The sequence below is a fragment of the Pezoporus wallicus genome, unplaced genomic scaffold (genome assembly GCF_028554395.1).
Source record: "Pezoporus wallicus isolate ANWC-B61680 ecotype Strahan unplaced genomic scaffold, APGP_CSIRO_Pwel_v1 contig_4710, whole genome shotgun sequence".
NCBI classification, from domain to species: Eukaryota; Metazoa; Chordata; class Aves; order Psittaciformes; family Psittacidae; genus Pezoporus; species Pezoporus wallicus.
Genome location: NW_026640647.1, coordinates 695,921 through 840,099, shown reverse-complemented (window position 1 = coordinate 840,099; position 144,179 = coordinate 695,921). Strand labels below are relative to the sequence as shown.

The 144,179-nt window shown below is 39.3% G+C and overlaps 7 protein-coding genes and 1 long non-coding RNA gene across 17 annotated transcripts in view; 4 read left to right on the top strand and 4 right to left on the bottom strand.

Annotated features, from left to right (window-relative positions):
* The window catches only part of MSTN (myostatin), a 6,757-nt gene extending 2,655 nt beyond the window's left edge, over positions 1–4,102 (top strand). The window contains exons 2-3 of the mRNA XM_057419875.1: positions 104–477; positions 2,727–4,102. Of these exons, the coding sequence (XP_057275858.1) occupies positions 104–477; positions 2,727–3,107 (755 nt within the window). The 3' untranslated portion in view covers positions 3,108–4,102. The remainder of the gene's footprint in view (positions 1–103; positions 478–2,726) is intronic.
* A 36,077-nt stretch (positions 4,103–40,179) lies between these two features.
* PMS1 (PMS1 homolog 1, mismatch repair system component) lies at positions 40,180–85,441 on the bottom strand. 4 transcript variants are annotated; one of them, XM_057419776.1, is made up of 13 exons: positions 85,322–85,441; positions 82,139–82,292; positions 77,983–78,165; positions 75,839–75,941; positions 74,102–74,265; positions 64,557–64,673; positions 61,198–61,320; positions 59,408–59,551; positions 57,198–58,093; positions 51,601–52,056; positions 50,925–51,055; positions 42,678–42,838; positions 40,180–40,558 (listed from the first exon to the last, which is right to left on the bottom strand). In XM_057419776.1, the coding sequence occupies exons 2-13, from the start codon at positions 82,268–82,270 to the stop codon at positions 40,370–40,372; spliced, it is 2,799 nt and encodes a 932-aa protein (XP_057275759.1). In that variant the 5' UTR covers positions 82,271–82,292; positions 85,322–85,441; the 3' UTR covers positions 40,180–40,369. The 4 variants fall into 4 exon arrangements, with proteins under 4 accessions (XP_057275759.1, XP_057275760.1, XP_057275758.1 ...); XM_057419777.1 differs by lacking the exon at positions 85,322–85,441 and adding an exon at positions 84,815–84,833; XM_057419775.1 differs by lacking the exons at positions 59,408–59,551; positions 85,322–85,441.
* Positions 85,442–85,686: 245 nt separating this feature from the next.
* On the top strand, positions 85,687–91,620 carry ORMDL1 (ORMDL sphingolipid biosynthesis regulator 1). Of its 3 annotated transcripts, none has more exons than XM_057419861.1 (4): positions 85,687–85,810; positions 86,837–87,034; positions 88,794–88,945; positions 90,180–91,620. In XM_057419861.1, the coding sequence occupies exons 2-4, from the start codon at positions 86,861–86,863 to the stop codon at positions 90,313–90,315; spliced, it is 462 nt and encodes a 153-aa protein (XP_057275844.1). In that variant the 5' UTR covers positions 85,687–85,810; positions 86,837–86,860; the 3' UTR covers positions 90,316–91,620. The 3 variants fall into 3 exon arrangements, with proteins under 3 accessions (XP_057275844.1, XP_057275845.1, XP_057275842.1); XM_057419862.1 differs by having other exon boundaries at positions 85,700–85,810; positions 86,841–87,034; XM_057419859.1 differs by lacking the exon at positions 85,687–85,810 and having other exon boundaries at positions 86,657–87,034.
* An 823-nt stretch (positions 91,621–92,443) lies between these two features.
* On the bottom strand, positions 92,444–94,205 carry LOC130604859 (uncharacterized). The gene is made up of 2 exons (XR_008973541.1): positions 94,069–94,205; positions 92,444–92,834 (listed from the first exon to the last, which is right to left on the bottom strand). It is a non-coding gene; the product is annotated as an uncharacterized LOC130604859 (long non-coding RNA).
* OSGEPL1 (O-sialoglycoprotein endopeptidase like 1) lies at positions 92,465–100,528 on the top strand. 5 transcript variants are annotated; one of them, XM_057419782.1, is made up of 8 exons: positions 92,465–92,676; positions 93,305–93,707; positions 94,566–94,770; positions 94,854–95,002; positions 95,796–95,926; positions 96,066–96,137; positions 97,166–97,272; positions 100,394–100,528. In XM_057419782.1, exons 1-7 carry the CDS (start codon positions 92,465–92,467, stop codon positions 97,254–97,256), a joined length of 1,263 nt encoding a protein of 420 aa, XP_057275765.1. In that variant the 3' UTR covers positions 97,257–97,272; positions 100,394–100,528. The 5 variants fall into 5 exon arrangements, with proteins under 5 accessions (XP_057275765.1, XP_057275766.1, XP_057275767.1 ...); XM_057419783.1 differs by having other exon boundaries at positions 97,166–97,267; positions 100,394–100,506; XM_057419784.1 differs by lacking the exon at positions 100,394–100,528 and having other exon boundaries at positions 93,305–93,692; positions 97,166–97,502.
* ASNSD1 (asparagine synthetase domain containing 1) lies at positions 100,253–105,003 on the bottom strand. The gene is made up of 3 exons (XM_057419779.1): positions 103,522–105,003; positions 101,726–101,907; positions 100,253–100,583 (listed from the first exon to the last, which is right to left on the bottom strand). The coding sequence occupies exons 1-3, from the start codon at positions 105,001–105,003 to the stop codon at positions 100,343–100,345; spliced, it is 1,905 nt and encodes a 634-aa protein (XP_057275762.1). The 3' UTR covers positions 100,253–100,342.
* A 20-nt stretch (positions 105,004–105,023) lies between these two features.
* Positions 105,024–107,759, bottom strand: ASDURF (ASNSD1 upstream open reading frame). The gene is made up of 4 exons (XM_057419786.1): positions 107,682–107,759; positions 106,239–106,292; positions 105,642–105,717; positions 105,024–105,096 (listed from the first exon to the last, which is right to left on the bottom strand). Exons 1-4 carry the CDS (start codon positions 107,757–107,759, stop codon positions 105,026–105,028), a joined length of 279 nt encoding a protein of 92 aa, XP_057275769.1. The 3' UTR covers positions 105,024–105,025.
* A 31,002-nt stretch (positions 107,760–138,761) lies between these two features.
* The window catches only part of SLC40A1 (solute carrier family 40 member 1), a 16,031-nt gene continuing 10,613 nt past the window's right edge, over positions 138,762–144,179 (top strand). The window contains exons 1-4 of the mRNA XM_057419769.1: positions 138,762–138,992; positions 139,170–139,237; positions 143,048–143,207; positions 143,976–144,091. Coding sequence (XP_057275752.1) covers positions 138,950–138,992; positions 139,170–139,237; positions 143,048–143,207; positions 143,976–144,091 — 387 coding nt within the window. The 5' untranslated portion in view covers positions 138,762–138,949. The remainder of the gene's footprint in view (positions 138,993–139,169; positions 139,238–143,047; positions 143,208–143,975; positions 144,092–144,179) is intronic.

The window sequence follows — 144,179 nt, the reverse complement described above, 5'->3', positions numbered from 1 at the left end:
TGTAAGTCGTCCTACATGGAAGAAAAAAATAAAAATGGGGTTTATATATGAATATTTCTTTTTGTTCCCTGTTCAGTAATCTGTTCTTTCCATTCATTTATAGCTGATTTTCTCGTCCAAATGGAGGGAAAACCAAAATGTTGCTTCTTTAAATTTAGCTCTAAAATACAATATAACAAAGTAGTAAAGGCACAATTGTGGATATACTTGAGGCAAGTCCAAAAACCTACAACAGTGTTTGTGCAGATCCTGAGACTTATTAAACCCATGAAAGATGGTACAAGATATACTGGAATTCGATCTTTGAAACTTGACATGAACCCCGGCACTGGTATTTGGCAGAGTATTGATGTGAAGACAGTGTTGCAAAACTGGCTCAAACAGCCAGAATCCAACTTAGGCATCGAAATAAAGGCTTTTGATGAGAATGGACAAGACCTTGCTGTAACCTTCCCAAGACCAGGTGAAGATGGATTGGTAAGTTTCTTGAGAAAAATCCAATTTAAATATCTTGCATTTTATTGAAAAGCATTTAAATTGTGTTTGAAGTATAAAATGGAAGCATTGTTCAGGGAACAGAAGTTCTACATATCCAAATCTTCTGTTCTTTGCTCTCTCATTATGTCAAAATCAATAGCATTCCTGTGCCTCTGTTTCCCTATTTGAAAATTTGAGTCAAATTGCAGTATTTCAGAGCAATGTTGAGAGGCATTAACTAGAAAATGTTTTGGTACTGATGGATGGTATGATCAAAGTAACATTATTTTCAAATTTGAGAGCAAAAACTGCTTAATAAGCAGTTATTTTACATAAAGCTAAAAGAATAGTGGTTAGATTCTTTCATTGATAGGAAAGATGCCTCAGATATTGCTGCGAAAGTGAAGGGGTTTCTCCCTACAGTGTATGCATATATTTTCTATTAGCAATAGCAATAATTATCTACGTTTATGAAGGTGAGAACAGATATTCATAATGTTGAATTCTGTACCTTTCAGTATGTGATAAAGTGCATCGTTCCACCTACTAGAAATGTTTGAATAGAGAAATTCTGTTTGATACAATAAGTGAGTTGTTATTATTATAAGAAAGAGCATAAAATAACTATCTGGTTTCTTTTTGTAAGTACAAATTAACAAATTAAACCTGAAACATACCAGTTAAAATAGAGCATTTTCCTTGTTATCTGTTTCTGCAAATAACAACCTGTAAAAACTCCTGAGCTTATCACAACCAAGAAATCCCTCCTTTTGAATAAAAAAGGATATTTTACTTTTACTTCTATGCAGTAGGTCAATCAGTTTATCGTAGAATCATTTTGTTTGGAAAAGACCCTTAAGATCACTGATTTATGTAGCTGTGTAACGTTTAACTTCATAACAGTATAATGCAGTTAAAAAGGAGTTGAAGGAAAAACACTGTGATATCTTAAATGTAGATCCAGTATAGGTGTGGATCTCCCATACTTGAAACAGGCAAGCTGGATGTCATGATAAGGAACGTCCTCACTACCTCCATCCATTCAAATGATAACCCATGTGGATAACACATGGTTATCATCATTGATAAAAACAAACTGATTCAGCAGCAGGGCCGGGTTAGATGCATGGCTGATAATGGGAAAGGAAGTTTCTTCTCTTCCCTCTGGCTCCTCTCCAGCGGCTCCCGGTACAGGGACACTCCTCTCACCAAGCCCCTCCCCATATCATTTACCTTCGGGAGGAGTGTATCCAGCAGCTGGACAACTTGTAGCTGTAGAGGTGGGTATCTTGGAAGGCACAAACCCACGTAACAAAGTTAGCTGGACTGCTATTTACTCATAGGGAATGGTCTTCCTTCGTGGGGCAGTTCAGTCAGTGCCACAGTGACCCACAGGACTGAAATCAGTGTGTGGAAGGGAGGAAACTCCGGGAGCTTTTTCAAACTCGTGATTGTGAAGGCTGTGATTTCTTTCTATTCTCAGTTGGTGACTGTGGAAACACACCTTCAGCAGGAGACACGTGGCTCGGAGATCTGCCAAAGTACATTCCTGGCCACAGGGCTCTTTCTAGAGTCAAAATATTAGCTGCCCCTCCAAATTCAGGACAGCAAATCCAGCCCTTTGGCAGAGGGGAAAGTTGTGAAGTACAAGTAACCTGAACTAGCAGGAGGAACACTTATTTCTACTGCCAGTGCAGTAATTCAAACATGACAGCAACTTCTTCCTTTTTGGTCTGGACAAGAAGCCTTCCCCATATCCAGAAAGCCTGAACTCAGTATTATTTTAAATGGAGGGACTTTCAGAGGGATTCAGAAAAGGGAGACCAGCAACAGTTAGTTCTGTCCTTTAAAAGTTTTGGGAGTTCTGTTCTTATTTTGGAGTTTAAAACAAACCCCACATCAAAATAAAAATCCAGCATCTTCCAAAATTTCTGAAACATTCCTGTAGCAGGTAACAAAAATGGTGCTAGCACTGAGGTAATGATGATTTCAGGAACAGATACCCAGGAATTAAAGCTCTTTATAGAGGAACAGAAGGGAAAGCTGGTCCTCAGCATGAAAAATAGGAGTAATCCTTGAGCGGAGATCAGCTGTAGGAGAGATTTGCAGGAGGACTCAGTTTTGTTTAGAAAAAAATGATTTGAAAGTGTTAATTTGATACATCTATGTCTGAAATGCTTACTTGCATGTTTTTAGTGAACTTAGGCATACCTGATTAATGCTTCTGATTCATTCTCCTCTCCTCACAGAACCCGTTTCTAGAGGTCAGAGTTACAGACACACCGAAACGGTCCCGCAGAGATTTTGGCCTTGACTGTGACGAGCACTCGACAGAATCCCGATGTTGTCGCTACCCACTGACGGTGGATTTTGAAGCTTTCGGCTGGGACTGGATTATTGCCCCTAAAAGATACAAAGCAAATTACTGCTCCGGAGAATGCGAGTTTGTGTTTTTACAGAAGTACCCGCACACTCACCTCGTTCACCAAGCCAACCCCAGGGGTTCGGCAGGCCCTTGCTGCACACCCACCAAGATGTCCCCTATCAACATGCTGTACTTCAATGGGAAGGAACAAATAATATACGGCAAGATCCCGGCCATGGTTGTAGATCGCTGTGGGTGCTCATGAGGTTGTCGTTAGATCCACCACTTTGTATATTGTGGAAGCTACCAAAAGAAAAAGTTATACCCCCCTCACCAACCAGTCTTTGAAACTGTGAAGTTACGTATGCAAGGCATTGCCGACATCCTACATACTGTATGACAGGCAATCGTACAGATTTAGTGCAGCACCAGCTACAGAATGTGAACTAAAGGACGATACAGATACCTGACCTGGCTGGCTTTGAACCAGCGAAACAGAAAATCTACAATCGAAATCACCGGATTTAACACACAAAGTTCTTACATTGTGAGGGAATCAATATTCAGTCATTCAGACGCAAATTTATATGCAGGTTTCAGTACACTTTGGTAATCAAAAGCAAGCTCCTTCTCACCTGAGGGCAGAAGGAGAGGGCTTTTAAGTCCATTTCTTCACAGCTTCACTTAATATTGTATTTACAGGAAAATATATACTGGTTACATATACACCACTACACAATACCACCAGAATCATCCTTAAACACTTGAATATATAGTGCAGAATTGTGAAATGTATCAGACAAAATTCCACATACATGGACAAATCCTGAAATTAGGGATGGCATAGTGTATTTAGCGTGTTTCCATTCCTTCTTCTCACTAGTATGTTAGTAATCGATGGCAATGGTGCTACGTAAGCAGGTTGAGTAAATAGATAGTTATCTAAGTGAAAGAATTTAGATTAATAATGAATTTGCCCTATCCTCAGGTACACTATTCAACATTCGCAAGAAATAGATATTTTTTAAATGAAAAGGAATAGTTTTCTAGACATAGTAAAACAAAAGGCAGCAGAGAAGTCTAACATTCAAATCGCAATCCCACATTATAACCTGCCTTTGCAACATTACCATTTGCACTAAGATAAACCAATGCAAATAGTTGGTTGCTACAGATATTGTTTAAAAAAAACACTTTGATATAACTGACTTATGTAATATGTATGCATCAATATTTTGTAAATAAATGTTTATTTTTTAATCACTGTTGGTATATGTTCATCACAGGAAAAGAATAACTTTAATCTGTACTTTAGTTTAATAAACAAAAGCCAATATTCTCTTCATAATATAATTTCCTGGCTTTTAACACAAATAATATGTAGGAACAATGCAACAAAGTAAACCATATGTTGAGAATTATACTACATTTTATATGTTTTTTACATTGGTATGAGCCATCTGTGATAAATGATGGGTGTTGACATGTTTATAAGGTTCTTTGGGTTACTGTTTTTATGGTCATTTTGATCCACAACTGAATTTCCATACTTTGAATGTTATGTCCATAAACAATGATGATACCACAAAAGATTGCTATTAAATGCATTTTATTATATTTAAAAGTTTGCAGCAAAGCATTATCTTTATTTGAGCAAACATACTACACAGATTTCCACACTAATTCTGTACATTTTCTTATGGTAAAAAAATTATTACTTGAAATTAAAACAAAATCTATTTACTATAAAGTCCAGTTTATTTCACGTGTGAAATATAACTGATAAAACAGGTGTTTGTTAAGACAGCACAATCACTGTTAAAACAACTTCATGTTAGTGTGATACACATTTCTGTTATATTCTAGAATTCAGTTTTGAATTCTTTGTGTAAAATCACCCTAAAACTGCAAAAAATGCTCAATTTTCTTTCCTTTTCTTTCTTTTCTATATTTTCTGCTTAGGTGGTAAATATTTTGTATTGAGTTTGTTTTCTACTTTTTTTATTTTATTTGTATGTAAGGACATTAAAATTTAAAATACAAGTGATGAGGTTTGAAACTTAAAAGCTAACAGATTTTCTGCAGTTTCTTTTGAACAATTAGGAGTTCTGCTAAAGCTGTGTTCGAGCAGATGTTCAGATTCTCCTGATGCAGTTCATCAGAGCAGGTCTCTGGGGCCCTTAAACACATTTTCAATTTAGTTTCCCACAAAACACAATCAGAATAAATAAAAGATAGTTTCAAAGCTTTTAGAATACAGAGTCTTGGTGAAGCCGCAAGAGGTAAAACAACACCACAATTCCTGCCTCTCAAAAAAAGTTACAAAATCAAGGGAGCAATCCTAGCTTTGTTGAAGTTAACGACAAAGCTTCCACTGGCTTTAAGGGAGAACAACATTTTGACCTTTGACTTTTAATTCGTGACATTCAGGCACCAAATAATCCCATCCTGCTCATATAAGCTATGAATAGTATCTCTTTGCACAGGGCATACCAAAACCCTCTTATACTGTTCAGAGGTTTAAAATTAACTTCCATTGTATACCTTCATGAGCTTGAATGGGGTCAGTACATAAAGCAACAGCCACAGAGATGCGGCACTGTGGATTTTGGAGATGATCATAAACAAAGTATGTCCCCAGCCTGCACCAAAATCCTGTTACAACACCTGCATGATTATTTTTCCCCATGATAGCTAAACTAAAGCTAATGCAAATTCGGTTATCCCCCCATTTAAGTGACATCATTGGCTGCCCTGTAATAACTGTGATAACCTGCACAAATGTGGTGCAGAAGTGATGATTTTTTTTTGCTTGGATTATTGAAAACAAAAGTAAACAAAAATGAGAAAAGAAATAATATGAATTTCCCAAATCATCTACTCCAAGCAGCATTCCACCTTGACATTCAGGTAAATTTAATTCCATGGAAGTTTTATGCAGCATGTGCCTTTCATATTCTGCCAAACTTGAAATTATCATAGAGCACTGCTGGCTCCCAAGTTTTCAATACTGATCTCACATACAAGTGGCTACCCAAAGAACATGCACTGGCCTTTGATTCTGTTGACTTTAGCTGCTGATTATTTATAATTAATATGTTTATTAGCAATGAATTTGAGATGTCAATGATTCATTCAGCTCTTATTGCTACATCCTTGTATTTCCAAGGCTCAGGTCCTAAAGGCTTCAGCAGCATCTGTGAGTGTTTTGTGTGTCACTCAAACTTCACCCAGAAAAGACCAAAATAGAGAATGAGGTTTAATTTCTGAGAAATAAATAGCCTAATTTCCTTGCCTGGCCTTTTAAGAACCCACAGGAATGACACAGGTAGAATCCAGCCTTCCAGTACCCCAAGACATGTGTGCACACCTGCATTGGGGCAGTCCTTCATGTCATCAGGATTCTGTTTCAGATCTTCCCCTAGGCTCTACTATCCAGCTCCTCCCCTTTGAGCATGAGCCAGTCCTTTGCCAGTGCAATTTCACCCCTAGCTCTTACCCAGTTACAGTTACACTGTGGTTCAAGTAATGCTTCCCCACCCCTTACACAGCATCTCCCATCGCACCCCAGCCCATGTCCATCCCCAGCTCAAAGCATGCTCCATGCTTTGCCCCACAGCCTCTTTTGGTAATGGCAACCCTGCAGTTTTGCCCTCCTGCCTATTATTCAGCTCCAGTTCATCCTGCTTCTGCTGAACGCTGTGGTTTCGGGGGAAACCTTCCAGTATGCTCAAATGGAGCCCTGGGGGAATTTACCAGCTGACACAAGTTATCAGTACTAAGCATATATGAACTGCAATTTTTCACAGATGTACTGTTTCGTTAAATATGAGCAGATTTCAAAAGAACAACTACAGGCCAAATCCATTCACAGCTTTAGGTAGCTTTTCCTCAATTCTGTGCCATCTAGGTTTGTTTTCTGTGGTTGTTCATTGGTGTTTCGGGATTTGGTTTTTTTTTGTAGAGTTTTTTGTGTGGTTTCTTTATTAATCAGGGACATTATTGAATTGGCTCATTCTTGGATGCAAACGAACTCTTTTGGCTAAGAGTCTTTAGAAGAAATCAGCCTGAGACTCGGCTTGGACAACTCAGTCCAGGCAGTTATGTTTTGTTAAAGTTACAGCAAGATAAAGCAGGGTATTATAGGTATTGGATGGACAAATGTGATAACCAAATGAGCCCACCTCCACTCATAAATATAGTGAATAATAGCTTAGAAAAATAAGGAAATGGGTTCCAGAAGGCACTAACCAGAACCTTTACATGACAACTTTATTTCAAAACAGCACTGTACCTATGTAATTCAGAAAAAAAGGTATTAGGAAGCTTAGTTATCTTTTTAACTCGCCTAAGTTAGCTGTGAGCTTGCACTTTGGCTTCACCCCTACAACGTTATCAACAGAAAGTAGATATCTGTACAATGATTTAACACCAAAAGACACAACAAAGAACTACCCAGTAAATTACTAACGCAACTGCATTTGCTTCTGCAATCTTCCCTGGCAAGCAGTAAGACTGTAAGTCTTCCTTCAAATGCATGTGTAGCATATTTGCATCCATAAAAATGAGATGTTAACAAGCTCTGGAAACACTGAAGGGCCAATTCTCAAATTAACAAATGTTACTGTCCACAAGTCAACCTGAGATGTATCGGTTTTTAATCAAGAGGCTATTTGCGCTTTAAATCTAACTATGCATCCAAAAAGGATGCATAGGCCCTAAGAGCTATTACCTTTTCTCACCTTTCACACATTTTCACCAATAAAATGTCTTTTACTTGTAAGTCAATAACCAAGTTTAATTCCAAAACTGTTGCTTTACCATTATATTTCTCATTTTTCCTTGAGTCCATAAAAGTAAAGCCAATCCCTCTTCAATGCACCTTATGTTCCATATTTCACCAGTAAGTTTAACAAGAGCCCTTAAAGTTTATGATTGTATGGGACGAGTATCTGGGAAAGCATTACAGAGGCATTACCTGGTAGGCAGCTTTCACAAAAATTAAGAAAGGCCATTTGGGAAACAAGTGTAACACAAACAGAACAACATACTGAAATCATTTAAGGTGTAACATTCATTGTCAAGCAGTTTTGTGCAAAGGATGGTCTGCTTCTAGGTACTTCAAGGAGCTGAGCATAACTATAGAAGATGAAATTTAAAGGAATTAAATAATTTGATGGGGTGTAAACCAAATCAGCAAGAAAGATTTTTATCTTCTCTAATACAGGATGATACTGGAGGCATTTGCTAAACTCTGACTTCCTCAGCTTTAAGAATGCTTAAACAGAAAAGGTCTCTTCTTTACAAGATTAAAGACATTTTAAAGCAAATCTATCTTAAAATCTGTTGCATCATAATCTGAATAGGTATTAACCCAAAATGTAATTACTCATTGCATAGCTAATAGCTTGCAGCTCAGATTATTTGATTCAGGAACTCTTCCTACAGAAATGCAGTCAAAACTCTTTCCCCCCCCCCTTCATTATTTTTTCACCTGGGAGGGGATCAATTACCTTCCCAACCTAGCAACAGTATTAGGGAGCTAGCACTGCAAATTCAAGGCCATAAAGCAATCTGAAATCATGGTTTTTCTTGAGCATCATACACAACAACATGAAGAGCAAAGACTTCATGCTTTAGCATCTGCACCTTTGAATTAGAGGTTTATTCTGATTTTAGTCAAAGAGCAATCACAGCAATCTGTTCTCCTACTTTTCTATCATCCTTTTTCATGCTATTCATCAGGATTGGTAAGGCTGACATATGAAACAGCAAAACTGAACACCTGGCTGTCATGCATTATAGCATCAGGTGGCAGCTTCTCCTCGTGTGCAGTGCCAGGTGGTCAGAGCTGGAGGCACGTCAAACACATGCCTTCAGGCTGAGCTCAGCTGCCTACTGTATGCTGCTGTTGTGTGGGATAGGGCAGCCTAGGTGCTCGCCTGGGGGAAAAGCAGCCTGTTGCTTCGCTGCTATAGGTGACACTTACTGCAGTACGCTGAAGCTTCACCTGACTAGTGGCCAGAGGTTTCTGTCCAGCCGTGTTGCAGTGGGGAACGACAAATCCCATAGGTTTCCAGTAATGATTATTGTATGCTCAAAGGTACCAGAGGTTGCTCCAGCTAACAGCAGCATAACTTTATCATAATCCAGTATTGTCCTTCTAGACAGAAACTACTCTGAAAGGGCATTGAAATTGGGCTATTCTCCAATGCAGAAGCATTCTTCTAAAGTCACATCACAACATGCAGCCACAGCATCAGATCTCATCTGACTAGAGCTCCATTGATTGTTACTATCAGATAATCGCATATGACAATTTTCTTTCTTTCTTTCTGGTTTTGAGTGTATCTCAGATCATGCCCCTAGAAGGTACAACACAATCCTCAGTATCTGTTGTTTGGATTAGATACAGCTGAACTTCAGATCTTTAGCTGAAAAACAACCAAGAATTGGTTCCACAAGTTTCTGTCCGCTGTGATTAAGAAGGAGCTTAGTTAGAACAAAATGCGATTACTCAGTTTTGGCCGTGCAGCCTTGAAAAGGCTTTTCCAGATCCGCTCCCACGGACCGTAATTCTGGTTTGGAAGCCAATTGTTCCTTGGCAGCGTTGCCATGGATCTCACTCAGAGATTTAGCAATACATTCTCCACCAGCTAACAGCAAACACCAACATCTCCAGTACACCCACAGCTTACTTATACCACAATTTGTAAGTTATCCATATTGGAACCTGCCCATTACAATGACAGGAAGGGTGGAATGCTGTGTCAGTTGAGATTGAGCTCTTCTAACTGTACCTGAGACTGTATTTTCACAGTAAAAAGTTAAAGCTTCCTGTAAGTAGAATACGCAGTTACAGACTAGACAGATGTATCTGAGCTAAGCAAAATCTACTTGGTGCAAGAGCAATAGTCAAGATGCACCAGTAAAGAGTTGGATGTATGCTTGTGAGTCAGCTGGACTGAGCAGCTGAGCTCTTCTCACTAGAGTACTGAATCAGCTGAGGCTGGTCTAACACCTCCCCGCAAGCCTCACAGTTTGTTCTTTCTAGTCATCCAGAGAGAGACAAAACTACCCTTCTGTGTAAGGCGCACATCAAAGACAAGACGATGTGGTTAGTACTATAGCAGCAAGGAAGACAGGTCTCATTCATGCCCAAATGTGCCACCGTGTGCACACAAGGACCTGAGATCCCCATAGATATTTCACCTACCTAGTTTCTGTGTAGTTCTAGAAGCAGCACTGACTCATGCATGGTTTATTTAAAAAACGTATTAAAGTCTCATTTAAACTGAGTAGCCAAAAGCATCTTTGCCAGTAGGCTTGCAAACCAGTGAGCAGAGTTCTAACTAGGTTATTTGAGGCGTGGAGTAAGGGATTAGTACTCATGGATGGAGGGGTGGTACTGCCCCTGAACAAGTTGCAAGTCCATCAGGTCCACCTCCAGTTCCTATACACAACATTATGCATAGTGGGAAACAGGAAGCTGGAATCAGGATTCTCCAGGCACTAGCAGAGCCACTGAGATTAAATTGTCCCCCAACAAGGGAGAAATCATGGTGGGTATCTGTTATGCAACACCTAACCAGGAAATGCAGAAGCCTTCCTTAAAGAACATAAAAGAAATTTCATAGTCCCATGTTAACAAAGGGACCTCAAATGCCCCATCACTGGCTGGAAGGGCAACACAGCAGGGCACGAGGAATTCCAGAGGTTTCTAGAGATGTGGAGATGTGTGTGGGATGTGCTGCAAGAGAAAGACCTTCCAATGGCTCTGCTACTCCCACCTGGAAAGGAATGTGATGACTGAGGGTAACTTATAGGAACTATGAAGCAGTGGGGCAAGGGAAATGAGAGAAGCAAAATAACAGAACAGTGGCCCTGGGCTCCTGGCTTGTTTCAGCAGCTAGCTGGTAGGATTACAGGAGAAAGCTGCCCTGAAAGGTGAAGGGGCCCAGAAGACCCTCCTGACCCCTGAGGACAACCTCCAAAGAACCTGGGAATGGTCTTGCCTGGTGTGTGGAAAGAGAAGTTTCTATTAGGTAGAAGTTACTACTATTATTATGGATAGCAATCCCCCCCCCCCCCCCCCCCCGGTATAATAATAATAAACACTCAATATTTGGACAGCTGTTTCTTTAGCTGCAAAAGTTCTGGGTTCTTTCTTGCAAACTCAAGGAGGCAGAACTAATGGAGTCAGTGAAATGATTTAAAATCTCTTTTAGAATATTTTTTCTGTGTGCTTCACCCATCCAAGAGTGCTAAACAAATTGTAACAAGCATGGAACTGGAAAACTGAAATAGAAAAAGAAAGTTCAAGGGGAATCATTTCAGGAATTACCTTCTGTCCCTTTCTTGAGCTAAAGCATAAAGTTTTCATATTCAGAGCAGCTGCCATACATCCACAGAAGTATGACAGTAATAGAAAGCCTTATCAAATAGTTGTCATTCTGTAAAAGCATCTCTTGCACTTTGCTGTATTGCCTTTATAACCTTTAACACGATCAGGCCTTTTATTTCACAAATCACAAGATAGGTAGGCATTTTCAGCCAGCTTTATGGAAAAATAAAGGCCAAATTTCCTTCTATAATAGCCTAATACTTATCATAACAGGAGAAAAAAATCCAAACAAACCCACATGTAAAACTAAAGCAAAGCATAACTTCAACTACCCTTACTTTCCTAAAAGCTTGTGAAACTTTAGCAAAACCAAGGTGTATGGCATTAACATGGAAATCAGAATCAGGCACCTTGAATTGCCAATGGTTTTGATTATTACTGAAATGATGACAGAAAAATAAGTGTTTACTGTGTCTGAAAAGCTCCTGTTCCACTGGTCCTCCTACTGCACTGGGGCATCTGGCTTGAAGCTTGAGTAATGCATTTCACATTCTACAAAAAAATATTAGTTTTCAATTATCCCACAGATAATACCCAGAAGATAGTGTGAAAAAAAATGTAATAAACTACTGAGATAACCTATCTCCACCTTGCACCTGAAATTATATTTTCTCTAAAATCAGGCAAATACTATCTCAAACACAATGAACTTATAGAGAATAAGTAACATGGTAACTTCTCCTCTGGGACTTGAGTAGGTGACATATTCATGGATCAACAGCTGTGAAATTCTCCTGGCACTAATATTCTCTCTTTATTATAAATTACAGGAGAAGGATACAATTGAATAATATTTAGAATCATAGAAGCATTTTCCAAAGGACATTACCGAAAATACCTTTTTTCAACCCAAACCTTGACAATCTGACAAAATTTGAAGAGTAAACTCGAAATAGGCATTTTTAGATAGTTAAGCCACTCACGAGCACCTACATTGCTGTATCAGGATCCCCAAATGCTAAGTCTTGTTATCCCGATCACCAAATCTGCCCAGCAAAGGTACAACTATACAACAGAAAATTCTTCTGATCCTTCTTCCCTTTTACCTAACTGCGTTGTGCTCCTGGCTTTTTGTTTTTCTTATTTGGCTGTTTTTTTTTCTTTTTTGTCTGTGCTTCCATTTTTTTTTTTTTAACAGATGGGGAAGCCTTCTGAATTGTGTGTTACTTTTCTTCTGGATAAATGCACTCTCAAGCTATGGGATAACTGTCCTGCTACTTAATGTGGAATAAGTAATCACATATAACCTGTGGTAATGACAGACTGCTATAGCCTCATGGTATAGAGAAGTAGGAGGAGGGATATTATTTGCATGAGACTTCCAACAAGCCCTGTGCTGTGAGCTGTGTGGGCTTCAGACAATAAAGAATGGTTTGTAGTTAAAAAAAAATTGAACCTTTTGTGTTAAATTTTTGAAGTCTAATTATGCTTTTTAGGAATTATTATATATATTTTCCAAAAGTGCTTGGCCAGCATGAATAACTGGAAGAGTTATTGGCATTATTATTGAAAAAGAAAGAGTCACAGAAAGAGTCTTTCTTTTCTTTGTCCAGATGGTCGTATTTAAGCAAAAACCAGTAAAACAATGAATAAAATCCCCTTGGACTCAATAACAAAATCCTGGGCTGGAATCTGAATTTCCTGACCATTATTTCATAAGTGAGACAAAAGTCTTCAATTCCAGATTTCAGTTGTGCTAAAATACTCAAGTAATCTTTATCCTATACATGTGGAAAGAATGTAAGAGAATATTGGCATTATGGTGGCTTGCTTTAGCACGCTACAGAGATCACTACGAATGGATGTATTTCATCTGAAGAATTTAGTTGGGAATACCAGGAAAGCTACATAAGCAAATGGATGGAAACACACAAACATTTTTTTGACCTGCTGTTTAGAAACCAAGAGATTTCTGGTTTGGATTCTTTGTATATCTGTTCTTACCCATCTTTCCTTTGCCTTTGGGTATATCTGTTAACAAAAATGAAGTTGCACTCACTGTCACTGTTAGGAGAATAACAGAATTCAGCTGCTCAAAGTTAAATTTTTATTTGGATATTTTAAAGGCTTATTGTCTTTACAAGATGGCATTAATAAAAAATAACCTTAATGAGAAACTGCAGTGTAAAAGAGCTTCTGTTTCCAACTTGAGATTTCACAATTAAATTATGACAATCCCATACCAATGGCACAGTCACTGAAACAGTCTTACTGATTTTCCATTCCTATTTTCACCAAACCCTGCATGAAATCAGGAGATCAGGAAATGTACCTCTGGCTACAGTACCTGTTTGTAACCCCACCAGTAGTGTTAAGAAATTAGAAGCAGCACCTTTTGCATTACTCTAATTCACACACTGATTCCCAGCTAATTTTGAAAACAAAACTATGCAAAAGTCTACCTTCAAGTTTAAATCATGCAAACATTTGAAACTATCATGACCACAGAATGGTGAAAGGTGGGTTAGAAGTTAACACTTGATCCAGGCTTGATCTTTTTGGACGACTGTGACACTGCAGGGACACAAGCAGCCTCTCATATTCCTGCAGTTCCTGGTAGTGCACTGAATATGTTTCCCAGGATAACTGTATCTCCTCTTGCCTTCCAACAAGCAAGTCAGGAATCACTTCTAAAACTAAAGGAATAATGTCATAGAATCACAGAGTGGTTTGAGTTGCAAAGAGCCTCAAGGATCACCTAGTTCCAACCCTTCCTGCCACAGGCAGGGACACCTTCTGCTGGACCAGGTTGATCAAAACTCCAGTCTGGCCTTGAACACTCCCTTGTCCTTATCTTGATGCATGAGCCTTTTGTTAGATCTTCTCTTCCCTGTCCAGCTGAAGAGGGGAATGACAGAACAGTTTTGGTGAATTTTTGTCCAGCCAGAATCAACCCACCACACATACACAATATAACTTAATACACATTGACTAGCTTTATACTCCTAGACTAAATAAGTTTCCCTACTGAATGTACACACTGCTATAGCAGAAGGATCCTAAATCAGTGGTTGCTTTTGAGAAAAAATAAATTCCATACTACAGAACTGAATGAGAAACTTTGAATATATTACGCATTTCAGTGAGGATACATCAAAACCAGAAATACAATGTTTGCTCTATTCCAGAAGATGAACTGGCTCCAAGAGCAGTAGGAAACTGCAGCACCCTAAAACTGTTTTTTTCCTTCTCCTCTTCCTCCACCATCAATATTGTTTACAACAACGTAATCTATCCTGTAGGGGCAGTGTATCAGTGTGCAATAGGGACCCCTTTTGTGGGAGTTCAATTTCAAATCAAGTAACCTGAACTAAATCACAACAGGGGCAAGCCCAATACTTTATGTCAAAGTGTTAACATCTAGTCTGTGCACACCAGGGGAAAGATTCCACCAGGATTTTCATTGTCCCTAAATGCTCCTTTGCAATTTAGATAAAAACCTGCCAGGGTGTTTTCTCCAACACTTTACATCACCCTAAAGAAAAGCCAACTGTAGAGCCAAAATACTATCAGGTGATTAAAAACCCCTCTATTGCTTCAAGAACACTGTCAACAAGTGGCCTACTAATAGCAGAGACTTAATGCTATTAAGGCATCAAGGCAACAAACAGCAAACACCCCTTCAGAATATAACATACCAAAGAGCTGAAGGCGGACACCTGGTTCTGGGACAAAATGCACTTTAATTCTGGAAGAACTACTGCTCTCAAATGTAACATACAGAAGGGGAATATATCTAGAAATTAGGAATCATTCCTTGATAGGACAAGAATGGATGAACTGTATGATCTACGCAAAGAGCAGCCATAAAACACAAGATATTTTTGTATGGCTGCCAGCTGCTTAGCCTTCCTTAATGCAGTTTTTGGTAATTCTTGCCTTTCCAATGGACTCGTGAATTTTTAAATTATCACCGGAACGTTGCAGTCTCCAAAAATAAAATCACTTGAAAGAGATGGTGATTTTGCTTGTTGTCAGGTGAATACTCAAGTAAACATGATTTTGCCTCATCTTAGAATCACAGAATCATACAATCATTAGGGTTGGAAAGGACCTTAAGATCATCTAGTTCCAACCCCCCTGCCGTGGGCAGGGACACCTTACGCTAAATCATATCACCCAAGGCCTTGTCCAGCCTGGCCTTGAACACCGCCAGGGATGGAGCATTCACAACCTCCCTGGGCAACCTATTCCAGTGCCTCACCACCCTAACAGGAAAGAATTTCCTCCTTATATCCAATCTAAACTTCCCCTGTTTAAGTTTTAACCCGTTACCCCTTGTCCTGTCACTACAGTCCCTAATGAAGAGTCCCTCCCCAGCATCCCTATAGACCCCCTTCAGATACTGGAAGGCTGCTATGAGGTCTCCACGCAGCCTTCTCTTCTTCAGGCTGAACAGCACCAACTTCCTCAGCCTGTCTTCATACAGGAGGTGCTTCAGTCCTGATCATCCTCATAGCCCTTCTCTGGACTTGTTCCAACAGTTCCATGTCCTTTTTATGTTGAGGACACCAGAACTGCACACAATACTCCAAGTGAGGTCTCACAAGAGGGGCAGGATCACCTCCTTTGACCTGCTGGTCACGCTCCTTTTGATGCAGCCCAGGATACGGTTGGCTTTCTGGGCTGCAAGGGCACACTGAAGCTGGCTCATGTTCATTTTCTCATCAACCAACACCCCCAAGTCTTTCTCTGCAGGGCTGCTCTGAATCTCTTCTCTGCCCAACCTGTAGCTGTGCCTGGGATTGCTCCGACCCAGGTGTAGGACCTTGTACTTGTCATGGTTAGACTTCATGAGGTTGGCATCAGCCCACCTCACAAGCATGTCAAGGTCCTTCTGGATGGCATTCCTTCCCTCCAGGATATCAACCGAACCACAAACTTTGGTGTCATCGGCAAACTTGCTGAGGGCGCACTCAATCCCACTGTCCATGTCAGCGACAAAGATGTTGAACAAGACCGGTCCCAACACCGATCCCTGAGGGATGCCACTCGTTACTGGTCTCCAGCTGGACATTGAGCCATTGACCACAACTCTTTGTGTGTGGCCATCCAGCCAGTTCTTTATCCACTGAGTGGTCCATCCATCAAATTGATGTCTCTCCAATTTAGAGACAAGGATGTCGTGTGGGACAGTGTTGAATGCTTTACACAAGTCCAGGTAGATGACATCAACTGCTCTACCCCTGTCCATCAGTTCTGTAGCCCCATCATAGAAGGCCACCAAATTGGTCAGGCAGGATTTCCCCTTAGTGAAGCCATGCTGGCTGTCACCAAGCACCTTGTTGATTTTCATGTGCCTTAGCATGCCTTCCAGGAGAATCTGCTCCAAGATTTTGCCAGGCACAGAGGTGACACTGACTGGTCTGTAATTCCCCAGGTCATCCACTTTCCCCTTCTTGAAAATGGGGGTTATATTTCCCTTTTTCCAGTCATTGGGAACTTCACCTGACTGCCATGATTTTTCAAATATGATGGCTGTGGCTTAGCAACTTCATTTGCCAGCTCCTTCAGGACCCACAGATGGATTTCATCAGGTCCCACAGACTTGTGCACATTCAGATTTTTAAGATGGTCTTGAACCAGATCCTCTCCTACAGTGGGTGCAAGGTCTTCATTCTCACAGTCCCTGCATCTGCCTTCCAAGATTTGGGTGGTGTGGTCAGAGCCTTTGCCAGTGAAGACTGAGGCAAAGAAGTCATTCAGAACCTCAGCCTTCTCCAAATCCTGTGTAGCCAGTTCTCCCAATAGCTTCCGGAGGGGGCCTACATTCTCCCTTGTCTGTTTTTTATTTGCTATGTACCTGTAGAATCCCTTCCTGTTATCTTTAATACCTCCAGCTAAGTTTAATTCTAACTGGGCCTTAGCCTTCCTAACCTGGTCCCTAGCTCCTCGGATAACATCCCTGTACTCTTCCCATGCCACCTGTCCTTGCTTCCACTTATTATAAGCCTCTTTTTTCCTTTGAATTTTCCTCAGCAGCTCCTTATCTATCGAAGAAGGTCTCCTGGCCCTCCTGCTGCACTTCCTTCTGGTTGGGATGCAACACTCCTGAGCTTGCAGCAGGTGATCCTTCAGTATTAACCAACAGTCTTGGGCCCCTCTGCCCTCTAGGGCTGTATCCCATGCAACCTTCCTAAGCAGGTTCCTGAAGAGGCCAAAGTCTGCTCTTTTGAAGTCCAGGGCAGTGAGCTTGCTGCACGCTCTTCTCACTGTCCTGAGGATCTCAAATTCGACCATCTCATGATCGCTGCATCCAAGGCTGCCCTGGAGCGTCACATTTCCAACCAGCCCTTCCCTGTTGGTGAACACAAGGTCAAGCATGGCACCTCTTCTTGTCAGCTCCTCTATTACTTGCAGAAGGAAGTTGTCTTCTACACAATCGAGGAACCTCCTGGATTGCTTGTGCCGGGCCGTACCGTCCTTCCAACAGATGTCAGGGTGGTTGAAATCACCCATGAGAACAAGGGCCTGTGAGCGTGAGGCTTTTCCTATCTGTCTATGGAGTGCTTCATTCGCAGCTTCTCCTTGATCGGGCAGTCTGTAACAGATGCCCACAGTAATGTCTCCCATAGCTATATTCCCTTTAACCCTGACCCACAAACTCTCTGTGGACTGCTCACCTGTCCCCAGACAGAGTTCCATACTCTCCAGCCTATCCCTAATAACATAAAGGGCAACTCCCCCTCCCCACCTGCCAGGCCTGTCTTTTCTAAGCCTGTAACCTTCCATTCCAACACTCCAGTCATAGGAGCCATCCCACCATGTTTCTGCTATGCCTATTATATCATACCCCCGTAGACGTGCACACATCTCTAATTCCTCTTGTTTGTTCCCCATGCTACGGGCATTTGTATAGAGGCATCTGAGCCGAGCTCCAACTGAAGCCGGCTCATTGGCTGGAGAGGCTGGGATATCTCTACATTGCTCCGAGCATTTATTATAGGTGCTGGCAACTGACTGGGTGTGTTGGGATGGAATGATGCTCCCCTCCCCCAGCACATCTAGTTTAAAGCCTCCTTGACCAGTCTGGCAAGCCTCCTGCCAAAACTGCTCTTTCCCTTCTTTATCAGAGCAGCTCCACCAGCCCCCACTAGACCTGGCCTACAAACTTGGGTCCCATGTTCAAGACACCCAAACCCCTGACTATGACACCAGCCTTTCAACCAGTTATTAACCTGGCTAATCCTCCTAGCTTTTTTTAGGTCCTCCCCTTGCCAAAAGGCTGTTGAAGAATGATATAGAGCAGCAGGAAGCAGAGATTTTTAGGATTCTGCAGGCATCCATGTGTCCTTCCGAATCCTACTCCTGTAATGGAAAGCCTTCCTGGTGAAAGGAGACACACACTTTTCTGTAGCACAGAGTTCCTTTATGGGCCATGAATAATCTGATACACTTCAGCAGTGCTTTTCATCCTTCTGAACCCAGTGGTAATCCAATTTAAGATACAGAATGGATTTTCCAAGGTAATAAATTATATCTATTATTAACATAAGTTTTTTTGACATATTTGTCCTTGCAAAATTAACTAGAGCTTTCTAAGTACCTGGATAACTGGTCAATATCATCTACTTTGATATACTGCTTTCTCAGTATAGACATTATACTGTTGAAGCTGAAATACAACTCAAACAAGGCAACATAATATACTGTGTGAAAAAGACGATGGTTACACTTAGTATGTTCACATTATTATACATTGTGAAACAGCTGGGGAACTGAAACATCGGTGGAAAGCTGAATTACATTATACATTAGTACTTGCACTTTCATCTATTTCCAAAGTCCAAAAAAGTCCAAGGCTAGAAGAAATATGATTGAGAACTTCTCCCTATTTAGACTTTTAAATTAAATGGTCCTATTTGTGGCATACTGAATTAAAAAAAATAATCTGCAGATAGGTAGTGATCCTTTTGCTTTTTTGATCTCATTCTAGCCTCAGGAGTATTACAATCTTTGCTGTGCAGGTTTTCATGAGACATACAGACATAAGATGCATAAAAATAGATGCTATGAATATAAGGTAGGACAGCAAGAAGCTATGTGAACATTATGATTGCATCAATATTGAACATGCTTCCAGGCACCTGTAGCACGAATCTAGTGAAGCCAAGAAGTGAAATTTGGAAACAAATTACTGCTAATTTTCTAGTTAGCATTAGTTTAGCAATTGTCACTAATAGTCCCAGGTTGGGTACTGCAGTTGTGCTGCAAGCATATGCAGTATCTGCAAGAGTCCTAGTGCTTTTGCAGTGTTACTGGAAAACAATCACAGGTTAATACCAGTCTGTCCCAGTGAGTGGTCCATTTTCTAAGGCCACTTGCCACATCAGAGAGCAGCAGTAGTGACAAGTTCAGGGGTAAGGCCTTTTGCAACTGTAGCTCAGGACTTTTAGGTGGTACAGATTTGAAGAAATTACCTGAAAACTCAATCAGCAGCCCAGAGCTCTTCTGAAGGGTTTCCAAAATGTACACTCATTTACAAAGAAAAATAATCCCTTTTTTTGTGTACAGCTTTTTGCAAAGACTATTTAGTGAGCTTATTTTAGTATTATTTTACATGTCTACATTCATTTCGGCAGCACGGAATGGACACTGAAAATCATTCAATATCATTGCCTTTCCAGCTGTAGTTCTGGCTGAAATATTAAGCTATCACATAACAGTGGCAGCTCTCCAGGCAGGGAAAGAAAAACGTGTTTTGCACCTGTTTACAAATGTATTTAGTCATTATTCATCATTACCTTGACTGTACATCTGATTGAATACATGCATCCTCCTGCTCCTGCATAGGCTCCTTCATGGGCTGCAGGTGGATATCTGCTCTACATGGAACTCTATGGGCTGCAGGGCACATCCTGCCTCACCATGGTCTGCAGGGGAATCTCTGCTTTGCTGCCTGGAGCACCTCCTCCCTCCTTCACTGATTTTGGTGTCTCTCTCATGTTCTCTCTCCTCTCTCAATGTGCAAGATGCACAGGCTTTTTGCCCCCTTCTTAACTATGTTATCCCAGAGGCGTTGCAGATGGGCTCAGCCTTGTCCAGCAACGGGTCCATCTTGGAGCCATCTGGCTCTGTTGGACACAGGGGAAGCTTTCAGCAGTTTCTCACTGAAACACTCCTACAGCCCCCCTGCTACCAAAACCCTGCCATGTAAACCGCATCTCCTGTGGTTTAAAGAAATCCTTGTATGTGCTCATTTAACATTTCAGTGAAGATCTGTGAAACCACTCATCTGCCAACCTGCGTCAAATATAAACAAACTTCCCATAGATGTACCCTTTCCATTAAAAACTGCATCACTCAAGATGATCATTTGCTACTGATCTTACTCATCAGCTTCAGTAAGTTGGGCAAGCATCAGTCCACATACAGGCACAGAGGCAAATGGCATTTTTAGTTACACAAACATCAACCAGTCCCTCTTCCCACTTTTAGTATTACAGTTGCTCTAAAAGTTTGAATCAGGCTTAAATGGTTTTGAAAGAGTTGCACAACTTGGGAATTGAAATCAAAAGCACAAACCAAACATGATGATGCTATTCAGTTATTTTGGAGCAGCAATATGATGTAAGGAACTACCGGGAAAATTTAAAACTGATGTAGTTCCTTTGCTGGACTTTGTCCAATACACTGACATAACTATTAGAACCAGAATATGTAGGAGGTTATTTAAGGAGCAAATAGGACCATAAGGAAGATACATGAACCTCACCAGACCAAGACTCTGATTAATCGCAGTCACTACTATTAATTCCAGACCAGCTATGGTCAATGTATTTTCCTGTAATTTGTCAGGCTGTCTCCTGTTCTTAAGAAATGTGATAAAAAATTATAGAAGAATAGATCTTGAAGATGTTTTGCCCACAGAGATCTTCATAAGCTGCATCTTTGCTATGTGCCTGCAGTCAGATTTTCTTGGAATAGGTGCTCCTTTAGGTGTGACTACACCTTTTTTGCTCCCATTATTGCTTTCAGAGGGTAGCAGAGCCTTAAGTGCACTTCAGCAGGATTGGTTGGTTGGGTTTGTTTCTTTTTTTAACCTAGACTTCGAGTTTTGAATCTATATTTCTTCAGCTAATTGGGATAGTGACAGGGGGCTGAGGGGCACATCAGAATGACCACTGCAACTACACACGAATTTACTTTGAAGGTATATATATATTTCAGGATAAATTAAATTTGTTCCACAAGCAATTTTCCACACAGACTCTCATTTATGTGATTCAAAGATATTTTACATAGCGCTTTAAGACAGAAAAGTACTATTTGAAGAGTGAGGAGAGAAGGCTACCAATTGTTTTTACAACCCTGCATCAACAGTTAAAGGAAATGAATGCATGAATCTAACTCTGAAGAACAATACCTGAAAAACACCCAGTGAACTGCTGTAGTTCCTAAGGAAGCAGCAGGGACTGTCTAAGCCTCAGAGGAACAGGGCTTTAGTAAGTTCCTTGTTATTTGATAGCTAGTCTTAATATAGTTAGGAGAGTCTGAAACAGATGAAGGCTGGCTTTATCAAGATAGGATTGATAAAGCCTATCACTTTTACAGAGCAGGCACAAAGACATAAGGGGTATGAAAAAAGGGTAGGAAGTAATGAAAACAATTCATATTTCTCTAGATCGAGCTACAAAGACTTTTTCACATGGAGAGCATGAAATTCAGCATGGTTGAGAATGTAACATGGGCTTTGAGAGAAGAAACAGAAGATAAATGATTTGGTTATATTGAAACTCTAAAATTATCTTTTACAGAAACTCGACAATATACCTAAATTTGCTTGCATAGGAGATGCGAGATTTTCCACAAGATCCTTTCCATGTTATCTCTTTCAGCTGAAGCAGCAGCCATACAGAAGGCTATACTAGTTTATACTTCCCAGTATCAGGTAGATGGATTCTCAGTGTGGGTCCAACATCACAATGGACATGTGAGGCTCCTTACAAGTTCCCAGCCTCTGATGGAGCTGTGTTTTCCCAGAGTGCAGCATTTGGTGTGCTACTGAAGTGTCCAGAAAGGACATGGATAGCAGGGACTCTGTCCTACACATACATTGATCAGAAGGGAAAAGAAATTAAAAAAAAAGGAAGATGAGAAGCTGTTCGAGGGAACATTTCCTTTAGATGCCCTGTGGGACACAGCATCTAAAAAATGGATTTGGTGCCAGAACGGCCCATGTAGGCAAGAACAGGACCATTAAGAAGATGAGCAGACCTGGTGTTAAGGCAGCCCATAACATTCTTTCTGGTCCAGAACACGAAACTGCAAAAGTGAGTTGGAGGTTGGTGCTACTAATCTCTAGGTCTTCAGATATAGAGGTGAAAAGGGCACCAGCAGGGCAGGGGTGGCAGCACTGTTTGAAATAATCGAACTCACACACAGAGAGTTATATCAGAACATTCAGTAACACAAGAAATTTCATGTTTCCAGAATGAAGTGCACATTACTATATGTTTATACATAGATTCTCTGCATATTTAAATTACACCTTCAGTTCTTGGTGTCCAAAAGCATCAGAACATACTCTTCATTAGTCATACGTTTTGTCTTGAAACCACATGTAAGATGGAAGCCCAAGCAGATGAAAGGAACAGGGTAGTGTTACCTTCAGATACATACCTCAACAAGTGAACCAGTGTTGTGTTTCAGGAGCAAAACACAGAGGCTACAGAAAACACTTCAGTAACCAAGTGATTCACCACACACCTACAGCCTAAGTCAAGGCAAAATGGACAATTGAGGCATCTGAGAGGGGCAAGCAGAGTATAAATTCCATTTTATTGATGCTCTAAAAAAATTCTATTTAGATTATAAAAATTAATAAATTTAGATTATTGGGTCATCAATTAAGGAAAAAAAGACATACTCTACAAGAGATAAAGTGCAAGAATGATTTCTGAACAAAATGATGAAACAGTAGGCACACTTGATACCACTAAGTTTGTGATAACTTCTAAAGAGCATGACTTCAAGACAAGGCAAAGGATTGGGTTTCTAACAGAACCAACAAAAATAATAGGAGAACTTTTTGAGAAGTCACATAGCTCATCATCTTTATAAACAATTGAAAGGAATCAAAAAAACCAAACCCAAACCAACAAAACCAGACCAAAAAGATCTGATAGCACTTCATAGCGTGAGAAGTTAATAGGAAAACAGCATGAGATAACCCTGAATGGTAACATCTTCATACTAGCCATCATCTTTTGGGTGATTCTCTCAGTCCAGTAACTCTGCCAGGGAAGGTGATACAACATAAGAATTACAGGTGTCTCATTTTGCTCCTGGGCACACACCAGCCACAGAGCTGCAGCTGACACCCCTTCACCACCATGTGCTCCACTTGATGGCACAGACTGACTCCAGGCTGGCCAAGTGGGGGAAAAACCCTCCCAAAGTCATGCTCTGTTGTGCATTGATCAGCACAGGGACCACAAGAGCCACAGCAGGGAGAGGGGTGGTGCGGACTCGTCCATATGAGAAGCTCTGGCCAAACTGCTGCTCCCACTTCTGCCACTGAGGGCTCAGCCCATGGCCTCTGTTTGCCCTCAGTGGGAAATTAAAATGACAGTGGGGAGAAACAGGAAGGTTGTGCTTTATGCTGTTATTTGCAACGCCAGCAACAGCCAAAGCAGATTAGTCGGTGTCCAAATTCATGAGCACGTGCTTCAGAGACAGCTTCCCAGTTGTTCACCATTTATCTACCCCTCATCTCCTCCTAAGAGTGCGTTCACTGTTTCAGAACTTATGTAAGTCACCCTCAAATTATTTATCTCGATTTCAGTTAAAGTGAGTATCCTTGGTATGGCTGGTTTCCCCAAGGGCACAAGGAAATTCTTGTGTAAATATCCACCTGTCCCCACAACCACGTTAACAAAATGGTTGTAAAAAAAAAAAAAAAAAAAAGGAATTTAGAGCACTCATTAAAGACAGCATCCCATAATGATGATGAAATTTTGGAGTATGAACAGATATTGCTACAGTTTCACTCCAATGAATGGCAATAATGACCTACTCTTCTGGGTAGACTACACAATCTCCTAAATATGAGGTTGGAGGGTCTCAGGAAAAACTGCTTTGCTGCAGTTTTTGGAATTTCTGAGGTATGTTTCCCACATTGACTAAGACACTGGCACTGAAAATTCTTTCCCCCTCAAAATTTTAATGCAAATCCACTGAACTTTCAGGATAATTCATTTTCAGACTGTGTCTTTAATCACATGCAACCACAGAAGGGAATTTTGTAGTTTGGAATGCTAAAGAGGTTGAGAAAGAAGAAAAACAGTATCAATAGAAAAAAAAGAAGAAATAGGTTGAAAACTGCATGCAAGAGAAAAAAACTTTTTTCTTTGAACTTTACGTATGAACATTTCTATTGAATTTTATGCAATTGAATTTATAGTGCAACTAAAAGGTATTTCTGTTTATGAGAGCGGTGAGTGCTGGGGGGGGAAAGAAGTTGCAGATGGAGAGTTTAAAAGAAAGCAGACAAAGGAGACAGTTCTGTATAACAGAAAAGGAAGAGCAAGAGACAGTGAAAAAGTCATGCATGAGAAGAAGAGCACCCTCCTTCTTTCCAAAAGGAGAGGATGCAAGAAGAAGGAGCAGTAAAAAGACAGGAAAGAAGAAAATCTACTGGAGAAGAAAAAAGTCAGAGAGCTGGGGGGGGGGAAAGCACAAACAGCAGAGACTATTTGAAAGAATAGAAAATCCGAATTAAAAAGAATTCTAAATACAGATAAATTTAATACATCGTTCTTTGAAATTAATTTCTGAAAAATTAAATTCTATCCTTACAGTAAAGTTACTCAAAAAGTCACACAACAATGTCAGGTAAAGAAAAAGATACAAACCAAGAAAACCAAAAAAAGATCACAGCTGCACAAAATTATGGGATATGCACCTCCACCATACCTAGCTATGAATCATCTGCCATTTAAATAAATCCTTTGCTGCCTTGTTCTATCAGATTACCTTTACCTAAACATATTATTCCATAGAAGAAATGTTCTGTGTATTAAAATACGTGTTTGTGTTTTTCCTGCATGAATGTTTCCAGGAATTTGTGTTTCATTCTGGAAACAGAAGCCAGTACAAAATGTAAAAGTATGCTGATTTGCCAAAGCTCAAACAAATAAAATTAGGATGCTTAGAAGATACGAGTGCATGAGAGGACATTGCTCTTGTGCCTGTCAGGAGATTATCAGTATGAATAAAGCTATTTCTATTTATCTTCTCATAAACTAATTACAAACTATGTTCCTTTCTGAAATAGAATTACAAACTAAATGTATTTTTAAACTGTTAATGGTAATGTTATCGATAAATGATCATGAGAAAATGCTTCATTTCACAGCCACATTTTATGGAAATATTTACTGTTATATATTGTAATTAAAAAAGCATATTCTTAAATGTTACTAAAACTATATAGGTGGTTATTTCAGTTTTAAACAGCAAACTGTTTTTAAGTGAGAATATGTCTGAATTGATCATAGGCAAGAGAACCAAATTTCCTATTCCAAGTTAAAATCTATTAAGGCCACACTGAGTGTGATTATATGCGTATAACTCATATTATAACACCTGAGTATGTAGTTAGCATAGACTCCTTTCTAAGCAACAAGCAATAGAACAAATTGAGCTAAATTTGGTGTCAAATATTTAAGTAAATTTATTTCAGCTTTCATCACAGGTCAAAGAGAAAGATATCTTATGTTCATAATAGTGTAGTGAAACACAATGAAAGACCTGCAAGGACATTTCAAGCTTCAGTCTTTCAAACTTATTGTATCATAGTAGACAGGGTTTTGTTTGATTGGGTTTTTTGACGTGTTCTTGTGTTTTTTTCACACAGTTTCTTCAGTTTGTTGACTGGTGGTTTTTCCTTTTTTAAGCTTCCCTAGAAGCACCAGACAGTGATCGGCTGATGCAGGGGTCAAGATGCTTGGAGATCTGCACTGACTCAGAAAGTAACACCAAGAATCCCCTTGGAGGTCAGGCTGTGCATCATATTCACTTGTGTAAGGTGAGATATTGATTTTTGCCATCTGGGACTGGAAATACGTTTCTTGTGCTACCCGACAAGTCACCTGTAAAACCTTCAACTTCCCAGCAGCACTGTGAGTAGCTCACCTGCTTAGGTCACCTTGAAAGATCTCACTTTATTAGTGAGGACATTAGGGCACAGATGACCAATGATCTTTTTTCACCTGTAGCCTATGTGCTGCATAGACAAAAATGCAAAAGCACTGCACTGGTTACTAAGAAGGAGAAAAATAACTGTTACAGCTGAACCCAGGACACCTGAACAAATACTTAGGCTTGACACTATCACCAGGTGAAATGTAGTGGAGTGTTATGTACAATAGACCAGATTAAGTGATCTCATGAAACACAAGTTCAGTTCGTTCCAGTTAGTGTGAACAAAGATATCCCGTGTAGTGCAGTTAGGGTTAGCGTGAGTCACTCCACCAGTGAAGAGAGAAACTAACACTGAACTAGACACAGAGATGTCCCCTTCATCCTGTTTGTATTGCAGACACACAGTAAGCAAGTCCTATATTTAGAGAACATTACATTTGAAGTCTTTATATTTGGCACATACAGATATCCCTTACTATTTTGTAAAAACACGGAGTACTAACTCCATATCTGACTGCTTACAGGCAACATTTAAATTTATATATAGTCTACTTCCAATTAGTATGCAATATTTTTAATTAAAAACAGGTTTCATAATAAAAGACATTTCTAGTATAAGATGTGGTAGAAAACACCTTAACTTTTAGAACATGAATATTTAGATGCTGCTTTTAAGGTTACAACAGAATCCTTAAGCAGAGGAGATATTATATGCGTATGCATACGTATACGTGTGTGTGTGTGTGTACACACACACATCAATATGTAATTCAATTGAGGCAAAAATCATGTTAACCTTAATACAGAGTTTGTACTCTTCGTATTTTGTAATGAACCCTTTAGAAAAGCTTTCTTTTATTTTCAGCTGAGTGTGTTACTTCTATCTAAAAACCCCTTGTAAGAAGGTTAAAAGTTGGAATGAGACTTCAACAAGGAATGAGAACAGTTGATGATACTGTCTCATTCCAAGTCCATTGCACACAGCTCGCTCACATACAAGGCTCAGATTAACCTAGTCCATTTTAAACAGTAGATAATTAAAACAAATTAAGCATCGCAAATTACATTTAATCCAAAAGGATCTTAAGATGCTTTATAGACTCTACCCACAGATCACTCCATCCGTCACCCAAAGCAAGTACCTCTGGGATGAAATGTAACAACTGTTCCACAGGGCACAGCAGAGGAGAGGAAGTGAGGAATACCAGCACATCGAATTGCAATTGCAGGGGGAATTTAGGTAGGAAGAATGTAATTACCCCGTTTGGAGCCTGGCCAGACCACGGGGGTTAACATCTTACAAAGAGTCCTATGAGAATTTTAACAACCCCTAGTGCTCAGGACCTTTAATTTACAAGAGCTCTCAGGAACAAGGCTAACAGCTCTGCTCAAATGGTTTTGTATGCTGCTACAGGAAGCAGGGAAAAATCCACTTCTAGTTGTTCCTTGTGGTTTCTACCCAACTACTAAGCAGATTAATACTACTTATTCTGCAGTATGCGATGAAAATGCAGCAGAAGGCCACATGACTGAAAGCTGCTCTGAATCAGAGCAATTCTTACTGATCTTTTAAAAGCCATATAGGAAGAAAATGTTTGCTATTCCCATGAGCCCTAAGTCATAAAATCATAGAACAGTTTGGGTTAGAGGGGACCTTCAAAGTTCACCTAGTCCCACATCCCCTGCAATGAGCAGCGACAAGTTCACATAAAGAAATCATTCAGGATCATCTCAGCAGGCATAGCAATAAAGAATTACTATAAAGATACACAGATAGGAAGACAGCACCAGAAATACCTATTCCCTTTCAAAGAGCAACCTCTGAGAAAGGGCAGGAAACTAAAACGAGTACAGATTAGTTTCTTTCACATATGAAGTAAGCAGTTGTCACCAGTTACTGTTATTAATATATCTTATGTGTGTGCATTTTAATTCCTTTTGTTTAAATAAGACTGAAAGTTAAAGGCAACAATGAAAGTAAGAAAGATGACCAGGTAGGAAGAAATACAAGCATGCAGCTCATCTTAGGTTTTTTTAACACTGTCACCTTTAAGCAATTAAAAAAAAAAAGAAAAAGTAGACTTGCTTCCAAATTTCCTTCCTCCAAAATAAAATATCCATTTAGGCTATAGTGGAACATAACTTTTCACTCGTATTGAACTAAAAGCATTTGGAGGAAATTCCAAAAGACTGCCAAACACTCTTTAGAACTGTCTACATACATTGTGTATCCATACTCTACATATGTATGTTATTTCTTCGACTTGGTTACACAAAATTTTGAACTGTTTAACTTCTTCACCTTAGTCTAACGAAATGCACCACAGATATTTGTTTTGTTGTTTTTAAACTTCTGTCTGTCCTGAAGGGTGCATTTTATTTGCCTTTGGCTGATATATTTTGTTCACATCAGACATGCACAATAATAATGGAAGTATCACAGCATTCTATATGGTTTTCTCTTAAAGATTCTTATCTCTTCCATCTTATAACCAGAATTACTCATTAGGATGCAAGAAACTGTGAAGAAGAAAACAATGAAAGGCTTCTCCAAATCAAGCAAAGCGAAGGATTTTGGGTTGTAAATATTCCCTGGCCGCAGCAGAGATGCTGTATATCATGTGGACAACACTACTGCTGCAGGAGCGTTGTGATTTATGCTAATGAGAAAAGCCACCTTGACGAACAGAAAACAAAGGATAGAATAGTTCAGTGCTGATGCAGATTTTGAATATTAGGTTTATGTTTCAGAGGAAATACCGAAGACCAGTAGTTACAGGAATCTCACAACACTGGGACATATTTGTGTGTCTTCACTGGAGAGATGTCAGTCAGAGGCACAAATCACAAGTGATTTGTACCATGCAACTTTATCCTGGGTCTTAGCAGCTCCTCTGTATGCTCTGGTGAAGAACTGATAGTCCCTGATTTTTAAAGAGAATTCAAAAACCAGTACTTTAACTAAAAAAGCCCCTACCCTTGAAAATGCACATAGAATCATAGAATAGTTAGGGTTGGCAAGGACCTTGAGATCATCTAGTTCCAGTCAGACTTTTAGGGAAGACCATCATGCAAGAGTGCTCCATATCATTGAAGCTGTAAGGGAGAACTTGTAAGAAGACAAGTTTATGTTTAAGCAGATCTCAGTCCTGGATTGGTGTGATCCTCTCCTCCTCCCCAAATAGTTCTGATATGTTTTTCAAGGACTAAACAACTGTTTAGGAGCCTATTTTTTCCACTGACTTCCAAGACTTAAATAAGCTTTTCTGAGTCTCTAAGAACTAGATTATGAAAAGCATTTAGGCACATATAAGCTTTTCATATGCGCTCATCTCTCACTGACTTATAAACATTTAGGAAAAACCCAGCACTGGGTTAGAAACTACATGTCCTCACTATATTCAAAGTTGGTCAAAACCAACAGTCTTTGAAAGGCCATAAAAGGCAGAAATTGATGCTTCATGAACTTAGAACTTGTTGCAGAAGACACAGACCTGCTCTGCTTGAAGATCTGAGTTCATTCCATGAAAACTGATCCAAATAGGTAGGTTACTTTTAAGGATAAAGTGTCTTTTGACCCCTATAAAGAATTGGTCTAAGTTACAAACTTGTTCTTGTCCGTATCAACTATGGGGAGATCATGTCAGCTTGTTGGCAAATAAGAGACAGCAGCTGTGACTTGAGAAGTGGACTCATTCCTTCATAACAATCACAGTGTTTAACTTATAGACACATCATGTCTATAAGTTCATATCATGCTTTCACTTTTATACTTGACTAAACAGTGCCACAGCCCACAGAGCAAATTTTGTCCTGGTGGTTACTAGAAGTTCTTTCTCCCTACACTACCTGTAAGGAGGAGACTTGTGCTCATATGTATTGCTTTCAAGCAAGTCATGCCTCACCTTGAATATGGAAAATGCTGCACAAGTAAGGAAAGCGCTCACAAGTAAAGACAAAACACAAACCACCCTGTGCAGACAATTCCAGGTTGGATTTAGGAGGAGTTCCAATTTGGCTCCTATGCAGAAGAAAGCTATTTAGTGTTCGTATGATCATGAAATGGATCATTAAAATAAACTGATTAGAAAATGTACCCAAAACAAACTGATACTCAAGTTGAAGAGGCTTAAACTGCAGAAATATCTATTCTATTGTAAAATAAGTAAAATCTTTTTTGAACAAACAAACAAAAAAGAGCATTTCTATGATTTTTAGGGACAGCACTGTAAACTTATAACAAGACCATGGCACATTGAGGACCCTCTTTGTATTTCTCTAAATGTATATTATCACACAGATGCAGCATACTGTGTCACATGCACAATAATGAAACACCACAGACAACTTCAGTTCTTTGCAGTGACATTAAAAAATAATAAAACCCAGCAGTTTTTAGGTTTAATGCAAGGTGGGGAAAAACAAGGACTGTATTTTGCCCCATTGGTTAAAGTGAACAAAAGTGTCCATGTATCTTAACACCTGGGAAAAGTCAGGGCAGGCACAGCTGGCCGCGAGCTGGTCACACATTCCTGAGGTTACAATTACAACCAGTGTTCTCAAACCAGGCTCACTGACAAGCAGTTGCAGATGGCCAAAATGCTTATGTATGGAAATAGCTTTACTCAGCAAAAATCTTAGAAAAATAATGTATCAATAGGAACACTTGTAGATAAAGCTTTTTCTCAGTGATGTTTTCTTCAGTTAGCCCACAGGTCATGTCATATAAACTGAAAACAGGAACTCTTTTGTGTTGCGCATCATATATATCATTTGGTACCAGCATATCATTTTCCCCAACAAGTAGGTTTCCAATGTAGTTAAAGTGAGGAAACACAATCAGCATGTTAGGCTCTGTTCCCAGGTTTGCCAATAGCCAGTATGTGGCCGGTGCTCTTTTCAAATCGCCAATTTAATGAGTGCATGACTCTCATTTGTGTATACAACTTCATGTTTCTGACACTTGGATGAAGAACAATGAACACTCTAAAGTATCATTTTATAATCTCTGTAAGTAACACGAGGAAAAAAAAAAGGTAGCACTCATGTTTTTTCTCTTCAGTAATGACATTGAGAAAAGAAAACAACTACATGAAAATTTCTTTGATCCTCACTAAAAAACAAAATTCAAACATGGTAAAAACTGAAAAATGTACTGTTTAGAGATGAGAATATAAAATGAAGGTTTCAATTATTTGCAAAACAATCCTGCAAGGTAACTTTTTAATGATGAGGTGATCACATGGGGTGCCACTTTTCATGATGCTGAAAGCATGGACACTTAATACAAAAGACAACAGAAATTAATGTGTTAAAACACAAAAAGAAGAAGATATTTAAGTGCAACCTTTAATATCCTTTTAATTAGTAGTCTTCAAACTCCTGAGTGTTTATCAAATTCTGTACCAGAAATTATTATTACACAGATTATTAGACTTTACACCAGTGTGGCCAGAGCCAGCAATCAGGACAAAAATGTCAACTGATACTTAAAATAGGGCACTGATGTCTATTTGTACCACTAAGCAAACCCATTTTCAAAAGAAAAACCTACTTATATTTTCTAATATAAAAATTGCATCGAGATGGGATTATAAAGATTTTAATCGCAAAATTTTCTTAATAAAAAACACAGTAGAGAAACAAATATACAAGAGTATTACTTAAGCAATTCCTGCTATTCCCTGAGCAAGAGCTCGGTTACTGTGATTAGCACAGACCAATAGATGAACATCTTTATGAACATGATCAGCAAGATCAAAAGGTCACTATGGTTTTAATTTACTATTTGCTATAAAATTCACATCTTAAACTGACTTCATGTAAGTTTTTCAGGCATTATGCATACCCTGAAGTCAACAAATCACAGGTTAGATTACAAGTCACTCAATGTAAATTCCTATCAATATTTTGACTCAAACCAGCCCAGAATACGGACCTCTCCATAGCTTTCACAGCTGTTCATTTTATTGGGCACTGCACTTCTTGAGACAGAGGTATCCTCCTCTATGAAGACTGGGGACTTTTGTTAGGGTAAAGAGTGCAGGAGCAGACCTCTTGTACAGCAGTAATCATAAAACTTTTTTATAACTACTAACTTCACACACAACACTTCAACCCATTATTAAAAAGATTTGTAAATAAAATAATAAATGTAATTAGCAATTTTGTAGGTATTTGTGAATATGCCTAAGTCTCTTGAAAGAAAATTGGTTGTGAAGATTTGAACTTGCATATTCCCATCTGTATATTGAGCTTTTCAAAGATTATTTTATTCAGCTTGTAACTACCAGCACAAATGCTGATTCTAAATATATCTGCTGAACTCTAAATGACTTCTGTTTATAGAAATAGGACATAACAAGCTATTAAATCTTCCTTACAACAAACTGTGCTATGCCAGAATACTTGCTCCAGATTTTTGAGCTACAGTTAAGACTTAGACTGACAACCAGATGAAAACTGGCAAGACAGTCATTACGGCAATGTATTCTATCACTTAAACCTTTCCTTAGATTGACTTGATTTTAGTCTTAGTAAGTATGCATCCACACAGGGTTTAAAGAAAAAAAAATTGTAGTGGTGCTTGAAACCCTCATTATTTCACATGATTAGAGAATTCAGCACAACACTGTTGCTATATAGCATCCAAATAATTCAGAAGAATCACAGTGCAGTAATGAAAAAAATGCGTAACTTCTGATGACTCGTAGTAGTAAAGAATCAGGAATTACACAGCCCTGAGGACTCCACAAGTCCTCAAGACTAAACTGCACCTACCCAGTAACCATTAGGGTCATGCTCATCATAGTAAAATGCAACAGTGCAAGCTGAATTACAGAGTTTGGGGTCCCCCCCGCCAAGACTGATGTAGCTGTTTCTTCAGCTTCCATAATCTACAAGTGGCTGGTGCACTATGAAGTGCTTTCAGCTTCTACAGTGAAGGTCACTAATAGTGTAACTACTCTAAAAGGCCAGTATCTATTTTATTGCTGTTACAGTTGACACATAATCACATTTACTTATTTGCAGACATAGACCAAAACTGAATTTCAGATCCACAGTTCTTAAAGGAGTTGGCAGCATTTTCAGTTGCTCAAAGGTAACTGGAAATAAAGCATAGAAGGTATGGCTCTTCTAAATGGCAATGGGATCTTGGGCAAGCAGTTTTGAAAAAGGGGGTTTTGAAGCTGAATGTGAAACTGTAAGTGCAGCAATTAAGGAAATATTCTGTAATAGAGGCTAACTTTTGGGAGAAGCAACTGTATGAATTCCTCTGATGAGGGAACATTTCTCTAGAACTACACATACACAGTTTCACATGTTAGTAACTATTAACAGGATCTTGTTCTTAACTGTACGTACCTAAGCTGTCAGAGAACGTCAAGAATGAATGAATGTTGAATAGTCAAACTCTGGCTACTTAGATGAAGAACAGAAATTCATTCAAAGCGAAATGATGTTGGATCTATTTACTATTAGTCAGTATTGGCCAAGTCTGACATGAATAACACCTAGATTTGCTCCTCAGAGCATTTGCCTATCAATAACTATTTATATGAAATAAACTCAAATTATTCCAAATTACCATTCTCTCCAAGTGAGATGACAGGACTCTTTAAAAGCTACTTAAAGAACACTACAAGGTTTCTCCCTCCCCTCCCACTTCATCTTTTTAACTGAGCAAATAAATACTTCTACCTTTCATCAGGAACACTCTCTAATTTATATAGCATAAATAGTACCAGGCTAACAAGCACAGGGAAGAGTTTATTTTATATCCACTTAGATAATTTTACCTAAGCATCTTTAAAATCCTCCAAAAATAGGCTGTTCTGATATTAGAAATAAGGCAGAACCTTAGTTCTACCAACACAACCTTATTACTGCACTGACCTGACAAGCAAACACTCACATACAAATGCTCTATACAGCACTCCCTCTGTCAGAACGCTTCCTCCTTGTGAATATTGTAATTTAAACAGGCATTTCAAGTGCTGAAGCAAAAAATATCGGTGATCTAAAACATCTAAAAAATGTAATGATGCAATTAACGCTGAGTTACTCCATGCATGAATGAACAATTTGACCTGGGCTTGAATACAGTATTTTCATAATGCAGCTGCCATATTCATTGGTCTCTACATTTCCTGAAAACTAATCTGCCAAACAAGTTACACAGTATTAATCTTCTGTGCTTCCGTTCTTGGAGTGCTGTGTTAGTAATGCTCCACAATCATACGTTATTTCATTCAAATGCTACATTTTTTGGAACATTTACAGATACTATAATTCTACAATTAAGACTGATATGTTTTTCAGTTGAAGAACTACTACTGCCACCTTTGAGCATCTGAGTAGCAGGTACTAGGACACTTCAGGTCAGTTTAGGCACTCATTTTTTAATATGTTTAAATGCGTGGGTTTTGTGTTTACATTTTTCTTCGGGTTTTGGTGGTTTTTTTTAGGTACATATGGTATTTCATCTGCAGCTTTGAGGTATTTTTTTCCAACAGGCTTTCAGAACCATAGCCATTCTTCATTTCAAAACATCAGTAGCACAATACATTTGTTATAAGACATACATAAAATTAATGAACAAGGATTAAAATTTTTTTCAGAGACAACAAGGAATTCCATGCTCTAAACAAGACTCTCCCTGTACCACTTGATCAGTACTATCCCAATATACAGTGCTGGACTTCACTGAGCATCCTCTGGCAAAACATTACCTATAATACCACCAACTCCATATGGAGTTCATACAAAATGGGTTAGCTTAGGCCCTCAAGCAGTTTTTTCTCACGTTATAAATATAGCTCGTTTCATTTCAGGGTGAAATCACAAATACAGAAAATACCCTTGAACACAATCAAAATGAGGGTTGCTTTGGCTAAGTAATTCAGCCCAATTAAATCACTGTTTTATTAAATTACTTATGTGCCAAAAGTCTTAAGATGGGTTGATAGAAGACTGCAGTAACTTTGGATAAACATTTAGAACTTCAGATATAAAAGTGATTAACAAAATAAGGAAGAATTCTATAACTGCACATGATAGCAGCATTACAGTCAATATTTTACCATGATATTGTGAGAATGCTCAGTAGTGGAAGACAGGATTAACATATTGCTTTAAAACATTCCATTACTTTCTGCATCTGTTTACTGATAATAAAAGAAACAGCTGTTCTAAATGTAACATTAACAGGTGTAAACCATTCATTTGAGATTTTAAAACAATAATTCCCCTCCATTTCCTCCTTAGCTATTTTGAAATGACATTACAAACACCCCTCCTATTAGCTTACACAATTAACTCCTAATTGTTTAACCTCTCCGCATGTCCGCAAAATGTATACATGTGGAGTTAGCTTCCTTCTCATTTTATGCAAAAGGCTCTGTTCTTCTGCAGTGCACATCCTGAACTAATGCACCAGATGTGTCCCATAAAATGGTTGGTCACACTATTCAGCAGCTTTCCTTTAGCAAATGTTCTATATCAAATTTACTGTAAAAAAGCATCGTAATTATGAAGTAACACTGTATCAAATACACAGACCTAATATCTCACTATGTTCAGCTAAACTATGAATGATAATTGAGCTTGAAATTGTATATTTACTTTAAATAAGTCCTCCAAATCATCTGCAACAATGTGTGCTTAATTCGAAGCCATTAACAAAACATTTAATATTTCCATATGTATACTCTCCATAATTTCAAATATGATACTCCATACTTTGAGAGAGTGAGGGGAAAAAATATAAGCTATTTCTGGTAGCCTTCCATTTGCAAAATTAAATGGATGTACCATAAGTTTTTTGCTACTGCTAACCCTGTTAAAAGTACAAAAGAACCAAAACATTCAAGAATAATATTGCTACTGCAGCCAACAAAATTAATTCAGAATCATAAGATCATTTTGCAAAACAATACCCAACCAAACACCCTATCAAACCAAAATTAGACCTGCTTTACAGAAGGTAAGCTCTGAAGACCGGAAAGTTGCTCTCTGATTATTAGTTTCATGAAGGTAATACCAATATGTATGTAGGGGAGAGGAAGGGAAAAATAAACCCCAAACCTCCAACCATCTTGCATAAATAGAGACCAAGGAATAGATGCTTGTTCAACTAAATAGAGTGTTCCTTATGAGTATTGATTCTATTGCTGGATATTTTAAACACTCCGTATTAGAACATGGGAAATACAGAAAAAGAAGAATCTATTTTAAGAAATCACAAATTACATCATCCAGATTTTACTGTTGTCAGTAACTGCTAATTGCTCCTGAAATAAGTGAAGCACTCCTCTGTTTTGGTATTATTCCCTGAACTTCTACTATTCATACTAAAGGAAGAAAAAATCCCCAGAAATCCTCCAAATCCCTTCACACATACACACACTTCTTAACTGACAAGACACATGAACTTCATTATTAAGATTCCTAAATACATTCAGAAAAGAAACATGTAAAAGGTGCTACCTCCATTTTATGTTTATGTCCACACTTACATGCAGGGAAAAATAATTATTTTTGCAATGAGGTTTTCCTGTACTTGAACATAAAATTGATACTCAATAGTCTTCTATTAAAATAACCCACAAAGTTTCAAAATCTGGGTGAGGTGGGCACCCAAGCCACAGACATATCACCAGAACTGAACTGTCCAAACCAACCCTACAAATGATCCTCCAAAAAATGGAAAGCTATAAACCAAAAGGATTTCTACATTTTATTACGAGATTATGCTTTAACCTCTAAAGCTCCTGATTATCACTTAGAGAACACTGCTATCTGCACTAGGCATACATTGGGAAGGCAAAAATGCACACCATGAGAAGCACCATAAGCAATAACACTTTGACCTGAAGTTAAGGAAGGAACAATACTGGTTCATGGTCAACTCCAAACTGCCTACCCATCCTTTTAAGTGGTCAAAATTGTACAAAAATAAATGCAAGCAGAGGGCACTGCAAACACCAGAAGCCTCCCATGGGTATACGGTGACAAGGTACAATAATGTGGCAGCCTGTCTGCTCACTGTTGCAACATGCACCCACTGGGTCCTGCCTCCCTGGTTTTGACTCGAGGTCAAGCACAACAACCACCTGATCTACTCATTATTACACATTTCAGGTTGTTTTCTTCTTTTCAAACAGCCCATACAGCTGGGGACTGACTGGCTGACTGCAAGGACAGGCAGACTTTGCATGCACTCCAGGGAGCATCATGGTGTTCATCACTTAATGGAACATCTGAGAAGCACCAGGTGCTAATGCAATGGCAACAAGTTGACATGCCTCCCATTTTGACAGCCATTAAATCAAGCACACCATTTTACTTCTTTCAAACTTGTAAATCTAGAACTGGGGTATTTTTGTTGTTTGAATACGGAACATAAAATGGATGTATCAACAGAGCCATCAGTAAGAGCATGTCTAAAAACTAGAAGTAACACTTCCCTCTGTTCACACTGGATAAAGTAAGGACACCCACCCTGTCTGAAGCCATCTCCCATCAGTGCAGTACCAGATCAACTTGCAAATTCAATCTTCACCCCCAACCATGGGTACACAGTGGGGAGACACCCAGACTTACACCTCTGAATCTGTGCTAAACTGCTTGCCGGTACCCAGCCACTCAACAATCCAACAATATCCCACAGAGACAGAAAACAAGCTGTACATACATGTAACCTAAGGAAGAAATCCAAAGCAGCCCTCTGAGGTAAAGGAAAACCCAACCAGAAAGTAGAGAAGGAACTAGGGAAGGAGGGAAGGCCCAGCTCCAAATTGCCTAACCTGGTACATTCTGCACCCACAGGAACACCTGACACTGATTTGCTTCCATGGCTTCCGTGAATACCAATTTACCTGTCACTTTTCATCCTCAACCTAGGGCCTGAATACCTATTAAGCACTTGATGTTGATTCTGGTCTTATCAAACATATCAATATTTGCTTCAGTATAACTGGGATACAGCTATTTTACCTTTTCAAAAAAAACCTAGCAATTATTAATCTCATTAAACACTACACATTATATTCCCAACTGACTGAAATTGGTGCACGTATTCATTTAAGTTCCAACAAACTTAGTTTGGAGATAGATCTCCATTCTCCAGCTTGCATTTGTTTTTTCTCACTGCAGTGGCTACTCTCGAAACTCTCACAGTTTGTATCCAAACGAGAATAAAAATAAACAAACTATAACCTTCTGCATCCACCACAAGGCTGGGATCCTATTTCCCCCTCAGAGCCAAGAGCCAAGTCTCCTTCCTGTGCCTCCATCCACCTTCTCACTTCCATTCTAAAAATTCACATCTTCTGCACCAAGTGACATTTACAGCCAACAAGTGTCCAGTTTTGCTGTGACATTCTCATCTTGTGCCCTGCTCACTGGTTAAGTTTGGAAAGACATCCTGTTTGTGTCCTCTGATCATCCCTGCTTCTTATGAAAAGGATAAATGTACTTTAACAGCATAAAACCTTTCTGTTTAGAATGTAGATGTTGTCATGTATTGCTGTGATGTGGTTTCTTAACTTAGTTCACCAGCTCAGCATTGATACAGAGCAATAGATCAGTAATTTACATTTTCAGATTGAACATCTGCTTGTCTGGTCAAATACTCCTGTCCATAAACTAGCTTGCATTTTAGGTTTTCCAGCAATCTTCAACCATTTACCTAACAGCTGCAGCAACACTACAAATATAGGTCCTACCACCACATTTTCATAGTGCCAAGATATGCTAGGGATGGACAGGATCTTCCATGTGATCTTTCTTGAAATTTTTAAAACATGTTCTTCCAGAGACGTTACATCTGCTATGCACAAAAGGCACAATTTGGTAGTTTTATGGAAGTAGGTTACTATTTGAGGAATAAACATTCCATTCTGGTAGAAACAGAGTGAATAGGTCTACCAGAGTAAGTTGCTCTCCATATAGCAGATCTTACTCTAGTTATGCCATATTCTCCTTGAGTGAGAGCAGGTTATCTTTTTCACCCCCAGACAGTTTGTGTATAGCAGTGCACCAACACACAGGTATTTGCTTCCAGCGTTGACCTGTGCTCCAGTGGCTCCGATTCTTTCACCTTTCAAGACATTGTCCAGTTTTTGTTGATCTACAATTTTAAGAGGGTACTTTCAAGAACAACACTTTCGTGTGTAGAAAAGGTTTCTAGAGATTGGACACTAGGACTTCAATGCTCATTTACATAAGCTAACAGTTTCCAAATAGAAGTACACTACCACAGAAGCCTTAACTATAATAACTGCATATTGCAATGCTACATTTAAAATCATAGAATCCTAGAATGATTTGTTGGAAGAGACCTCAAAGCTCACCCAGTTCCAACCCCCTTTCACAGGCAGGGACACCTTCCACTAGACCAGGCTGCTCCAAGCCCCGTCCAACCTGGCCTTGAACACTGCCAGTGATGAGGCAGCCACAGCTTCTCTGGGCAACCTGTGCCAGTGCCTCACCACCCGCACAGGGAAGAACAACTCCTCAATATCTGAACTAAATCTACCCTCTCTTTCAGTTTAAAGCCATTCCCCCTTGTCCTGTCACATTACCTACAGCTATCTGGCATTCCTTTGAAAATTAACATCTCATGTCCTCAGTACAATGAACTTTGCCAGGCGCTGTCAAAAGCAATTTCTAACCACTTCACATCTAAAAAATTGTGACATACTGGCATTTTCTAAACCTGCAGCAAAAAGATAAGTATCAAACCACTTGAGAACACTTTAATAAATCCTTTTAAAAACAGTGATGAGTTGTTTATCTACAGTATTTATTTCCAGTTTTCAAGGAGCATTTGAATTTAAATAAGTTTCTAGAAGAGGAACATATGATAATGAAAAGTTATTATACAAAAGCCTTGTACAAAACATACTGAAATTACAGAGTAATGATGAAGATTAAGCAAGAGAAATATGATCCCAAACAAAATGTTCCATTTACTAAATAATTTCCGTGGAGCTGTGCTTGTCAACTTCTGGAATATCTGTTAAGTGATGAAAGAAAGGACGACCATGAACACAGCCTTTATTTTCCTTTCCAAGCTGTTGCTTCATCCTGTAAATTGTGTTTTGTACATCTTCTTTTGACAAATGTAAGGGCAGCTGCCGAGCTAAGCGTACTGCTTCTCCCTGTGGAAATGAAAAACAAAAACAAAACCCCAATGGTTTTAAAGTACTACTTTTTAACACATTAACCTGGAGCTACCAGAAAGCAGGAATTAAGCACTCACTGTCACTCTTTTCTGCTGATAAATATTTTGAATCCCAGCAACCCAAATGTAACTCCCAACATATCCTATCGGTCATTTCATGGCAGTTCCACAACGGAGTCACACACAGTCAGTCTCCTGGTCATGCCTGCACTCTTTCTTTTAGGGTCCACTTTAGCAAGATGCTTTGTGTTTCTGAATATCTTACTTCCGGTTGGCACCAGTATCAGCTGAAGTGTTTACCAGTTCACAAGACACATTTTAGAACTAACATGAAGTCAGCCAGCTAAATAAAGTTTTAAAAACGCTATAGTGAAATTGTAGATTAATGTTGTATTAACAGACTACTGCCTATTGTATCCAGCTATCTCTCAATACCAGAAAGCAGAAGTGGCTGCTAAACACAATTAGTGAAGTATCCATCTTCAAAGAATCTAGCAACTTCAAAAAGAAGTTGTCAGGTTTTTTTGTTTCCTTCTCCAAGATAGGCCTTCCTGCTATTGCCTTCTCTTCTGTACTTCAGTAATGTCGCCTAGACAGAAATGGATGTGACATACAATCTCATCTCATGTGGTACAAACCTGAAGCAGTGTTCATAACATTTTAATCCGAATCTTGTTTGTCTGCGATTTTCCAAGTTTATAACCAAGTTTGTAAGTTGATCACTGAGTTACAAACCATTCCTGTCTCAACACTTATCACTTCCTTAAGCTTCTTTCATGAATGCACAAGAATGGTTCAGTAGTACACAACAGAATCACTTGCTCCAAAGGCAGCCGTAAACTTACTGACCCAAAAAGACAGGGAAAGATTTGTGTAATACATATTTAAAAGATAAAACACATATTTTGTGTAAATGCCTAGTCCCCATTTTGAAGGAAAGCATGTCAGCAAATGTGTAAGAAGATACTTAAGATGTATTTTGGTAACATTTTTGAACTGAGATCTTAAAAACTGGGATTAAAGATAGCATTAGTGAAACACCTAGACAAGAAGCGATAAAAAACTACTACTGTTAGTTACTCCAGTGTTAACCAGTACCACATATATTAGTTTTCTGAAACTTCATGTTCACTATTGTCTCTGGATGGGTGATTTTATCTATTTGCATATCAAATATTAACAAAAGTCATTCCTATTCCAACTGTTGCATAGTAACTTCTGCAAGAAAACAGATTAAAGATTCTTTTACCCAAGCACCATATTTTTGGTAACTAATAATGCTGGCTGCTTGTGCAGAGCAAACACATTGCGTTGTCTCTGCCAGTGCACTGCAGAACTTAGTCACTACTGCATCAAACAGAGCGGACTTAAAAACTGTTGGCTGTCAGCTGGTTGCTTCCTTTAACTGCAGAAGTTACTGGTGTTAACACAAGCATTTGCGGAGGCATATGGGCTTCGTGTTACGTGAGACTTCATTTTTAGTTCAATGTTTTAACACAAGCGATAGCTTGCTTTTCAAGCAAAAAAAAAAAAAAAGTTTCCATTTCCTTGAAGGAATCAGGAATTTTTCTTCTTTAAGTGAAAACTGTGCTCTGTGATTTTCATTATGTGCATCTCATTGAGTTTTACATGAAAATTAAGCTTCAATTTGCACCTACTTTTCAAACTATTACTTTAAATTACCTATAACTTCTTCACAGATTTACTTACAAAGGCATTAAATCTTTATGGCTGTTCTGGATTCAACTACCTTCTAGACTTTGCAAAGCAATTTTTATGGTAGTTCTGTATTCTAACATGAGAAATGTCCTTCTAGTCTGAAAACTGCCTAGGCAGAAACACTTTGTGAACTTGAGCTTTCAGCACCTATTGTATCACACTGGACAACTGCTTCTAGATGCGCCTTATGGAAGTATTCTGGTAAGCAGTGCAGAACCCCTACACCTCAGAGAGGATAGGATATTCTCCTTTTCAGAAGTAACTTTTGTTTAGAACAGAACTACACTAATTAAAACAGAAAGCTGCAGAAAGATTTTCAGGCTGCTTAATGATTTATTATTAGCTGGTCAGTATTTGGAAGCAAACTTCTGTCTTACCTCCAAGTAATTTATCACTTTGAGGGGTCTACATTCATACACTTCCTTTGCATTTCCATTAACTATTGCATTCAGAATTTCTTTTAAATCAGAAATACCATAATATGGCAGACAATTTGCCATCCCTTCTATTTCCAGGTGACTTTCTATAGCTGAAACACCTGAAAATACAAAACCAAAACAGTAATTTATACGCTGCTTTCATTTCTATTCTGGAGTAATTCAGAGAAAACTAAACGATGTAAGATCACTTAGTAAATTATTCTCACAAATCAAATGCAATTAAGAAACTTATGAAATGGACTTAGAAGCTAGTAATAAAATACAATTTCATTTGAAAGAAAAAATAAAAGTGTTGGCACTATTTCCTATGTAATTGGTTTTAACATCTGTAGAGTTCAAATGTTACAATAACAAATTCAGTTTGCACTGAAACAAAAAGCATTTTTTTCTCCTACCATAGCAAAGGAAGAATACAAGCCATATAACTAGCGGCTCTGTGACAGGGTTCATATTATCACTCATATGATACCTGCTGCAGCAGGTATCACTCTGAATATGAATGATGAATAAAACATTTAAATAACCTTCTCAACAAAGTATCTGTTAAATCTTTGAGGTATAAAAGATTTCAGTTCTTATTCACACTACTTGCAAAGAATTTGAATGTAGTTGCTACTCTACAGTTAGTTTTCCTTCCACTCCCAGTCAGAAGCAATTTCTGTAGGGGTCAGGCTCACATATTCTTGTACAGTCCTTCAGAGCTGCTGCTCTCATTCATGCTGGCTGCACAGAAACCTCAACCCAACCCACACAGGCAACTTCCTTTTTCTTCCACTACAAGTCTAAGAAGTAAAGAGCTTCAAGGTGAGCATGGAAGAATACAATTCATAATGCAAACAAATCTACTCTTGTTTAATGGTTCCAGGTAGGATAAATTACATTCAGTCTGAGTCATGAATAGTTTTGGCATAGTCAAAAGAGATGGAGACAAATAGATGGCTACAAAGTGAATTAAACTAAGAAACTGTGATAAGGGATCATTCAGGTTTCTAATCCAAAAAATGTGACAGATTTCAGAATTGAGAGAAATAACATATGCAGTGTAAGTCACCACAATGTACCTTCATTAGCCAGTACAAGGAGGTTGTTATCCATGACCAGGCACTGCTTATTTGACAGTCATTAAATAAACGTTACAAAGATAGTGCAGGTTGCAAATTTTTCTAAATATGGGGGTGTCACCAGGTAAATAACACTCCTGGGCCTTTTTATGCTTCATGGCAAGAAATACTTTGAGCAGAGTAGGAATTTTATAGAGGGAACACCCCCACCCCCAAATCACATAACCTCCTTCCAGTTATGTATTTAACACTGCTTTAGATTTGAAACTTTATTTCCTTTTCACCCAGCATTGTCTTTGTTCTTTTTTTCAAGCTGTCTTTCCCTAATCGTGGCCAGGAAAGCCAGACAATTTTTATGTACTGCTGTTAGCCTGTGATCAGATTCAGCTTAAAGGGAAATGTTAAACTATGTGAAAGTTCGCCAGTTATTAAAGGTGAGATAAGATGATGAGCAATGCCAGTATTTCCCCATGAGAAAGGCTGCCAGTAAAGAGACAGGAGCAAAAGATAAAGTCTGGTTTTAATCTTATCCCAGTTTTGCTTTAATGAAAGACTAGATTTACGTAACAATTCCGAGGCAGTTGATTATGCTGCCTTCTCTCTAAAATGAGAACTATTTGACAGACTTTCAATAATTACCTCTCTTTGTGCTAGCAAAGGTGGAAAAGAAAATTTTGTTAAGTTTCAGTACTAAGATTTTCAGTTTAAGAACTTGTATTTCCAGTGCATCCTATGAAAATTTCATGACAGTGAGGTTCTGGATTTGCAAAACTTCCCCCTTCCCCCTCCCCCCAGTTCAGTAAACCAATCATACCTGGGTAGAGCTTGCTACCAAGATGCTTACTGCTCGATACTCTTCAGTTTTACCAATAGCAATTTTCCTGTCTGCAAATTTTGAGAGCCAGATTTGACTTCGCCATTAATTTGAAAGACAAAGGGAGGTTTAAAGAGTCTAAGCTAAGAACAAATCATAAAAATCCTCGCTAAAAGAAGTTTTGTTCTTCAGTATTTCTGTTTGTGTGTAACTCTCCTTTTCTGCTTAGATTTTCTTCGACCGCAAATTAGCCCACTGCATGCTGATGAACATATATTTATCTCTGCAAGTCTTTGCAGGAATTCTGATATTGGCAACATTTGATGAAGTAAGCAGATGTCCAAGCCTCAGTGTACTTGTAAATTTTTGATAAAGTATACTTTAAGATTTTTGAGTATTGAAACAGCAGTCTTCAAGCAGTTTCCATGGTAGTGTCTGTGAAATGCTTTGCAACTTCCAAGGAAAATATCTCTGTGAACAAATAAACTATCTTTCAATTGACTAAAAATGTGGATTTCTCATTGCTACAAATTTCCCCTTTCCCTTTCCAAACAAAGCATTTGCAATCATCTTTCGGTAATTCCTTCTTGATGGCCAGGAAAAACTGTTCTCTTCCAGCTGCCACCTAGATTAGGTGACATTATAAGACTACCTTCCAGTCTACAGTTGAAATCAAACTGAAATTAAGTAGCAGCATGACTTTCCACTGTCGGTTACAAGAGCCAAAGCAGATTACACTACCAAGGAAGATGGGTTATTTATCTATTACAGCTCTTTAAGGCCTAAGCACATTCTTTGACTATACGTATGTTGGATACATGCATTCTATCAGGTAGACAATTCTACCCTAAAAGCCTGCCTTGGAGTATGGCCCAAGGCCCACCATTGTTACAAAACCAGGTAAGATGTGTTCCTTGCTCTCAGTTCTTTTCCAGCCAAGAATTCACATCTCTCTCTAGGACTTTCACAAAGGCAAACAGATGTGCAGTGAAAGTTTATATAACAAACACATCTTAAGAAGAACTGGACAGAAAGTAATCCATTTTACATCTTGAAATGCTCCTTGTACGTAGGGGTCATTGCAAGCTATACCCAGCAAACAAATGCCTGGCAGATTGAAGAACACTGAGTTAAGTAAAAGCAAACAGACTGCTTTCCCAAAGGTAGCATCACTTGAAGCCTTAGTAATGTCAGAACATGAGGGGGTGGGAGGGCAGCAAAGACAGATTGGAGCTCAGCGTCACAGCTTTGCAAACCACAACTGGCATGTTCCACAAAGAAACCATTGATTTTGCCAGACATACTTACAGTAAGAAGCATTTTCTGAGCTGTTTCACAACATGTTTTTCACTGTCAGTTATCCAGAGAAATATCTAGCTGAAAACTCCTTAGACTGCTGAGGAATCAATACAAGGAGAAAAAAGGAGACATTACAGAAGATCATAGTCTACCAAAACAAGAAGATAGGGCACACCCAAGATCCAGGATGAACTGGAACAGCTTTGGCTGCAGTCATACAGAGTCTTTGAACAGTATGGAGCAAAGGTGTAAGACACTCCTGTCTTACAACGAGAGAGCATTCAAAGGATGGACTTATCTTCAAGTGAAACAATAAGATGTAAAAGTAACTATCCAAAGTTATTTGTGAAGAAGGAAAACACTGCCAGAAGTTCAAAGTTTTTCCACTAAATGACAGAACAAGAACAAAACTCCATTTGGAATTGAGTCCCTGTTAGGAAGAAAAGATCTAATTAGACCTTTCAGAAGCGTACTAGGAGTAGTGTATCTGGTGTCGCATAGTACCATGCTGCTCAGAGTGAGGCATGTTTCGTGCCGTGCCTGTGAGAAATGCACCTGATAGGTTATTAGAGTGACTAAAGGTCAGAACCACTCCACTAGCTAAAAGGTCTTTGCCATTAAAGAGTATAGTTGTACTTCTACAAATGCCAAGCACTGTGAGGGAGTAAGATTCAATTTCCAAGTATTAACCCCAAGTTGCACCAAATTTTGTGCAAGACTAATTAATTAGTTTTTTTAATCCTATGACAGAAGTTGTCCCTTACAGACAAGTCATCCAAATAAGGAAAAACAATTTATGTGATGGTTTGTTTTGCTGTTTTTTTTTTTTTTAAATTGAGAACAAATAAGAATCAGGATCCTCTGTGCCATAAGTTGCCAAAAGGTAGGGATTTAACTTAAGAAGAAACATCTTTAACAAAAAGATCAGTTGAGGTGCAAGCCCAATGCAACAAAGGAATTACCAAAGACACCTTCCAAATTAAGGCAGCTGTTCAGATTTTCTTGTTATTAATTAAAGTCAGTTCTGTAAAACATTCCCCAAACCAAGAGGAAGTAAGGAATGAATCTAGAGTCCTATACTCATTAGGTTTATCTAGGAAACAGCCCTAGTGAGGTGCTCAATACCAAAGCAAGAGGTCTTGCATTCCAAGTTAGTATTTGAGACTCAATACATGTTAATGGGCAGCAAAACTCAGGATCCTTCTTTTTGGCAGAATATGTTTTGAGACAAACAAATAACCAAGGCAACCCAGTAGACTGACAGTCCTCTTCAGAGATCACTGTGGGTCAAGGAAAGCCCTTTATTCTGCAGCCAAAGATGCTAAATATCAAACTGGAGCAGCTAAATTTCTTTTGTCCTTGTTTTGGAAGGTATCTTAGAGCCACTAATGTCATAATAGACTTATCCATAGAACCATAGAATCATAGAATAGTTAGGGTTGGAAAGGACCTTAAGATCATATAGTGCCAACCCTCCTACCATGGGCAGGGACACCTCACACTAAACCATATCACCCAAGGCCACATGGATGAATCAACAGCTTTTCAAGAAGAAATTACTAAAATAACACTTTCACATTCAAATTCAAAGCTAAAGAAATGGAACCTTTGCTTGTGACATAAAAGAGAAATGTTCTACTACTACAGAAAGTAGAACTCTTAACCCAGGATGAAAGAGGAAGCCATGCACTAGTGGCTATTAATCAACCAGCAGTCAGAAAGAGACATCTAATATGATCACGTCAAGGCTGAAGTCCCAAAGGAAAGTACAGACCTTTAAATATTCTACAGTGGAACCTAACAGCAAGGAAGAATTGATAGTTCAATTGAGAAACAGCAAATACTAGGACTGATCCAATTCACACCCAAAAATGGGAAGGATTACTTATAAAGGTACATGCACAGAGAATAGAGTTCAGGTATGCTCCTATGGATGCTGCCAAGGTGAAACTCTCCAGCTACCATGGGTTAAGTGCATGTCTGTATTCTTGAAACCTCCCGGCAGCAAGCCATGCAAAGTGGCAACCACCATCCCCAAAAGTTAACAATATTCCTGAAGAAACAAAACTTTTCTGAGGCAACCTCTAGTTCAACATTGGAATGCCTCCCTTTTTGGCTTTGCCTGAGTTTCAAGTAAGCCACAAAAATAGACACTGAATTCAGACAGCAAACAACAACAAAATGTTTCTATAAGGATAGTGAAAAATGTTTTATGAGACAAACCTGTTCTCTCAAAGTTGAGTAATCCTATTGAATACTTCGGTCTAAGTGGGACAAATCACTCCTGGCCACTTTACATAGATATTATATAACAAGAATCTACAAAGTACTTGACTGCACAGTAAAATTCCCAGAGAAGAATACATAACAAGTGTTTGTAATTAATACCTGTGCTTCTAAAACTCAGTTTTAATAAGTATTTGTGGCACACAGTAGGATATCTGTAGAAGATAGTATATTTCAGGGATGAGTTTAAGGGAGAAAAAAAAAAGAAAGAGGGACTGATGAAGTATTGAGTAAAAATCCTTGGGTCAGCTGGAAAAAAGGCTGTGAGAAATTCCATTTGTTTGCTGGTATTTCTAGCTTCATCTGCGATGGTATGCTCTCTTAATAAGAGAGGCTGTAACTCCTCTAATGTCATCAGCAGAAGCTTATAAACATGACTGACAAGCCTCAGATGTTATTAACGTTTCATTCAAGTAGGTAAAATATGAGACTAGGACAAAGAACTGAATTAGATTCCCATTCTTCATCTGGGTTATCTGTATGGATCAAGTCCACGATCATGGTTTGTTGACCTGTATAGTGCATATAAAGCACTTTAATTTCCACTAATTGTAAACCAGATGAGAACACTTTCCTCATAAGATTTCATTTCCCTAACTTTATGTACTTAGGAACACAGGTTTGGAAGATGATTATAATTCCCAGCTATTTATTGAGTCTCTTGCTGTTACATTGTATAATTCAGCTATTGAACTAATCAAGCTGTCTTAAAACTCATTTCCCCATCTTGTGCTGGTTTTGGCTGAAATAATTTTCTTTGTAGTAGCTAGAATGGGGTTGTGTTTTGGGTTTGTGTTGGAAACAGTGATGATAACACAGAGATGTTTTAGTTATTGTTGAGCAGAGCTTGCACAGAGTCAAGGCATTTTCTGCTCCTCGCCCCACCCCAGCAGCAAGCAGGGATGGGGGGCACAAGGTGCTGGGAGGGGACACAGGCAGCACACCTGACCCCAACTGACCAAAGGGATGTTCCAGAGCATATGAGGTCATGCTCAGCCTATAGGGCTGTGGGAAGAAGGAAGGGGGTGATGTTCAGACTGATGGCATTTGCCTTCCGAAGTAACCATTACGCATGATGGAGCTCCGTTTGCCTGGGGATGGCTGAACACCTTCCTGACCATGGGAAGTGGGGAATGAATTCCTTGTTCTGCTTTGCTTGTGAGCATGGCTCTTGTTTTACATATTAAACTGTCTTTATCTCAACCCATGAGTTTTCTCACTTTTCATATCCTCTGCTCCATCCCACCCAAAGGGAAAAGAGTGAGCTGCTGTGTGGAACCTAGTTGCTGGCTGGGGTTAAACCACAACACATCTCCAGTACCACAAGATCAATCAACAAGTCTCCTCCATTGTTGCCTAGAAACTCTCTTCAAATTTTCACATTCAATTTATTCACATCCAGTTTACACTAATTAGATTTTGAGCAAACTTACAACATCAGGAGGTGGGGAAAACCCAGTATGTGAGCAAAAAGGCTAAGCCACAATTCCTTTCTCCCATGTTTGTCTTAGAGATGTACCACAGACCTCCTCAGCTTTTGATTTGCTAAGCTGAATATAACTCTCAAGAGCTGCCTCTTATAATACATGTTTTATTCCCCTAATCATTCCATCCAAGCTTACCATGAACACCTCTCCTACAAGTCTGTTATTTATGTAGGGATTTAGCCAGTCAGAAAAAAGTTGTCTTTTATTTTGCTGTGCATGATTAGCAAAGAAAACAGCTTAGGCTGTTCTTCCCAAGAGCCGCCACCAAGTGAAGAAGTTGCTCTACATCCCATTTTTGTACCTACCCTTAAAAGATCCCATATGTTACAGTACATCTGTCATCACTGTACATATGTGGGGATCTGTAACACATGAAGCTATAGCATTTCTAACAGCTCTTATAGTGAATCTTTCCTCTGAGCTGTCAGCTAGGTACTACCCCCAAAGACTTTTGCTCTTCTTGAAATTCTGCTAGAGAAATCCTTATCTACAGAACTGACACTGGGTAGGTTGCCCCTGGGTTTCCAAAAGCATCCCCATGAACCATTCTTCAGGAAAATGTATACACATTTGCTGTCTCTTGCTAGAGGTAAATGAAATATTTATTTTGTGATGAACGTAGAGGCACTGAGGAAAAAGGCTGTCTCAAAATAAAGTTCAAGTTGAACCCTAACAAAAGGTGTGGTGATCTTGTCTTTACCACCTCTTTTGGGCTCTGGATTTCATGTCTGATATGAAAGTAAGTCAATAAGCAGATCCAGCTCCTTACCAGACCTTCTCAACTGCTCAAAGCAGAGTAGTTGTCACATAAAGCACATACTTGCAGAAGCTTCTGTGAGTATCACCTGGGAAGCAGCTGCCAAGACTAAAGAATTCTCATCAGTTTAATCTAAATTCTGTGAGACGGCAATTAAGGATATCAGCACCCAGCATTTTGAGAAAAGAAGAAAACACAAAAGTCAAGAAAACATGTATTTCTTTAAAATACATGGAGCATTCTTTGAAATACTATTGAAAGTTTTTGTTCAGTTACCAGTTTCCATTGCTCGATGTTCTATGAAGAAGATTACATTCTTTGGCAAGTAATAAAATCTCAATGGTAATAAAAGCAGGATGTTAGTGCTTCAAATGATAAGGTGATGTAGAATAACATGATATACATTTAACAATCATTTGAATCCTTAAATCAGAAGAAACAAGCCCCAATATAACTGAAAGATTTTTAAAAGCATCATACCTTCTATCACTTTTATCTGAAATCCATTTGCTACAAGCCTTGGATCTGTCAAATAACCTGGTCCATTGAAATTGGGATAATCCTTCTGCATTTTATAAAGAGCAGCCATATACTGAGATCCACCAATGAGACTAGGAAAAAAAAAAATTCCCAAAGTGTTACAAACTAAAATATGAAAATTAAAACTGTGAGAAAAACACAGAAAAAAAGCAGCAAGTGGTGAGAAGTGATCAAGACTTTTAAAAGCATTCTGAGAAAGCAATTTGTTTAAATGAATAAAATCACAAGTATTCACGTATCTTAAAGAGTGACCAAGTTTAGGCATATAATAATAATTACATCAGTTATTTCCTAATTCATGAGGGAAAGTTAGTGACAACTAGACAACTAACTGAAGTTGTTAAAATGTGGAACATTTAATTTTTCTCTGGGGGAAGAAATTTGTCTTCACTGCATTACTGATAAACTGGTCAAAACTTATTGCAACTGGAGTATGACCAGGCCTGCTCACTACTGTAAGGTAAAACTATACAAAGCATAAAAGTCTGTTCTTACAGATAAAGGAATGTACAAATAATCACAGAATAAGCAAAAAGGACCTTACCAGAATTTACTGTAAATAATTACCAAACAATACTCGAAATAACATACAAATTTTTGCTCAGTTGTACTATACCTGTCTGTTAACATAATTGGCTTTTCCAGTTTCTCTACTGGAAGCTTATGATTCATAAGTAATCTTTTACATAGCAGGGCTTCTTCCAATCTGTATGGATTGAGTAACCTTAGCTTTTTTTCAGCAGAAAATATCCAGACATCAGGAAAACTTCGGTGACGGATCAGGAAAAGCTCATGTTGATCTGAATAATTTTTCTCATGTCTCTGATGCTGATGTCTACAGGAACTCAAAGAAAACGGCACTGTCACAATTTTCATAGACTGTTCAGTTTGCCTCTTTTTTTCAATTTGAGCATGAAATATCTTGTCAAGCTTCTGCTGGTGAGAGAGGGAAGTCTTCAGCTTGGGTTTCTGTTTTCCTGCCTCCTTTGTTGCCCGATGTACTTTCTGTCCCATAGCTTTCTTGACCTCTCTGTTGTATCGTTCCAGGTCTTTATCAGCTTTTACTTCATAACTTAAAAGAGAAAACAAACGAGCAGCATAATCAGATTAAAAATCCCAAACCCTAACTCCTAACAAACTAAAACAAAAGGCAAGATAACTATTTCAACAGACAATAATAATGTCCATGGTTCATTCAAGTAGGCACATCAAAATGCTTTCCACTATGATGGAAGAGAGAAGGACAGCGGGGACTTTGGCCATATTACATTACCTTCTGAAGATGGTGAGTTGGAAATTTTCCTTCATTGTGACAGCCAGCAAAACCTGAATTACAGAAGGGGAAGGAGTAGACTGCCTCATATAAAGAGCTGCAGCAAGTTGCTTTTGACCTCAGTCCCAAAGACTCTGTTTAACCTTAATTCACACCCATACAAACAGTTTTGGAAGTAGTTTTGTCACAAAGTCATGTAAGTTTCTAGAGCTCTACAGACTTCAAGGGGAGTCCGTGTGGTTAGGTAGGAGTCTGGAGCCTAACTTCATAAGCTTAAGGCTTTACTTAATACAAAGAAACACATTTGATTTCAAATGGCCTAAGATTACGCAGAGAAATAAAAAGTTGAGAATACAGAATAGATACGACTGTCACAGAATTCTGTAAGTAGTAGACTTAGATTTTTCAAAAAGTACTCAAGAATGAACTACTCCTAAATTCTATCTAAACGGTTAAAACATTACTACATACCAAATTTCTGCAACCTGAATGGATTCTTAATGAGTTTACAAATGTCAGAAAGACAGCTAAACTTTTATAGATGCCAGGTTTATACTTGCCTACTGCATATGAATCTTTCTTTTTTGAAGGCCAAAAAGATGATTTCCTGAACTCCCTCTTTTTGCTTTTATTTGATATTCTGAATTCTAGTAGGTAACTCAAACAAGTCCAAACTTCAATAATAATAAGAAAAAAATGCAGTACTATCAGATGTAAGTATTAGAAATAAGTATTTTAGCTGGTCATATTTATTTATTGCTACTTGCTGGAACAGTTTGATTCAATTATGTGTATGCATGCTGGAAAATTAAGGTCAACAAAAGGGTCACCATTTGCAATTAATTATGATGTGCTAGCATTCACATATGGTACCAATATTTAGTTAACTAAAAAAGTCAGCTTAAATAGTTTCTTGCAATAAATCATGCCCTAGAAAATATGGAGTGAACATTACGATAAAAAACATCTGCTCCCTTTAAAATGAATGGATGAAATCACTTGAACAGGTTGGTTTTTTTTCTACCCAAATACATTTGTAGCTTTGACCAGATCAAGAAATACTTCATTCCGTATAGAATCAATTGTAATGCAGGAGAAAACTATATGAAAACTGAGCTTTGAGTGATACACCGATAACACAAACAAAAGCACCTCCAAAGAAAGTCCAACTTGCCTGACATCTTAAGACTACCACCAGAAAAATTCTAGCCTTACAAGCTTTTACTGCGAGTTTTGCAAATTCATATACATCATGATCAGTGATTTGCTCAGCATCAAAGAAAACAGCAGGTGTACAAACTGCAAGGGAACCTTTGCCTTTTCAAAAAGTCCTTTCACAGGGGCAAGCATAACCAACAAGTGCTACAAGACCAGTTTCTTCTCTGCCTGGTGAATCAAGACACTAAATTCAGGATACTTTCCTGAAGCTTTGAAACCTAAAGACAAGGAAATTTCAAGTGTCTTCACTTCTCCTGGGTGTAAGGAGAGAGTGGAAAACCAGAATGAAGTCTAGTTTCTAATGTAGCTTTGGTTTAACTAGAAAAATGGATCCACAATTTATTATTTTCCCCTTGCATCTTAAACCCAGATGAAATATTTAGCATATAATATAAACCTTTTAATATAAAGACCTTGTAAGTCAAATAATCTGAATTTCACTATTTGGAGTAAACTCTTACTGGAAAGAGCCCCTTGTGTAGATTCGTATGTGCCCAGAATAAAGAGGTTTCCCACGCATAATGTAACACATCTCAGCATCAGCCTCTTCACATAATGAACCCAAACAATTCAAGCTGTCACCATGAGTACAATATTCAGCTTCTGTGCTTCCTTGCTTTGTGAAGAGGCAAATAAAAGAATAATAAAACAGAAGCTTTTAATTGCTTTTCAGTTCATTTCTCAAATGCAGAGGTTTCAGGGGACTAGCACTGTTTTCTAGGAGTGGACAATATGGACCTACTATTATGACTGAACAGATGCTGGGGACAGGCAACAGTGTGGAAGGCCTGATAGCAATTACTAATACCATTATTTGTTATTAATACCTGGCAGTATATAAATGGAGATGGCTAGAGATACAATGAATACCCAATGACTAGATGGTACCACAAAATGATCTCCATCCAAAGGAAAGAGAACATGTTAACTAAAAGATTAAAATGCAGTAAATAAATAATTTTTCTGGAATTCCTATGCAAGTATATTTACCCCAGTGTGAAATAGTTGCAAATAATGCACACACACACACTATATGATGCATGGAAAGTTTTCAGGCAATAAAAATACTATCACACATGACAGCCACTAGTGACTACATGCATGCTCTTACCTGTCAACAGACAACAAAGGCCATCATACTACCTGAAATGACGTTTCTCCCAAGGTACAAATATACTCATGAAGAATAACCTTAGAGTGCTGACAAGGTAATTTGTTAGTCCCATGATAATGAGCACGTAGTTCTGAACCTTTCCTATGTCTTCAGGATAACTACTGCTGCCACTGCCATGGCACTTAGAGGGATTTCTCCCACTCCTACCTGAGCCTAATATGCAAGAAATGTTAAGGCCAGAAACATATGAAAGCTGTATTAAGTAAGAGCAGAGTGAGTAAAATAAATTAAATCATGGCTTTGCAAAGCAGGGGGATATGTGATGCTGCCAACAGAGACATGCATGGAAGCTTTCCTCTTCTATTATAACCTAAAGACCGTAACATTTTACATTCCGGTTGAGTAATAAATGCTGGCTTGTTTTGAAAAGGCCATCCTATGTCACTACGAGACATCTGTTGGTTGTACTGCTCCAAAAAGGGATTTAAACTCATTTAGACCTGCTGATGGAACCAGAGAGAGAAAAAAAGATGCTGAAGCCAAGCACACCCATTGTAATAAACATGTGACTTTATCAGAGAAGGATGGAGTACTAGGAAAAGTCGTGTATTTCCAGCAAGGCTTGCCATGAAGCTGGGGGTATAGTGTGTTCAGTAGAACTGTGGCACTTTGGCTGCCTTGTTGCATATACATTTGTTGTTACCTCTAGGTGGCCCAATTTATCCAGAGTATCTGATAGGCAAGACTATGTTCTTTGCCAGATGAACCACAGTTCTTGCGCACTGCTGCCCTGGAGGGAAAGATGTCTGTGCATCTCTTCATGTTTGTTATTTTCTGAGGCAATTTTACAAGATTTAAAGCAGAAAAGAGGTACATCGAAGCTGTATGGATAAAACTAGTGGTTCATTTCAGCATCCATTTGATTCAATCCTATGTATATGGAAAAATGAATATAGTATATATAATATGCTGCATTCAACCCTACATATAAGGAAAACTTAACTACCAGAGAGGTCTTCTTCCTGAACTAGTACAAAGTTAATCTGAAGGCACACTCTTTAACATAACAGTTGTACCAGGAAAGCAACCATGAAATCTGAAAAGCTAAAGCAGAGCAAATTAAAATTTTCTGAAACAGCTGGCAGAACCTTTTGTTTCATTTCATTAAAAGCGTGAAATAATTGGAGTAGATTTCTACTATTACATTAATATTTCTGCTAATGCAGAGATGGACAAAACACTTTCTCTCATGTATGGTTTTGTGATCATAGCATGTTGCTTGCTTAGCATGAGGTAAATCGGAGCCTAGGTAAAAAAGGTTTTACTTAACTCTGATACAGCTGGTATTCAGAACAAGGCAGATGTTTTCAAACAAAGTAAAACGTCAAGGAAAACACATATATTAACAATAATTCAATAGGTGTAGTTTCTCTTATCACACTGCTAATCTTCTCTTTCATTAGTGTTAAAATTACACTGCCAGTATTATTTCCTCTTCAGTGGCCTTTCTTAATTGCCTCTCCTAGCTTCCATCACATTAAGAAAACACATTTTCATAACACTTCCAATGAGTTTTGTTTTTCAGAACCCAAATTTCATTTCTCAAACTTTCTGCTACAAATCACAATATGCATTCAAATCATCACATGTAAAACTACTAAAGAACTATTTTCATCATTTGTGTGATGCCCTACAGTGTTTTACATTTTATAAAATTACAAATAAGATATCAAAGGTTTGGTGTTTCGTTTTTCTTTTACCTGCCTTAGAATGTCTCAAAATCTGTTATTCTAATTCATCTTTTACTAGAAGTTCTAAATGAAGTACAAAATATACCTAATATTTTAACTGATTTAACCTCCACCCCAAATTAGGCTAAAATACTTCCCTTACTTGCAGATGGGTTTAAAAAAAAACAGTGACAATTTCTTTTAGACTGTAATCTAAGAAGAGATTTGGTTCTGACTGTAAGAGATTAAAATTCAAATTGTAGTATAGTGTGAATGGCACTGGAATAGCTGTTTAGAGAAAAAAGAAATTCCTTGTGTCATCCGACTGGGTTTTACAAATATAATTCTGAGGTACCATGGGTTGGGACACTTCCTGAATTTATAGGAAAGGAATTTATGAAATGTTCAAGTACTAAAGATCCTGAAAAAGAATCCTCACTTTGTAACAATAAAAAAGAACTACACATTGGAAAAACTCTGGACGAACTACACAGCTCATCCATCACCCTGCTGGTTTTCACTGACAGTGCATCGGGAGTGGCAACATACAGGCAGTCCTTATTTAACAGAATTTTGCAGGATTCAAACAGTACATTTACTTGCCTGTTACCTGTAAATAACAATTCAGCAAAACCATCCCTACCTAGCTCCATGACAGGGTGGCAAAACAAGTAACTCATATCAGCAGTGCACATCCTCACAGAGCAAAATGTGACAACTCACAATACTGACACTGATCTTAGAAAGTCAAATCCCATTTTTTTGTGATATTTTTTCATAAAATAACTAGGAAGTTATTTTATTTTTTTGTTAATTCACTACATGTGACTTACCGGTAACTACCAGCTACAAAAGCAAGTCAAAGCCTGAAAACTTACTTCTTTTTTTCCTCTTCATTCAAATTATCCCACTGCTCTTCAATTTGCAGCAGAATATCCTCCATGCTGGTCTTTGGGTTATCAGTTATCAATTTTGGACGACATTCTTGAGTGAAAAATCCAATAGCAGACTTTGGTTTCTTTATTATTCTACTACTAATTAAGTCATAAGCTGTCACATGTCCAAACTTATCACTTATCAGATTTCTTTTCTCTATGCTTTGATTTGAGATTCGTGGATCACTGCTTTGTTCACTAGGATGTCCATTTTGCTTATTAATTGTTCCTCCAACTTCAGGAATCAAAATCTTAACAGGTTCCAGGCTGTCTCCTAGAAAGTTTTTAAATCCACTTCCCATACTCCAACTATCAGCAGAGATTTCAGATAAGTCTTTAGAGACTAAAGCCTCCCCATTTTTTTCTATTTCATCAATATCACCAGAACTCAAAAGACACCCATCAGCTTTTTTAGAACTGGGGTCCACAGGGATACTGTTACTTTGAATATCAGTCATATTCTGTCCATTCTGTTCATCCTCACACAATAAATTTAAGGAACTGTCTGGAAAGGCGTCACTCTTAGAAAGCTCTTTTTTGTCCAGGCAACTATGTACATCATCACCACAAAGCGTCTGATGATTTAAGCAGATCTCCATGTTTTTTCCTGCTTGACAGTTTTGCACATCACTGCTGAATGAAAGGAATGAAGTATGAGCATGTTGATCATCGTTTCCAGATGGTCCCATCTCATTAACAACCACATCTGTTTGTTCTGTTCTATGAACAAACATGTCTTCTGAGTTAACATCTGTTTTATCAGTTTCACCGGGGACTGTAGCAGGTAGTGGCCCATACAGTGATTTCAACACATTTTCAACAGCAAGTAAGACAGATTCCTGGGGAAAAAAAAAAAAAAAAAAATTAAAAAAAACACAAAAGAAAAGCCACACACACAAGCACACCTGAAAATCTAACTGACAGATATTAAGGATATAGAAGAATAAGCAAAGTAATTTTATCCAGAATATTTTTCAAGCAAATCTGGACAGATTATTGCAGTGCAGTTGTTCACATATGCTCAAAAAGACCTTGAACTGGATACTTCAAATATTTTGTCAGAGTAAACCAGTGAAGCAGAATACCTAGCACATCACAAAAACAATTAACTGCTTTCTTTATAACAGGGTACTGACTGCTTAAACCAGTATCACATAAAGCTATTCCCACCTAACATGGAGTTAGAAACTTACAGTCAAGACAGATGCACCAACCCTTTTCATGTAAGCATGTTTGTGTAGGCTCTTTATTACGATGCCTGCTTCCAAGACAGCTTTGCACCAAATGATGGAAATGAAAAAGAAATAACCCCAAACCAAAAAAAAACCAACCATTTTTCTAACATGAAAGGAAAGATTTTTAACTGGATCAAATGCGAGAATGCTGTGTTAATTTTCATATAAGTGACATTTGACAGGTAGTACTTTTACAAGATCAACACAAATACAAAAGCTTTCAGTGAAGATCAACATACTGGTGTGACTATCTGTATTTACTTTGAATGACCTTACCTATTTGCCTTCTTATTTTCTGTGGCACTGTTTTTCATATGAAGTGCTCATAAGTGAAAGCAACTTTATGGGCATTTATCACTATACAGCCTCTAAAACAAAGGTACATATGGTCTAAATTTCAGGTCCTGATAGCATGAAAAGGATGTCCTGAAACTTCAGTGATGTCAACAGTTTATATACATAATGGCAAAATATTGCTTTGACCAGAAATCAATTCACCCCCACATTCTCCCTTCATGCATGTGGTGTTTAAGAAGTGATTACTTTGTGCAGGTATCAAGTTAAGCATGAGTTTTACGTAGGGACACATCGTAGTTCCATTTAGCTTTTCTCACTATAAAGCCATCTGAAAACCAAGTGATACATGCATATATCTGACAGTGTAAAAATCCCTGACAACAACTGGGAAATGAATTTGGAATAATACTCTACTTAAACTATTCAATACTTCTCAAACAAAACAGTCCAGTGATAAAGGCAAACTACCACGTAACTAAAGCAAACAAAAAACCACCAATAGAACAAACAAAAAAAAGTGGCACTGCTTATATTCAAACATTTCCATAATCCCAGGAGCCCTTGTTCTGCTTATATAAGTAAAAGGCTGACAACTCAAAACCAGATTAAAATCTTAGTTACCTTATAGTGCAGTAAAACTTGAGTTTTATCAGGTGTTAAATTCACATCCACAGTAGAGGCAGGTACAGTAATATTCAAAAAGAAGACAGGGTATAAATGAGTACAGTCCTTGTGTGTCACCAGACTGTAGTACTGTCGAATTAACTACAGATTGATTTAATAAAGAGATGTCAGTAAAGGCAATAAAATAGACACAAAGGCACAAAACCAAAATTTGACATTATAAAAGCACAAAAGATGTGTTGGAGTTTTGGTTGGAACCAATTTCAAGATACTAATGGTTGCTATTTCGACTTTCTGAATGAATGTACTGATCACACTTTGAAGAAAAGATGGTATGTCCAGATTGGACTGCAACTCCAGTTACTTACTTCCTCATCAACACAAACACTATTATTTGGCTGGCTGGTTTTTAAAGAAAATCTACCCATATAGCATGTAACTTCACTGCTGTCTCTTTCATCCAAACCAAAGTCTGTTTGACAAGGTACCACTTGCACTACACATCTGCCCTTTTTCCAGAACAGGATTTTGTCCTTTTTTTTTAACCCAGTGATATATTTACAGCTTTCCTCAAGCTCTACTTGCCCTTATTATTTTCTCTATGATGCTCCCCAAAACTCCTCCAAAAGACTACAGAATTATTTAGTTGTTTCAGAATTTTGGTCTTGTTAATTAGAAGGGTCAAATAAAGACCCCTGAATTTCCTTCTAGTATCAGGGATCCTTCCACAGATGTACATCCTGGAGAAAAGAATTCATTAACAAGACAAAGAAATCATAAATTGATTAAATTTTAATTTTTTTAATTGTTTGGGAGTTATTAATTCTTAAATATTTTTTAAATTACATAAAAATTCTTTAAATATTTTCAAGTTATTCTAACCTTAATCTTACCACAGTCTGTTCTCAGCTGGCACTGAACTGTAGTAATAAGAGGTCCACATCACTTCTTCCCCATACACTTCACGAAGATAAAAGTGATCTATAGCTTGTTTTCCAAACCCACCAAAATGTGTTCTTACAGATGTGTACTTAACCTCACCTGGCTGAATAAAACCCCAACCACTCTCCTCCAAAAAAGCAAATGATTAAAAATCTTGACACACACACAAAGAGTCAGTGGAACACTATTATCTGCACTGCTACAAGAACAGCCTCACTTTGAAACTAGGCTTCTGTGCTGTGGTTAACCATTGATTCTATTGTGGGACTCAAGCTGCGCTTTAAACTCCCAGAAGAACCGGGCACATCAAATACTGTATGGAGACGGATTAGCATTATTTAGCACTTAACATACTAACACAGGCTCATGGTTTACATCTATAAAGCTTTGCCTGCAGCTGAAAACTCTTCATGGACTCTACCTTTTTTTACATGTACACTTTGGCATGAATATGATTTTCCTTTCTGAGGAGGGCAAGGATTAGGACAGCAAGGCTGCTCCAAATGAGGTGTTGTAAGGTTTAGTAGTGTGAGAAACCCAAGAGTATCAAATTCTGCCTGTACAATGACTAGCTGCAGCCAGTGCTGCTGCACTATCACTTTCATTTTTATCCAATGCATACAGAAATTTAAAGGGAAAGTGCATGTATTTGCTTGACAAGCCCACAGCAAGAAGCAGACAAAATCAGAACTACTTCTAGAAGAATTCTCTTACAAGAAACTACAATGCTAGTATCTTTGCCTCTAGTTATATTATGTGGGAAAAAGGTTGTAGATTACATAGGTGTCTCTGTCCTCAAACAAGTAATGTTTCTGTTCCTTGAATAAAATGCTAAAGGATATTACCTTCAGTATTTCCTTCTGATGAACTGGACGATTATTTATAAAAACAAAACTCCTTTCTGAACTTGAAAGGCTTGTCAAAGAACTGTCTGACTCAGCTTTTGGGAGAAATCCAGAGAGATTTATCTGCAATGGTAAAACAAATACAGCAAAAAAGTATTTTAAACAGTTTTGGAGTTTTTTTTAGAGGTGAGATATTAAGATGAAATTGTACAGGAGTCCAAGTCATTGCTTCTTGAAAGTTATGATAAAAAAAAAGTAAAAGCAATTTAAAAAAGAAAGAGGTTGAGAAGGATGGGTTTGTATCTATTTTTCTTGATGAAATTATTCAGAAATTTCCCCATTTGGGCTACCACTTGCATCACATTGCTGTCTGCAGCCGAAGACTGCAGAGAACAACACTGGCCAGCTTTAGGCTTGCTGACTGTGGGATTTCCAACTTCACCCCTGTACAAGCTAAAGGCATGCACTGCTGCCCAATGTGGTGAAGGCAGTCAGTGAATTACTCCTGTGGGGAAAGCCCAAAACACACAGTCCTTTCCTTTCTACATGCAGGGCACTTTAAATAGCCTGTCACAGGGCATTTATTCAGGGCACCTAAATTTACCTACGCCACCTGTATCCAAATCAGCTGACTCTCAAGAGTGCTAAACACCCATGACCCCACCAGAACCTGTGAGCACACAGCACTGCCAAGGAGCCTCAAAAGCTCACACAGTTTGAGCCCCTAACAAACTCCAAGTTTTAAGATTTTTCTGTTGAGATTCTTCAGCTTAGTTTTTTCAGGTCAAAATGAAGCCGATGACTTCTGCTGCCTAACCCATCACCTCCCCCTCTCCCCTACCAAGCAACTTTGAAACTGCTGGATCGATTTCAGTTCAATCTGATGAAGAAGCAGAAATCCCAAAGATACTAGATTTCCACAATTTCTGTGATAACTGACAGCTGCTTGGAGAGGACAGCCTCAAGATAATGACCTTACTGAGGGAAAGGCAAATGTAACTTTTCAAAAGCCAGGACCCATTAGCATGTAAGAACTGATGTTTCAATCAACCCACATACTGCCCCATGCATCACCCCACTGCCACTGGCACCAACTAATAGGTGAAGGAACACTGGGGCATGCTAAGGATGGAGATTTTGGAGATATGGGAAAGACTGTAGAATGTTCTGGTAGGAGGGTGGATCACCGAACACAAAAATGAGACCTTGTTAGCTTTGCTCTTGGCAGAGCCACTTGTATTTACTAAAATCCAAATTATCATACATTTGAAATGGAATTTAAAATCCCTGGGATTTAGCCTATTCTTCCCATTCATCTACGTCACACCAGCTATCTGCTCATGTACTCCCCTATTCCCTCTTGACCTTGTAATAAGCATTCTGTGCTAAAGCTGGAGTGTTCTGGTCAGCAACCTTGCACATAACCAAACACCACTGGTCAAGTTAAAGAGGTGTCAAATATCTGTTGGATGATTATCAGAAAACAACATGCAGCACTTCTAGATTTTATTCTGCAACTTTATCACATCCTCCCTGAATGTTCCTCCTCTATGCTTCAAGCTCCTTTTCCAATTCCCAAATATTTGTGCAAAAAGTCTTTCACCCCAAACAACATTTTTTATATACAAACATTAAAGCAAAACTGAAAGTCTCTAAATAACTCCATTTAAGAAGTTGACAGATTTAGAAGTGGCTGACTGCTGTTACTATTTACAGCCATGCAGAATATCAGTGTGCTCAGTGAAGTCAGCAACAATTTCTACAACTAATGCTTAATTATTAGAATTTTCACATTAAAAAGATAAGAAGCATAGAGACAAAATCACAAACTAGAATGTATTACAGAATTTTTGCTTTTAACTTTTCAAAATTAATAACTTTAATAAAAATCAATTTATACAAGTATTAAATATATCTGTGTTGACAATACACTGTCTTTCTTAAGTACTTATCTTTGTCCCAGATACTTTGTTTCACTTGTATCTGCTAAACTTAACCTCCACAGAAGGAGCGACAAGGAAAATTTCCGGTGTGAGTTTTCAGTCAAAACAGATCCATCCATTTACAAGGCTGGGGATGCGAAAAGCACAGATGCTATTTTATACATGTAAAAAATTGTGCCAATTTTTTATTTGCTTAGTTTTCTTTTTTATTTTACAAGTAGCTCCCAAGTTTTCATGTGCATGCTTTGGAATCAGCTTGAAATGCGTTCTTGTTTCATGGAGACGTTTTGAAGAAGGCCAGTCTTTGAAACCCCTGGATCACAAAAGTTTTAACTGTGCAGTTAGTAAGGTACAGCTTACAGAAAGTTGTTTATAGCAAGATTAATTTTGACTTTGGAGTAAATTTTGCAGCAAAGGAGTATGAAACTATACAATGAATAAGTAGGAAAGGAAAAAAAAGAAAAAAGCTGCTCTCTGGTTTGTGTACTGAATGAGGCATGGGAAGGAAAAAAGCAGCACATGCCTTGTTATTAAATACCTATCCCAATACCTGCACACAGCAGAGAAAGAAAGTTACGCAGGCAACCTTAATTCTGTCATTTCAGTGTTTGGAAGCTTAATTTAGAAATGCCCGTGGTTTCTGAATGTAGATTAGTGCATAAGCAATATGCATGGATCACTTATATACCTATAAATGATGCACATGCTATTCTACACACTATTTAGAGAGGGAGAGATGGAATGTTCCCCCACTTCTATTCAAGGAATATGGATGCCTCATGATATAGCAGAGAGGTAATGTGAGAACCTGAGTGACTCCTTCAAGCCCTTCTAAATACCCCCATGTCTTCCCTTTGGAACTCCCTGCACTTGCCCTGTGGGACACATCCAACCTGCATTCAGGTAAGAACGACTCTGGATGCTCTGCTCAGACATGAACAACTAAAACACTGTAAATTACAAGAAGCAGGTTTACTTTTTTCCCCTCACTACCCTGTATAAGTATACTACAAGCATTCTGACAAACTCAAGATTTAAGTCTAAATAATACTATTAAATTGCAATACATACATATATTAAAGTCTGAATAATCCCATTAAATACAACTTAACATGCTGAATGCACCCACTTAGACATCTCTGAGCAATCAGCAATTCTGCATTTGTCATCGCAACTGTTTATACTGCCATTTGATCAGTGCCACATGAGTCCTGACTAGATAATTCTTGGGAGTGGATTTTCAATCACCAAACCAATAAATTTTACAGAGAGGACGGTAATAAAAGCAAATGCATTAATCATGTGTCAATCTGAAGGTAACAGTCTCTTTTTCAAAGTTTCCTTCTTTTTGAATACTGATTGAGGTGTCTTTATTGACGCTTTAAGTGGATTTGGGATAAGGAAGTTTAAACTCACCTCAGGATCTTCACAGCAGTGTTGAAAAGGTACCATACTGCCCATAACGGCTGTTCCCAGAACTGACATACAGGCCATTTTGTGATCTGACACCCTGGTCTTCTGCCAAATAACTGCCTGAAGCAAATGGCACAGAGTCAAATTTTTGACATTATATTTGTTGAACTCATGTCTATGAACATGCATATGCAACTGCACACATACTGTATATGTAACATTCTGTACTTTGACCCTCTTACAATCACAGCTTTCAATGTTAACACACGATATGGTACTTTTTGGCATGTCTTCTCATATTGTATTACTTCTTTAGACTCACAGGGATTGCAAAATTAAGCAAGCTTGTATTTATGGATGTTACAGGGCTTATCTGGTCTTCTGCACAGGAAACAATTATTAGAACAAATCAAAACTATTACTTCTCTTAGATGTACAGCAGTAGGCTTTGTGTTTTCACCAAGCATATATATTGAGGGCTTATGACATGTCTCTGGCACAGTGGTCAGCGTTTGAAGGTGACTGCAATGTTTATGGTACCTATACTCAAGATACAGGCTGGTTTAGTAGAAATCTGGCTATTGGATGCCCATTCATAGCTCTTATCTGGATACTCTAAGTCTATGACAAACCTGCTATTTAGAAAGGGAGGCAGTATCTAAGGAAGCATAAAGAAAGTGGTTGTCTAAGGAAAACTTTATAAATATTAAAAGAATAAAAGGATATCTCCTCTATTAGCTACACATGTTGCAACACTATTGCAAAGATTTACTAAATACAGTAAGGCAGTATGAACTGCAACTTGCACCAGAAGGTACCTGTCAGGTCCGCTTACATATAGAGTAAATATTAGCTACTTTGGGGGTTGAAATTTTGTCTCTCACTAATGAGAAGTCCTATACTAAATAGCCATGAATTTAACTCCAAATCTGCTGACTTTTATTGGTGTGTATCAACTATTAAGAAAAATTTCTTAGTTGCCTTTCTGCTTCTAGGCAACTGACACTGCTCAATTCAGATCCACTTATGTCTGCTATTAGCTGACCGAGCGTATTTCAATCTGCAACATTAAAACACAAAAGAAAAAAACCGCAGCAAGTTGCAATTTAAGCCTGATATTACTGTCTAGTAATTATTAGTGCTGTTTAAAATGGATGCTTTAACTAGGTGCTAGGTGTCCACCAAATTCAAAATGAGTTCACAGTATACTGGTATAGGATGTTATGAGAAAGCATGGTGAGTGAGCAAAGAATACACATGCACCCATCTCAAGAAATGCAATACACAGCCTTAAAATTCCACCTGTCCGGAGGGATATTTGCTGCCCTTCAGGGGTGAATTCCACAGAAGCACACGGTGCTCCTGTAAAATGATATTCTCTTCCTACAGGACAGGTGGAATTGTAAAGCTTTGAGACTGTTGATCCTAAAACTATTCCCCAGATCTTTAATTTTCCATTTCTACTTACATTCTGCAGCATTTGCAAAGTGGGGCTTTTCAGTCTGCCTGAATCTAACAAACCTCCTAGACACAAGCCTGTCACATGCTGGATCACAACTCAGCCATCCCACAGGGAACATGAACCCCTCAAACATAAAGGACAATTTACTTCAGGGAGGGCAGAGGAGAAGCTGAAGCAAGCAGGCACAGCTATGGGCTGGGTGTCCACAGCTCTGTCAGGGAGTCCCCGCCGTGCTTCTGCAGCAGGCAGCAGCTAAGGACAGCCCAGGGCTGCCCACAGCACACTGCCTCTCAGCCTCTCTCCGTAACACCTGCTTTAAATCTCCTCAAAGACATTTTGGAGTGATGAAAGAATCTGTCCTCTTCTTTAGAGCTCCTCTTATAAAACATATCCTGTACTGCTTCTATTTTAAAATTGATTACTTAAAATGGAAACACAGAGTGCCAAGCCTTTTTTTTTCTTTACTGGATACACTTTAAATTAAATGTATGTGACCAAATTGAGAAAGACACTTGTTACATGACTAATATAAACATCATGCTGTTTATTTTAGGTTATATTAGTGTGATGTGGCAGGTACAGATATAAGTCTTAGCTGCTGATTAATGCAAGGTTATTACACTGCTGGACCTGTTGAATGGCTGATACTTAGGACTGTAAAATGATCACTTCAGTAAGGTGGTTGTAAGAAAGCTCTGGAGAACAAGAACTTATTAAATGCAAACTTGCTAGAAGTAGATACTGTTAATAAGTTCATGGGGTATTTTTTAACTATTCATATATTTATCAGATACTAATGCTCAGAACAACAGATAAAGTTTTGGGAACTGGTTGCAGCTGCAAATTAAATTAAAGCCTACATACTGAAAAGGCCAGACAACTCCTAAATTTCTATACTACTATAAATATGTATAGTAGTATTTTATACATATAAATTTATATACTACTATACTGTAAGCACAATTAGATGGTATATTAATTTTTAGCCCTGACTGCAAGTTATGAAGCAGTAACACAGAAATAGCTAATACTTTAAAGAAAATTGTTTGTCTACACTCTCCGGGCATATCAACAGGCATTAGCAAATCCACAAAGAAACAATGCCAATTCCTTTAATTTATTTTAGCAAATGCCTGTTTCCATGAGGTTCCTGCAATACCCTATTTTTTTAACCTTGCTGATACCCTTTAGTTTAGCTAAAAATACACCCCCACACTCTCCTCTATATATTTTTTCTAGGTCATATAAAGCGCGTGTCCAGGATGAGCCAAGGAAGAATCTGACTCTAGTCAGTATGATGACACTGCAGAAACAGCCTACTCAAACATATATTATTACATATGGCCCGTCTTAGGTTTTGCCAGAGCTTGCCAAATATATCCAACCTCCCTCCTTGCTTCATTGAGAGGGATTACCTGATCTAGGTCCTCAAAATGTCATAACGTATATAAAATCTATTGCACATATACAGAAGGTAAGTATGTGCATGTATGTGTATGTATTTCTCCACTCCATCCAGCCCTACCTAGGATATATGCATACTTTTGTGGAGGATGACAATATACATGCACACATGAAGACATCTCTTACTTAGGGACACACAGACATAGCCCAAAAGGATTTCTTGATGAAGAGTGGAGAAACAGTATGCAACCTCTTTCCACTGGGGTCTCTGGGATATGGCAGTAGGTAAGCACTGTTCATATTTGCCTCCTCAGATACCAAGGAAGGACAGAGGAAAAAATGTGGCCACTCCTCATCCTTAACTATCCTTTACATTTCAGAACTTCTACCAGCAGCCACAATGATTTGCAATCACAGACAAAAGAAAAACCTTAATTAGAGCTGGGGATTGGATGCTACTGCTGGCTGTGACTACTTCAGTGCAACCATGATGCTAAAAGTTATTACTACATAATGACAGTAACATAATGAAATGGACTTTTACTGCCCAGAAACCTCCTAATTTCTTCATTTGTTTTGTGACGATCCTTGTGTTATTTATTCTGTAATAATGCTCAAGGGTGTAAAAGTTTAGTAGAGGTACTGTTCATGGTACATGAACAGTAACTCTACGTACCTCTATGTTCACGGCACATGAACAGTAGGTTGGTAACATGAGTTAGCTCTGTAAAAGAGAACTGTATTTCACAGTCTAATATTCTTTTACTTGCTTTAAAATCCTGTCCTTAGCTTTCCTGACCTAAAACCTGATAGTTTATTAGGCTCCAACATAACTGAAAAAAACACTGCCTATCTGTTTTTATAAACAGGAACAAAGCCAGGCAGCAACATCCAAAACAAGACATCACCTTGTATCTAGCTGCAAGGGCTGGCACATTCTCAGCAGTGGAAGAAAGCCTATCAGCTAAAATCAAGAAAGGTTCAGGATAAAGTCCTAACCACATTCTTTAAAATCCCAGCTTTGAAAAGCATTGATGTTGTTTACCAGCTCCATGCCATAACTGATGTCTTGTTTTAAAACCAATGGTAAATTATCTGACCAATAGAGAGCTCTTGTGAGATCTTTCCTTGAACAGAGATCACAGCAGCATTTCAATTTAGCTTAAAGAACACTAACATGACTCCTTACACAATCATATTTATTTTCCCCATATATTTTATACTTGCCATGAGGAATCGGGTGTCCCACCCATTTCAGAAGTTATGGTGGGACAACTACCAGTAGAGGTATGCAAGAGAAACTCAAGGCACCATTTTTCCCCTCATCAGATGCAGCTGACACACCTCATTACCCCATGGGCATCAGCATTACAGCTATCAAGGAGACTTGCTGAAAGACAGTAATGTTCCAGAGCACCATTCATCCTACAAATTCCCATGTGTTTCCTGCCTAGATGTCCCTTTTTTGATATTGCTCAATGAAAAGGCTTTCTAGAGCATCATGCAGTAGAGAAATGCTTGGATTTGGAGCTGGGAGATAAGTCAGGAGAGGAGTTAACATTATTACAAGGAACCAAGACCTTTATCTGGTAACACGTCTTCAGAGCCTTTCAAGAATTACAAAGGCTACAGAGAGCTGTAAGTTTTTTGGCTGCTTTAACCACACATGTTCATCTATGAGGGTTTACAGAAATTGAATTCCATAGCAGAAGGGGGGGGGGGGGGGGGGGGGAAATAAGTAAAACCTCCCAAACAATTAAACTACTGTCAAAAAAACACAGTTCCTAATCCTAAACTGTCATTCAGAGGACGTACATCATCACAGTAAATTCCATTAAATAAAAGGAGGTTTAAAAGCCTTTTGTAAAATAGCAGTTAAAAATAAAAGTATGTTGGTAAGGAAGATGGAAAACTCCCAGGCAGCTTTGAAACATCCTTTTTCTGCTAACCTTTTTTAAGTTACAAAGTGAGTGTGAAAGCCTTGCAAGAGCTAAGGGCACCTCTCAGATTCTGCAACAACCCCCACATATGTGAAACAGTAATTGTTTTGAGATTTCAGACATATACTGTGCTGTCATTTGAAAAAAAGTGATGGATGAGAAACTGGAAACCTCAAGGAATTAGTAATAGGATATAAAGCATTTCACCTCTGGGTCACCAGTTCAAATTCAACCAGGTTGGTGGTGACCAAAAGTAGTTACCATCTGGCAGCTGTTCTCTGCCTGATGTAAATCGAGTTGGGGGTCTCAGCGCATTTCCTAGTGGACAGGTGTCCTCAGCACAAAAAACATCATAATTAACTCTCTGTTTGGCTTTCTCAGCAAAGCCACTGAACAATGAATGGGAGTAAAGACTGAGCTGTATTCCAGGTCCGCATGAAAGCATGGCACTGCAGATTCTTAATCATAATTCCTCTTTAAATTTTAAGACACACAGATTAGGGAGGGACTTAATTTATCATTATTACATTAAACAGAGTGGCCTTTCCAACTCACGAAAGAGCTTACATGCTGCTGTTTCTGCTCAATGCAGATTTCTTTTCAACATACAGTGACAGTAGAGTTTGGAAGCACAATGAATGAATGCAAAGTATGATGGCACTATTAAAAATGATAAATTTAACCTAATGCACTTACTCTGTTTCAAAACCTCCACACTTATTACAGAGAACTCAGACACAGAAAAGAAACTGGTTTTGGACTATTGAATACAGATTGTAGGTTGAGATTATCCAACTTTAGAAATACAAGGAGAGTTACTGCAAAGAAAAAAAAAAAAAAAAAAAAAAAAAAAAAGGATGGTACCCTTTAGGTCAACACCAACCACAAAAGAGGTCTGGGGAAAAATACAACCCACAGTTACAATCAATAACAGATTTAAAATGGACCTCTTGCATCCAGAAGTTTTGACCCATGATTCTCTTAACAAACAAACGAGACCCAGTTAGAGGCAGAACTGTGTGTGAGCAAGGCCTCAAAATATTATGCATGAAAAATACCAGATAAAAAATACTGCCTTATGCATGTTTTTCCTCAACAGGAACTGCAAAATTTATTGAGTCTCCTTATGGCCCACCTGTGCTTTGCACAAGACATGGGACCACTTGCATATGGTATGACCTGCTGATAGGCACCATCTGAACCACCTGTTGCCATAATTTGTTCAGCCCTATCATATCTGAAATTGTTAAATCAGGTATAGTTATTGGGTGTCCTCTCTTGTTTCAGCATTTGTGGAATATAGGCAACTAGACCAGAATTAAAGTATTCCATCTCATCAGCCTTTCAACAAACAAAGGCGTTTCCTGAACTTGTAAGTGGCTTACAAGACTGAGTTAAGGGGAAGAACCCCCCACCACCTTGGGTAAATTATAGCCAGAGCTCATAGGTGGCCAGAACATAGCATTTGGGGCTGAAGAGTTTGATACAATTTAAGCAGCAGCTGACTTTGTAATGTTCTTAGCATGCCTTCAGATAACATTAACTTTAAATATACTTGCCGAATACTCATGTAAATTATTTCCATTTGGCTGTCTCATTATTCAATATGCTTTCAAGGAACATGGTGATGAAAGAAGAAAAATACCTCTTTCTAACATAACCATACTGGCAAGAGGATCAACATTATCAGTATTCAAAGAATGTCTTGGCAGGATAAACCTTCAGAAAAAGAAGGAGCACTAGCTAATCCAAGTTGTCAAAATAGCAATAGTACTTCAAAGGTTGATCTGCAAAGTGATTCATTATTTATTGCTAATGCAAACAAAACATTCTGAGCAGAAAGAGAAATCAAGTATTTTCTATCTTGAAAATCCACTAACAGAGAATACACAATAAATGAACCTTAGAACGACTAATATAAGGATACCTATTTTCTTACTTACTAAAAAAAAACCCAAAGGCAGAAAAAGCATTATGGTTCTTCACAGAAAAGAGATCAGACACTTAATGGTGGTATTTTCCTAACCAATACAGAGATAAAATGTGGCACAAGAAGAAGAAAAAAATTCTGGAAATCTCTTTCAGAAGCAGAAGGCACACCTTTACAAAAAAAAACATAGTGGAAATAAAACATGCAACATATTGTGGATCCTAAAAACATGTGTGTATATATATATATATAATATATACATTCAACAGCTCCATAAGTGCTTGACTTGCTAAAATAAGTTTCTGCTAGAATCTATTAGGCAGCCATTTCAGATGCCCAGCTTCAGACACCTCTATGAAAGCTTCAACCTCATTACAGTCTTCCTTAGTAAAGTTAGGGCTATGCTTTCTTCCATCCCCCTTTAGTTTCTTACAAAATATATAAGTTCAAAGACTGGTCGGTTGTTGGGGTTTTTTATGTCCCAGTGTTGCCATTTATTTTGAAGATTTCTCTGAAATACACTTTCATTTACACTTTTTTTCACTTACTACCTCTTCTCTTTCAACCTGTCTTTCCTCATCTCCTGTAATACCTCATGTCTGCTACCTTCACACTCTTTTCAAACTCGGAACCTGATCTTACTCCTGACATGTATCTTCTTCCATTGCAACAGAAAGTATTGGCTCAGCCTCAAGAATCTGGAATTCTAGGAATCCCTCTGAATAAATGCATATCCATTTTCCTTAAACTAATACATAATCTATGAGCTATGTGAAAGATAAAGCCATTCTAGTAAGTTGATTCTTTCTCTGAATACATTTCAAACAGAAATAACAGCCACCACCACAAAAACCTCCACGAACCAAGAACAAAACCAACCCCCAACCCCTCAACCCTCCCCCCCCCGCAAAAAAAAAAACCAAAAAACCACAGAACCCTATTCAGTAGAATTTAACAATTTTAAAGGTCTTAAAAGGCATGATGAAGTAGGTAATGTTTTATTTCGCAAGTAATAGCAGCAGTAGAAAGACAGGAATCTGCATTAAAAGATTAGCATTTTCAAACTATTGTAAAGAATTTACACATGCGGAGAGACTGACTACACTTTGTATGATTTCATTTTCTCTTCTCAGCAACAGCTACCGAGCGACCTCTTGTGTTAAAACGTTTGAGCAGTTTCTTGCTTGCTTGCTTCTTCGCCTAAACAGATCAAAACAAACCTAAGGCCGGCAGTGCAAAATGAAGAGCCCAAAAACTCAGCATCATCTCTGTCATAACAATGAATGATACTGCCTGCAGATAGCATCTGTACTGATTTATTTTACCTAATCAAACTGTGTACTAAAGAATTTATCTCTGAAGCTAATAGGGTAGTTTGTCAAAACCAACATGTGATGGCTATTGTGCCATTCTCCACACCATTTTTGCAGTAACTATTGTGACAAAGAGATGTGATCAACTTATTACACATTATTGTACTAAGCTAAGCAGAGAAAACAAAGAAAACCAAGATATGTAACAGTTTAATCAAGGGGGATGAAATCAAAATAGCATCATAAAAAAAATATTGCAACTTTTCAGAGAGAGCAAAAAAAACCCACCACTAAAAGACAAAACTAGTTTTATTAACCAACATTTAAGACCAGTACTGTGAACCACTGGTAGGTATATCAGGGAGCTTAACACAACTTAAGAAGTGCACACCCCTGAAACCTCTGGTTTTGAACCTTCTGCAGTCCCAGTGAAGTAAGACTGAAAGTAGCTACACTCTCAGCTTTGCAATACTAATTCTATAGCAACAAGGATGGCTTTTATTTTTCACAGTTTCTACTCTTTGCTCTTTAGAAATACATACATAAATATAGTCAGAGCATGTTTTATAACTCCAGAAAAGGATGGTCAATCTGTTGCCATTTCAAGAAAGCAGTGTCATTCGTCATTCCCACTGAAAAGGAACTGAAGTGTGAATGTTTGGTTGGTAAGAGTAACTGATCAAAACTGCTCAATGAACAGGCCCAGTAGCAAGATCAAACAAAATTATTCTGGAACAGAAAAAGAATTGCTGAGGGATCTTGCCACAAGATGTCCCTCTCCACTTTGTGGCAACTTGGAAATTCATTAGCAGAGGTTTCCTCAAAAAAAAGGAAAACAAGCAGGAGCACAGCCAATAAAATCAGCTATGTTCAATATGCTGTGAAGACAAAGTAGCCTCCAAGTAGCCTCTGAATCTGTTCCAAGTCTAAACAAAGACCAACTATCCCAACAAAAGTCTGTTGTTATAAAATACATTACTCTCACTTACATCTATGTAGCAAATTGTTTTGAATTTTTCAACTATTTAAAATAGAACCATCATTATGTATTGAGCTTTTATGACTCAGCATACAGCAAGATAACCCTGACCTTTTTGAGAGTTTTTTTCAGTTGGCTTAAGTTAACACTTGATCAGGCCCCATGGCATAGTAAGGTCTCACTTTTGTGTTCTGCAGACCACCACTACCACCACTGTTACTAACCACTAACATGTAAAGTCATTCCTACACTACTAGCATGTAAAATATTTTATATATATATATATATATATAACCAGGTATCTGTTGGAGGAGACCAAAACCATCTGAACCTGAGTTTTAGAAGTTTATCATCTAAATCTGTAACCAGCATAAATACACCTCTCTGAAGGGAAAAAAGAAGTGAAACAAACCTATGATGAAAGAAAATTCCTAAGGAGGAAAGATTTTATGCAAGTATTAGATGAACTGCATAAGTCATCAGGAACTGATCCTTAAGACAGCTGACAGAAAAATATTACCTTATTATGTGTTAAGGTTATCCTCAGGTCTGGTTTTATGATACCATATGCTGTCAATAAATCTTGGACTTTCTTCAGTTCTTCCTTACATTTTCTATTTGTTGAATAAAACTGTTTTCTTACAGGAAGATTCTTAAACAACTTTAGAACTGTAACTGTAGTACCTGCAAGCAGGTGACCAAAAAAAAAAAAGCAGAAATAACTATGAAAGGATACCACTAACTGGATATTGCAGAGACCTATCTGTATGCTGCTGCATACAAAATAAACCTTAGTAATACTAAATTAGAGTACATTAGCATGAGAAGAAATATACCAAATTAGCAGTCATCCTCCCCCAAAAAGCACTTCAAGTGCTGTGATTCCCCTCCTTTATTCAGAGTTATGACTGTAGCATTAATCTTTCTTTCATACACACTGACAGTGGTGAGAATCAGCACTAAATAAAGCTGAAGACACTTTCAGTGCATATTAAGTTAACTTTCATTAGTAAAACAGTTAACATACTAGAACCTAATCAGACTTATCTGGAGACAAAGGAGCACTGTGCTCTATTAAGGCCTTTCTCAAGCATTTGCTTTAGGGTAGTACCTGAAGAGCCAGATACCTCTGTTCAACACACACAGTAAGGGGTGGAATAGTCATCTACCAACACTATCACAAAATCCTTGCCCGCAACGATATTTCAAAGTATTAAGTATGTCACAGAATTCAGTTAATCCTTCAACAATTTTGACAAAAGACACGGCAATGCAACCCACAGGCTTTCCAGCCATGGAAAATACTACAGTCTAAATCCTGAAAATGATTGATATTGGCTAAAATTAGAGCTCTCAATTTTCTTCAGTATTTGCCCGTGTACTGGACCTCGGCAGCTTCTTCTGGCTTAATGGCCCCCTGCGGCCAGTTGGTGCTGAGCAGAGGTGCCAGACTGTAGTCAGGACCTTGTTGGGGTACGAGCACTGCAAGCAGCTGGGGGGCAGGTTGTGGGCGCAATATTGACAAGCAGCCACTGCAGCTCAGCTAGGAAAAGCTGCAAGTGCTTCCCAAGAAAGTCACAAGAAAGGTGCACACCTCTTCTATGAATACACACTGCGAATGTGAGGACACAGCATGACCTTAACAGTCCTTGCTGAGCAACAAGTGGCTGAGCAGAACACAAGGACATGCTGCCCCAAACCTGCACCATGCCTGAACCACCAAGGCCACCTCTAAGGTCAGGGCAACCTTTAATCTTTCACATAAACATGCAGGATTGCCAGCACCATACACATCCTGCAGGTTAGAAAGAACTGGGACTTTGCCTAGTCCTGTAGCCGTGCTGCTTCCTGCAACTCGTTCACATAGCAGCAAGGCAATTCTTCCTCCTTTAGAGCGAGGATTTTGCTAAATACAGAAACGTTATTTTAGTCCTCAGCAAATCTTTCATATACTTATACAGTAAGTCTGCCTGGACCTGGGGCATTGAATTTTTACAGCTTTTATTTCCACTGACAACTTGAAGAAGTGAGTCAGAGAAGGAGAGGCTAGTTTATAATTACTATCTAAAGCAACTTACAAGACATATTATTTCTTACGATAACACATCCTCAGTTGACAGACATAAGGCAAGACACGTTTGCAGATGAAAAGATTTCATACTCAGCTTTCAAGTACAGAACAGGTATTTCAACATCGAATAGAGCCTCAGAGAAACATAAAATATTTCTGTCACAGTGCAATATCAGAACATCCTACCTTGTCCAAGGTGAGAAGGCTTTTTAGAAGCTACATGCCCCTTGCTATCCAAAGCATACTGAGTGCTGATATCATCAGCATCTGTCTTTGTTGTGATCAAAACCTGAAAAGAGCGATTTTAAGAAAAATATGTTAATAAAGAATTCACAAAGTTCAGCAGGAGCTCAGATAAGCCTTACTGCCACACTTATCATTGCATTAGTTTAGTCACCAGTTACATTTAATTAGTTTATAAAGTTTTTTCTATGGGTGTTTCTCAGTCATATCCTGTACTATTACTCATTTTCCCATCCATTTAACTAAAAGCCATGCATTTCTACCACACATAGCAATTCATACTACCTACAACACACACTCCTATATCTTCTATTCTAAAACAGGTTAAACAAACAACTAAATCTATTGATAATTTTGCCTTTTCATCATTTATGAGAAAAGGCACACTATGACAACTTCTTAAATCATGTGAGATTTCACAAACACAACTACTATCAAACAAACAGTACATTATCTTTCTGCACCCACATGTACCTAGCAATCAGTGGTAGCATGTTTTGTAAGCTATTAAGGTAATAAACAGATCAGCTTTAGCCAGGTCAGCCATAAACCAGAAGTTAAATAAAACTACAGTTCCCTGAGTTGAGGTATCAACATTTTGAACAACAGAATCAGTGCACTTTAACCACCTGAGAGACGTAAAGGTTATCACGCACACAGAGCTTCAGGATATTATGGTTTAGTTTAGTGCCTCCTATGAATCATTCAGAGTTCAGCCATGCCTCTTAGAGAGAGAAAAAACAGTACTTGATTACATGGAACTGACAGTATTACAGACCTACTTAAGGGCCAATAGCAAATTACCTCTTAACTGAAACTTCAGGGGGCAGTTTGGGCAGGCAGAATGCAATTAATGCCAGGAGCATTTAATAAACATAATTACTGATTCAAAGTTTAAAGTAATACCTATTAAAGTACTTGATACACTCAGGCAACCTCCCATCTCTTATGAAATGTACCATAGAGCTGATTATAAAGACAGAACAGATAGCATTCTGCTCTGACAACTCGTTAGAAAGAGCCAATGATTGAGGTCCACCATCATCTGTCAAAACACCACACTTCTGAAAGCATCTTTGGAAATCTCCATCCAAAACACAACCCACTTCTGCTTACTGCAGAATGAATGTAGCCCAAGGTAGCAAGGATTCAAGCTGTAACATCTCTCCTGGCCTTGACAGCTGGTGGTTCTAATCAGACACGGCTATCAGTATTGTCATACAGGATCTAATGCTTGGCAGACAGAAGAATCTGAACCTTGACCTTTGCACAACATGAATACAGAAAGGCAGAGCACAGTGGAACAGGTAGATGCTGTGCCCTTAACACTGAACATTTTTCAGATGGTTTTGAACAAATGTACTTACTTTCAGCCAACAAGTTAAATCCCAAATATCAGTACACTGTCAGTCCTCTTAACACAAACATATGGATCAGACTCAGATCAGGGCACAGGTTCCTGTTTACTCATACAGACAACAAAGTTTGTGCAACTGCACTCATGCACATGTCAAAGTGCAATATGGAGCCCATCAACATCCCATGACTGCCAATCACCTAGATAACATCAAGGCAGAAATCATTACTGGAATGGTAGCTATGTGGGCCATCAGTTCCCTAAAATTATTTCTCCTGGCCACCACCTCATTTTGATTTACCCTAATTCAAGGAGCAAACTCCACCATACCCTTTGACATTATATTTGCTACTAAACACTAAGAAGGTTAAACCAGTGTTTTAAGGAATCATGTATCTATATGTGTATATATAAGGAATCATTACCTCTACCCTGAAAAACACTAAGCAACCTATCTCCAAACTTTTCGGACTGAGGAAAATAAATGGAGTGCTGGAGTATGACAGAAAGGCAGGACTGACACCAACAAGAAATCCATACTGCTTCTTAACTGTATGACATGACTTCTGTGAGCAGGTAAAACGCAGCATACACAAGCCAAATTATTCAGAAAACATACCACTGACAGGCTGCTGGAACAAATTTAAAGTCTTTGCACTGATATTTTAACAATCACACACAAAAATAATCATGAAACAAGAGATTCAACACATTTATAGCAACTGCTTACCTCTGATATACTGCAAATTGATCCCAAAGCTTCCCCACGGAAACCGTACGTTGTCAATCTTTCAAGATCCTCAGAAGAGCTTATTTTTGAGGTGTAGTGTTTAATTGCCATAACTGGAACATCAGCAACCTTGATTCCATTGCCATTGTCTCTTACTTCTATTTTGTTAAACCCATAATTCTCCTAGAAAAAGAACAAAGCATTAACTGAGCACTAGAAAGACTGAATGAATAGAAAGACAAATCTGAAGCAGTTAAGGTTACAGCTTCTAGCTTGCTTATTTGTAGAATCACAGGCCAGAAAGAGAAAGTAACTGGAGCTGCAGGATCACTAAACTTCTTTCACAGAAGCATGCCTGGCTCTTTGAAAGATTATGATGCAACATACAGAAAAATGTGCTGTAGTGCGTAATACATCCAGGCAACCCTAAAACTGGTTTTGCTTAGAAAGAGTATCTTGAATGAGTGGCTGCCACCACTGATGCTGTGCAGAGCACATGATGGCTGCTCACAGAAAGCTGACTGATTAATCACAACTAACCCTGTTGTCCCATCTGGACATATACTGAAAACAGTTATGAAAAAATATAGTGTGCTCCCAGGGTTATTTCTTGAAGTAAAAAAAAACCACAAAACCAGAAGAAGGTATCTACAGATATTATCTGTGTGCAAATATGATCTGCATTAGGAAACATCACAGTTCTCTAAGGTAGGCATAAAACTATATATATATTTAATTGATACAAAATAGAAATGCGTGTACTTTTCACTTTCCGCATTAATGAATGGTGCTAAAGCTACCTCCAGGTGAAAAACAATCCTCCCACTGGAAAGCAAAACAGAACCTAAAGCTGTCACAACTCAGCTAAACATAATACATCTCAGCTGAACATAAAAACACATCAGGAGATACAAACAAGAAACCTTCTATCCTGCTGCTGTGTGCACTATTGAAGGCTTTGAGCATTTTACAAGAAATCCCTGTTTCCATTCTAATTTTTACTTCCAAACCACTTAACTGCTTAGGAAAAGCAAGATTCATCCTATCCAGCTTTCATCAGAATGTTACCATAATGAGTCTATTTCTTTTCTACTATTACCTATTTTTATTTGCACGTTTCACGCAAAATATTACAGTGCTTAAACTTTGTATTCTTCATAACACCCTCCATCATGTTACAAGACCTAAATACTACAGAGATCACGATCCCATGGTATGTTTAAGTTGCTCCACCAGATAGCCATATGATTCAACTCCCTTCTCTTTTGTTCACAGATACATGGTCCCATCTTTGTTTCAGCTACAGTTCTGTAATTCATGACAGCTCTAAGGTCAATTCAGCTTATTAAACTGGCACAAATAATCCCTTCGCTTGCTGGGTTACTTTTCTTTTGCATTAGCAAGATGAATGGATTACAAGAAACACAAATGTTTAGCAATGCTGCGCAGATGGATGTAGGACTTTGTTTTTCAGGCGATGGGATAGATCACGGGTACCTAACCCCGAGCTAAATTTCTTCTGAGAATGTTCTAAGGCTTAAAGCTCCCACTTCATGCATTGGAAAAAAAGGTGCAGAAACAAGTGTCTGAAATGGCCATTGTAAAAAAGGCAGACAACAGTAGAAAACCTGTAGCTAAGATTCACAGTTCTCAAACCCCAACTTTGCTGCAACTACTAACACAGGCTGTTCCTCATTGTCTCTATTAAAATATGCAGGTCTCAGTCAGACTGTTCAGATTATCCTCATAAATTCCTGCTGTTAGATGTCAGTCAGGAAAATGGACAGCCTGATGTCCACAAAGTCTCTTCATCCATACACAAGCAATTACATTCTTGCATCAATGTTTTTTTGGCATACTTTAACCTGAAGCCAGGACATCATATCAAGAATAAAAACGTAATTCTATATATGCTTAATGCACAGTCATACTACAGAGGCAGTTGACTGTGCTGCTAACAACAATGCAAGCTCCACCATGTTCATATTCCTGAAAGTAACAAAGCTGAGGTTCAAACTAATAAATAGACGCCACTCAACACCTTACAGGAAGGCCACAGTTCAGTTTGTAGTCAAATGATTGGCTTTTAACTGAAATTAAATATCACATTATTTAAAACTACAACACAAGCTGATGTTTTCCCAGTGTTGTGTAAAAGCTGACTGATACGTGGTGCAAAGATGCTCAGTAACATCACCTATTGCAGTTTGGTCAAACAAGTTAACAAAAAGAAAGCACTAGCCAAAGCTTCCCACCACAACAGATCATTCCATGGTTTCTACCTGAGAACCATTCCACCTGCAGGCTAACTCTTGTCTGTCTCCAAAAAAGCCATTCCTGTCTTTGCTCAGGCAAACGGAATCAGTCTGCACAAATCAGCTAGCCTTCCTAATCCACCTAGAAGAGGTTAAAACAATGAAAATTCTGCAAGTTTCAGGCAAAAATAAAAAAAAACAACCCACAAGCTGTAAAATTAAATTTCAAAGTTTCCATTCTCCTTGATGCTTTTGAGCTAATCCAGTTAGGTGGCCATTGAGTGGGTGTCATTATGTGGTTGACCTTATTTAAATTTCATGCCATTAAAACAGCACTTTGATATAAAAATATTATTACTAAAAGTCCCAGAAAAAAAAAATCCACTATTTTTCAGTATTACTGTTCTATAGTTGTGCAAAGCACAGGTTTCTTCTTCTCCCCTAGAACCTACAGAAGAACAATCAGCAAATCTTGTTTACTCTCTGAAAACTGACAACCTCTGTAAAGCCAGGTTTGTTTGCTCTAGAAATACAGTGATTTGGATTAGCCTGGACTGACAAAGAATCTAAGAGTAGTGGAGATGACTCATGCACTAGAAATGGTTGAAAATACTCTTTTTAATTGGTTTGGGACTTCTCATGATGGAAACAGCTGATTATTGCAGCATGAAACCCACAGCAATTAGAGGGCTTTTCACCCACTATCTGCATGGCTCTCTATTGGCACTCCAGTAAAAGAGACAAGGTTTGTTCTAACAATTCCTGAAGGCTCTAAAACCTGTTGACTTTCTGCAGTTACTGATCAGCTCACAGGATCTGACTCTTATCCCCAGAACTGTGCACAAACTGCTCACTTTGGAGTTACTCATGAAACAAGATACTATTTAGCCTACATATTGAGATGATAGAGGTCATCACAGATCACAGAAGTACCTTCAACTCACTTAAGGCAAATGGCAAATAAGCATGCTCTTTAACATCTGCAGGAGACTCAGATGGAAAGCACTTGAGACTCATTCAGAAAAGCAAGCAGTGACATGGACAGAAAAACAAGCAGAAAATTGATTTCCCTCCTAATTAAGAGCATTTGCCTAACACTTAATTCAAGAATAGCTTATACATTCACTGTTATTTGCAGGAAAGGAAACTGGATGCAATTCTGGATACATCCATTTATACAGATTGTAACAACACACTTTCTTGCAAAGTAGGAAATGCTGATACTAAGCAGCTGTGGACAAAACACCGCAAAACCAGAAATACTCATGGCAGCAAGAGAAACTAATCATGTTTGCCATTTAATCCAATCTGGGGAAAAAAAGCACAAGTTCTTTATTACAAGCAATATTCCTCCTCCATGTTCCCCTCCCCCCCCCCCCCCCCCAATTATCCTTGAGTAATATGCCAACTTTTTTTAACATCTTGTAAAAATAAGATGTTAGCAGTAACCAGAGTTCACCATGTGGTAATTTATAACAATATCTAACATGGACATCAACATTTTCTATTGTTTCCATTTTCATCTTCCTGACAATATTTTGTAATGAGCATTGAACATGTCAATCTAGCAGTAAAACTTAAGCCCAACACCTTTTAGAACAAACTATTAGTCAGGAAAGTTAATTTGCAAGTAGAAAAAGAAGTACTAAAGAAGTTCCTGCGTTTACCCCAAGATACACTCAGGAGTACAAATATGCCTTACTGTTTTGGTGGGGCCTCAAAAACATTAATGAAAACTGGTTTTGGACCATTTGTAGTTGAAATTAAAATATGTATGTATAACTACTATTAATACCATTCCCCAAACCTTCATAGCCTAAAAAATACATTTGCAGTGGAACAAATTCCCCTGCCTCTTATTTTACGTTCAAGTCTTTGTTAGAGAAAGAAAGGGGACTTACCAGTTTAATATCAATATTTGTGGCACCAGCATCCAAAGAATTTTCTATCAGCTCCTTCATCACGCTGACAACTGATGTAATCACCTGAGAACTTGAAAGGAGACGAACTGTCTCTGCTGAAAGCTGTTTCATTGTGGAATAAGATTCAGAGACACTGTATAGAAAGGTAAGAAAATACGAGCCACATTACAAATACACACTTCTAATTAATTGTTTCACAGCATCTTTTAAATGTGAGTGAAGCATAAACAGCTGAAGAGTACAATTTTCAATATACAGTAGCAGCAGTTAGTAGGAGCAGTCAATAAAAGTTTGACTTGTAGAAGTAACAGAACACATGTCTAGACTAAAAACCACTATTTTAAGTAGATTAAACTTCTAATGAAAAGCTTCTAAGAATTCAGAGAAATACTGAGCAAAACAGTGTATTATCTCTCACTTATGTACTCATCTCCGCTAAACTATTGTAACATGGCTGGGATCCTGCAATTCCAAAAGTAGACAGACCAGATGGTAATGCAAAGTGCTTGTCAGAAATGTCTTCAGCTAGGATATTTACTCAGAACCAGGTCTGATTTCAGCACTGATAAATAAAATCCCCAGTATACAAAAAATCATGGAAGAAATATGACCTGAAGGTTTAGAGTTGGGAAGGAAGCAGGGAGGAAGCACAGTGGTACTGATGCAGAAATCATATTCAGTGGCAATGAGATCTACTAGCAATAATGAAGAAAGGAACAAAAAACCTTCCGAATTATAACCTTGCCTTTCTGATCTGACTTACTCTGCATACAGAGACAAGTCAGTGTATTTCTGTGCCTCTGTATCTTTTACTTGAAGATGCCTTGTATCAAAAGCCAGTGGAAATACCTGGTTTTTACCATTGAAAACACTTTCAAAGGTGTGTAAAATTCCTGCATCATTACACAGATACTCTACTATCAAAAGACTGTAAATGGATCTGCAAATTTTTGCATGCATTTCTGTTTAAGTACCCAAGCAGACACAAGAAAAATCTCTGGTAACCTTTCTAGACTGACAAAAAGAACTCAACCACAGTTTTTCATGTGTGTGAGGAAGGGGGGACAAACAGCATTGCTAGACAGCTCTTTGCACCCAAGAACAGTTCAGACCTGGTTTTCTTCTCTTCACAGCAGCTCTTTACTAGGTTGTGTTAAGGGGGAAAAAATCCCAGCAGTCCTGGCTTTCCCATTCATTCAGTCCAAGCTATCTGCTGGACGACACAGCACACTCAGCACCCATCCCAAGGATATGAGCATGTGTGGAGGAATGGAACAAACCCAGATTTCCTCCCAACACAATCAGGTCACAGCGGGGGCCTGCAAACAACATCCCAGAGCACTGCCATCCTGCAGGGTGTATGCAGCTGATAACAACAATTACAGGACACTTCTCTCTGCCTTGATGTCCTTCTAAGGGCTGCCACTCTTTAAACATAAAAGACAAAAGCAAAACATGGTTACTTGGCAAAAAAAAGGTACAGTGTTTTGAAGAGGAAGCAGCATTGAAGCTTTTTAAGAACTGCTACAAAGATATTTTCTCTTTATACTTCTTATTTATATTCCAAAGGGAGTTTGCCTTTCATATGTGGTAAAAACATGTGACAAATCATGTGTTCCAGCAAACAAACAGGAAAAGGAGCACAGAATAGGGCTGTTGAAGACAGACCAATATTAATCATGTACACACATTCAGTGAGGCAGGTTTCCCCACACAGTCACACATTATACAGGGCTCCTGTGTCAAGTGCTTCATGATTTAGCAATGACAAGTACCAGATCGGAGCTGGATATCTTTACCAAAAGACATTAAGAAAAGGGAGGGTCTTAAAATGGAAACATTACAGATCCCAAAGACAAACTGTCCATGAGGTGTTACTGATGCAGATGGTTTGGGAAAGAAACCAGTCCCAGGACTACCCTCCCCTCCCCTGGACCCAAAACACCCCGTGCAGGGCCCTGTGCCAACTGCTCACTGGATGGGAGGACATAAAGCCATGCTGGCCACATCTCGGGGGCACCTGCTGGTACTTGCTACCTCTGCAAATACATCCAATCCTTGATTACTTTCAGCTAAAAGAACATAGAATGGTTTGAGTTGGAAGGGGCCTTAAAGCTCATCCAGTTCCAAAGCGACACCTTTCACTAGAGCAGGTTGCTCCAAGCCCTGTCCAGCCTGGCCTTGAACACTGCCAGGGATGAGGCAGCCACAGTTTCTCTGGGCACCCTATGCCAACACCTCAGCACCCTCACAGGGAAGAACTTCTGCCTTATATCTAACATTAAACATACATATTTCAGCTCAAGCCATGTTACTATTATAACTGTTCACTAGGCAGACATACTATAATCTGTGCTCAGTGAGAAGACAGTGGTTTCTGTCCTTGAGCATCATCACTGAATGCAGTTCATTTACCCGTCTAAGCAAAGTCAGACACTCCTGCAACAGGGGCTCTCTAGACAGCTGTAATACTACACAACAGCAGATAAACTGCAGACAAAACCTCCATAAACTTCACAGTCGCAGCCTCACAGATTTGTAGGGCAGGACCCCAACCCCCCTCCCACAGCTACCTTCCTCAGGAGTCCACCGGTTCGGTGGAAACGAAAGGGACAAAAGCTGCAGATAAAACCCGCGGCGGTCACACGAGTTTACCTAAAACCGCACCAACAGTCCCCAGCTCCCGGTTCCGCTTTTCATTACAAAAAGCACGGGGGACTAAGCTCGCGTCACCACACGGCGACGAGATGAGGGGAGTTGAGGGGAGGGCCCGGCTTGCTGACTTCGGTCCTCACGGGGCCTGGTCCCGCACGGAGAGGGGAGCGGGACGCCGCGCCCAGCCAGGCCCAGGCCTCACCCTAGGCCCTAGCCCGTCCCTGGGCAGCAGCAGTTCCCGCCAAGGTGAAGCCAGCTGCCAGAGGCAAAAAGCGTCGTCGCCCGGCCAGGACCCAAGGGGAGGCAGCAGCTCCGCACCCTTCGGCCTTTCCCAGGCGCCCGCCCCCCAGCAGGCTCCGCGGCCGCGCTTCCTCCGCCACCGCGCCACCCCACTCCCGGCTAACCACTGCCGTCGCCGCCGCCGCCGCGCGGTGGGCGGTACGGGCAGTTAGCCGGGCCCCTCCCCTCCGCGGCAGCACCGCCCACGGGGCGGCCGGCCGGTTCTACCTGCGGCCCGCGGCTAGCGTTCCCCCTCTGCTTCTCGGCGGCCGCGGTCTCAGCGCGGCCCGTGGGTGCCCGGAAAGGTGGGGCTGCGCTCGGGAGGCGAAGGGCGGGAAGATGGGCCGGTTCGCTGCTTGTGCTTACGAGCAGGCCCCGGGGTGGTCGGCAGCTGCAGCCGGGCCCAGCCCTGAGGCGCGCATCGGGGCCCGGTGGGCTGGGGCGGCCGGAGGATGGGTTGCGGGGAGTCCGCATGGTGCGTGGCCGGAAGGGAGCCGTCTGTGCGGGGAGGCGAGGGGTCCTGCTTTTTCCGTGCCGCTGTGAGGGAAAGCACGGGTCTGGCGGGCTGGGTGAGGGGGCGGGTCCGTCTGGTTAAATTAGAAAATAGGAAAGATAGGGCAAGGTGGAAGGTAACGTGAAAGTGTGTGTGCAGGTACTTGCTCAGCGGCGGTGCTGTATCCTAGGGAGGGAGGAACAACCTCACTTCACACGTCTCAGGTAATGTGTTCCCTGTGAGTGCACGGCTTGAAAGACTTTGCGATAAGTATTGATTAAAGTCAGCACTGTCACGGTTCAGTTTCAGGTTCATCGCATCTATTTTTATAGTCCACTGTTAATATTGCAAAATACTGCTGTAATACCAGCATCTCGTGGCACTGAGCCAGCGTAAGAAACAAACTTCATACCAAAAGCAAGCTGTTTTTGTTGGTTAACCAGTGCTTTGTAGATTGATTTAGAAGGAAGTAAAAAGTCTCCATCCCAGGCCCATAACAATATAAATAGTCTCACAGATCATGTGAGTATGAAATACGGAATTATTTTTTATAATTATCAGTACAGATTCTAATACAGTGTTATTCACTGTAAGTTGTCTATCTCCTGGTGAAATCAGTGTTACGAAATTGTTCTTTATATCTCTGTGTGTGGCTGTCACTTAGAAAACCCATTGGCTAATTTCATCCAGATTTGAAAGATGGAAATGCCTGTCTGAAAACTATCAGGTGGGGAGAGGAGGAAATCTGAAATCTGCACTCTGCTGCAAGAAAAGCATCAATCAGTTCTTGTTCTTTATAGCAGTAGGGCAGGTAGCAGGGCAGTTGATATACGCAGAATTCTTCACTAGCCATTACATGAGCAGGAAAGAGGAGGAAAATTGATATGAGAGGAGGGTAAGAACTGCAGATGTTGTGGATGGAGAAAATAATTTAGAGGGCAAGAGTTACAAAGCTGGATTTCATACAGGTTTGCAACTTTAGGTAACAAGAGCACAGCTTGCTATTCTTTTTGAAATGTCCCTTCTGTTGCAAGACTGGGGGGTTTATTTGTTTGGGCATTTTAAAAACAAATGGTTCCTAACAGCCCTTTTTGTTATGACTTCTCTATAAACCATACTTTGAAGATCTTGAGGTATATCTTGGCTTATGCACTGTTTTGCTGCCAGACCTGCTGATTTAAAACATCCATTATCCAATCTGAAACCTGTACATGTTAAGTACTGTCTATAACAGTAGTCTCACTCTTCAGACAGATTTGTTCTGTAGGGTAAAAATGAACGTAGGCGTTGCCCACAGCGAGGTAAATCCAAACACACGGGTGATGAACAGTCGTGGAATGTGGCTGACGTATGCGCTCGGAGTTGGCCTGCTGCACATTGTCTTGCTCAGCATTCCTTTCTTTAGTGTGCCTGTCGCCTGGACTTTAACAAATGTGATTCACAACCTGGTAAGTACCCTCTCTTGTAACAGAGTTTGAGAAGTTGTTCGTGCATACTTATTTTTAGTGGCAGGAGAAGAGAAAAATAGCCAAGTTGTATGGATAATGAAATCCCATCTCTGCTTGTCTTATCCACAAATGAGCTGGCTGGTTTGGGGAGGACAAGTGATGTATGAAAAGAGGGCCATAATCCAGCATTTTATGCTAATACAGCTTTCTGAGATTAACAGCAAAGAAGCCTTAACAAAATGATAGCTTCTTCTGTATTTAGGAAGATGATCATTCACTTTAAAGGCTGAGGTGGAATAATATCCTCTTGAATCCTGTGAAAAATAAAGTGATTTTTATTCAAGCTTTTTATTTTTGTAGATAGGTTTAAAACTAATTGTAAGCGTCAGTAGAGCATTGTGTACGGTATCATTGTCAGCATCAGACATGCCTGTCTTGGGAAGATGATGCTTGGCAGAGATGAATATTACTAAATATTTCCCAAATGCCTTACCGAATTCATTATAGCAAGTAGCTATAATGACAACAGGGATGAGAGCATGCACTGGCAAGTACTAGTGGAACCCTAGAAGATAAGTATAAACTGGACTTTTGCATATTTCAGCATTTAAATGGTACTTTTTGGGAAACAAATCTTTGAATGGTTTGACAAACAACAAAATCTTGGGTTTCCACTACTGGAAAACTCTTAGCTGATGTTGAAAGCATTTCTGGTGCTCCTTTCTGCAACTACCAGTGCAAAATAAAATACGAAGTAAGAATATAGATCTGTTCTAAAAGTGCCTTCTTGGTTTAGGTATTAAAAATGAGACGCTACAAACATCATTAAGCAAATTAATGAATTTGCTTAGGTTAACAGTCAGGGGGAGTCCAAAAAAGAAAAAGGGAAAATGATTTCAAGTGACTTGCTCAGATTTCACTTCATTTATAAGAATTCAAAAGAAATTTTTTCTATATAAAGCTTTCTATAATATTCATTTCTGTATGTGCATAAGAAAGGACCTGAAAGAAAGAAAAGGAAGTCTTTGATATTTTCTGATAGAGACTCTTGCTTGGAGTTGATGTGCTCAGTTTGATAGAAAACAAATGTTTGTTAAATCTGGAAGCGGATAGACTCCCCTGTTTGAAATCAGTAGGCCCACACTGATCTCTTGGAACAGGGCACGCATGGTGTGTTCCCATCAGATAGAAACGATCATAAGTGAAGTCCAATGTGGTAAAGAAGAAACAGCAAAGAGATGGACAGGTGATACTCAACAGCTTGCTGGTAGTCAGCTTACAAGTGTTTGAAGCTGGTGTGGGGCTAAGAAAGCTTTAAAGTTCTTGTAATGTTGACATTATTTGTAGCTAGATTTTGCTTTGTGCAGACTCTACCTCCTAACTGACTTAACACTATGTTAGGTAAGTGGTAATACACCGCAGCAGCCCTGAGCTTGTGGCAGTACTGGTTAAAATTGTCTTCATTTCATGCAATTTTTTTGTCATCTCATGTCGAAGACAAGGCAGTGGATTGAATGTCACACAGACTTTAATTCTGACTGTGCCACTGACTGCACAATCTGGGGCAAATCGCATCTTCTCTCTTCCCTCCTCTGTGATAATTTGTCATTACAAACCAGCAGCTTTGAGAATGCTGAGACCAGGCTGAGAATGCTTTTCCTCTCCGTTTTTACAATGCATTGAACAATGTAGAAATTACTAAAAAAAAAAAAAAAATAAATCTAAAAGTGCCACTGTGTTCCCTTTTCATTTTCCCCAGGGAATGTATGTGTTTTTGCATGCAGTAAAGGGAACTCCTTTCGAAACACCGGATCAGGGGAAAGCTAGGCTACTAACACACTGGGAACAACTGGATTATGGAGTACAATTTACATCTTCAAGAAAATTCTTCACAATCTCTCCTATAATTCTGTGAGTTCAAAACTGTATTCTGGATTAACTGAATTATAAAAATATGATTTGAAAAGCTGCAAATGGGTTGCAGTTTACATTGTAAAAGCATTTTTTTTTTTCCTCACTTGTTTGTGTGTTTCTACATCACAGGGGTAGGGAGCACATGTTTACAGGTTATCAACAATCTTTCTTCCTGCAGCTTTTGACACTCCAGTTCACTCCTTTGGCACATGACAGCATTTATTAGCACTTTAGTGACTTGTGAGTGCTAAGGAGTGTGGCAGCCTTCACTGAATGGGGTCCAGGATTTTGCATGTCAGTTCTGCTTTGTACAGATTGCCTTCTATTTAAATTAGTTGTATAAATAGATGAGAAATCCTACCCTGCCTGTCTCTGTTGACAAAGGCACAGTGTGTAACACCACCTATTTAATATCCAACTTTAAAAAGTCTTTCTGTTTTTCCCTGAAGGAAGTTGTCCACTTGCATGGCGGGGAGGCAGGGGGAAGATCCTGCATCATGTTTAGGAAGTTGGTTTTGTATTTGTAATACTTGTGTGTGGTTCTCTTCGTGCACTAATAATGCATAAGTAGCTGAATCAATGTCTCCATTTTGCTGGGGAAAAAACAAAACCAAAACAATGTGGTAGCCTTATTTCTGTGACTAGTTTTTGCAAAAAGTGAGATGGAATTATTAGCTCAAAGTGTAAAGAGGTTGGTAGTGAATTTGATTTTCTGAGGCACATTTTCTTATTCTTGCAGTTGAACAGGTTGTGGACTAGCTTAAAAATAGTTCTGGAAACATCCGCCAGATCAGAATCATTTTAAAGTCATACCTATCGCAGATGTGCTCAGCATAGGAGATTTTTGCACTGAAAAATGTCAAATGTTTCCTCGCTCAGCTTGCTAGGGTAGCAGAACTGCAATGATTTTGGTGTAAGTGCTTAAAACCCATATCGTAAATGAGGCTTGTAGCTGCAGAAGTCAGATTCCAGCTTGAGGGGTGGGAGGAAGTGCTGGAGGAAGACACTGCCTGGGAGTTGCTTTTCACTGCTGTGAGAAGGGTGGGAAGAAGAGGTCCATAATTGTGCTGTAGATATTCTAGAGCCCCAGGTGAGATACTGAGTATAGAAATAGAAAGGCAATTAACCAGTAAATTAGTACTGATTACTAAAGCACTTTCTTCTACTTAACTTTGTTTGTTTTTTCAGACAAGGGTGTCATCAGCTAAGTTTGCTCCCCTTTCTACCACAGGTACTTCCTGGCGAGTTTCTACACAAAGTATGATTCAACACACTTTATTCTCAACACGACCTCCCTCCTGACCGTGCTCATCCCCAAGCTGCCACAGTTGCATGGTGTTCGAATCTTTGGCATCAATAAATACTAAGCAGAAGGTTTGACACTGACCGCCCCTGACACGGCTGCTGCTGCTCCCCAGGGGAAGGAGTCGAGTAGTCTGCTGTGCCTAGTGTCTAATTGTATTCAATGAAAGATGCTTTTACAGCTGAGATACAATTCCTACGTCCTGCAGCTTTGTCTGGGATGAAAGTTGAGTTTGCAAGAAGATGCCTTCAAACACCTACACGTGAATTGGAAACGTTTAGAAGAAAGATTTCCATGAAGAGCTGGGCAGGCCCAGCTCTAAAGTGAAATCCCAGAGACTGTATGTATGCCTGTATGATGCAAGTGACCTGTAAGGAAGTAACAGCTAGTATCAGCTGGAAGTAGAGAGCAGTGTTTTGCAAACACCCAGTCAACCATAATGCAAATGGTAACTTTATATGTAAATCCAGGATTCTCCACACACGAACTGGTGAGGCTGTAGTCTTAGGTTGAGTGAGAGTACCTTGTTTCTGCTGTGTGGATTGTAGGTGGTTGTACTTGTTCCTGCATTGTAAAGGTTTGTCTTGCAGTACGTACTGTGACAGCCAGCATAAGCTGATGGGATCAGTCATGCCTTACCTGTTCTTGTGATTATTCTTTTGTCACAGTGACCAAAAAAAGTCCTTAAATGTCAGCTCAGGGGACTTCTACATCAACTCAATAGCTCAGTTTCTGTATGCTTTTAGAAGCTGCCACTGTTGCGTTGATCTCATTTGCTTGCCAGGGTACTGACTTAAGTGGCACATTCTGAGACTCTGAAATTTCTTTCATGGTGTGAATTTTTGACTGTTTTCTGACTGGTTATTTTTCAGTAGCTGAGAGATGTGTGATGGTGGGGGAAGGGGTTGCTGCTGCTGGTGGAGGAGAGGCTGCTCCATTATAGAGCAACCAAGTTGGAACGCAGAAGACAAACTCTGTGTAGGTCCTGAGTTAGAATAGAAGCCAAACTAGAAGTAGGTGAATAGGCAAATCACATGGACTAACTGTATGATTTTGCAGAAAAAGTTATAGATGATTTGCATGTCTTGGAAATGTGGGGGATGCTGTGTTGTTAGGGTATGGAGTAATCTTGTGTTTAATCAACTCTGGAATTAAGAGTGAAAGGAGGTACTTGTAGAGCGCTGAGCATTTAATTTCTCTGTCTTGGAAAAGGATGAATATTGAGATCTGCCAATCAAAACCAGCTCAGGTTTGACAGAGGGCTCTGTTTAAGACTTCATTTGCATTTGGGTTGCAGTGACAGCCAGTGAGCTGGAAAAAAGTTAAAAATAAAGCCCACAGTGGCATACTTCTGTTCTTGCAAGGATAATTTGCTGGCTGTTTACTTTCTTGATAAAGATGCCGTTAAAAAAAAAGGTGATGAGTTGGAAGTAATTCTGTGTGGTGTTTGTATGTACAGTGTTACTTGTCTAATTCGTGCATACTGACCCTGGAGAGGCAGTGCCAGCCCTTTCACAGTCCCTGTTCAGTGTGCCAGTGCCGGGGCTCTGAAGCACTGACGGAGGTTTGCCGCCACTGGGCGGTGATGACGTTTGGCGGCTGTAGGAGGCTCTCGACCTACGGAGCTGACACGGCCGGCCCCGCGGGGAGGTGGCAGCGCCACGGGCACCGCCCCGTGACCCGCCGGTGCACCGGAAACGTGCCGCTGGGAAGAGGGGAGGGCACGAGGTGGAGATTTATCGCGATACAAGGGTACGGCGTGGGTGCGCGGTGGAGCAGGAGGTCTGCGTTGCCCTGGCGGAACGGCGGGCCGAGCAGGGTCGCACTTTCCGCCTGTACCCGCTACCTGTGCCGTCGGCCCGCTGCGGGTGGAAATGAGCGCTTGAAGGTGGGGCAGGAAAGAGGGGCGTTGGAGGTAAAGCTGCAGAGAGCTGGGTATCGAGGACCGCGGGGCTGGGGTTAACGCTGTGGTTGGTGCCCTGCCTCAGGGCTGCAGAAGCACCGTGCACTGGAGATGTGGGCGAAGAGCTCCTCCTGAAGCATGGTTGAGATAAAGACGGTAGCGCATAACTTTTTGTGGGGTCTTAAATATCATGTACGATCATTCACGACGTGAAAAGCAGTACCACCTCTTCAGGAAAATAGAGCACATGCTTGAAAACCCTCCAGCGATAATAAACTATTCAGTTCTCTTTTAGACATAACCACCACCAATGAACAGCATTGCCAAAAGCCTTCTGAAGTCAGCTAAACACAGCCGAGCCGCGTGGTTGAGAAGCAGATCTGATCCCTCTGGAAAACGGCATCCTCGGAAGCTGGTTCTGGGAATCGAGACGAGCTGCGATGACACCGGCGCTGCCGTGGTGGACGATGCCGGCTGCGTTCTGGGGGAGGCGCTGCACTGCCAGAAGGAAGTCCATTTACAGTAAGAGCGTACTTCTCTTGGGGCTTTCACCTTACTAATGATTTTGTTGTCATTCTTCCTTGTAGTATCTTCCGTATAAAAGTCTTCCCCAGATAACCCAGTAAATGAGTAGGTGTAAAGACTACCTTGGGCCAAAACACATCCTGGCAGAGATACTGCTGTGGGTAAGGAAAGAAAAGCAGTGCATTTTCAAGTTTGCTCCAGTATTTTCTTTCAAAAAGAGACTGATATAGCTTGAATCAAAGGCGAAATCATTATTACTGGTAAAACCTCCAAATGTCTCAATTTTCTAAAGGGAAAATGTATCCAATGTAGGCATTGGTGGCTAAGTACTTGGACTGACAAGTGAGGGGCTGTGAATATTGAGCAGACATTGTTTTGGAACAGTATTGAGATCCGCTTAAGATTTATGTGTGCCCCAAAAGGGCAAGTTACAGACTTTTTGATCTCCCAGAGATAACTACGCTCTCTTCAGTGCAGAGATGCCCTTGATACTAAACAAGGCAGTTCAGAATGTACTGAGGAGACAGGCAAGGTTTGTCAAGGTTTAGAGGTGTTTGAAATCTGTTTTTTTGCCATCCTGTCTGTTAAAAAATACAAATATATGGTAGTTCTTTGTTTTTACCAGAACAGGTGGAATAATTCCTGTGGTAGCACAGCAGCTTCACAGAGAAAACATTGAGCGAGTGGTAAAAGAGGCGCTTGGTACCAGTGGCGTTTCCATACCTGACCTCACCGCTGTCGCCACCACAGTCAAGCCAGGACTTGCACTGAGCCTTGGTGTGGGGCTGCAGTACAGCCTGGACTTAGTGAACAAGTACCAGAAGCCATTCATACCCATCCATCACATGGAGGCTCACGCCCTGACCGTCAGGCTGACCTGTCACCTGGAGTTTCCCTTCCTGGTGCTTTTGCTCTCCGGAGGCCACTGTCTCTTGGCAGTAGCACAGGGAGTTTCAGATTTCCTTCTGCTTGGACAGTCCATAGATATAGCACCAGGGGACATGCTGGATAAGGTAGTACTTCTTTACGTAAGCAAATCTAGCTTTTTTTTATTGCCTTTACACTAGAATATAGTAATACTTTCATCAGTGCATGCAGAGGAATACAGTGCAGTATAAGGTTTACTTAACCCTTTTTGTTTTGTTTTTTTTTTCCTATTTTGAAATGCCATACATTTAATACACAACAAGCTCTTAAAAATCTACATACAACATCAGTTGTAACATATGCAAATTGATTTTTAGCAAATAGACAACATCACCAAAACTGGTATTGGAAGCTTCATGGACACTCATTATACAAAGGATTATTATGAATTTGAGAAGATGGATAGGGGTGTTTTAAAGGATGCTGTCAGGTGGAAAGCAATACATATTAAACAATTCTTACCGGGTTTCTTGTACAGTTTGAAAAGCCTGTTTTGGCTTTCAGAATCAAAGGTTACTGGGTCTTGGGTACGATCTGTAAAACTGAGAACAAAACTGCAAGTGACCCAACAGAAGCAGAGTTGTTAAACAGTAGTTGTCTGTATTGAAAAAGAGAGTAGATCAGAGAGGGGGTTGTTGAAGGTTGAAACCAGCTTTGTTCCTGTTTATCTGGTAACACAATATGACAGTCTGGGTGTGTTTCCTATAGCATAAAAATTAGGTAATTAATGTTTCCTGCAAAGTTTGTTGACCTCATGTCTGCCCAAATTGTTCTAAAATTGCATTTCTAATTTAAAATCCAGCTGGTGTATGCCTCATCCATATCGCACTTGGTTTGTAATTGCATGTTGATTGGGTTTTGTGGTTTTGAATTTTAATCCACAGACTACAATGCAGTGAATGCAGTTACAGGAGGAGTTGATGTAGTGCTCTGTTCCAAGTCTGTTATTATCTCCCTAGGTAGCTAGAAGACTATCCTTAAGAAAGCACCCTGAGTGCCACAGCATGGCTGGGGGGAAGGCAATAGAGCACTTGGCTCAGACTGGAAACCGGCAGCAGATCATGTTAAGACTTCCCATGCAACAGTATCGTAACTGTGACTTTTCTTTCTCTGGACTTCAGAACATTGTCAATAACACCATTACACAAAAAGAAAAAGAAGAAGGTATTTTTAAACAAAGTCAGATGTAAACTATGTTTTTGGTGATGCATACTCAGGAAAACCCATTTGATCATGCATTTCCATAGGTATTCAAGAAGGTGAGATCCTTTCCTGTGTTAAGGATATTGCTGCTGCTGTGCAGCACACAGTGGCTGTGCATATTATGCAGCGGACGTACCGAGCCATGCTGTTCTGCATGAAAAATAGCATATTGTCATCAAAAAATGCAACTTTGGTGGGTATACGTGTTTTTTCCCCCTTTTTATATTTGGCTCTATAACATCATTTGAAGATGGACATGCCTTGCTGTAGTTTCTCCCTTGACAAGTGAGGAAGGTGTCAGTATGTATTGACAAAATACCAGGGTTAAAGTAATAGTCATATAAATATTCACAATAAAGTGTTTCATGGTTTGGTTTTGAGATAGATGGTAAAAAACATCTCTAATTTGACCTTTCATAATAATTTAGGCTATGTAATTTGACCTAGTCCTCTCCAGTACTTGATAGCTGTTCTAGTTATGGGTTTATTCTTTTATTCATTTTATTCATATTATTGTAGTGATAGGACAAGACGTAATGGCTTCAAACTTAGACAGGGGAAAGTTCAAGTTAGATATAAGGAGGAAGTTCTTTACTGTGAGGGTGGTGAGGCACTGGCACAAGTTGCCCAAAGAAGTGATAAATGCTCCATCCCTGGCAGTGTTCAAGGCCAGGTTGGACAGAGCCTTGGGTGATGTGGTCTAGTGTGAGGTGTCCCTGCCCAAGGCAGGGGGGGTTGGAACTAGATGATGTTAAGGTCCTTTCCAACCCTGACTATTCTATGATTCTATTAGTATAGTAAAGCTCAGTTATCATACCCTTTTCTGATATGTTTTCATTTCCAAAGATATGTTTTAATCTTCAAACACATTATTCATTGCTGCCTTCAGAACTTCATCTGATAACCTTTCTTTTAAATAGGATGTTGAGAGTGACCAATCAGTACTTTTGAGTTAATGACTTCTTTCTTTTTGCAACTGCTCTCAGGTTATATCAGGAGGAGTTGCAAGTAACGAGTATATCCGAAAAGGTCTGCGGACTTTGGCAGATATAAATGGTTTTGCTTTTCTGTGTCCTCCTCCAAGGCTGTGCACTGATAATGGTGTTATGATTGCATGGTAAGAGTTGTTTCTCCTTACATGTATTTCTTTAATGCTCTTTAAAAGCTGACAGAGGCAAGAACTTATGTTCATGGTGACTGAACAATGTATGCATATTTATGACATCGCATTTTTAGATAATTGTTTTCTTGCTTAGGAATGGCATTGAAAGGTTACGTGCAGGACTCGGTGTTTTACACAGTACTGAAGGCATCCGCTATGAACCAAAGTAAGTGACTCAATTTGTTCAACAGTCTGTTTCTTCGCTTACTATGGCCAATTAAAGTGGAAGGAGGTGCAGATAGAAAGAGTAGCAGAGGTTGATGAGGAGTGTCTTTGCAGTGCAGGTAAGCTTTAAAAGTTACCATCACTCCCTTTTCAATGTATGAAATGCAAATGTGTCAGTTACCATTGTATCAGTTCCATGTTCTCTTCCCATTACTATTGTGGGCTGGGAAAACTGGAGCAAGTTAAGCTTTTCAGTCACTGTAGACATAAATCAACGTGCTCCAAGTCAAACTCTGTATTTATAATGAGGAATCAATTAAAAAAAAAAATTAACATAGCATCTGATCATACTTTTTTTTTTTTTTTACTAATTATTTTGATAACTTGTTAGTTAAGGCTTGTTCTATGGATTGAAGTAGATCTAGGCTTAAGGCCAAACAAAACACTAGTATTTCAAAGTACCGGCTGGCCTTAAATTTGACTTTTTTTTCCCTCCTTTCATTTCCAGGAAAGCAGCCTCGGATCTGTTTAAAAAAAAAAATAAAAAAATCCCTTGTTTTATAGTTTTCAAATGAAAAATTGATAAAATACTCTTCCTGAAAAATAACTCATTTTATCTATCTAAGAGAATAAAATACTAAGTTTTATTTGCTATATACATTGTTTAAGATTATAATAGAAGACACTTCTGAATGTCTAGTGTATCTTGCATTCAACAGTGAGATGCAAACTGAATTATCAACTAAAATCAGAGTCCAAAAAAATCATCCCCCAAAACCAGCTTTGAAATCACAATTGTCTCTTCTCCTGAGTCTGGAATGACTACAGATGCAAACGTGTCCTTAATGTAAAGGTGTTTCTAGGTGCAGCTTCAGATTGACCATGTTAATGGTCACACAGTCTTACAGTGCAGGCAATCTGCAAAAATACTGTGATTCCCATGCTCATTGTATAAAAGTCTGTGACTGTGCACATCTGTGGGATGCAGCAATAATGTTATTTTTAGCAAGTAATTCTACTGTTTTCCAGAGCTCCCCTTGGAATTGATATTTCAAAAAGAGTTGCAGAAGATTCCATCAAGGTGCCAAGACTAAAAACGATACTACAGTTGGCATCTTAAAAAGTAGCTTGGTAAAGTAAATGCAACTATAAATTTCTCACTAAAAACTTTTTCAATGATGTTACATTTACTGACGGCACTTGGTTTACAAGTGTTGAAAATCACCTACCAGAGAAATAAATGCTGTGTGGTATCACCAAAGTGATTCCAGTTACTGTTCCATAGATGTCTAAGAGTTCTAGGGATTAACACAACTAAAAATTAAGTGTACTTTCTAATAAATATAAACTTACACAAATGAAAAAATCTCCATTGTTTACACTTTGTAACTTACTAATAAGCTTTATATATTTATAATACCTACTATATTCTAATTTAACAATGTAATATATAATTCATGTGAGGTTTGTAATTTAACAATATAATAGTTTATGTAAGGTTTGTAATTTACACTACATATTAAAAAATCATACCTTCTACAACTGAAAAGTTACAGAAAGTCTATGTGAGAGAGCACACATTTTCAAGATCTCAGTGTGTATTAGCTGTGCCAGTACAACTGAATTTCAGCAGTACCTCATTTTCTGTTGGTCATGTCAAAAGCCTATTTTTGTTTATACAGAATAATCATTTTGGGGTATGGGATCTGTGCCTTTTTTTATAAATTGCTCAGTAAAGCTGATCACAGTGTAGGTCAGCTGTTAAGATGCAATTTCTCAGTTCTGATGTGAATGTTATTTGACCTTGCCTTTTGATAATCATAAGATTTATTCATGGCAGTGGTATTTACTGGAATAAATACTTTAAGTACCTCTTCATTAAGAGTTTCCTAATTGATAATGCATTTGTTGAAAACTGCCTTCATTTAAATACAAACAAGTAACTGGGATTTGTGGGACAGTTATGAACAGCCAGACTTACCTGATTTTTTGTATTTTTATTTTTTTTATTATTTTAGGGCAAGATGTAACAAATCAAGAACATGCATTATTTTTTCTCCAGTACTTAATTTCTGGGAGAAAAAAAGCATTGGAAGTGTATGTAGTATCTACATTTTGTTATGTAGCATTTCTGGAGTGGTGTTTTCATAGGATTCAACTACAAGTAATTTACCTTTTGGTATTTTAGCTGTAGTGTTAAGTAGTTTATCTTCTTGGCACAGCAATATATCATTTAATCATACTCATAGAATAGTTAAGAGTTGGAAAGGACCTTAAGATCTAGTTCCAATCCCCTGCCATGGGCAGGGAGACCACACACTAAACCATGTCACCCAAGACTCTGTTCAACCTGGCCTTGAACACTGCCACATTTCATAGGCCCTGTCCATCAGTATGTTTATACATGTGGCTCACTGATCAGAAGTCTCACTGATTCCAAATTTTCTGAACAATGAGGAGGAAGAAACCCCTAGAAAGCTGTTTTGTGAGACAATAAATACAGATAAAATGCAATTCAGATTTCCCATGAAGGGCACAGCCTTCTGGAGATGGAGTGATTCCAGTGTGTCTCAAGCCTACCAAAACTACTATTGTTAGAACCAGAGAGCTTGATTCTAACACCACACTTTCTTGCGTGATACTGTAAATACAGTTAATGGATCACTGTTACATGTATCTCAACTAAGAGTTTACACAGCAAAAATTATTTAATTAAAATACTTAAAGCTGTTCCAAAATGCATACATGGGAACAATGCCCCAAGTAATTATGTCAAAGACTTCTTTAAATATTGAAGTGGAGATGTCTTGTATCAAGGATTTAGAAATGCTGTCATACCAATTTCCTGGCCTATCTCATTACGTCAAAGGAAACAGATCACACAGTTGTCTGAAAAATCTACTCAATGAGATAGATTTGTACAACTGTAATGGAATCAGATCTAATATGAATCAATAATGTAGTGCTAAGAGAGGCCTCCATTTGGTCTTTATTATAGGCATAAGACATAAGAAAAAAGAAATGGGGTTGGGTTCCTTCTTTGCTGAAGGAAGAGGTTGGCTAAAATAATGCAGCTCTTGTTATCTTTAGAGGGAGCTTACAAGTACAGTGGACTTTTGAAAAATCTGACCCATCACTTCAATACCACAGTGGAAAATGAGCTCTTTTGGAAATGTGTTCATCTACGGCATTTCCTGTCATCTTACAATTTTGCATGAGATCCAATGATCTGTATGTTTTACAAGTAATGATCCCAGCCTTTTTTTTTTCTGGTATTTTTCTTTTCTCTATTTGATTGGACAAACACAAAAACTAGAACTGTAAGGTAGCATGTTGAGTACTAAACTCCAAACTTACAAAAAACACTGGACAGCTCATATCCAGTCTTTCTTATGTGAACTTTGCAATCCTTCCATACACATTTAGGAAGACAAGCTAACTCATGCTTTTCTTCAGAGGAAGCCCATTCATATATTGACTGAAGTACACAATGGATGCTTTGCAACTTCAGGAGTAAAAGTAGCCAAGCTAAAGTTAAAAGAAGAGGTAGCAAGCTAGGGAGCCAAGGAGGGACAAAGAACAGTTTGGAGGGAACTTCCCAGTTTCTCCAGGAGCAGAGGGAGCCCTGTGCTGTGGACCACCAACCAAGGCAGCCCTGCAGAACTGGCCAAGGACTGCAAAGCTGCACAGGATGCCCCAAAGCACCCAGGGGGTGTGTGGCCAAGCATGATGCTTAAGCGCAGATCTCCTAAGAGGCAACAAGGCTTAAGACACTCAGCTCTTTTTGGCTCTCGCATCTCAGGCCAGCTCCTTACTGCACATTCCCTTCTAAAATCACAGCCTAAACCCTCTCCTAAAGCACAGCTGCAGGACCAGCCCTGTTATACAACAGAAGACGTCCTTTACTGAATTCAGTATACATGACAGCCCAGACAGATCCATGATTTTTGCACCACTGACATCAAGTTAGGAAGGGTGGGAAAGCCAGCCTCTGGCTATCCTCTCTTCCCCTCCATGAATGCGTTCATAGTAAGTTTCTAGTACAAGTTCACATCTATGTGCATTCCTTTGATGCTTAATAATAATGCCTTAGTACATAAAAAAATAGACCAAACATTTTAAGAAACCTCCAAAAGATTTACTGAAATTGTATACAGAATAAATGCAGCATCTCAAGATGTAGCTTTATAGTTCATCTACTGAAAATTACTTCAGTCTGCTGCATGTGTCAGATGCTTTCTCACTGTTGCTTTCTAGCTTTGCAATCCGAGATCCAAACTGTACAGCTCTTTTTGGCAAAATGGTTGAGGCTGTGAGGCCAAACTCCTTGGCTGCAAGACGAAGAAGCAACTTCTCACCAATTCCTCGAGGTAAAGTCAAGTCAGCTTTTTCCCAGATGGGCAGAGAACTGAGGAATGAAACAACATCTTCATCAAGAAAAGGAAACCTGAAGGAAAGACAGACATATTTAAAAGGTCTTTCCCCATGTATAACAGTTTTTTTTCCCCTTTACCACATGCAGAGACTTCAGAATCTGTGTCAATTCTTAACTATAGATGTACCATTAATGTTAGTGTCCCAGTAATGAAGCACATCTTTGAAACAGTTACACTGTCTTGGAGAAAGCAAACGTAATATATATTATGTTTAAATTCAGAAGTCTGGAAGTTTTCAAAAGTGAAGCAAAGAAAAGAGTAAAAACAAGCATCAGAAATACTGGGTTTATACAAAATGAAAACTATGGAGAAAATCAGAAAAAACAATGGCAGAGCAAGACAAATATAAATGTAACACTTCAAGGTCATTTCTAAGTATTACCATATATTGTAGGAAGCTAGACTGTAACTTTGACACAAAAATATTTACACAACAAATTCTGACAACATCCTGAATTCCAGGCATTCAGATCTAACCACATGCATGATTAACAGCACTGCCTGTTCTCCACTCCAAGGGGTTTGGTTTTTCTAAACTGAAAACATGCAACCAAGAACAGATTTGGCAAAACACCGGCAGAAAGATCACACAAAAAGACCTTTCATGCACTGAGTGGCCTATGCTACTGGACTACACCTAAGGAATTTTTTTCAAGTAGCAAGTGGTAACATGACGGAAGTAACCACAAAAAAAATGCTGCTTTAACTATTCTGACTTAGCAACCAGGAAATACAATAGATACTGATGATGCCTTTACTACATGGACAGGAATATGTGGCTTCCACATTATGTTGTCAGTCTCCAGAGTCTCAGAGTCCCCAGATGACCATTTCAGGGCACTTCAAAGGTGTGCAGAAAGACTGTTCCAGCTAAAATAATAAAATCAACTTCATTTTGCCTATTTCAGCATGTGTTGGTGCTTTTTAAAAGCTCTAGATGGAAACCCACATTGCTGCATTTCCTTAGGTAACTTTTCTATAGTACTAGAGACCACTTCTTCTAAACAACAAACACGCACAACACATTAACAAAACTGCAACAAAATTTGAGACAACAAAATGTAGAGAATTTTCAATTAAGCTCTCTGTTGCTAGTGTTAAAGCAGAATCTAACCAGCAAAACCAGTTTTGCTTTAAGTTACAACAGTAATACCTGGCTTCTTTTCCATGGTCACCAATAATTCTATCATCTCTACCAAGATTTCTGGAAGAAATGCGATCTAACTCCATTTCAAGTTCTTCATTCAGACCCTTGAAGCCATATTTTTTGAAGCAAACACGGTGTCGAGAATAGCCAGCAAGCTGTTCATCTGCTCCAATGCCTGTAAGCACAACCTAAGTAACCAGAATAAAATAAATATTTCTTAGTAGCTATGCAAGTAAATAATATGTAACATCTTAAATGTTTAACTGCATCTTAAGGAGAGTCACTTCAATATACATCATCTAAATATCACCTATCCTGATGGGATGTGCCTTACACATTTACAGAGCCTGAAAAAGTTCCAAAGTCACTGGAACTTGAAATAGGTTTACAATCAGGCCTAGAAGTACACAAACATATTTCTACTGATACAAGGAAAAACCCACAAAATAATGTTCTATCCATCAGAAATTCACCAGTTATCTTTGAAGAACGTCTTTGTTAGTTTCTATTACAATGAAGAGCATTTGCTAAACACCAGCCTTTATAAAAAAAATGGTGCTGAAGATTATGTAGTATATCATATGTTCTAAATAGTTACACCCAGATTACTTATTTACAATACTGGGTTAGTAACTGCATCACACAATGTAAAAATGTCTTATAATTGTTGTCTACTCAGCAAGTACATAAAATGTTATGAAGGGAAAAAACACTACTATAGCTGATCCACTGCTATGCTTTCAACAGCACTTAACTATAACAGTGAATGTCAAGTGTGTTTTACTCATCTGACACCAGCCAGTGGTCAACTGCTTTTTTACCTGTACATAGCAGTAGGTACCCGATGGGGAAAATGACATTTTCGCTTCATGTTTTATTAACTCATGACCTATTTCAACACATCCTGAACCTAAGATGAATTTGTATGTTTTGCAAATCTGAGATGAACACATCCTGAAGTAGATCCGTGAACTAAATCAGCTGTGTTCTGTAGCAGTTTTTAAGCTAACTACTGCATTTCTTGGGGGACTTACTGCTGTTGGTTGGGGTTTTTTTGTGGTTTTAGAATCTAGCAATTAGTAGGAAAGTAACAGGAGTCTCAGCAGTGGACTGCAAATTCCTGAAATTAATCACTTTATTCTTCATCCCTATGCAAGCATCAGGAAATTAGGAGGTGAGAAACAGGAGTCAAATTCCAAATAAAATCATTTAGTAGCTAAAGAGATTTTACTTAATACTAAACACATGAAAACAAGTTACAAAAGGGAAAGAGCTACTTTTTTGTAGTTCTGCCATTCGATCAGACACTAATTACAAACACTTCCAAACAGTCATCTTTTCTGCCACTACTCTTTGCTATTTTGTCACATAAATAGCATGCCTAAAGAAGGTAATGATTTTACAAGGGCTGGAATGCTGGCACAAAACACAATTATTTAATAATTCATTAACATATAACTGAATTTGTTAAGCTGCTCAATTTGGACTGAACAACTCTTACTCACTACTGGGGCTGAAACACCAAAGATGACAGATGATGGTTATTATTTTTTCCTAATCACACTGCTGCTTATTCAAGCTCAATTAAAAGCCATTCATATTACATCATAAAATAACTGAATGTAGTTTTTAACTCCAGAATTACACAAAGATTGTCATTATTGAACTATTGTACATTATGCCACTGAATTTCAGAAGCCTTATGAATATTAAAGACCCTTGCTGATTTCTGAAACAACAGAACTAGTTTTACATTCACAGGTCAAGCACAAGGCAGAAAATAACAACAAAAAAATCAGTACCTTTGCAGGACTTCTATATGGTTTCAGCTCTCCTTGGTTACTAATAAAACCCTCCCCTCTGGAAGCAAACCAAATTGCACAGCCAATGCTGTCATCCAAGACTGTATTCAGTGGATAAATTAAGTGATTAATGCGTTGTTGTCGCATTTTTTTCAGCTCTTCTGGTGTAACATTGATCTCCACAAAGTTCCAGGTTCTTGAAGGGTTAATGGCCTCTAATTCTTTCAGTCCTGCCCTACCAGTGATTCTGTCAGGAACATCAAAACAAGAGAAACAAGCACAAGTTTTAGCATCAAGGTCTTGACGACTCTCTTGAGGACATGGCAGATCAAGCTGTACCTCCCCGTTGGTATGGTTTTTAGAGGTACCCCTTTGCTTAGCTTGTTCTTTCAGCATGAAAGCTACATTGAGAAGATCTATTGGTTCCTCCAAAGGTACATGTTTATCAGCAAGGGCTGCAATAACCATGGAATCAATGCCACCAGAAAAGAGCACTGCAATATGTGCTTTTCTGTTAGACATGCTTGGAACTTCTCTTGTTTCCTGATCTTCAGCTCTAACGAGAGATAAAACCCGTCTCTTTACTGCTTCATTTAAAACATCAATAAACTGACAAATTAACTTTTTCTTGTGCTCCTCTGCAAGAAATCCTTGAAGGGTTTCTACAGAAACCGTATGAGTAATGTTGCTAGCATTAGTGCCTGGACATTGACCTGAAGCTTCAGAAATTGTTTTATTTAAGGGGATAACTGGTGCTCTGAGACACAGTTTTGATTCATTCATCACAACACGCATGTGGTTTGGTAAGTCTTTTGAAACTTGGTCCAGAACATTAATGAGTATTTCTTCTACTGCTTTCTCTGTGCAGCTGTACTTCCATGGAAACAATGTTAAAGACCAAGATTTAGTTGCTGTGCAAGCTTTGAGATCGATTTTGAAAATTCCAGATGCTGGGACTTCTTGCCATTGGTGACCTGATTCAGAATAAGCACTTACAGATGTAAGACAGAAAGCACTGTTGACCTCATTACTGCATTGCCAAAGCAAACTACGGCGACCAAAATAATCTCTACCAAACCATAAAGTGTGTCTAGATGCTTGATAATAAATAAAAGACCATGGGCCCCGAACTGATGAAAATAGTGATAACATGTCCTCTTCACTACTGCATAATGCAAGATGATGAAACATAACTTCAGTATCATTCTCTAGATCTCCTACATGCACTCCATCAAAAATTTCTCCATTCCAAAGAAAAATACTGCTATTGGCATTTTGCAGAGGCTGAGGAGTCACCAGTCCTCTTAAGTGAAGTACGTGGCCAGAAAACAGGCACTCGTAAGGGAGATCAGGCAGAGTTTTTATCAACTGCTGGCTACTATCTGGTCCTCTTCTTCTAAGATGGCAGAGTATGTCTTCGTTAAAGAAACCATGAATAGCATGCTGTCTACACAAGGTAACAACGCAACAAATACCACACATGATGGCTTTGAATTCAGATGAACTATTTCTTGATTTTAGTCTTTTCTGAATTTTCCATCTCCTGATGTGCCTTCTTTAATTCATCTAATGTATCTGTGTAAGAAATACATGAATAATCAGTTTCATAAAGTAGTGAGTTGACAGGGAAAGAAAATTAAAGTAGAAATTGTGCATTCCAGAAAACAAATTCATACATCTAAAGTTACACATTTCTAACATTTGTTCAACCATCAATTCTCTTTATCATCCATCTACTATCTTCATAATTTCACAGATCCTTTCTTTCAAATACCTGAAGATTTCTAACTTAACCTCCAGTTAAACTAATGTTATTTTCTTCCTACTCATCCCATGCAATTTTTAGGCTTTTTTATTTTTATTTAAGGGACAAGCCAGTATACAGCTTCCCAAAGGGCACTGACAATAGCAGCTCCTCTGTGGGATAGACATTCTCCCTCTTCCTACATAACACTTTCACATTTATCCAATCCAGAAAAACAAGCCTGTCTTAAGTCTACTTTGTATTTGATACACAGTTGCCACCTTTTCATTTTAACACACTTTTGCAATCATTAACAGCTATAAATACAGCTTTTAAATAGTTAACTATTTGAACAATGTTTAGACTGCAAACTTACTTTTGCACCGAGATAGCGTTTCTGTTCGGTCTACGAGGAAGAATATGTTGCTATTGGGTTGCTGCTTATAAACTTTCTGTAAAACAAAACCAACACTGCATAGATCAGAGCAAGAAACTCTGGCAACCATCCTGCAAGAGAAACTGATGCAGATCCACTTATATACCCCTTTATTTTTATTCCAGAAGGACAATTTCTGCCCTGAGAACACCAGCGTTCTAATGTTATATCATCAAAAACATTTCATGAACAACCCATGCCTTGTCTGCATTTTGCTTTTTCTCATACATGAGGGCTACTATTCTATTTTAAAACACATGCACATGAGAAGTAAAAATACTTCATGAAGTCTTCTGATCAACTCAAACATCTTAATTAAAGAACTCAGATAAGAGAGGCAAAAAATCCAACAACATACTGTGTTATGGTACAAGTGAAGGACAAATTATTCTGACAACATCAGCCCACATCTGCATTAAAACCTGTGTTAAAACAAATTAAAGACAGTGTGCTCCAATTCTGTTTCCCCTCTTGTCTCTATATTTATTTCTCTGATGCTAAAATGAAACAGTCAGAAGCAAATTTGTAAATACTTACCCGATTCTTCTTCAAATTTGACAGCTCATCAACTACAACCTTCTGCTCTTTAATCTGAAGGGCAAAAGATGCACTTCAATTATTAAAAGTAAATCACTGTATTATAATCCTGCTGGTGAACACGCTTACTGATTTCTTTTAAGACAGCTACATGCATATATAGTTGCTGTTCTCCAAATGGACCACTGAAGACAAAGTAGAAGTAGATACAAAAAGCGTAGAAACAGGTTATCTTGCAGGGATTAATATTTCTCCTACCCTCAAAAGCAATCACTATTGAGAAGCCAGAGTACCTCTAGCTATTTATAATCAGAGATCACATTTTCCCCCCAGAAGTAAAGAAAACATGCAAACAACTAATTAAACATCAAATAATTTTAACCCAAAATTTCGCATAAAATCTACAATACGCTCTATAATCACAGGTATCCTCCAGATTCAAAATGAAACCAGCAAACAGTCAAAACTCTTAAAATGTTATTAATAGCAACAGAAGCCCTTGCTTCTGGAGTTTTGCACGAACTTCCCTTAGAAGGATTTACCACTCTGTTCAACTGCACTGGCAGAGCTGGCAGGTATTCCCATTTTCTTTTACAATAACAGCTGTGAAAGGTAAAGAGCAATCAGGAGGACTGTCATGAAAGCCATAAAAATTACAGGATCTTGTTCGAGGGCACTTAATGCCTTTCTTTTTCGCCATAAACAAGCAACATGTTTTAATTTGTTCTTCGTGTCTCCTGGAACGGGTGCAATGCAGAAAGTTGCTAGGTTAGCCAAACTGACCACGGCATACAGAAAAGACAAATTTTCCAGCAGCTATATCAGTATCTTGTAATGCCAACAGACAGTGTCATCTTTTGCTACAGGCTAAACCAGCCACTTAAGCATAGCAGGAATGACAACATGAAATACATGCCGTAGCTTTATAGCCTCCCAGGCAATCAAAACTATCATTGACTTTATACAACAAAGCAGTTCCATAGGACTTGACAGATTTCATACTAAACAAACCTATTGGTATCACGGGAGAAATAGAGCAGATTTATGAGGAGTGCCACCCTCTGTAACTGAAAACCCTTGGCACTTTTTGAGTAGATACAACTGCAAAAAAAAGCCTCATTGACATCTCAAGCTCTACTTGGAGCGGTAATAAACAAAAAATCTCCAAACCTCACCAGAAAGCCAACAGCGACGCCGACAAGAACAAATGAGCCCTACAATGAAAACTCAGTGCCACAAGACCCCAGATTCCTCACAGCACTCGCCCTCATTTCACTGATCACGCCTGAAGTTACAGGCTTCACTGGACCGCCGCTCCCTCCTCTCTCCCCCGCGGCAGCACAGCCCTGGACGTGCCTTAACACCGACAGCACCGCGGGGAGGACGAGGGGCCACGGCCTACAGGCGCCGATGTTAGCCGTGGCTCAACCCGTCCCGGCTCACCTTTCGATTCAGCTCCTCCTTGCGACGCAACCGTGCACCCTCATCCCTCTCCTCATCCCGCAGCTCACGGCCCGCCATCCCCCTCACATACACAGAGCATCTCCGGAACCACCCCCCACCACCCACAGAGCATGCGCAGACAGTGGCGCGCATGCGTACGGCCGTCCCAAGCGGAGAGCCAGTCAGTGGGCGCCACTTAGCACGCATGCGCTGGCGGGGCGGGGTAGTCGCCCCCGTTGGTGGTTTGGCGGTAAGGCGTGAGGGGGTGCTTTCTTGTCGGCTCAGGGCTGGTGTCCTCATGGTGGTAGCTGCCGAGCTGGCCCCATCAAAGGGTTCTTGGGAAGCCCAACGCACACAACAAGCTGTCGCGTAGCCTGTGAGGGGGCCTTGGCAAGGCCAAGGTGAAAAAGCTGTTGGGAATGAGGGCTGGAGTTTGGGCCTTGTAGGGCGTGATGGGGAAAAATGTAAAGGAAAAAGGAAGGGTTTTACTTTGGAGCTGCTTGGTGTGGGGGAGACAATGGACTAGAGTCAGCTTGTTCTGAAATAGGTCTAAGCAGTATCCTTAGTGGTAATCTGGAGGAGATACGGGTTATATAAAATTTACAGATGACGGGTTTTCCTCTTTCATAGGATGGCCTTAATATTGCCATCTCTTTCATTCTGCTATAGGTAATTGCAGCAATGCACCTGCCTTTATAAATACATAAGGAAGAAGTTGGCTAAGTGTCAGGAGGATGATGATAGCACAAGGACAAATGACATTGCCCTCATTTGGTATCATACATAAATTTAGGCTGATGAATGCTAGAGCCAGTTACTGTGATAAGAAGGTTTTGAAGATGTTTCCCAGTAGCACCAATGAACAAAATATTTAGAGTTTGATTTAGTTACGGAAGCAGTTGCATTCTCTGATCACTGAGTTAATGGGTGAATGGACTGTATCTCTGAATTCATGGATATCAGGTATTTATTAGTGAATATGATTGGGGAGTTTGAGTAAGACTGATGCGGAATCCCTCTTTTTAGAATCGTAGAATATTTAGGTTTGGAAAGGACCTTAAGATCATCAAGTTCCAACCCCCCTGCCATGGGCAGGGACACCTCACACTAAGCCATGTCACCCAAGGCTCTGCCCAACCTGGCCTTGAACACTGCCAGGGATGGAGCATTCATCTTCCCTGGGCAACCCATTCCAGCGCCTCACCACCCTAACAGGAAAGAATTTCTTCCTTGTATCCAGTATAAACTTCCCCAGTTTGAACCCATTACCCCTTGTCCTGTCACTACAGTCCTGTCACTACAGTCCCTCCCCAGCATCCCTATAGCCCCCCTTCTGATACTGGAAGGCTGCTATGAGGTCTCCACGCAGCCTTCTCTTCTCCAGGCTGAACAGCCCCAACTTTCTCAGGCTGTCTTCATACGGGAGGTGCTCCAGTCCCCTGATCATCCTCATGGCCCTTCTCTGGACTTGTTCCAACAGTTCCATGTCCTTTTTATGCTGAGGACACCAGAGCCGCACACAATACTCCAGGTGAGGTCTCACAAGAGCAGAGTAGAGGGGCAGCATCACCTCCTTCGACCTGCTGGTCACGCTCCTTTTGATGCAGCCCAGGATACGGTTGGCTTTCTGGGCTGCAGGTGCACACTGAAGCTGGCTCATGTTCATTTTCTCATCAACCAACACCCCCAAGTCCTCTGCAGGGCTGCTCTGAAGCTCTTCTCTACCCAGCCTGTAGCTGTGTCTGGGATCGCTCCAACCCAGGTGTAGGACCTTGCACTTGTCATGGTTAAACTTCATGAGGTTGGCATCAGCCCACCTCACAAGCATGTCAAGGTCCCTCTTGATGGCATTCCTTCCCTCCAGCATTATCAACCAAACCAGACAGCTTGGTGTCGGCAAACTTGCTGAGGGCACACTCAATCCCACTGTCTGTTGTTGAACAAGACCGGTCCCAACACCGATCCTGAGGGACACCACTTGTTACTGGTCTCTAGCTGGACATTGAGCCATTGACCACAAATCTTTGTGTGCAGCTATCCAGCCAGTTCCTTATCCACCGAGTGGTCCATCCATCAAATTGATGTCGTTCCAATTTTGAGACAAGGATGTCATGTGGCACAGTGTCAAATGCTTTGTACAAGTCCAGGCAGATGACGTCAACAGCTCTACCACTGTCCATCAGTTCTGTAGCCCCATCATAGAAGGCCACCAAATTGGTCAGGCAGGATTTCCCCTTAGTGAAGCCATGCTGGCTGTCAGCAAGCACCTTGTTGATTTTCATGTGCCTTAGCATGCCTTCCAGGAGAATCTGCTCCAAGATTTTGCCAGGCACAGAGGTGACACTGACTGGTCTGTAATTCCTCGGGTCATCCATTTTCCCCTTCTTGAAAATGGGGGTTATATTCCCTTTTTCCAGTTGTCGGGAACTTCACCTGACTGCCATGATTTTTCAAATATGATGGCCAGCGGCTTAGCAACTTCATTTGCCAGCTCCTTCAGGACCCACGGATGGATTTCATCAGGACCCACGGACTTGCGCATGTTCAGATTTTTAAGATGGTCTTAAACCAGATCCTCTCCTACAGGGGCGCAAGGTCTTCATTTTCACAGTCCCTGCATCTGCCTTCCAAGACGTGGGTGGTGTGGTCAGAGCCTTTGCCAGTGAAGACCGAGGCAAAGAAGTCATTCAGAACCTCAGCCTTCTCCAAATCCTGTGTAGCTAGTTCTTCCGAGAGCTTCCTGAGGGGGCCTATGTTCTCCCTAGTCTGTTTTTTATTTGCTATGTACCTGTAAAATCCCTTCCTGTTACCCAACCAGCCCTTCCCCGTTGGTGAGCACGAGGTCAAGCATGGCACCTCTCCTTGTCAGCTCCTCTATTACTTTCAGAAGGAAGTTGTCTTCTACACAATTGAGGAACCTCCTGGATTGCTTGTGCCGGGCCGTACCGTCCTTCCAACAGATGTCAGGGTGGTTGAAGTCACCCATGAGAACAAGGGCCTGTGAGCGTGAGGCTTTTCCTGTCTGTCTATGGAGTGCTTCATCCACAGGTTCTCCTTGATCGGGCAGTCTGTAACAGATGCCCACAGTAATGTCTCCCATAGCTATATTCCCTTTAACCCTGACCCACAAACTCTCTGTGGACTGCTCACCTGTCCCCAGACAGAGTTCCATACTCTCCAGCCTATCCCTAATAACATAAAGGGCAACTCCCCCTCCCCACCTGCCAGGCCTGTCTTTTCTAAGCCTGTAACCTTCCATTCCAACACTCCAGTCATAGGAGCCATCCCACCATGTTTCTGCTATGCCTATTATATCATACCCCCGTAGACATGCACACATCTCTAATTCCTCTTGTTTGTTCCCCATGCTACGGGCATTTGTATAGAGGCATCTGAGCCGAGCTCCAACTGAAGCCGGCTCATTGGCTGGAGAGGCTGGGATATCTCTACATTGCTCCAAGCATTTATTATAGGTGCTGGCAACTGACTGGGTGTGTTGGGATGGAATGATGCTCCCCTCCCCCAGCACATCTAGTTTAAAGCCTCCTTGACCAGTCTGGCAAGCCTCCTACCAAAACTGCTCTTTCCCTTCTTTATCAGAGCAGCTCCACCAGCCCCCACTAGACCTGGCCTACAAACTTGGGTCCCATGTTCAAGACACCCAAACCCCTGACTATGACAGCACCCTTTTAACCATTTATTAACCTGGCTAATCCTAGCTTTTTTTAGGTCCTCCCCTGTATCCTGGAGAATTGACGAAAAGACTATCTGAGCTCCAGAGCCCCTAACCCCCTCCCCCAGGGCTCTGTAGTCCTTTATGTTCCCCAGGCTACTACTATCTATATCCCTAGCACCCAGTGTATCACCAGAAGTGGGTAATAGTCTGTGGGACTTACTAGAGCAGGCAGCCTCTCTGCCACATCCCTGATCCGTGCCCCTGGTAGGCAACACACCTCCCTTGAGACCATGTCAGGCGAACAGATGAGTGCTTCTGTCCCTTTAACTTGATTATGAGTTCAAAGTTGAGTCATTTAGTAGGTTCAGCTGTAAGTGTCTGTTAGCTGAGGAAGCTTGTAATGCTTTAGAAGAACCACTCATGATGGTCCATGAAACATCAGTGCTGGAGAATTGTAGTTCTCATGTTGGCCACAAGAGAGCAAGCTGAAACTGTGCTGTTAGGTGAATCCAGAGTTCAGGAGCCTGGGGTGTAAGGTAGATGAGGTCTCTAGAAGGGGAGAACATGGTCAAAGGCTTTTTGGTTTTGGTGGGGCTTTTTTGGAACATTTTCAGTTCTGATTCTGAGTTATTTTGTATTCAGATATAACATCAGAATCCATGTTAGAAAATTCTGAGGTGTAACATTGATGTCTACATTAACTCATCAGTTGAAGCTTTATTTTAGTAACTTATACTGGTCTAAGAAAATTTGAGTTGTTGAAGTTAGGCTTTTTTTGGTTGGTTTTAGTTGTTTTTTTATGGTAATTCTTCTGCTAATTTGATTGAGACATTAGGATTTGAAAGAAGTAAAGCGAGTTTACACAACCAGGGATCTGGATCTATCTACCAGAATCTAGGTAAAGTAATGGTTTGTTTTCTTAGGTTAAGTATCTAGATTATCAGTTGCACAAGAAACCTTGAAAGCCCTCTAATCATTCTACTTTAAAAGTCTCATTACTACAAAGAAAACAAGAAGTCTGTGAGTACCTTTATGGGCTTGAAGGACTGTCAGTTTTTTCAGTATTTACTTTTGATACACTGGTAAAGCAATCTGGGAACTCCTTTATACAAAACTTCTGCATAGGTCAGATGCATAAAAATCTTAATTTTCTAATTAAAAACAATTTCATCGTTCTCAGATTTTAAGGCTGTTGTGAAAATAAATAGCTGAGAATGTGCATCGCATCAGTCTATCATTAGTTTTTACAATCTGATTGCATTCCTTAAAGCTTCTAAAAGTGCTGGACTAAGTAGCTTGTTTGTAAAATACACCCAGTGTACTCTTTCATCTGATGATTTAGATAAAAAAGGATCTAAAATTGACTTTTACATGTCCAACCTGTGCTCTTTAGTGTAAAACTAAAGTAACTCTGATGAATACAAGGGCCTTTCTCCAGGTGTTCTGTTGCGACAGTCTGTTTCTCCAGGCTGTTACACAGTCTGACCTTTAATTCTCATAATCTTTCCTTCTTCATACAGAATACCTTGTTACGCATTTTGCTGGAGTTTAAAGAGAGTTGAGAAGTTCATGTGAGTGGCAGTTTGACTTAGAAAGCTAGAACTAAAATACCTGGTTTTGTCTCTTGCTTATGTAGTCTCTTTTTTATAGACAGTTCCTAGCCAGGCACAACAGTTCCTTACATGCTTTGAATAACCAGCACACAGGTTTACTATAGTAACAGTCTAGTTTGAATAGAGGATCAGATTTCCAGATACACATTTTCAGCAGTGAATATTCAGGGATCTTAAAAATCAAGTGCTTTGCCTTACAGCCACAATTTTTTTTTTTTTGTAGTATGAAGCTGGAAGCTTGGTGGCCAGATACTGGAAGCTCTTCCATTGATGCTGCTAAGGAGCTGAACTATGCATGGCTTAGAACTGCTTGTGAGCACAGATGCACCTATGCCTTACTTGTGTTACCTCGGATCAGGGCATCTTGATGCAAAATCAGTGCTAATATTTCTGTCTGATGAGAAAAGTAGAAGAGAACTGCACCAAGTACACTCAGAGTCAGCCTACCCAGCAAGGCTGCTTTTTGTGAGCTGAGCTGGGAAGCCTGGAGAAGAGTAGAGGGATAATTAGGTGCTTGCTTCTATTTCTTGTTGGGAGTGCCTCTGACAGTAAGTACTGTGTTTAAGATTATATACAACTGATATTTTCTTGGAGATATAACACAGAGATCAGATTGCTTTGAAGGATTAGGCAGGCCTGAGCAGGATGGGCTGAAGGTATGGAAGTAGCAGCATGCTTGTGTTACTCTAATACAAGTCTCCTAGAATCAGGGACTTGGTCATTTCAGCTGAGATAGGTTACAGTCCCATAAAGCATGTTCCCATCAGCACAAAATGGACCTGCCCAAGTGTGAGCTTGTGCAGACCAGAACATGTCTGAGTAGGCTGGAGAAAGGGGGAAATGCCTGAAGCCTTTGGAGTATTCTGAGGCAAGAGTGAAGGTAAGGCTGTTTGTCCTAAGATGCCCAGCTGGATTAGGATCTTACCTAAATTACTTTGTAAGAGTGTTGCTCTCAAGTGCTTTTTTGTCCCTTCTTTCTCACTGTTACAGACATTTGGGCTTACTGCTTACTAGTGGGCAAATTTAGCTGCTGGGACGGTGAGGAGAGAAAATACAGGTTTTCCAGGTTTTGAGTTATATGAAAAGATTTTAAATTGTACTGTGCCAGAGGCCATGTTATCACACAGTTTGTTTATCTCCACATATTTTTATAATTATTATTTTTTATCTTAGGCTATACTAGGGGCTTCCCATTTATCCATTGTCTTTGTTCCTCTCCAGCTTTTTTTTGTTTCCTCTTCTTTTTTCCTTTCTACTTGAAGCCCTGCACACACTGCAAACCATCCTGGGACCAAAATAACTGAAATCTTACTAGAGCTTTCAGTCTTGAAGTGTACTTGTTCACCATAATTTTATGATGAATATGATACTGAATGCTCTGAATGCTTTAAGGGTGTGTAGAAGTCAAACTACCTTACTTGGATGGGTAAATACAGAGAGAATATTTAAGTCAAAATTGTGTGAGTTGACAGAGTGATGAATAGAACTTTGAGGTCCTGGTTTTTCTTCTTATGTTCTACCCATGAGCATTGCTATTTCCATGTTTAAATGACTTTTCCTGTATTTAAAATAAAGCTATTTTTGCTTTATGAAGTCACAGTCAGAAAACTAGTCTGTCCAAAAAAAAAAAAAAAAAAGAAATGCACTGAATGGTGAATTTTTATCTATTTTATTTTTATCACCGTTTTTATGTTGACTTTTAAACCATCATGCTTGCTTGGCAGCCAAGACGCTTCATCTCAATAACTGAAAGGAAAATATTCTGATCAAATTCACATAGGGCAACAGAATAGATCTCCTGAAACATATATTTTGGAATATCACAGGACAAAAGCATCTTCCATTTGTCACTTTGACATAAAACCTGAAGAAAGACAAAATTCACTAGTTGCAAGTTGTTGTGTTCTGTGCATGACTGTGGGTATCATTTAAAGTATTTTAAAAAGTATAAGAAAGTATCAGTGGAACTTGGCAGATGGAAGTAGTAGTAATCTTGGTTAGCAGTGGGAGTCAGATATAAGAATAGTGAATTTAGAATACATCTTTGCCGAATTTTGCTTACAGTCTCAATAGGTAGAAGGTGACAGTGATGTCGGCATCAGTTTACATGGGCAAAAAGGAGGAAAATTTAGAGTGGCCTAGCAGTAGTAGCACAGGAAATTAAACTGTGGAGCTACCCTTTCTTGGTAGAATTTAAAGTAATGTGAGCAAGATGTGACTACATTTGATTGTATCCAGCGCAGAATGAAAAAAGAGGCATGACAATGAATTGTAATGAAGGAACATACATATCTAGAATTGTTCTAGTCCAAAAGGATGAAAGTTCTCTCTGGCAACTGTTTTTCCACTTTTTGTGTCATCTTAGCCTTCTTAGCTGATTTCCATCCTCAAAGAAATGTTGAAAAGTGATTATCAGGGAGATGATGAATTTCAGTCATTGATATGGAAGCTGAGAATATGTACTTGAGGAATATGGTTGATTTTTCTAGTGGTTGATTTTTTCTGTGTATGTTATATGGATATGGCTCTTCCTTGCAGTGCACCAGGAAAGGTCAATAATGTTATCTCAGTCACAAAACTATGTCAGTATACTTATATCTGAATTACAGGACCAAATTGGTACAATGAATATTCTGTTCTGATACATGGCACTGTGTGTGTGTGTGTGTGTGCGCGCGTGTGTGCATGTGTGTAAAAAATAGGTTAGAATATAAGATAACACAAGTGGCTGTATGAAGTCAGATCAAAGGTCCCTCTAGCTCTATGAGCTATCTCCATCTGTATTTGATAAATGAAGCCCAGGAAAGAACATGCAAAGAAGTAGAAACAAGAAAAAAAAATTGTTTCAAATGATTATTACATTAAGAAAGGTATGTGGAAGAATTTCTTTTGTTCTTATGAAATCACGCTCTATGTATTTAACGCAATGAGGTGGATTGGTCTCTTACTGTTTGCTGGTCAAGGACTTGGGTGTGTACTCCCTCAGAGTAGAGAAAGTGCAGTGTGTAAATCTTTGGAACTTGTTTCTCAGTTGTTACAGGTGGAATAAGTGTTTCTTTGCTTTTTCACTTACTGGACTAGGAGAACTAGTTTTCTAGCACAACTGCATGGTAAGAAGGAAAAGCAAGCCACATTTTCTTTCAGTAACAATCTGCAAAAGAAGTTACATTACAGTAATAATGTGTGGTTATAGCATGCAGAAGGTAGTAAATCGTAAGTAATTAATCCCCAAACTGGCTGTTGGAACCATACATAGGTTAAATAGGGGATGGTGGTAAATTGATCTGCTCAGTTCTCGCTGTTTATGTCAATGTCAGGATTATAATTTAGTCCCTGGTTTACTGCTATGTAGAATGCACAAGACTGCTGCTTCTTCTTGAGGAAGTGTTCAGACATCATATTTTGTGGTCTGTAACTGCGGTCAAAATCCTCTTATGAATGGTGTTCAAAACTCAAAAGGCAATTCAAAATTTAAAGCAATCCTTAGGCATAAAGAGTATAGTTAAGATGCTGACAGTTGGACTGCAAGGCTTCTTGAGGTATCTGTCACTGTGGGGAAAAATAAACCCACTCCCAAGCCCCTGAACAGTAGTGTCACAGGCTGTGCCTGGCTTATTGGTGAGCAGAGTTTGTGATAACTTTGTGATAATCCTGTGTTGAATAAGTGATCAGTTTGTCACAACTGTTAAAGCATTTATAAAGTATTCAGCACAATCAAAGCCATAGAGACAGATTTGCCAAATACCTGCTCATGGCCAGCCCTTGCAACTATCAGATTTACTCTGTTAAACAGCTACTGCAGAAATGACATTAAGATCTCTGATTAAAAATTATATTAACTAAGAGATCATGATCTTTTGAAAGATCAGAGGAAGATGACTGGAAAATGTTTAGTAGTCCTTCTTTTTGCATTTTACTTTTTATCTGAAATATTTGACTTCTAATCTTCTATTAAATAAGTTCACTGCTTACAGTCTTACATGGATTGTCTGCTACTGAAATGAGTGCAACAGCTCCTTAAGAGTACATAGCACCATGGAAATATTGTTGGATAGGAAATGAAAGCCTGAGCATTCAGTTACTGTGCATGTAACTTAGACTTGGTTGCTTACTGTGTCTTTACACAAAGTGTTGCCAGGAGACTTTGCCATGCTTATTTTCAATCATGCACTAAAATAGACTCCTGCAGACTGTAATGTTCCTCCTTTAGTGCTGTACCCATATTTTTTTCATAAAATGTTTGTATGACTGAAAAATTGGAAAATTTTGTTCATACGTGATATTGGGAAATAAAAAGCATCTCTTGTTCTAAGTAATAATTAGAAAATTGGCTTATTTTTAGTTTGCAATCACATTTGCTATTTTTAACTGAAGTAAAAGTCATTATCTCATTATATAAGAACATGAACATAGGATCTTCATCTTACTTGTGTGAATGAATAGCAGTCTGCAAAGCCAAAGTCTGCTGCCTTCCTCTTTTAGGTAATTTGAATTGAATGAATGTTGATTACAAAGCAAGATGAGCAAGATTTAGCTGATAAAGAACTATTTGGGTGACTGCATTCTTTCTGTAGGGAAAGTAAAGCAACACAGTCTTGAAAATGCTGCTGGAGGGTATTCATTAGCTTTAATGGAACTTCATGTCTCATTTGTATAAATTTAAGTGTGTGCAAGTTTATGTATACGTACATAAGCATGCTGTATTAAATATTCTTCCTATATGTTTTAATTATTGCTAGTAGCATTTCTTTAAATTTCAGAAATCTATGGTTCATAGGTATGCATGGTATGAAACAAGGAGTTTATAGATAAACTCTAAAAAAAAATAAAATTCCAAGTTAGTGTCCTTGGAAGTGTAGACAGAAAAACTTAAGAAAGTGTTAGTGAAAATCAGAAAATAAGAATGTGGAAAAATTGTCAAGGGCTGAAGCATCTTAAAAGAGTTTGGAAGTTGAGAACTTTGTATTAAAATGTACACTAAGAAGAGATGATGAGACTCTTTAGATAGCAAAGCAGAGATGATTGTGCAGTAAGATGATGATTTGGTTTGTAAACCAAGCTTCTCTACTTAAATAGTTCTAGGCTTTTGTGAATTTTCAATTAGGTCCAGATACAAATCACAAGGAATCTGTAGAAAAGTGCCCACAAGTTTCAGCAAGCTCTTGTTTTGAAACCCGTGCTAGTTCTGAATTAAGTTTGAATTTGATCAGATTCTGTTGCTACATTATGTATAAAAAGCCAAACTACTATAAACTATTTGGAAAATGTTTTATAGGTACTGGAATATATGAGAATTATTAGTGCTCTGTGTAGCGGTCAAGGCCAGACTTATCCTAGAGCATAAACTTGCCCTAAAGGACAAGAATACCAGTCTACCAATAAAATTTTTTTGTAGGCTTGATGACCTCTGAGAATCATAGAATCATAGGATGGTTTGCATTGTAAAGGACCTTAAGACCATCTGGTTCCAGCTCTCTGCCATGGGCTGGGAGCTTTGCACTAGGCAATGTTGCCCAAGGCTCTGTCCCATATGGCCTTGAACATTGCCAGGGATGGAACGTTTACCACTTCTCTGGGTAACCTTTTCCAGTGCCTCGCTACTCTCACAGTAAAGAACTTCTTCCTTGTACCTAAACTGAATTTTCCCTGTGTAAGTTTAAATCCATTGCCCCTTGTCCTATCGCTACAGTCCCTGATGAAGAGTGCCAGATGCTGTTTTGAAAAGGATTCATGAATCATCATGGGTAACTCAACTAATATTTTTCTTGAGTTTAGAGAAGTCATTAAAACCTAAGCTCAGGTGAATTAAAATGCAGCAAAGGGAGCATGTAATGAATCAGACATAAAAACCATGTAATGAATCAGACCTAAATATGTATCTAAGATCACTGCAGTTTACTATTTTCTTTCAGACACTGCACTCTTCCAAAACTATACAGAATGTTTCAGTATTTATCTTGATAAACATATTTGGGTTTCAATATATACCTCAACACCTTATCTTGGTAATATATTTAATCTTATTCAAGCTGCTTTTAGATTTTCAAAATGGAAGGTATTTTTGCTTGACAAGGCTGCATCATGCACAGGGCTGATGAAGAAAGCTGAAGATTTGACTCTGGTTACCAGACAATTCAGGTTCTAGCCATTGCAAAATTGTGAGTGTGTCTCATTCTGATGCTGAGGTCAAAGCTGAGGATATTGATGGTAAAGATTTTCTGTTCTAATATGTAGATGAGGAAGTGATTTGGGGGTGTGGTAAAAGAGAAGTGTTGTAGTATTCAGCTTCTTCCCAGTAGAGCATCCAAAGACAGGTTGTGCCATTCATTCTGCCTACTTATCTGGTCCTGCAGGAAATACTTGCTAGATGGTTGGCAGCATGATTTCTAACAGTGGTGACATTAACTCTCTTTATGATCTGACATTTCACTGGTACTATAGGGTTGACGTGGGAGAATTTATTTACAATTGTGTTAGGTAGAACTGGAAAAATGGTTGAATTATGTATCCAAATAGTAGAGATTGTTGCCTCTTTTTAACTTAATTTTATAACAGACAAGCACTGATGGGTGGTGGGGTTCTAATATATTTAAAACTGAAAATACATTGCATACAGTTTGTCAGTAGAAGGTAATGCCACAGAAATTCCTAGTTTAAAATGCTTTTTAAGTAGATTAATTTTATTGGAATTAATGATGTTTTTAGTCATAGTGTACGGTAGAGCAAGGAGAACCAAATCTCATGCTTCAGTGTATATAAGCAGGTGTCAGAAAGGAATTGGTTTAAGCTTTTAAGTCTGCTTCTTCTGTGGCTTTTACTGAGAGGTTCTGGGAAATCTGCTTAGGCATTAAAATGATTAACTTTAAATTATTTTTCTAATTCATTTTTAAAAGGAAGACTCTAATATAGCTTTAGGGAGTAAGCAGGTTTTTTTGTAAGGGTTTATCACATTCTATCAGTTTCTGATTAGCAGAATAGATGGCTGTATTTTCAAGTAATAATGACCTCATGCATAGAAAAATGATTTAGCAGCATTTAATTATTTAATTCTTAATAATTTGTTTCTCATCAGGGTAGTGTGTGCTTGGACCAAATAGTTCTTACTGCCTGTGGAGCAGCTTCCTTCTGTATGATCCAATAGCAGGCTCAATATTTTTGGTAAACTCAGCAGTTGAGGTGACGAGGTTGAGGATATTGAGGATATTTTTATTCATTCCATGTGTTACTGTCATTTTATTTTAGTGTACTTTTAGTCCTTTATATTCGAAAGTTATTAAGCAGGCTTCCTGCTTGACTTTGGTGCCATTGCTTCATCTATTTATTTACTTATTGTTTTATTGTGAAATAAAATTTCCACCTCTGAGTATTTTTAAAAATCATCCCCAGCTCTGCATTAGGATGAAGCAATCTCCGTTTCCTGGACGAAATCATTGCATAGCACCTCTGTGCTGAAACAGCTGCAACATCCTGACTCAAAAGTCCTGCATTCTGTCGGTGGGGGGAGGGGCGATGCGGTGTGGTGTGGTGTGATTGGGCCAGCACTCTGCCCTTGAGCACACTGTGGTCTCTACAGATTTATCCAGAAAAGCCATCTTCAAACAGGAAGGATTGTTAATTGGAGGAAATCTCCTGGGGGAAACAGCCATGTTTAGCATGTGCATTATGAAAGGCTCTTACTATGCAGGAGCTTTATCTAGCAAGCTGCTTTCCTGCAAACAGAGATCTGATGAAAGACCAGAGTGCCACACCTCTGTGCATAGGTGTGGGAAAAACATTTATCATTGCTTTGTCTGGGACACAAACGACATAGCTGAGTTTTAATTTTCTGAGGTAGTGAGCACCCTGGCCCCTATCTCAGAAGGCACAAATGCATACCTCGGAATGAATAAAACCCTGTATTTTGGAATATCTTGCTGTCCTTTTCTATTTCCCTAACTATTACTTCTACAGCTGTTGCTCTCATTTTTACTCCCTGCAGTTCTTGGGGTGCAAAATATACAGCCACTTACTCCAGTTACTGTTAGGTACTGTTTTGTTGATAATTTTGGCCAGAATGCTTGCACAGCTGCTTCTCTTCTTTCATAAGACATCCGTGGGCACTGAAATGCTTGTTCTCGTGACAGTTGAGAATGTTTCAGCTCATACTGAGCTCCTAAAATCTCTACACTAGAGCATTTTAGCTTATAGAATTTAACTAGACCAGCTGTGAGACTGTTCATAACATGGCAGTGCCCTCTGTAAATGCTTTAAAATAGCCTGACAAAGGTTTTAAGTTTATAGCACAGCACCATCTCCCTTGTATTTTATTCTCATCACATAGCCACAGCTCATACAATATGAACTCTGTAAAAAATAAAACATAAATTTAGGTAGTTAGGCCCCCTTAGCAGAATAAGAGCAGTTCCACGGTGCCATTGTCAATGAGAGGATGAAGCAGGAACAGATACAGGAGATATTTGGCAACTGGAAGCATTAATTAATTTCTCAGATGAGATAAAAGATGTAGATGAGGACAGTGAAGCAGTGGAACAGGTTGTCCAGGGAGGTTTTTCAGTCTCCAAACTTGGAGGTTTTCAAGACCAAACTAGATAAAGGTTTGAGTAACCTGATCTTGTATCTGACCTTTCTTGGAACCAAAGATCAGACAAGAGACATTCTGAGGTCCTTTCCACCCTGAGCTATCTTATTATGCAAGTCTTTGAGATCAAGAAAATCTTGAAGGTGTCCAGCATCTCACAAGGACCATAAAACCTGCCACAGTCTGGCTTGATGTTTACCTGCAACATCCTGCTTTAATTGATTCCCCTTCTTTCTAGTGAGGCTGTTTGCTTCTCCTGCTGCTCCCTATGCCTCATTTCCCATATCCACTGATGTGTCTCAGACTCCGGTGCAAAGATTGTACTAATCAGCTGTTCCCAAGGCTGCAACAAAATTTCAGTTTAACTTCCATGAAATTGTACTGGAGAGAGGAGAGGACAGGAACAGTATGTACTGAATTAATTATATTTGCAGGAAGTCTTATTTTCTTTTGGGTACTCAATTACTGAGGTTAATTCTTTACAGATTTCATGCCGATACTAGTACTGTATATGAACAATTATCCTGGTTTTCCTACCTTTCATGCTTTTATCACACTGGTTGCAGTAAAATAAATGTTTCTACCTGACAAGTCAAGCCCCACTTTCATCCTTTTTTTCCATGTTCTTTAATTCCATAGTTTTTGTAACACCTAAAAAAATGAACCCCATCTTGCATTTCAGATTTGACTTTTACTAATTCCACATCCCCTCTTGACCCCTCTGTTCAACAGATACGCATTCTTTTCTCCCACAGCTACATTCCTTGCTGTACTGCTGTACAGTTACTGTTGTAATGGCTGTACTTTATCCCACAGTTCCTCTGCAGACTGGTCACCAAAAAGCTGTTTCATACCAGAAAGCACATGGCAAACAGTGGGAAGGCATGCAGTGGTAAGAGTGCTCTGAAGACCTTCAAGGAAGGTGATGTCTGAACTTCGGTACCTCTTCAGTGACTACATAAGGATTTTCTTGGGAGAACTATAAAGTTAGACATACTGGGTATTAGTTGGTCAGTAGTTTTCAGTGTAACAAGTCCAGTGTTGTTAGCTATATTTATACAAATAGCAGTGGTCAAATTCATAGAATCATAGGATACAGGTTGGATCATCTGTCTCTCAAGGATCATCTGGTCCAACCTTAATTAACCAAACATCTAGTGTATTAGATATATATGTATCTAGTAACCAACTGGGTGAGGAAAAATGTAGTGGTAGCCCCAACACTTAGCTTTTTCCAACTGCTTTGTTCCATGAGGATCACCAGTACTGTAGACAGTGTATAAACATATGTTTTAGGTGTTAACAGTATGACTTTACCTCACAAAGAAAAAATCAAGACCTGTGAATCCTGCAAACTACACATGTTCCACTGGGATTTTTAAAAGTGACTGGCATCTTTGCCACACAGGAGCCTGCCTGGTACCACCAGGGGAGGAGCTCAGCTGAGTTTTAGCTCTTTTAAATTTCCTAATTTTTTAGTACAGTAGGTGTGTAAATTTAAGTACACATTTTTCCTTATACAAACAATTCTCAACAAATAGCCAAACACAATTAGCCCAGAGAACTGACCTCATTTTTGTGATCTCTCTGATTTATAATGTCACAACTAATAGAGTACTAGGTGCTAAGCCTTGGCCATTGTTCTATTTGGTTGATAAAGTATCATCAGCTTATAGTGATTATTGTTCTAATATCAGTCTGGGCACAATAACATCACTGTTCCCTGTCTCCCACTCCCTGGCCTCTCTGCAAAGCTTTATGTGTGTGGTGCATGTGGTGAAACTACTAATAATATTCTTTGAATGCTGCTTCCGTTTGCAGTTTTTCACAATGCTTGACTGACATACATGAATTTGACCTCTCAGTAATTATAACACACAAAATAATCCTCATTCTATAGATGAGAGAATTGAAGGATATAAAACTAGACATGACTGCATATGACAGCACTCTGAATTTACTCTGCAGGACACTATTCATCCACAAATTTTAAAAGAAAGACTTTAGAAAATATCTCTTTTTAAGAATAGGAGACTAAAACAAATTATGCACTTGTTTAGGAATAGATAAAAGAGCTGTGACAGAACCAAATCTAGACCCTGACCCCCATCTAGGCTAGATTGTCACTCTACTGCCATCAAGCTGCTAATAAAGCATAAAGGAAATTGTGACATGCTATTGATATGTTTTTCCTGGAGTTAGTATATGTGTGGTATTAGTTCAGTATCAGCACCAATAGGTATGCAGCATAAAGCTTGACATGGACTGTCTGAGCACATACCCCATATCCTAGACAGATAGGGCAGCTCAGCACTGCCATAACTAGATTGGTATTAGAGACTGCACCCTGCATCAGTGACAAAGGCCAAGACAGGATGAATCCAAGATTACTGATTAGCAAGCTGCTCTACAATTTCATTTTTGTGTCAGTAGGGAAAAAGCAAGCAGTGAGTTATCAGGAGTTCCACCCAATTGTCAGTTAAGTCACTTAAGCCACAAAAATACTGTTTTTCTTTCATATTCAGGTGTGACTATTTAGGTGTAATGTCACTTTTTGCAACTTCTCAAGTGACGTTTTATGTGGTATTCTTGAAAACTAGTGATTGTGTGCTATGGTTTGGAGATACAGTGTGTGGGGTTTTTTAAACTAATTTGTTTGCTAAATAATTACAGCTTGCTATCTTTTTTTACAAAACCTATGTTTGTGTTTGGTTGTATTCACATTTAAAAATGGGCTAAACAACCCATTTTTGTTTGACAAATAAAGTACAGACCCCTATGTTGCAGCCAAGATACATTGTTTTTCATTGGGTTGCCCAAAAATAAACATGCATTAGGCAATAAAAGCAAGTTTTGCCTCAGCATTTAATAATACTTCAATCTTTCAGCAGGTTTTCATGTTCTTCTTGGATTGAACAAATGGTTTACTCACCGGTTAGGTACAGGAGAAGCAGAAGTGGACTAACCACTTGATTCTATATCATGTCTGGTATTTCATGTACTAATTCACACTGAATAGCAGTCTTTTCTATTGCCATATTAGATCATGATAATTTGCTAAAGCTAGACATAGTACCTGTCCCAAGCACAGCAAATCATAATTGGCAAAAACCTAAATATCTCATTTAAAAATATTTAATTATACTTATTTGAATAGTTTAGAAACAAACTTTACTTAGGGCTGGCTAGTGAACTTTCTCAACATTACCAAAGTAGGTCAAGTCGTGAGTTCGTAGATAGTTGCATATATAAAGCCTGACACACAAAACCTTAAATAGATTCATAGGAAGGTCAGGCATATTAAGTTGGGTAGAAATTACAGTTGACTTAAGGCACCCATAAGACACTAATGGCCTAACAGCTAAGACTGTTTTGCCTCTCTGAAAGACCTGAGCCTTGAGCCAAGGAATCATTAAGTAACCAGAATTTTACGAGTCCACAATGCCAGTCTGCTTCTGGTCTGATTGTGACCAAACAAACACAGTGCTGCCTAAGATGTAGTAGGCTTTTTACATTACATGAAATAATAAATGTACCCTATAGTGTGTGGTGATTTTTGAAAATATATTTTAATAATATAAAATTCTAATCAACACCTGCCACTTCAGTGCTGGTGCACAAAAAATGGTCCTGACTTCACAGAGCTGATGACCAATCCTAAATGTATTTGTCACCCTTTTATAACTTACCAGCTATGATTAGTTGTATTCGGAAAAGTGTTTATCAGCTCTTTCTGTAGATATACGATAAGACAGCCCTCTACACACCATTTAATCCTGGAATCTAATCTGACTATCAGTTAGGCACATGATGAGCTGATGAATAGCTCTACAATCTATATGATTTGCTTGAATCAAAGATTAGCTAAATACTGAGTGCAAGCAGAGGTGAAAATAGGGGAGAGAGTAGACAGCAGTGACAAATTTTGCATGCTTTCTGTACATATAGACAGTTTCTGTGGAAAAGAAATGAACAAGTCAGTTTTATGCCCTCCTAGCCAGTACTCCATTACTGTGAATTTGGCCTTTCATCTTCAAAGTACTTTCCAAACATTTATTAATTATCTTTACCACGTTCCATGAGACTAGTAGATAAATATCACCCTGTTTATGAGAAACTGAAACATAAAGGTGGAGTAATTTGTTTGAGGCCACATGGTGAGTCAGCAATGAATCTAAGATCAGAATCCAGAAGTGCCTGTTGGTCAGTTACTGGATTTAATCTCTTTTTCAGTTGTGTCTTTTCCTGTGTGCCAAAGCTGGTTTTTTTTAATTTCCTTGCTTTCTTCCCATTTGCCTTCTACTTCCCACAGGCCCCATTGGAGATCAGATCGTGTCTACGCTGGCAGGTATTTCTGAATTTTCTTTCTTCCCCTACTGCTTCCTGCTTAAGTAAATGTTCAGCCTTTTTGTTCTCTTAGGTCCCATCTTTGGCCTGTACGTTTTAGAGAAAGTAATAAACCTTGAATTGCATGTATCTTGCATTGTTAATTTGATGTATCAGTGCATTATTAATTATTTTTACTAATTAAATGTCTGTATGTAACAAAGCTGAATCATAAGAATAAATCTCATGTCTTGAATTAGTAAATGAAATACTTCCTTACTGTTCTACAATTCTGTTATTCTTTTGAGAGCTTCCTTTAAATCTCCAAGTCTAGACACCTATACAAAATGTTAAGGAAGCGAACCAATTTATTCTGAACAGTGATGCCCACAGACAATGTCCAGGTATTTAGTTATCTAAGAAATAATAAATGTGAAGACAGACATGTTTCCCTGGACAATATGGAATGATTCCCACATTCTTTGTGACTACCTTCTTCAGTTACTCAACCTACTGTTCCACCCAACAGCAGAAGCTCAGGTACAGTCCTCATTTTCTCCTTTCAGGCTGTGTTCTAAACATCAGTTAGGACAAGTCCCCCCTTAAGATCCCATTCAAGGTTTCTGACGGCTCCAAGGGATCATTTCGGACGAAGTTATGCCCAACTCATGCCATCCAAATTGCAGCTAAGTGATGGTGTTTCAGATGGTTGGCTGTAGGCTTTTCCAGTGGAAAATGCTGGACACAGACTGAAGTAGAATTTGAGAAAACTGAATGTGGCTCTTCATCTCCCTGAACCTCAGTTCTTCTGCAATGTAGTTGTAATACCTACTGCAGAACTTCTGGCTGTGTCTCAACATAGAAATATTGACAAAGTACTCCGAGTATAACATAGAAACCTAAAACTTGCCATATTAATAAACACATGCTGTCCTAAAGATACGGTGTTTCTCCAGCAGCCTCAGTAAGGTTTTTAGAGAGTAAGAGTTTGATCTAGTTTTCTAAATTTAGACACCTATTATCATCTGAGATGACAGAGTCTATCCTGTCTGCCACTCAGTTAATACACCAGGAGAGTACAGCAGTCTTGCAGGAGCTGTGTTGTATTTGCTGTTTGTGTGTTTCCTATACACAGGGGTCTCTCAAACAAGATGCTCATGTGTAGGCAGATTATTTTAGCCCTACGTAGCATGTGGTCACAGTGCAGTTTTTCAGCTAAATTAATGACTACTTTGAAACTTGTTATGCACAACAACATAAACAAAATACCTGTTTTGCAATGGGAAGTACGAAATCGATTGCTGACAATAAGGATGTGGTCAAAACAGAAAGACTATAGAATAAAGGAATTCACAAATGAAAACCCCATGCTTCTCAGGATGGAATACTGTGTAAATAGGCATTAGTTAGAGGTTTAATCATGTCAGTGTTTTCTTTAATAATTGTATGTTACAACAATTCTTCTGTTTGTTTCCAAGGTTAAATGCATCACAACAATGCAGGACACTGACCATCTGACCATGTCTGACATCCAGGCATCCAATTGCACCTTCACTTAAGAAATATCCTCTGCCTGTTTATCCTACATAATTTCCCAACCACTTTTAAACCCTATACTTAATTGACTTTGGCATGGACTCTCGTCCTGAAAACACCTGGAAGCACGTGCATAATAAATACCTGACCATTTCTACTGAATACTTTAATGAGCAATTGTGTGTTTTTATAGGACTGAAGACATAATTAGTGAGCAGCTCATAGATTTAAAAGCCTACTTACTTGAAACTTACCTTGAAAAGCAACTTAAGTCAATCTCCTTTGCAGTGAAGCAAGAGCCCTGCCTCAGCCCAGGTTGAGGTCAGGAAAAAAATACCAATATACTGTATTGAGAGACAATCTGAAATCTTTACTTTTTCCATGTGTGAACCCATGCAATGTAGTTTAAGAATGTAGCTAACATAAAGCTGTTCTTCGCAGTACCAGTAATATACTTGGTTAGATATTTCTTCTTCTGTCACAGTTGTTTGAAGATAATTGCTCTTTTTCCTGACACTGATATGGCAGGAAAGGATTCTTGCTAACTCATGTTTGACTTACATGCTAGGTTTTATATGATCAGTACCCCCATGATTTTCCATTTATTAATGTTTGATAATGTTTGTTAGATGTGCAAAATCTCAAAGATCTGATTGTGTTTCTTATATTAATTTAAACTTGATTTAAATTGAATTGACTCAGGAGCATTGAATACAGACTTCTTTTTCATAATTAGTTCTTCTGTAATATGTATTTATATATAACCCCCAAATTCAAATCAACATTGCCTTTTCAAACAAGCAGGATCAGGTTCTGATTATTTCTTCTTCACATACACTGACTACTTGGTGGATCTGTAATGGGCTTTATTTACACTTCCTCCAAAAGAGAGTTCCACAGTTTGAGAAATTGAGTCCTGAAAGTGCTAAAGTTGCCATGGTCATAGAATCATTTAGGTTGGAAGTGACCTCTGGAGGTCTAGGCCAATACCCTTTTCATAGTAGGTCCCAGAGCATATTGCTCAGAGTCTTGTCCACTTGTGTTCTGGACACCCCCGGGATGTGAATTTCCTATCCTTTCTGGGTACTCCATTCCAGTATCTGACCACTTCTGTGGTAAAAAAATTATTACTGTAGCTATGGGAATTCCTCACGTTCCAACTTGTATCTGTTGCCTTTTGTACTATTACTGTGCACCTTGGAGATGAGTCTGGCTCCATCTTCTCTGTATCTTCTGACCATAGATGTGCCTTCAGTCTTCTCTACTGTGACAGACCCTACTCCCTCAGCCTCTTCTCTTATGTGGTGTGCTCCAGTTCTTGCTGAACTCACTCCAATATGTCAATGTCCTTCTTGTCCAGAGGAACCAAAAACTGGTTGCAGTGCTCCAGATGCAGCCTGACAAGTGCCAAACAGGGGAAAGGATGAATTCCCTGCTCCTGCTGACTACACTATTGTTAAACCAGCTCAAAATACAGTTGGTCTTCTTTCTTTGCTGAAAGGACACACTGCTTCATGTTCAGCCAATTCATGTTCCACTTGTCCACCAGGCCTCCCCCATCCATTTACTCTAAGCTGCTTCTTATACAGTTGTTCCCTGGCCTGTACTGTTGAATGGAGTTATTCCATCCCAGGTATAAGACCTTGCATTTGCTTCTGATGAGCCTTCTATTGAAATGTTGACCACACTTGTTTTTCAAATTTTCAGTCGGCATTTATATAGAGATTTTATTTCCCTTATTTAAATGTATCGTAATTTGGGCCATTGGGCATAGATGTTCCATGAAAAATTGTACTTTAGCCAGTTGTCTGGGTGAGAATAAAACGTCGTTCCATCCACTTGGGAGTGCTAGCCATAATAATGGGGTGGGGAAGTATTACAGCAAGGCAACAGCAAGCTATCAGTCATATTTGTTTTTTCTTGTTAGCTTCATTTAAGCTAAGAAGTAGATTTGTGCTTAAGATATTGAAACAAACAAAAAAAACAACAAAAAAAAAGCTCTGCAGATACTATAAGCCACATTTTCAGCTCTGATAGAGCAGTGCTTGCACAAAGCTGAAAGTGAGGGCTAAGACCACCGTTGTGGCTAAAGACTATCTCTTTCAAAAACACTCATGAGGGAGAGGGGTTTGTATATTGTCCCTGAGCACAGCTACATAAATATACTGATGCCAGCAGATTCGACATACCATATTGGATATTGGGGTGGGGGTCTACCCAGCAGTACCTCTGCAGTATGAGTCAGGACACAGGTATCATTAATGGAACAGACAGGAGTCCTTCCCTTGATATTACATTAACTTTCACTTCAAATATATTAGAAAATGAAAGTAATGATATGAATAGTCTTGTTAAAGCTACTTTAAAAGAAATTGTAGAGCAAAGTCATTTTTTCAGGGTTGTTTTTTTTTTGATTTTTTCAATCATTTATTAATGCTGAAGACCTTTTAAGAAAAAAGCCTGAAGGTGGACAAAACTTTCTATGGGAACAGCTTTACCTGACTGAACCAGTAGTTGATGTTTACTAGTGTTAGTGAAGTCATACACCAGTGACAAGAAGGTATCAGGTCAAGTCTGATGGGTAAGCTACTCTTTGAAAGCTAAGGCTAGAATTTATAAGAATTGAAGGCTAAGTAATTGTAGAATGATGGCTAACTACTACATGAGTTATTATGAATAATCAATACAGCATGAACACCAAAGGATTACATTAATGGTGTTGCAAAAGGGGAAAAGACTGTCTTGTTAATTCTTAGTAAGATATGGCAACTTAGTTAATCACTGCCTAGCATCAGGTACAGTCAGATGGTAGTATGAGGTTCTTCTCATTCCTATAAATGCATGCCAGACTGATCTGTGCAGGTTTTGCTAAAGATTTATCGGGCAAAGTCTTATGCCCCAGTGCAAAGCCCTGGTCACATAAGGTGCTGTATATGGGCAAAAGGCTCCATGCATGTTCACTCACCTGCAAAACTGATGTGAGGAGGATGTTATTTGTATAACTGCAGAACAGTTAAATTAATGATTTTATTTGCTGATATATGGTTACTTAGTCAGGTAATTCTAAGCACTTATACTTCATGCTTTGCCTTCTAAAAATTTACTTTGAAATTGTGGCTAATTTGAACATAAGGTAATACTGGTTTCCAAAGACAAATGTTTTCATAAAGACAGTTCTGGGGGACACCCAGGAAGAGAAGTTGATAATGCAACTGAAGCTCTTCTGAGGGGTCTCATTTTTCCTGCTGTGAGATCACTGATGCTACAGATTGTTCAGCTCAAACTAATGGCAGATCACAAGAAAGTTTCCTGGTTCACTTCTTTTCCTAAAAGTCTTAAATTTATGATTTTTTTTTTAATTTTATTGAAATCCATGGAAACTAAACATGCCTGAAGTTAAAAATGTGTCTTAAAGTATGTTCTTGGCATAGAATCAGAATAAAATATTGCAGAAAGGTGAGCAAGGATGTCAAAATCTGATTGTCTTAAAGAGGTCAACCATAATCTTCAATGGGAGTTGTTCAAGAGAAGTATGCTCTCTACTTATAACAGGGTTTCATTTTATAAGGGATATAAATCCTGTCTGACTTGCTTTCACATTTGATTTTATTGTATGTATCAAAACTCTGGAACACTGAATTAATAAATAAAGGCAAAAATCATAGGTATTAGAAGGCTGTGGGGAAAATAACAAATCCCAATATTTTCATATAGCATTCTAAAACACAAACAGGAAACAAAATAGTGTTTATGAAGTGTTGTTGTATTATCTAGTAACAGAACAATGACACCCTGTAGGAGACAAACTGCAGTAAGTTCTAATGAAGAAAACAAACAAAATGAGCTTAACTCACCGATAGGTTGTTATCTTCCCCTCCAGACTCATTTCAGTCTCTTCCTGAACACAGTGTTCCAATTCGAGTCACTAATTCCAGCCCTTGAGAGTGAATGTTGGGTATGATATTGGGAGTTTGCAAAACTGCTGCTACTGACATTTAGATGTGACACATCCACTTATTCCTCATAGATGTGGTGTCTTCCTTTCTTTTAATTACTTTTTTCTCATCTGGTACAAGTTGTGTTCCTCTTTTGTGTTTTGTGTAGAGTGTTTTCTCATGACTGAAGGATTGGGCAAAAGAAGTCTCTTACTGAAACAAGTTATTACATACAATGTAGGATTTTAAGCAAGTTCTTTTGACCACGTTAGATTATCACTTTTCAATCACAAACATCTTAGTTTGAGCATGTGAGCACTGAGATGGTTCAAGTCTCTGAGCTGGAGTTTTCTATAGGCTAGATTAGTTCTAGCCTCTCCAAATCAGCTTCTAAATCCTGAATTTGCTAGAGCTTCTGGATGGTTTTCCCACAGGAGTTTGTCACAGGAGTCTAGCTCTGGTAATGGAAATGATCATTGTTTTGGGTTAAAATGAAGGTAGTCTGTCACCTAGCCCTAAGAGACAGGAGCTACCACTTTGAAGTCTGAGAAAAACAAATCCAAGAGAAGCATCACACTCTGGATCTCAGAGGAAGTGGAAGGGAGTGGACATTTACTTAATAAAGATTAATAAGTATAGATATTCAGATTACTTTATATGTAAGTGAAATTCACAGTTTTGGAGTAAAAAGTATCTCTTTTGAAAGGAAGCTGGAATCCTGAAAAAACTGTGTTTCTGTGTTTCCTTCTGCAAGTGCATTACAAACTCAGTGAAAAACAATTTTTTGAGGTTGAATGTGTGGGGTTATGAGCAAAAGAGCCACAGCTTTCCATGCCTAAATCACAGCAGGGGTCAGTTCAGTAAAGGCTTCTGCACGTCACCTTCAAAAGACACAGCTTGTATATATATTTTCAAGTTTTGCTGGGCCTTGTGTAAGCTAAATGAGTAAAAAACCACTTTGCACACCAAGACGGGCAGCTTAATGAAGGATGGTAAGGTCATGATAATTAAACATCATGAAACCTCTCAGCTAAGTGTAAGATCTGAGCATACATGAGGTCTCTCACTATTATTCATGCCTCTTTGGTGAAACCATGATGACATTTGTGGGTATTATTTTGCAAAATTGCTCCTGCTCTAGATTCAGGAGTTCTATTACAAGCACAGTGCATAAAGAAGCTGCCCCTGATGTGGGCAGTTGTTTAAAGCCAAAATGTATCCTCTCTTATTTTTCAAGAAATGTCTTTCTTGAAAGTGTATCTTTGAATATTCTTGGCATCATAGTTATGTGCTTACCAATAACGAAAACATTCTAAGTTGTTTACATCTTTTAGTTGTATTGTTGCCAGACAAGTTAAATACACTGTAGCTTTTCTCCATTCTCATCTGCTGTCTCATTAGAAACAGTTGGAAGAACGTTTCTGGCTTTTGAATGAAATTACTTTTATATATTAATCTGAAACAAGTACTAAAATTTAATCTAGTAGTTACATCTCTTCACTCAGTAACTAGAGAAATGACATCAGTCATACATTTTTCTTAAAGCATAAGGAATTAATCCACTGAAAAACTTTAGCTAGGAAGATGGTAACATAAATACATGTTTTGTTAATTCCTGTGCATCTCCAGTGATGTGCTGTAAAGGATTAAGAGATTATTGGGAAGAAAATGCTTTTGTGACAGCTACAAAAAGTAGTAAATATACAGTCTGAAAAGGTTTTCCTCATGTGAAAATAAACAAAACAAAGATAAATTGTGCTATCTAATAATCTGGAAAAGTAGTAATGAAAGAAATGATTAAGCCTTTCTATAGGAACAGCAGAGATGTAGGTAAAAACAGGAAGCACCACCAGTCGGATGCCAGTTCTTGCCTTGCGATAGAAGCGGCCATAGGACTGCCCACAACCATGTATATTGAAAGGAGTGGTGGAAAGCCAGGATTATCTGCATAGCAAGGTGTCTTACTGTTTTGCTCAACTCTTGCTAACATAATCCAAGGCTTCTGACACACTTATTGCCCTTATTGTAAAGGAATCTCTAAAGACATCTTCTCTCACCTGTGTTCAGACAAAAGAAATACCTTGTGTCTCCAAATTCCAACTTTTTTTCTCTCCACTTCCACTCTGCCAGTAACAATTAGTCAGACCTGGGCTCAAATCCCCAGCTGGCATGTTGTCTTGTTAGGTAAATAATTGCTGTAAGACTGCTGGGTCAGGTCTATACCAAGTAAAACTGGTAACTCCTCTCGTACAGCTTCCAGCTATTAAACACCTCCCTAAGTACATCAGGAATCTGTACATATTGTGGTGAAAAGACTCCGGTGAGCAGCCAACCTGAAACAAGAGCTGCAGCTTTAAAAATATTCACAAGGGCTTCACAAAGCAATCTCATGAAATCTGGATTTACTGGAGTATTAAGAAGAATATTTGGGAGTTTCCTAGCAGCATCTTAGATTTAAAAATCAGAGTGCTCAAGCTACTGTGTTAGGATTAACATCAGTCTAGTAAGGAATGTTCTGTTATTCCCTGTTTGACAGGGAAAGAAACCTGACCACAGACTTCTTTCAGTAAGCATCTGGGGAAAGATCATGCAGCAAAGTGGTGGCAAATTCAGGAGAAAAACAGCGGATTTCCCCTACCTGCCAGCTCCACTGCCTTTGAAAGTAGCCACATGCTTCATAAAGCAGCTATGGCCTTTTGGCTGTATTATGTGTCTAGGACCTCTGGATAGACAAATTGTTAGAAAAGGTGCTGATACTGCCTTCAGCTGCAACAAATTCTGGATGATACCTACAAGACCTATTGGCGGTAGGTACCCTGTGTCCCATGTGCAGTGACTCTGATGTGTCTGGGACACGTGTGACCTCTGGTATGTGAACTGCACTATTTGTTTGCACTATGCAAATCTATACATCACACATTGTACACTGTGGACAGGCTGACTTCACTGTGTGCAGATCAACTCTAGGTTGCAAGGAACAATACAAACTTTCACCAAAATCCAGTACAGTAAGTATTTCATAGGCACAGTGGATTCAGTGGGTACATACCGGACAGACTATACATACTTCTGCAAGAGAAATCACAGAGAGATATAGGAGCCTTTGCTTTTTAAATTGCAAAGGATTATAGAATCACAGAATGGTTTGGGTTGGAAAAGACCCTAAAGCTCATCTAGCTCCAACCCCCCTGCCATGGGCTGGGACACCTTCCACTAGACCAGGTTGCTCAAGGCTCCATCCAGCCTGGCTTTTAACACTGCTAGGGATGAGGCATAAAAGGATAGTAGGTGTGTTTTCTTGGCCTGTTCTCATGCATTAAGTATCAGAAAAAAAAAAAAGAAAAAAAGGAAAAAAGGAAAGGTTCTTTACCCAGTAGGAAAATATAATGAAGATAATAATGATAAGACAAGGGGTAATGGGCTCAAACTTAAACAGGGGAAGTTTAGATTGGATGTGAGGAGGAAGTTCTTTACTGTAAGGGTGGTGAGGCACTGGAATGGGTTGTCCAAGGAAGTTGTGAATGCGGTGTTCAAGGCCAGGTTGGACAGAGCCTTGGGTGACCTGGTTTAGTGTGAGGTGTCCTGCCCATGGCAGGGGGGGTTGGAACTGGATGATCTTAAGGTCCTTTCCAACCCTAACTATTCTATGATTCTATGATTTCACCTATATAATCCAATGAACATATATAAAGTACAGTGAGCATTCGACCAGAAATGTTTATTTAAACTCTTAATTCATCCAAATTGTTCTCTAGTAACAAAGAAAGTCCAACCAGCAGTGGCAAGTGTTCCTACCTAGTCTTACTGTATGGAAAATCTGTCTCTTTAGGATCCAATTCTGCTGCTGCTATATTGCATGTGGTACCTGACAGACCAGATCAGGCACTGGACCCATCTAGTACAGTAATCAAATGTGCCAGTTGCTCAAAGTACCAGCAGGGACAGGGTTTGAAAAGATACAGGTCAAACATGTTGGTCTGTAGGGCCCACCACAGGTACCCCACAGTGCTCCTCCAGGTTGTGTGTTGCCTTCATGCCTAAGGTACTGGTAACTCAGATACCAATCAGGACCTCATTTCAGAAGAAACCTGAGTTAATTTAATGCATCTACTTTTGGACTACAGCAAGATTGTCAGTGAAGGTGAAAGCACTGATAGTTAATAGATTTTCAACCAATTAAGCATAAGGTGATTGTGTTATAGAATCATAGAATAGTCACGGTTGGAAAGGACCTTAAGATCATCTAGTTCCAACCCCCCTGCCATGGGCAGAGACACCTCACACTAGACCATGTCACCCAAGGCTCTGTCCATCCTGGCCTTGCACACTGCCAGGGATGGAACATTCACAACTTCTTTGGGCAACCCATACCAGTGCCTCATCAACCTCTCAATAAAGATCTTCTTCCTTATATCCAGCCTAAATTGCCCCTTGTCCTGTCACTACAGTCGCTGATGAAAAGTTGCTCTCTGGCATCCTTGTAGGCCTCCTTCAGATATTAATGAGGTCTCCACACATCCTTCTCTTCTCCAGGCTGAACAGCCCCAACTTTCTCAGCCTATCTTCATACAGGAGGTGCTCCAGTCCCCTGATCATCCTCGTGGCCCTCCTCTGGACTTGTTCCAACAGTTCCATGTCCTTTTTGTGTTGAGGACACCAGAATTGCACACAATACTCCAAGTGAGGTCTCACAAGAGCAGAGTAGAGGGGCAGGATCACCTCCTTCGACCTGCTGGTCATGCTCCTTTTGATGCAGCCCAGGATATGTTTGGCTTTCTGGGCTGCGAGTGTGCACTGAAGCTGGCTCATATTCAGTTTCTCATTGACTAACACCCCCAAGTCCTTCTCCACAAGGGTGCTCTGAATCACTTCACTGCCCAGCCTGTAGTTGTGCCTGGGATTGCTCTGACCCAGGTGCAGGACCATGCACTTCATGAGGTTGGCATTGGCCACCTCACAAGTGTGTCAAGGTCCCTCTGATGGCATCCCTTCCGTCAAGTGTATAGACCAAACCACACAGCTTCGTGTCATCGGCAAACTTGCTGAGGGCGCACTCAATCCCACTGTCTGTGTCAGTGACAAAGATGTTGAACAAGACCGGTCCCAACACCGATCCCTGAGGGATGCCACTCGTTACTGGTCTCCAGCTGGACATTGAGCCATTGACCACAACTCTTTGCGTGCGGCCATCCAGCCAGTTCTTTATCCACCGAGTGGTCCATCCATCAAATTGATGTCTCTCCAATTTAGAGACAAGGATGTCGTGTGGGACAGTGTCAAACGCTTTGTACAAGTCCAGGCAGATGACGTCAACAGCTCTATCACTGTCCATCAGTTCTGTAGCCCCATCATAGAAGGCCACCAGATTGGTCAGGCAGGATTTCCCCTTAGTGAAGCCATGCTGGCTGTCAGCAAGCACCTTGTTGATTTTCATGTGCCTTAGCATGCCTTCCAGGAGAATCTGCTCCAAGATTTTGCCAGGCACAGAGGTGACACTGACTGGTCTGTAATTCCCCAGGTCATCCACTTTCCCCTTCTTGAAAATGGGGTTATATTTCCCTTTTTCCGGTTGTTGGGAACTTCACCTGACTGCCATGATTTTTCAAATATGATGGCCAGCGGCTTAGCAACTTCATTTGCCAGCTCCTTCAGGACCCACAGATGGATTTCATTAGGTTTCATGGACTTGTGCTCATTCAGGTTCCTAAGATGATCTTGAACCTGATCCTCTCCTACAGTGAGCTTAAAAGGTTTTCATTCTTCCACTCCCTGCATATGTCTTTTGAGCAGCATGTGAGCATCTGCCAGTGAAGACTGCGGCAAAGAAGTCATTGAGAACTTCAGCCTTTTCCAAATCCAAGGTAGCCAGTTTTCCTGTTTCCTTTTGGAGAGGGCCCACATTATCCCTAGTGCTTCTTTTGGTGGCAACATACCTATAGAAGCCCTTCTTGTTATCCTTGACATCTCTGGCCAGACTCAATTCTAGCTTGGCCTTATCTTTTCTCACCTGGTCCCTAGCTTCCCAGACAATGTCCTTATATTCCCCCCAGGCCATCTGCCCTCACTTCCACCTTTTGTAAGCATCTTTTTTCATTCCGAGTTTGCTCAGCAGCTCCTTGTCCATCCAAACCTAAACTGTAGGTCATTTATTTCATATGGGCTAATAATACTAAAAATGTTCAGCTTTAGGAAAAATCATTCTCTTTTAGTCTGTTAGGAAGGAAGAACACAGTTTAAGCAGTGAGGCTTTATAAGATGAGCCATCAAGAAACTTTCCCCTACTTTTGATGCCAATCTGGGAAAAGATTTTGTGCATTTTCTAAGGATAACCAAATAGTAATTTCAGGCTTCCTATGTTTATATGGATTTTTATTTCTGTATCATTTCTCCCCAGGTATAGTTCTCTGTATGCAAAGGGTAAACTGTGATTCATGCATAGAAAGTCATCTAATTAATACAAGAAATACTTTGAACAAGATCACAGGAGTGGCAAAACCGGAACAGCTTATTGGTCTGTTACATCAGACATTTGCTTCTGGGATGGCCTATATTCTTGGGTGAAAAAAAAACAATCCACCAGAAAACAAAACAAACCAAAAGCAAGTTTACACATATAGGAGGGATCTTCGCAGTCTTACACAGTGAAAAAAATTAGCTTTGGCAGTCAGGAGCAATCACGTTTTCTGAAGCATGAGGACATAGTTCTTAGTTGTTGTTACAGTATCTGGAAAAAACCCTAGCCTGCTGAACATTTTGACTTTGTACATTCTGTGGAGATGCAGGTTTTGCTGGTGCTCAGTACCAGAAGTAAGTCACGCAAAAACCAGTGTTTATGGTAGGAACCAGGGTACTTCATCTGAGCCAGAATCAAATGAGTGAATTCTGCATCATCTTCTCGAGAACAGGTTATTTCAGTTAAACAGCTTAAATTTTGGTACCTTGTTAGTTTGTTGGGGGTTCTTTTTGAAAGGTATGAATTGGGAGAGCTGTCATTTCCATGTGTTTCAGCTTCAGCCTTGTGATATTTGATGCCTGTCTTACAACCCAGCTTCTAGATGTATTTGAATAATCAAGAATTTCACAGGTTTTAAAATGTCAGAAAAGAGAAAGCCAACAAGAAAGAGCAGACCTAAGCGAAGAACACTGGCAGCCCTCCCGTGCTTTCAGAAAGCACACTGTGACGCTTTTGGAGCTGGTCTCGGAGTCCCTCCTAGAGGAAGCCGCCGGGCACGCAAACCCTGCCCGGCTAGCCCCGGTGGCCGTACCCTGCCGGCCGCTGCTGCGGCGGGCCGGGGCAGGGCTGATGGAGGGCCGGGGCCGCCCCTGGGGCGGTCCGTGTGGGGCGGTCCCTCCGCGGCCTACAAAGGACGGTGCGCGGCGCTCTCCAGAGGCTAAAGCAACCGCGCGTGGGGGCTGTTGCGGTCTTTCGCACCACGCCGAGCGTCCCACGGCGCTCGGCCCCTCCGCGGCGGAGCGTCTCCGGCCGCCCGCGCCGCATAAGGCAAAGGCTTTCCGACTTCAGCTACAGTGCTAGCTAAGTCGGGGAAGGCAACACGGAGCAAAGCCGCGCGTCCCCCCGCCTCCTGTCGGCTGAACGGGCCAGCATGGCGCGGGGAGCGGAGCCGGCGGGCGAGCGGCGGCGCTGCGGTCAGTGCGCGGCCGGGGAGGCGGCGGCCGGCGCCGCTCGCCGGGCGATGGTGGTGGGGCCGGCACGGGGGGCTCCGACGCGGGTGGCTTTGCGCTGAAAGCGGCGTTGGGTTCCTCCAGCGGTTCGGTGCGTGTGCCCGAATCGCCTTTAGCATTTGTTTCTTGTTTCTCGTTTAGGATCTGTGGTTGCCTATTTTACCTCGGCAAAGTTTCTCCTTTACCTTGGGCATGCACTGTCCACTTGGGTAAGTAAAATACTGGCCTGGTGGAAGTAGGATTTTATTAATCTACCAATGAACATTATTGGTACTTTAAAAAAAAAAATACTCATAAAATAGGACGCCACCACGGAGACAGAGTTCGTGGTACAACACCTAGCTGTTAAAGACCTTCATCATCTTTACATGGTATGATGCTGCACTAGATCCAGTTTTCAGTGGTGCAGTAATCAGGTTTCCTGAAGGCCTGGTTCTGTAGTTCTGTACCTTTTTATGGTTTTATGTAACTACAGAACCCGTGAGATTCTTTATAAAGTAAGTTCTAAGTGAAAGAGATTAAGCGTAGTCTATAGCAGAATGAAAGATGGTCCATTGCAGCATGTATCTGAAGGACCTGTATGCTTAAGTGCACTTAACTAGTTGGAAATACAGTGTTTTGGATGGACCCATTAGCTAGTCGCTAGCAAATCTGTTGAGTGCCAGATGTCATCCCTTTTTCTGTCAAAATGCCTGTCTTCTGAAATGCTTGCTTTCTGTACTAAAGTAACTTGCTACACCAGTTTTTACTCACTTGAAAGATACTAACAATCTTAAAAATGTGCGCTAAAAATAGATTACATGCTTCTATTCCGTATAATACAATGAAGAATATTGGTATCTTATAGTACAATCTCAAGTCTCCATCCAATGGCTTGATTCAAAAGAAGTGGAAAGTTTTCTCCCTGATACTCCCTATTTTGTGTGTAGTCCTGGATTTGGATTGGTTTAATGTGTGCTTTGTATAGCACTGAACAAATGGCTGGTACAGTTATTACAACATTGCATTGCGAACTCTGGCAGCTCCTCACTTTCACTAACCTGAAAGGTCATATTGATGTTTCTGTTAATGGAAGAAGGCTCAGGGTGGTATCAAACTTGTTTAAACAAGTGCAATATTTTACCTATTATTAATGGTAGCTGAGAGGTGATGTTTGTCTCGCTGCTGTTTGGAGGCCAGGTTGTTCCCTGCAGCAGTTTGTCAGCCATTGCCTGTACCTGGCAATTTGGCCAGCCCTGCTTACTCCTCTCTGATGAGCACTTCAGAGCTCTGGAGCAGAGCTGCTCTCTGAGCTCATGAGTAAAGGTGACAAAGCAGAGTTTGAAAACAGTGTCACACACCATAACGAACATTAGGCTGCAAGGTGTCAATTCAGCTGCTTAGCTGTATTAATGGTGTACTCCTTGTTCCAGTGTGCTTTCTTTTGTGCTGAATATCTTGACTCAAATCAACTTCTGTGCTGAAGCAACAGAAATACAACTTAACTTCCACAAAACTGGGCACAGGACTGCAACTTTTGTATTTCCTAAGCTGTCGTGGGCCTGTAGTTTGAGTGGTTTTGCTAACAGGAGTAATAAACAAGCACCGTAATCTTCAGAACTCTAAGAAATGGATCATCTTGTTCTAAAATGGCCATATCTGCAATACAAAACCTGCTAGAAATGTGGTTTTGCTGGAATTGAGAGATAATTTGGTTTCTGTGTTACTAAGCCATTCCCAAATACCAGGAGCTGTAAATCATTATACATGTCACATCTCCACATGTGTTCAGACTTCAACAAAGTCTGGACTATGTCTTGGGCTCTTGTTCAGTAAAGCATTTGAATATGTCCTTGGTCTTGATCTTAATAGGCTGGACTGTGCTGCTGAACTGCAGTCTCAGACCTGACGCTGTTGCGTATATGTTTTTAGTTCACTGCTGTCTATCACTCATCATAAAGAAAGCACAGAATAAAACTGGTTTTGCCTTGTTGGTACCAGGCCTAATAATTTCCAGGAAGTGAGCTGCAACTTCCCAGCCTTGTCTGTGCTACTCGGGCCTTGGGAGGCCTGTCAGTAGGTAGTAGCCTGTGCTGCTTCACATGTTGGTCTTAGTTCAGTCTGAGATGATTATAAGGATAATTATAATGACAGAAGAGAAGGAACCATCTTTAAAAGGCTGGTGAGGCTAAACAGCTGTAGTTATTTATTTTGAAGTGTTGAAATATCCACATTTGAGACATCTTAAAGTGGGATTAAGGATATATAATCAATGGTTTGCTGATTTCTTAAGGCAGTATTTACTATCTAAATTTCAATAGATCCTAGCTTGAAATTCCATACTGCTTCAAACCCCTGCAATTCACTAATATTATTCTTCTGTAACACTAATTTATCTCTGTTCACTCTTTATGTTTTGGTTTTGTGGAGTTTGTTTGCTTTTATTTTGAATTCTTCAAAGAAGCTCATTCTTCCACATTGGTACAGCTTCAGTTACCTCAGAATTATCTGTGTGGATTGGCCCGTTCAAAATATTCTGGGTATGCTTATGTTTGCCTTTTTTTTTTTTATCAGTTTAAATAAAAAATAAAATTACAGAAATCCCCCAGAGTTTTTTCTTGAACAGGTAAATTTATTTTTCCCTCATGATAGGGTTGTAAATTTTTTTCTGCCAGTGGTTAAGGAAGCAAATATGAATGCTTACACATTACAGTGTTTGAAGAAACCTTGTTTAGACAACTTCAGTAACATTAAAAGGCAAATTCTCTTTGTCTAAGCTACGCTGAAGATGTTAATCAAACTTCACAATAACTTTGACCCCCCAAATAGCATGCTTTTTATGTATCTTGATTGCTGTGTTGCATGGTATGTTAGATTTGTCAGACTTTGCCTTTTAGAAGTGCTTTTATGTTACACCTCCCCCAGTCCTGTAGAATATTGGAGGTCCTTTACTGTTGCTGTATCACATAGCAATTGCTTATTTAAGGCAGCAGAATGACTGGTTTATAAAAGACTAATATTAGGGACCCTTAGTAAACATACTGTGTGCCCTAGAATAGTATGAGTTGCTTCTGTTAATCTGCTTTTGTTATTTATTAGATAAAGCATTTTCTGTAGGGCGTTTCTTGCAATATGTTTAAAAGCAAAATGAGATGTGACTCCCATCATGTGACAGCAGAAAAACCTTGATGTCTACATTAGCAAGATATAGGACTTTTGGTAGCAAAACAAAAAATATTGTGTATAGTATGAAAACTGCTTGACTATGTTCAGGATTTTGGGCTTCTTTTTTATCTGTAGTAAGTGCTCTCACAACATGAAAAGCTTGTATTCTAAGCACTAGGTAAACAGCAATAGGCTAAGTAGGTTGAACTAGCAATGAGTTTGCGTATATTAAATGAGCTCTGATATTCTGTCTTAATAGTATCCTATTAACATTATTAAAAAGAGCTTAAGCCATTGACTTTAGAAACTTTAGCTAATATTTAGGACAACACCTTTCTTGATTTTACCATGGCTATCCTGAATTACAGCAAGCTTTGGCTTGTGTTGCTCTGATGTTTTAAAGCAGCATTTAAGTTTTGATCATCTGAGATCAAACTGCAATCTTGAAAAGTTATATAAATAATAACAGTAATCAATAAATCTGTTGGTAATACTTGATCTGTGCTGAAGAATCTATGTAAGCTTTCTGGGATTTGTTGCATGTGGCTGCTAACAGACTTTGTCCTTTAATGTTATAATGGAAAACAGCTGGGGTTTTTAATGTGGTGTTGCAAGCGGTTATGTTGCACTTGATTAGAACAGATGATAGTGGGATAAAAACAATGGTGGTGGGATGCAGTCATCAAAAAAAAAAACCAACAAAACCCATCTCCCCCAGTAAACAAATTCCCCCCCCCCCCCCGCACACCACTGGATGTGTAACAAACCTTTATTTTCTTACATATTTTCATCAGGGCATTAATAAGATAGTCGACCCATGTGCTTGGAAAGTACAAATTGTAATGCTGTGTATGTATTCTCTGTTACTCTTAAAGGGAGATCGTATGTGGCATTTTGCTGTGTCTGTATTCCTGGTTGAACTTTATGGAAACAGCTTACTCCTGACGGCTGTCTATGGACTGGTTGTGGCGGGATCAGTTCTTCTCCTGGGAGCCATTATTGGAGACTGGGTGGACAAGAACTCCAGGCTCAAAGGTTAGATGCCCAGAGCAGGTTATTTACTTAAGGATGGATCAAATTAATGGCAAAGATAAGGCTAATAGAGTTAACTCTTCAAGTCAAATACGAGAATGGGGCTTGCAGATGTTTTTTTTTTTTTTCAGAAGGGTAGTTTTTCAGAGTGGTAATGGTTACAGAGGTAGTGTTAAGGACAGGAGCAAAACAGTTTACATCATGCTATGTCTGCTACTCAGGCTAAACCTGTATGATATATAGAGATGCACACAAATGCAAAAGGTAAAAAGCACAGAACTTCAAGGGCTACAGACCAAATTCTTTACTGTCTAATACTAACATACACTCAAATTACTTGTTGCTGTAGTCTGTAGTCATTTATTAATAACATGGCATCAGGTTCTTACACATACTTATTTTCCAAAAGCTTACAATATCATTCCATGATATGCTGAAGAAGAATTTTAGAGCATCGCTTAAAAATAGTGTCAGCATTTAAACAGGTGCAGTTTGGATTTTGATTGAGAAAAGAACTACTTGGACTGGAAATTAAGAGCAGTGAATTGTTCAGAGCTGTGAAGTTATGACAGATATTTGTTTCTCTAAGACAATGGAAGATTCAACATCTGAAACAAAGTATAGTTTTATCGCTTATATTTTAGGGGGGGAAATGGGAAAATAAAAAGTTTTAAAGAATCTGTGCGTGTGCCTTACTTGTAACCTCCTTAAGCTTATAGTTAGCTCATTCTTCTGATCATAACTCTTTCTCTCTGCTTTGATTTAAAACAGTGGCCCAGACATCCCTGGTTGTACAGAATGCATCAGTCATCCTGTGTGGTGTTATCCTGATGATTATCTTCTTGTTTAAGACACAGCTTTTAACCTTATACCATGGATGGCTTCTTGTGAGTGCTTGAACTTGTTAATAAGGAATTAACTTGCAAAGAAATTTTGGGAAGCATGGGAGACATGAATTTTTTCTTTTTTTTTTTC

Bases quoted from the DNA above. Each gene is read 5' to 3' on its own strand.
- OSGEPL1 (XM_057419782.1), top strand. From the start codon at position 92,465: ATGAACAGCATTGCCAAAAGCCTTCTGAAGTCAGCTAAACACAGCCGA. The intron at 92,677-93,304 runs GTAAGAGCGTAC...TGTTTTTACCAG, and splicing joins CAGAAGGAAGTCCATTTACA to AACAGGTGGAATAATTCCTG. The intron at 93,708-94,565 runs GTAAGCAAATCT...TTATCTCCCTAG, and splicing joins ATAAGGTAGTACTTCTTTAC to GTAGCTAGAAGACTATCCTT.
- PMS1 (XM_057419776.1), bottom strand. From the start codon at position 82,270: ATGAAACAGCTTTCAGCAGAGACAGTTCGTCTCCTTTCAAGTTCTCAG. The intron at 78,166-82,138 runs GTAAGTCCCCTT...TTCTTTTTCTAG, and splicing joins CAAATATTGATATTAAACTG to GAGAATTATGGGTTTAACAA. The intron at 51,056-51,600 runs GTATAGTACAAC...TTTTTTTCCTAG, and splicing joins CCAATTATGTTAACAGACAG to TCTCATTGGTGGATCTCAGT.
- ASNSD1 (XM_057419779.1), bottom strand. From the start codon at position 105,003: ATGTGTGGTATTTGTTGCGTTGTTACCTTGTGTAGACAGCATGCTATT. The intron at 101,908-103,521 runs GTACTGATTTTT...CTGGTTACTTAG, and splicing joins CATATAGAAGTCCTGCAAAG to GTTGTGCTTACAGGCATTGG. The intron at 100,584-101,725 runs GTATTACTGTTG...TCTTTCCTTCAG, and splicing joins GACCATGGAAAAGAAGCCAG to GTTTCCTTTTCTTGATGAAG.
- ASDURF (XM_057419786.1), bottom strand. From the start codon at position 107,759: ATGGCGGGCCGTGAGCTGCGGGATGAGGAGAGGGATGAGGGTGCACGG. The intron at 106,293-107,681 runs GTGAGCCGGGAC...TTTGCCCTTCAG, and splicing joins AGGAGGAGCTGAATCGAAAG to ATTAAAGAGCAGAAGGTTGT. The intron at 105,718-106,238 runs GTAAGTATTTAC...TTTGTTTTACAG, and splicing joins CAAATTTGAAGAAGAATCGG to AAAGTTTATAAGCAGCAACC.
- ORMDL1 (XM_057419859.1), top strand. From the start codon at position 86,798: ATGTTAAGTACTGTCTATAACAGTAGTCTCACTCTTCAGACAGATTTG. The intron at 87,035-88,793 runs GTAAGTACCCTC...CATTTTCCCCAG, and splicing joins CAAATGTGATTCACAACCTG to GGAATGTATGTGTTTTTGCA. The intron at 88,946-90,179 runs GTGAGTTCAAAA...TTTCTACCACAG, and splicing joins ACAATCTCTCCTATAATTCT to GTACTTCCTGGCGAGTTTCT.